Source organism: Dendrobates tinctorius, unplaced genomic scaffold (assembly GCF_039654945.1).
Source record: "Dendrobates tinctorius isolate UK_male_01 unplaced genomic scaffold, ASM3965494v1 ptg000245l, whole genome shotgun sequence".
NCBI lineage: Eukaryota > Metazoa > Chordata > Amphibia > Anura > Dendrobatidae > Dendrobates > Dendrobates tinctorius.
In genome coordinates this window covers 11,863,538-12,007,716 of record NW_027361912.1, presented here as the reverse complement: position 1 = coordinate 12,007,716, position 144,179 = coordinate 11,863,538, and positions in this window count along the sequence as shown.

Below are 144,179 nucleotides of genomic sequence, written 5' to 3'. Positions count from 1 at the left end.
TACGCCCCTCCAGGCTCTCCCCGGAATGTGGCACAGTGTTTCCACAACCACATGCGTAGCAGTGACCCTGAGTGAGAAGAGACCAAAGAGGAAGGATAGTGGGCTCTTTAGTAAATGTGACTGACATGACAGAATGGCCTCCTGGAGAGGGGTCCTAGGAGAGGACACCTAGTCACAAGACCTTGAACTTGTAATGCAGAAGGCAGCAGACGTTAGCTGGACTGAAAGATGGTGACTAGTAAACAGTAGATCCAGGGCACCAGTAATGAAAGAAATAGGATTTGGTGCTACTGAGCAAGTAAAGGAGACCTGTGAATCAGGATTGTAGTGTTAAAACTGGGTAGTGGAAAAATAGGGAGAAACAGTGTTCCTTGAAAGCCCTGTACAGTAGAGAGGAAGCATGATGTGTGGAATAATGTTTTATATTGTAAAGAAACTGTCCAGAAGACTTTGTACCTGCTATCCCTAGTATATAACTCTTGCCAAGTTTCCTTTCAGTAAAGAGTTTGTTTTGGAATGGTGGTCTCCCTCATTGAACTGTGCAACATCTGGTCCTGGCAAGTCCACAACGCCACCGTCACAGCACAAGTCCACACACCCAGCCAGGACAAACACTTTCACGCAATGTTCTAGGGCACTGAAGGCAAGTCCCTTGCCCATGGCTATCACCCTGTGCAACGTTACAGGAGAAGAGGAGCAAAAAATGAAGGCTCAAAAATGAAATTTGGTCACTGCAGGAACGAGCTAAAGCAAAGTAAATAAAAAAGATTATGCAAAGTTCTTTCATGCTCTCATGGAAAGCTAATGAAGCCTAAATGATATTATATATAAGTGATAATGTTTTTTTTTCTCCTTCACCTATAAAAGCTGATATAAAACGTATAAATAGACATTGCGTCCATTCTTAAGGCTCATTAACACTAATTCATTTTCTCATCTTTCCTTATTTTATGATCTAAACATTAAATAAAATGTGGAAGAGCAAGAAGAAGATTGCATTCATTGAAGTAAACTTCAATATTGGAGATAAATTATCCTGGCGAACTGGTCCTGTCGACAAGGCTGAACCTTTCATATGACCATTACTGCTAGCACCGCAGTGACGATAAATCCACATGGGACATTGTGATTAATCCTCTTCACAGCCTTGACTTTAAACCCAGGCTCGAAAAAGCAGCTGGGGTATAAATATTTAATCATCGGTAAGTAAAAGTGTCAAAAGAAGCATTGATTAAAGAGGATTATATTTCAAGTGTTCTAGGCCTGCAGTAGAAGACACAAGACAGCAGGTATTTTACTGGGCGCATAGAGAAGCAGCGGGGAAGTTGCAGATATCCAACATGATGTGAAGGTTTCAACATGTAGCTCAACCTCGAGCTCTTCGTCTGAAAACAGTTGCGTTTATACAGTCTTACATGTTGTTTTTGTAAAACTTTCACTCTTTTCCCTATTTTTTTCATGGTTTTATTCATAATTATGGTTTCCAGAAACATTTCATTTGTATGCAATATTTGGGGACAAACAAGCAACTGACTTCGGTGGCCTCTTCAGAAGGCATTGTAAAAGCAATGGTGGGGAGCAAAGAACTAAGCATAACACACTTGATAACTTTTGGTGATTCTTGTGAGGCACACAAAGCCAAAATATTATTTTTCGTAAAAATGCCCCATTTCTGGTCACTCCCCTTCTTACTTTTCCATAACTCTCTTCCCACCCATTTTTATGTACATTTGGGCATTACGCGGAAAAAGTTTTGAGGGGGATGTTCTCTTTCCAGGATGTTTCCAGGATGTTTCAGGAGGCAAGTGCTGTTTTTTCAGGAAGGAAATGCTGCCTTCAAGGGCTATATTCACACTAGGCATTTTTTCAGTGTTCTTGTTTCCGCAGCAAAACCTTCACTCTTGGCAGAAAGGAAACCGCATCAAAAGCACTGTTCTTGGTGCATTTTTTGTGAGTTTTTTGTCGCGTTTTACAGGATTTCGAAGTTCAACTTTGCTTCCACCAAAAAAGCATGAACACAGGTCACCAATGCAAGACATATGTTCATGAAAAAACACTCATCCAAATATCGCAGCTGGGGGAGGTCAATTTGTAATAATTTCTGTTTCACTTAGCGACGCTCCAGCGATCCCGACAACAATACGATCTGGTAAGGATCGCTGGTGCGTCGCTAAATGGTCGCTAGTAAGCTGCTAAACAGGCAGATCTCTTCAGCGACGCAGCAACAATCCGGCGATCCCTGTAACGACCTCGTCTGTCATTGGGGCCTTGTCACATAGCAGCTTTTCAGACGATTCCCACCTGCGTCCCTGAGTTCAGCGTCGTCAATGAGGTTGCTTGTCGGCATCAAACACAGTGATGCACGCTGTCCAGCGGGACGCCGACAACGAAAAAATAGCCCAGGACATTCGAGCACTATCAGCGATATCCAGCGGGGGCCCAGTCGCCGCTGCGTGTCACATGTAGCGAGATCGCTGGTGTGGTTGCTGTTGCGTCACAAAATCAGTGACGCTTTAGCGATCTCGCTAGCAATCTCGCTATGTGAGAAAGAAGCTTAGAGGCCCTGTCACACGTATCAATGTTCCAGCGATCCCACCCACGATCCTATGTGGATGGGATCACTGGGACATAGTTAGCTGACCGCTGGTGAGCTGTCAAATAGACAGACCCACCAACGATCAGGACCAGCGAGCAAGCTGGTTTCCAAGGTAAACAGCGGGTAACTAAGAGTCGCGCGGCTCTTAGATACCCGTTGTTTACATTGGAAACTAGCTCCCAGCATCGCTGATCGCTGGTCTCTCGCTGCCACACGCAGCGATGCGCACTGGCCAGTGGGAGACCAACGATCAAAAAACGGCCCAGGACGTTCCAGTGCTAACAGCGATACCCGGCAAGGGGGCCAGTCGCTGATCCATGTCATGCACAGCGATGTCGCTGGCGAGATCGCTGTGGCGTCACAAAATCAGAGATCTTGCTGGCGATCTCGCTGTGTGTGATGGGGCCTTAAGACACTGGCAGTGCATTGAACTTGTAGGACACTGTTTACTTTCACACTTGACATGCTCTATTATGCAAAAAAAACAAGCAATGCACAAAATACTGAGGACAAGAAAACAAAGCTGTGTGCATGAGATTTCTGAAATCTCATAGACTTTGCTGGTACTGTAAAACGGTCTGAAAATTTGCATAAAAAACTCTGAAAAAAAACGCCTAGTGTGAACATAGCCTAGGGGTTTTCAGGAGTCAAGTGTTGCTTTCTAGGAGATACCAAAAGGTGAAAGTGTTGCTTTCTAGAAGGTTACAAGGGCAAGCACTGTTTTCAATTAGGTTTCTGAAGGCTCTAGGTGTCCTTAGAAAACATTTCAACTGACCGAGATAGCAAATCATTGTACTATGATACTCCCAGCAGTCCCATAAGCAATGGATTGAGCATGCAGGGCCACGACTCCATACTAAAGGGGCAGTTCATTGCCACATTCTTGAATTTAGTAATGGTTCCATCTGTTGGTCCCCTGGTTAGCAGTAACTTTTCACCTGTCCTTTAGAGAAGTAATAACTAGGGATGAGAGAACGTGCTCGGTGATACTCGGTTATCACTCGAGTATCATGGTGCTCGTATGTGCTCGTTACTCGGCGAGTAATAGGCAGTGTTCAATGTAAAACTCGAATCCCTTTCCCACATCTTTGGGGCTGGTTAGGCAGCCAGTAAGCATAGATTGCCTGTGAGTCACTGTAATACCTTAGCGATCTTGGTTGTGGCATTACTGTGATTGACTGACCATCTAACATCAGCATAGATTATGCCATTGCACAGCTTTGTGACTTTTCATATTGGAAAGTGTACTTGTGTTGGCCTATGTGCACAGTATAACAAAGAGAGAAAGTCACAGGAGTAGGAAGCGTAATAGAATCCAGTCTGTAAACAGGAATTAGGACTGTGCACTGCCTTGGCAAAAATATAGCTGGAGTTTTTTTTGTGGGTGCTGGAAACATTGAATATATTTTGATCTATCAAGTATTACATGTTTTGAGGTTATTTTTTGTGTTATATAACGCACCCAAAAATCGTTGAAACATTTTCCTGGGCTACATTTCTCAGCCATACACTATTCCGTAGTGTGAAGTATATTTATCTGTAGCGCCTGCATCTCTACCTGCAGTCCCTCTTTCCCTGCAGGGACATCAGTGTACTTGCTGCCGTGGCTCCCATCCTGCTCCTTCCAGGTCTTCTGCTGCCCAGGGTGCGTGCACTGCCAGCAGGTCCCCAGGCACTGTGCTTAGGGTGCACGCGCAAACTTCCTCATTCTTAATGGGGCCACGCACGTTCCTCTGAAGTGTGCCCAGCCAAAAACTAGAGGACTCTTACTATTTAAAGCACCTCCTCCAACATGGAGGTCCCTGTGCAATGTTGTGAGTTTGTTCCTAACACTCTTGCCAGTTCTCAGGTCCCAGTGCTTGCATCTCTGCTTTCTGCACCCGCCAGTGATCAACTTAACGGCAGTCGAGCCTGCTGCACTTGCTAGTGCTCACCTCAATGGCAGCCGGTCCAGTTGCACCTTCCTGTGCTCACCTCAACAGCAAATGAGCCTGCTGTACCCTCCAATGCTCACCTCAACGGCAGCTGGTCCAGTTGCACATGCCAATGCTCATCTCTCCGTAAGCTGGTCCTGTCTGCTTCTGCAGTTTCTGTCATCTTCTCTACCTGTCTGCATCTGGTGGACATTCCATTAGGCCACCCCAGCTACCTGTTCCTAAGGGTCAGCTGCCATTTACCCAAGGTCAGTCATAGAGTAGCACCTGGGCCACCCCTTGTCTCTCCTTGGATCTCTGTGTCATTAGCCATTGCGTATCCATGGTCAGATTGAGTGAGGCTCCTAGTCACGCCCCTCCAGGTCTTCCTTGGGCTTGGGCACAGTGGTTCTGCCACCCTATTCGTTACATTCTGTAATCTCTAAAAGTGAACAAAAGCTTCTAAAATTTTTGTATGCTTCCATTTCTCAGACATACGGTGTTAAATGGTCCATGAATATTTCTGTGTTCTGTAATACTGCTAAAAAGCTTTTAAAAAATGTTTAGGCCTCCATTTCTCAGATATACAGTGTTATGTAGTCTGTGAACATTTCTTTTATCTCTTAAAGTGAACAAATGCTTTTAAAAAATGTGTAGGCTTCCATTTTCTTATAACATTTCTGTGATCTCTAAAACTGCTAAAAAGCTCTTAAAAATTTTATAGGCTTCCATTTCTCAGACACACAGTGTTAGTTACTTGTTCAGTGAATATTTCTGTCATCTCTAAAAATGAACAAAAGCTTTTATACATTTTGTTGGCTTCCATTTTTCAGACATGCAATGTTACTTGGTTTGTAAATATTTCTGTGATCTGGAAAACTGCTAAAAAGCTTTTCAAACATTTGTAGGCTTCTATTTCTCAGACATACAGTGTTACTTGGTCTGTGAATATTTTTTGTGACCTCTAAAAGTGAACAAAAGTTTGTTACTTTTCTTTTTTTACAGGGGACTTGGGCTTCAATGGAATGGGCGTAAGACAAACATAGTTCTGTTTATTCATTTTAAATAAATTTTTAAGACAGGGTGTGGATTTTTATTTCAAATAAGGGACTTTATTTTGGGTGTTTTTTATTTACAATATGACTATGGGGTTCTTATAGACACCTCTCCATTACTAACCTGTGGGCTTGATGTCAATGGACAATGCAAAAGTGACATCAACTCAAAAAATGTGAACCCCACTTGACACTGCCACAGGGCAAGCGGTAAGAGCTGGGCAAAGTGCCAGAATTGGCGCATCTATTAGATGTGTCTTTTCTGGGGAGGCTGTAGGCTTCTATTTTGAGGCTGAGGGGCCAATATCCATGGCCCCTTACCAGCCTGAGAATACCAGTCCCAGCTGTCTGCTTTATCTTGGCTGTCAAAAATAGGGGGGACCCCATGCTGCTTTTCTTCATTATTTATTTAAATAATTTAAAAAACGGTGAGGGAACCCCTCTATTCTTGATAACTAGCCATGATAAACCTGACAGCTGAGAGTTGCAGCCCACAGATGTCAATTTTGATTTGCTGGGTATCAAAAGTAGAACAGACCCATATAATTTCAAAGAAAAATGCATTTATTCATAGCGAAGATGCCGGCTGATGTATACTCCCATCAGCGAAACCTGCTCTCATTGTTATTACCCGTAGCAGGTGTAGGCTGATGGGAGAAGTACTGACATCAGCACATGTCTCTGTGACCGGAGAAAACTTTTTACGGCCGGTCACAGCTGCTGGCGCTCTGACCGCCTATCACAGCCAACAGTGTTTTGTCATGCTGTCATTCTGATGACAGAGTGGGAAATACCCAATGTTCGGGGTGCTGAACCAGAACAATATTACAGACCTCCTGAAGAAGTCCGTGTTTGGTGTCTGTGCCCAAACAGTAAGCGTTCGGTATGGACCCTGAACTTTACTGTTCGGGTTCGCCCATCACTACACTCTGGCAATCCTATGAGAAGCTCTCACTCAAATTTTGCTAGGTCTTCTAGACCTTATTTTGACCTCCACTGTTCCTGTTAACTGCCATTTGTTAATTACATTAGGAACTGAGATAAAGGCAACTTGAAAACGCTTGGCTATCTTCTTAAACCCTTCTCTTGTGCCTCCACCATTTTCATTTTGAGAGTTCTAGGCAGCTGCTTTAAATAACCCATGGCTACTGTTATTTTTGGCACAATGTTAGGGGAGGATGGGTTTTTGTAAAGTCGAGAAATTTGCACCACCAGGCCTTTCCTAAATTTCTAAAGATGATAGGGAATGAGCCATAACCCTTACAGGCTAATTAAGATCTGAATTCTTGGTCAAAGTGATCTGAGCACACAAATGTCAAAGGAAGCCCAAACTTTTGCATTTGCCCATTTTCCTTTTTGTAAACTTTAAAATGGAAAAAATGTTGAAAAAGGTGGACAAGTGCACAGTTTTAGATGTATGAGCTGCTGCTCATAAGTCTACGAGTTCTGTATGACTGTGTGAGATAAGCCAAAATTAGGAGTATTAAAAAAAACTTGAATAACTGAAGGTTTATAAGTAGAGTTGAGCGATACCAGCCGATACTTGAAAATATCGGATCGGAATGGATCGGCCGATCTTAAAAAAAAAGTATCGGTATCGCCGATTCCGATACCGGGAACCAATGCAAGTCAATGGGGCCAAAATATCGGAATTAAAAAAAAACCTTTCTTTCCTTGTAGGTTAATTCTACATGAAGAAAAACAACTAAGAATAATGTAGAATGTATTGTGGGAGGTGGAGGAGACATTAAAGCCATAGAGGTTTAGCCCAATCAAATGGAATAGCAGGAATTAAACTTTTTTTTTTAAAGATGTTAGGAGTTACAAAGATATTGACTATGTTAGCCTCATTTATATTTTGCCAGACATGTATGTCTTCTTCTTCTACTTCCTTTTTTTACATTCTTCTTCTTCTTCTTCTACTTCCTTTTTTTACATTCTTCTTCTTCTTCTTCTACTTCCTTTTTTTACATTCTTCTTCTTATTCCTTTTTTTACATTCTTCTTCTTCTTCTTCTACTTCCTTTTTTTACATTCTTCTTCTTCTTCTTCTTCTTCTTCTTCTTCTTCTTCTTCTTCTTCTTCTTCTTCTTCTTCTTCTTCTTCCTTTTCTTACATTCTTCATATTCTTCTTATTCAACAATTATTATTCTACATATTCAGCTTCTTCATCTTCTTCCTATTCTTCTTCATCATATTCTTGTTTGTGTCAGGCATTCCTGTAGTTGTTATCTAGAAAAGTTAGAAGTTTACACCTTCCGTTCTGCCTGTCACAAAAGATTTACAACAGGATTTGTCCGCGTTCAGTTTGGCCTGCAGAAGCAGGCCTTTTCCAGGGGCACCACGAGGAGGAACGGACTCACCCCCATACACTGCTTAGTCTTCTTCTGCTTATAAATAAGATAATATCATTTGCTCAGAGTATTAGTCTTATGCTTAATGTTCTTCTGCTTTGTTTTTTTTATGCTTCTTTGTCTTCTCTCTCTTGTTGTTCTGCATCTTGGTGGTTGTCTTCCTGTTCTTTGTCCTCTTGAACCAGCTGACGGTACTGGCACCCGGAGGGGCAGCAGAAGGAACAAGAGCCAATGGCACTACCGAGGACCAGCTGACGGTGCTGGAACCCGGTTACTAAGCAGGAGGTACCTGTGCTACAAAGCACTACCAAGGACCAGCAGACGTTGCCGGAACTCGGATACCGAGATGGAGGCACCTAGGCCAAACGCTCTGACGAGAACCAGCTGACGGTGCTGGAACCCGGAGGGGTAGCATAAGCTGCAAGAGCAAATGGAAATAGCGAGGACCAGCTGACAGTGCTGGCACCCGGAGGGGCAGCAGAAGGAATAAGAGCCAATGGCACAACCGAGGACCAGCTGACGGTGCTGGAACCCGGTTACTAAGCAGGAGGTACCTGTGCTACAAAGCACTACCAAGGACCAGCAGACGTTGCCGGAACTCGGATACCGAGATGGAGGCACCTAGGCCAAAGGCTCTGACGAGAACCAGCTGACGGTGCTGGAACCCGGAGGGGTAGCATAAGCTGCAAGAGCAAATGGAAATAGCGAGGACCAGCTGACAGTGCTGGCACCCGGAGGGGCAGCAGAAGGAATAAGAGCCAATGGCACAACCGAGGACCAGCTGACGGTGCTGGAACCCGGTTACTAAGCAGGAGGTACCTGTGCTACAAAGCACTACCAAGGACCAGCAGACGTTGCTGGAACTCGGATACCGAGATGGAGGCACCTAGGCCAAAGGCTCTGATGAGAACCAGCTGACGGTGCTGGAACCCGGAGGGGTATCAGAAGTTACCCCTGAAAAGCAAAGTTGGCATGCCGCAAGCTGGCCGCAGTTACCGAATCACACAGTCCTACAGGGGGTGCTTGTCCTACTGGCACTATGGAACAAACCTTTCTTACCAGAACCCGCAGTCCACATAGGAAGCACCTAAACTGCTGGCACCCTAGCCTCGGCTAACCCAACCGCAACACGACATGGCAACTTGGGGTGGCAAACTGACATTGACACTTCCCGGAAACAGCAGGCAGGGCTGGAACCAAGCTGGGCAGGAGGGAGTACCCGTGCCAAAGTCAGTTATGAGCAGCAACTGGCGATGTTGGAGCCCAGGACAAGCACTTAGCAGGCTGAGGCCTGATGTGCTGTCAATTGGGAGGCAGCAGGACAGATTGCCATCAAAACAGCAGGGGAACAGCTGACGTTACTGAACCCCACAAACACAGGAGCTAGTGTTTTACTCTGTGAAGACGGCACTTCCGAGCAACAACTGGCTGTGTTGAAGCCCAGGGACAAGCACGGAGCAGGCTTAGGCTGCATTGAAGAAATTTTAAGATCGGTTGTAGACTACTAATTTGAACCAAGCTCCACTTAGGCCTGTGGATTCACTGATTTTCGTATTTCCCCTGTCCTCCAACCCCGCCAGTTACAGCTCCGAAGTGGCGTCTGCACAATCCACACTTGTTCCTGTGTTACAGGTGTTCAGTCCGGTCAGTTAATCCCCTGATGTGTGTCCGGCAATGTCGCCTGCTCTGTCCACATTCCGATAATGGGAATGTGGACAGAGCAGGCGACATTGCCGGACACACATCAGGGGATTAACTGATCGGACTGAACACCTGTAACACAGGAACAAGTGTGGATTGTGCAGACGCCACTTCGGAGCTGTAACTGGCAGGGTTGGAGGACAGGGGAAATACGAGAGACAGTGGAGCCACAGGCCTAATTGGAGCACGGTTAAAAATCAGTAGTGGTACGACTGTGTAGGCAGCAGGAGACTTTGCCATCCACACAGCAGGGGATCAGCTGACATTACTGAACCCCACTGAGACACGGGAGCAAGTATCTCTTTCCGTGTGGACGGCACTTCCGAACTACAACTGGCTGTGTTGAAGCCCAGGAAATAGGAGGGTGTAGGCAGAGGCCTACTGTATTTTGAATGAGTTTACAGCAGGAGAGACTGCCATCCACAAAGCAGGGGATCAGCTGACGTTACTGAACCCCACTGAGACACGGGAGCAAGTATCTCTTTCCGTGTGGACGGCACTTCCGAACTACAACTGGCTGTGTTGAAGCCCAGGAAATAGGAGGGTGTAGGCAGAGGCCTACTGTATTTTGAATGAGTTTACAGCAGGAGAGACTGCCATCCACACAGCAGGGGATCAGCTGACGTTACTGAACCCCACTGAGACACGGGAGCAAGTATCTCTTTCCGTGTGGACGGCACTTCCGAACTACAACTGGCTGTGTTGAAGCCCAGGAAATAGGAGGGTGTAGGCAGAGGCCTACTGAATTTTGAATGAGGTGACAGCAGGAGAGACTGCCATCCACACAGCAGGGGATCAGCTGACGTTACTGAACCCCACTGAGACACGGGAGCAAGTATCTCTTTCCGTGTGGACGGCACTTCCGAACTACAACTGGCTGTGTTGAAGCCCAGGAAATAGGAGGGTGTAGGCAGAGGCCTACTGAATTTTGAATGAGGTGACAGCAGGAGAGACTGCCATCCACACAGCAGGGGATCAGCTGACGTTACTGAACCCCACTGAGACACGGGAGCAAGTATCTCTTTCCGTGTGGACGGCACTTCCGAACTACAACTGGCTGTGTTGAAGCCCAGGAAATAGGAGGGTGTAGGCAGAGGCCTACTGTATTTTGAATGAGTTTACAGCAGGAGAGACTGCCATCCACACAGCAGGGGATCAGCTGACGTTACTGAACCCCACTGAGACACGGGAGCAAGTGTCTCTTTCCGTGTGGACGGCACTTCCGAACTACAACTGGCTGTGTTGAAGCCCAGGAAATAGGAGGGTGTAGGCAGAGGCCTACTGTATTTTGAATGAGTTTACAGCAGGAGAGACTGCCATCCACACAGCAGGGGATCAGCTGACGTTACTGAACCCCACTGAGACACGGGAGCAAGTATCTCTTTACGTGTGGACGGCACTTCCGAACTACAACTGGCTGTGTTGAAGCCCAGGAAATAGGAGGGTGTAGGCAGAGGCCTACTGAATTTTGAATGAGGTGACAGCAGGAGAGACTGCCATCCACACAGCAGGGGATCAGCTGACGTTACTGAACCCCACTGAGACACGGGAGCAAGTATCTCTTTCCGTGTGGACGGCACTTCCGAACTACAACTGGCTGTGTTGAAGCCCAGGAAATAGGAGGGTGTAGGCAGAGGCCTACTGAATTTTGAATGAGGTGACAGCAGGAGAGACTGCCATCCACACAGCAGGGGATCAGCTGACGTTACTGAACCCCACTGAGACACGGGAGCAAGTATCTCTTTCCGTGTGGACGGCACTTCCGAACTACAACTGGCTGTGTTGAAGCCCAGGAAATAGGAGGGTGTAGGCAGAGGCCTACTGTCTTTGTAATGCGGAGACAGCAGGAGAGACTGCCATCTCCACAGCAGGGGAACAGCTGGCAGTGCTGAACCCCACTAACACTTGAACGAATGTGTTTGGCTCTGTGGAGACGACACTTCTGAACACCAACTGACGCTGTTGGAGCCCAGGATTAGGCGAGGAGCAGGCTGGGGCCTACTGGATTTTGGCAGGTGAAGGCAGCAGGAGACTTGCCATCTCCACAGCAGGGGAACAGCTGGCAGTGCTGAACCCCACTAACACTTGAACGAATGTGTTTGGTTCTGTGGAGACGACACTTCTGAACACCAACTGACGCTGTTGGAGCCCAGGATTAGGCGAGGAGCAGGCTGGGGCCTACTGGATTTTGGCAGGTGAATGCAGCAGGAGACTTGCCATCTCCACAGCAGGGGAACAGCTGGCAGTGCTGAACCCCACTAACACTTGAACGAACGTGTTTGGCTCTGTGGAGACGACACTTCTGAACACCAACTGACGCTGTTGGAGCCCAGGATTAGGCGAGGAGCAGGCTGGGGCCTACTGGATTTTGGCAGGTGAAGGCAGCAGGAGACTTGCCATCTCCACAGCAGGGGAACAGCTGGCAGTGCTGAACCCCACTAACACTTGAACGAATGTGTTTGGCTCTGTGGAGACGACACTTCTGAACACCAACTGACGCTGTTGGAGCCCAGGATTAGGCGAGGAGCAGGCTGGGGCCTACTGGATTTTGGCAGGTGAAGGCAGCAGGAGACTTGCCATCTCCACAGCAGGGGAACAGCTGGCAGTGCTGAACCCCACTAACACTTGAACGAATGTGTTTGGCTCTGTGGAGACGACACTTCTGAACACCAACTGACGCTGTTGGAGCCCAGGATTAGGCGAGGAGCAGGCTGGGGCCTACTGGATTTTGGCAGGTGAAGGCAGCAGGAGACTTGCCATCTCCACAGCAGGGGAACAGCTGGCAGTGCTGAACCCCACTAACACTTGAACGAATGTGTTTGGCTCTGTGGAGACGACACTTCTGAACACCAACTGACGCTGTTGGAGCCCAGGATTAGGCGAGGAGCAGGCTGGGGCCTACTGGATTTTGGCAGGTGAAGGCAGCAGGAGACTTGCCATCTCCACAGCAGGGGAACAGCTGGCAGTGCTGAACCCCACTAACACTTGAACGAATGTGTTTGGCTCTGTGGAGACGACACTTCTGAACACCAACTGACGCTGTTGGAGCCCAGGATTAGGCGAGGAGCAGGCTGGGGCCTACTGGATTTTGGCAGGTGAAGGCAGCAGGAGACTTGCCATCTCCACAGCAGGGGAACAGCTGGCAGTGCTGAACCCCACTAACACTTGAACGAATGTGTTTGGTTCTGTGGAGACGACACTTCTGAACACCAACTGACGCTGTTGGAGCCCAGGATTAGGCGAGGAGCAGGCTGGGGCCTACTGGATTTTGGCAGGTGAATGCAGCAGGAGACTTGCCATCTCCACAGCAGGGGAACAGCTGGCAGTGCTGAACCCCACTAACACTTGAACGAATGTGTTTGGCTCTGTGGAGACGACACTTCTGAACACCAACTGACGCTGTTGGAGCCCAGGATTAGGCGAGGAGCAGGCTGGGGCCTACTGGATTTGGGCAGGTGAAGGCAGCAGGAGACTTGCCATCTCCACAGCAGGGGAACAGCTGGCAGTGCTGAACCCCACTAACACTTGAACGAATGTGTTTGGCTCTGTGGAGACGACACTTCTGAACACCAACTGACGCTGTTGGTGCCCAGGATTACGCATGCCGCATGCAGAGGCCAATGGGCAGCGGTTTTTATGGAGGTTGTGGACTACTACTGATTCTAACCATGCTCCACTTAGGCCTCTGGCTCCACTGTCTCTACTATTTACCCTGGCCTCCAACCCCGCCAGCTACATCTCTGAAGTGGCGTCAGCACAATCTACACTTGTTCCTGTGTTACTGGTGCTCAGTCCCATCAGTTGATCCCCTGATGTTTGTCCGGCAAGTTCGCCAGCTCTGTCCTCATTCCCACTACTGGTTATGGGAATGTGGACAGAGCAGGAGACCTTGCCGGACACACATCAGGGGATAAACTGATGGGACTGAGCCACAGGAACACAGGAACAAGTGTAGATTGTGCTGACGCCACTTCAGAGATGTAGATGGCGGGGTTGGAGGTCAGGGGAAATAGTAGAGACAGTGGAGCCAGAGACCTAAGTTGGGCACGGTTAAAAATCAGTAGTGGTTTGAATGTTGATGGAGCTGGTGACTCTGCCGTCCACACAGCAGGGGATCAGCTGGCATTACTGAACCCCAGTAACACAGGAGCTAGTGTGTTTCTCTGTGCAGACGACACATCTGAGCGACAACTGGCTGTGTTGAAGCACAGGGATTATAGTTCAGGTGGTAGAAAAATGAACACACCAGCAGACCTGGATACAGTTGCCAACCACTAATTTAGTCTGTAAGAGGAATGGCAAAGTCTTTGGAGATCCAGGCCTTGTTCATTTTCAGAAAAGTCAGCCGGTCAACATTATCGGAAGATAGTCGCGTGCGACGGTCTGTTAGTACACCACCTGCGGCACTAAAGACACGTTCCGATAATACACTGGCAGCAGGGCAAGCCAGCACCTCCAATGCATACTGGCTAAGCTCTGGCCATGTATCCAGCTTAGAGACCCAAAACTTGAAGGGGGAAGAGCCATCTGGGAGTACAGCGACAGGGCAAGACATGTAGTCTGACACCATCTGACGGAAGCGTTGCCTCCTGCTGACTCGAGGCGTCGCTGATGGTGTAGACAATTGTGGTGGACACACAAAACTTTGCCACATTTGGGCCATAGTGGTCTTGCCTTGTGCTGCGGCACTGCCTCTGCTCCCTCTTTGTGCAGAGTTTCCTCCACTGCCTCGACGCACAGAGCTGCTTTGTAAAGCACTTGCAACAATGCTGTCGGGTGGAATGGAAAACATTATGGACTGCACCAGTGACTCTTCGTACTCCCGCATTTTACGCTCCCGGTTCAACGTTGGTATGAGCCTTTGTACGCTGTCCCGGTAGCGAGGATCTAGGAGGGTGTACACCCAATAATCAGCCGAGACGAGAATGTGGGCGATGCGGCGGTCGTTTCTCAGGCACTGCAGCATGAAATCAACCATGTGCTGCAGACTCCCAACTGCCAAAGAACCGCTGTCCCCTGTTTGAGGCGTGACCTCGACCTGCTCTGCATCACCCCACCCTCGCTGTACATACTGAGTAGAGGTTTGTGTACCTCCCTCCTCTGGAGAGATGTCTTCCTCCTCCATCGACTCCTCCTCATCCTCCTCACAAAGTGTCCCCTGCCTAGGCCTTTGTGAGGAAACACGTAGCGCAGACTGTCCAGAAGCAGATGGCATTTGGGACTCCTCATCCTCCACCTCTTCTGAAACCTCATCCCTTAGTGCTTGCAGTGTTTGTTGAAGCAGGCAGATAAGGGGGACAGTCATGCTGACTAGTGCATCATCTGCACTCGCCATCCGCGTGGATTCATCGAAGGCACGCAAAACGAGGCAGATGTCCTTCATAGAGGCCCACTCAATGGTGCTGAAGTGTGAACGGCGCACAGTGCGACTTGTTTGCGCCTGATGCAGCTGGTACTCCATGACTGCTGCCTGCTGCTCACACAACCGCTCCAACATATGTAACGTTGAATTCCACCGGGTGGGTAGGTCACATATGATGCGATGTTCTGGAAGGCCAAATCGTCGCTGCAGAGCAGCGAGGCGCGATCTTGCCGTGCTGGAACGTCGCAAGTGAGCGCACTCTATGCGGACCTTGTGCAACAGTGCATCAAGATCCGGATAGTCCCTCAGAAAGCTCTGCACGACCAAGTTAAGAACATGTGCCAGACATGGGATGTGTGTGAGGTTGCCTAGGCCAAGAGCTGCCACCAGATTTCGGCCATTGTCACACACTACCAAGCCCGGCTGGAGATTCGCTGGCCCAAACCACACATCGCTCTCCAGCTTGATAGCATTCCAGAGCTCCTGCGCTGTGTGGCTTCGATTCCCCAAAGAAATTAATTTGAGTACAGCCTGTTGACGTTTGGCCACGGCTGTGCTCATATCGGTCGTAACAGGCTCCTGCTCTGCTGTTTCTGAGGAACTTGAGTAGGAGGAGGAGTCTATGTGTACAGACTGGAGTCCTGCAATCCGTGGCGTTGGAAGAACACGTACAGCGCCACTCTCCAGATCCGTACCCGGCTCCACAACATTGACCCAGTGGGCAGTGAGGGAAAGGTATCGTCCCTGTCCATGGTTACTGGTCCACGCATCGGTGGTCAGGTGGACCTTGCTACTAACGGCGTTTAGTAGCGCATGTTTTATTTTGCCCTCAACATGTTTCTGCAGGGCAGGGACGGCTCGCCTGCTGAAATAAAAGCGGCTGGGCACGTTGTATTGGGGGACTGCCAATGCCATTAAGTCCCGGAAGGTGTCAGTGTCCACCAGCCTGAATGACAGCATTTCAACTGCCAGAAGTTTGGCAATGCCAGCATTCAGAGACTGTGCTCGGGGATGGTTTGCCGAGTAAGGGCGCCTTTTATCCCATGCCTGTGCTACCGATGGCTGTGATGGATGGGAACGTGCTGTTATGGGTGGAATCTGACAGGGTCTCCGGACAACAGTGGCAGAGGTTCTTCCTTGGCGATCCTGTGAGGAAGCCGAACCAGCAGTGTGTGAGCTGGAGGAAGAGGGCCCAACACGAACTGAAGAGGTGGTAGGTGGTGCTGTACGTTGGCCTACGTCTTGAGGGTGTCTATGCAACTCCAACTCGTGCTTGGTGCGCACATGTTTCCACATATTTGTGGTATTGAGGTTGCTGACATTTCTCCCTCTTTTGACTCTCTGATGACACAGCTTGCATTTGACAAAGCAAATGTCATCTGCAACTGTGTCAAAAAAGGACCACGCACTGCAACTCTTGTGAGCGCCCGGTTTGCCTTTGGAAGGAGGAATGCTCCTAACGGGTGCCGAAGTGGAGGGTACAGGCAACCAAGTCTTCCCCCTCCCTCTGCCTCCTGTTTTGGCCGGTAGGGGAATCTCTTCCTCCGAGCTGCTCCCACCACCTTCCTGTTGCTCACGCCATGATGGGTCAAGGACCTCATCATCTTCCCTCCCCTCTTCAAACAGCTGCTTCTCCGGGGTTGTCTCGCCAGCACCGTACGCACCAGAAAGTGGCAACTGAGTCTCGTCATCATCTGATGCGTACTGAGGTGTGCTGACCATAGGCACTGGCCCACTCGCCTCTTCAGATTCAGAGGGACAAAGAAGTTGCGCATCACTGCATACTCCCTCTTCTTCACATTCAGGAATGCTGCTTGGCTGGCCCCCTCTTTCCAAGCCAACAGATTCCGAGAACAGAAGTAGAGATTGTGATGGCTCCTGTCCATGTCTCTCTGACTGCCTGGGCACTTTGGCAGGTGGTGAAGAGACAGATGGTTGCTCTTCGGTGCTCTGACCCTGAGAGGATGCGGAAGTAATTGAAGTCGATGCGTTAGCTGCCATCCATCCGACAACGGCTTCAATTTGTTCCTCCCGCAGCAGTGGGGTACGTTGAGGTCCTACAAAGCTGCGCATAAAGGACTGTTGCCTGCTAAAACTGGGGGATGCTGATCCACTGGTGCCCGCAGCAGGCCCAGAATCCCCACGTCCTCTACCTGTAGAATCCCCACGTCCTCTCCCTGCAGAATCCCCACGTCCTCTCCCTGCTGAAACTCCACGCCCACGCCCACGCCCCCGCGCCTTACTCCCTGCCTTCTTCATCTTGCAAGACTGCTTAAGATAGGCAAAAAAGGACAAAGGGGGGCCTTAGTGTGCTTATTCCTGAACAGCTGGTTACAGGTACAAGAAACACTAATTTTATGAAGTGTGTGTGTGTGGACTAGACTTTAATAGGAGCTGATGTGGCCTACACAAGTTCAAAATGTAGTGTTTGGTGAACTTTTTATGTGGTTTCTTTGTTTGAAACAAACTCAAAGTATGAGAACAAAGAATTGAAACTGATAGTATCACCAACTTTTTGGAGCTATTACAATGCAGGCAGGTAACCTACAATGCAAAAGATGAGGCTCCAAAAAAATTGGGTAATACTAATCTGGCTGCGCCGGCAGGGCACAAGCCAGAAAAAAAGGCTCCTCTATCTACTCCTATATAGTGTTTGCAACCAACCAATGTTGATGGATACGGATGGATGCACACTAATAGGAGAAGAAAAAATGAGCTGCACTCAGAGACAAATATGTGTGAGGCAGTGACGCACGTTGAGCGTCCTACAACCAGACGTAGCTGCAGGACACTCTACTCAGCGTGAGCTGCACTCACACACAGTCAGAGACCTCTCAGACAGCCGTCAACAGTGCAGCTAAGTGGGCACTGGCACTGACAGGCTGCAGAAAGGCTCCGCTGTGTACTCCTATATAGTGTTTGCAACCACCGTAGATGGAGACGGATGGATGCACACTAATAGAAGAAAAAATGAGCTGCACTCAAATAAAAATATGTGTGAGGCAGTGACGCACGCTGAGCGTCCTACAGCCAGACGTAGCTGCAGGACACACTACTCAGCATGAGCTGCACTCACACACAGTCAGAGACCTCTCAGACAGCCGTGAACAGTGCAGCAAAGTGGACACTAGCACTGAAAGGCTGCAGAAAGGCTCCGCTGTCTACTACTAGTGTTTGCAACCAACGTATATGGATACGGATGGAAGCACACTAGATTGAAATTATTTAAAAAATGCAGCTCAAAAAATAAAAGATGTATGAGGCAGCAGTGATCACACTGGGTGGCCTACAGCCTGACGTGGCTGCAGGACCCACTCCACAGCGTGAGCTGCACTCACACAGCCCTTGCAGACAGCTGTGAAAACAGCGCTGCTAGGGAAAAGCAAGCTACAGTGGTGGTTTATGTAGCCTGGATAAAGCACAATATTGTTTTTAGAATCGCTATTTCTAACTGTCCCTCACAGTCTTCTACAGCAGCCTGTCCCTAACTGAATTCACAGCAGAGTGACCAGAAATGGCGGCTGCGGTGGCTTTTATAGTGCATCATGACATCATTTCGGCAGCCAATCACAGCCATGCCAATAGTTAACATGCCTACATGCCTAACAGGATGTGCCCACACTTCGGAGGATTCCCATTGGCTTAATCAAAGCAAGCAGGCTCATAGCATGATGGGAACTTCCTATTCCGATTCCGATCCCGGAATCCGATATGAAAAAAGTATCGGAATTAAGTATCGGAATTCCGATACCGCTGATATCGGCCGATACCCGATACTTGCGGTATCGGAATGCTCAACACTATTTATAAGTGAATGAAATAATGTTTTTTAACACATTGATTGAAATCTGCATGTGCTCCACATTGGAAAGTGGAAACTGGATCCCATTAACAATACAAGATGAGCCTGAAGCACCTTCAAATTGGATCATCTTCAGGAATTGAAATGAGTATGAACACAGCATGCGGCACCCATTAAGATGTTCCTTAGCCATCAGTTTTTATAATTTGAATAATCTTATCACATTTGAATGAAATCTTTGCTGAAAACTTTGAGCACCAAGACTGTGAAAGGAAATTGTGTCTTCATCATGAGTATTGAATTATATTTTTCACCTGAGAGGCACAGTTGAATGCACGGTAATGTTTCAAACGCTACTCTCAAATGAGATCTTGAAGAAAGAAAACTCAATCATTACAATACCTTACATTTATTTGTCTATGTCATGAAGTTTCTTATGAAGAAATATAGTCTAGTGGAAAAAGAAGTGTTAAATGTGCACAAAGCTGTACCTATTTTTATGGGCTGACAAAGTAAGGTGGCTTCTCTAAGCCGTAGATGAGTGTGAGATCCAATAGAAACAAAAGGTGAGTGAAAGGCATCACCAGATCAAAGAATCACATAAACTTTTATTGATGACTAGTGTTGAGCGATACCATCCGATATTGAAAAATATCGGATCGGATTGGATGGGCCGATATCCAAAAAGTATCAGGTATCGCCAATTTCGATCCCGGAAGTCCCATTCAAGTCAATGGGACAGAAATATCGGAATTAAAAAAAACCCTTTCCTTCCTTGTAGGTTAATTCTACATGAAGAAAAACAATTAATAATAATGTAGAATGTATTGTGGGAGGTGTAGGAGACATTAAAGCCATAGAGGTTTAGTCCAATCAAATGGAATAGCAGGAATTAAAAAAATTTTTAAAGACGTTCGGAGTTACAAAGATATTGACTATGTTAACCTCTTTTATATTTTGTCAGATATGTATGTTTCACTACTTCCATGCTCTTCACCTTCTGTTTTACTTCTCCCACACTTTCTCCTTCATCATCCTCAGCAGCAGCATCTTCTTCATCAACTTCTTCTTCACCTTATTCATCTTCTTCTTCTTCACCTTCTTCCTATTATTCTGTTTTTTTAACATTCTTCATATTCTTCTTATTCAACTATTATTCTTCTCCATATTCTGCTTTTCATCTTCTTCCTATTCTTCTTCTTCTTCATCATATTCTTATTTGTGCCAGGCATTCCTGTAGTTGTTATCTATAAAAGTTTGAAGATTGCACATTCCATTCTGCCTGTCACAAAAGATTTACAACAGGATTTGTCCGCGTTCAGTTTGGCTTGCAGTAGCAGGCATTTTCCAGGGGCACCATGAGGAGGAACGGACTCACCCCCATACACTGCTTAGTCTTCTTCTGCTTATAATTTAGATAATATCATTTGCTCTGATTTTTAGTATTATGCGTAATGATCTTCTGCTTTTGGTTTTCGTGCTTCTTGGTCTTCTGTCTCTTGTTGCTCTGCATCTTGGTGGTTGTCTTCATGTTCTTTGTCCTCTTGGTCATCTTCTTCAGGGTCATCTTTTTGGTCTTCTTCGGTGTGGTCTTCAGGTACCTCGTCTTCAGGGTCGTCGTCAGGGAGTTCCAGAGTGAGAACCAAAAACCATTTCCACAAGCACGAACTTGGAAAAGTAGCAGAAGGTACAAGAAGGCTGAGGAACTGCTGAGAACCAGCTGGCGGTACTGAAACCCGGATGGTTAGTAGAAGGAACAAGAGCAAATGGAACTAGCGAGGACCAGCTGACGGTGCTGGAACCCGGAGGGGCAGCATAAGGAACAAGAGCCAATGGCACAACCGTGGACCAGCTGACGGTGCTGGAACACGGTTACTAAGCAGGAGGTACCTGTGCTAGAAAGCACTACCAAGGACCAGCAGACGTTGCTGGAACTCGGATACCGAGATGGAGGCACCTAAGCCAAAGGCACTGCCGAGAACCAGCTGAGGGTGCTGGAACCCGGAGGGGCAGCAGAAGGTACCCATGAAAAAGACAAAGTTGCAAGGCCGCGAGCCGGCCGCAGTTACCGAAACCCACAGTCCTACAGGGGGTGCTTGCCCTAATGGCACTACGGAACCAGCCTTTATTACCAGAAACCGCAGCCCACATAGGAAGCAACTAAACTGCAGGCACCATAGACTCGGCTATCCCGACCGGACAACGTATTGGTGGCAAAGTGACGTTGACACTACCCGGAAACAGCAGGCTTGCTGGAACCAGGATGGGCAGGAGGGAGTACCCGTGCCAAAGACACTTCTGAGCAGCAACTGGCGATGTTGGAGCCCAGGGTCAATCAGGGTGTAGGCTGAGGCCTAATTTCATCAAGTTTAATATCTGTTGTAGACTACTACTGATTTAAATGTGCTCCAACTAGGCCTCTGGCTCCACTGTCTCTAGTATTTCCCCTGGCCTCCAACTCTGCCAGTTGCTGCTCTGTAGTGGCGTCTGCACAATCCACACTTGTTCCTGTGTTACTGGGGCTCAGTCACATCAGTTGATCCCCTGATGTGTGTCCGGCAATGTCTCCTGCTCTGTCCACATTCCCACTACTAGTAATGGAAATGTGGACATAGCAGGAGACATTGCCGGACACACATCAGGGGATCAACTGATGTGACTGAGCCCCAGTAACACAGGAACAAGGGTGGATTGTGCAGACGCCACTTCTGAGCAGAAACTGGCAGGGTTGGAGGCCAGGGGAAATAATAGAGACAGTGGAGCCAGAGGCCTAAGTGGACCACCGTTAAAAATCAGTAGTAGTTTGAATGTGGAGGGAGCAGGAGACTTTGCCGTCCACACAGCAGGGGAGCAGCTGGCGTTACTGAACCCCACTAACACAGGAGCTAGTGTTTTTCTCTGTGCAGACGGCACTTCTGAACAACAACTGGCTGTGTTGAAGCCCAGGGATTACTGGTCAGGTGGTAGAAACATGAACACAACAGGAGACCTGCATACTGTTGCCAACCAATTATTTATTCTGGAAGAGGACTGGCAAATTCTGGCGATATCCAGGCCTTGTTCATTTTCAGAAAAGTAAGCCGGTCAACGTTATCGGAGGATAGTCGCGTGCGACGGTCTGTTAGTACACCACCTGCGGCACTAAAGACGCGTTCCGATAATACACTGGCAGCATGGCAAGCCAGCACCTCCAATGCATACTGGCTAAGCTCTGGCTATGTATCCAGCTTAGAGACCCAAAACTTGAAGGGCGAAGAGCCGTCTGGGAGTACACTGACAGGGCAACACATGTAGTCTGTCACCATCTGACGGAAACGTTGCCTCCTGCTGACTGGAGCCGTCTGTGATGGTGTAGACATTTGTGGTGGACACACAAAATTTTGCCACATTTGGGCCATACTGGTCTTGCCTTGTGCTGAGGCGCTGCCTCTGCTCCCTCTTTGTGCAGAGCTTCCTCCACTGCCTCGACGCACAGAGCTGCTTTGTAAAGCACTAGCAGCACTGCTCTCGGGTGGAATGGAGAACATGATGGACTGCACCAGTGTGTCTTGGTACTCCCGCATTTTACGCTCCCGGTTCAATGGTGGTATGAGGCTTTGTAAGTTGTCCCGATAGCGAGGATCTAGGAGGATCGCTAGGAGGGTGTGCACCCAATAATCAGCTGTGTTGAGAATGTGGGCGATGTGGCGGTCGTTTTTCAGGCACTGCAGCATGAAATCAACCATGTACTGCAGACTCCCAACTGCCCAAGAAACGCAGTCCCCTGCTTGAGGCGTCATCTCTGCCTGCTCTGCATCACCCCACCCTCGCTGTACATACTGACTAGAGCATTGTGTACCTCCCTCCTCTGGAGAGATGTCTTCCACCTCCATTGACTCCTCCTCATCCTCCTCATAAAGTGTCCCCTGCCTAGGCCTTTGTGAGGAACCACGTAGCGCAGACTGTCCAGAAGCAGATGGCATTTGTGACTCCTCATCCTCCACCTCTTCCAAAACCTCCTCCCTTAGTGCTTGCAATGTTTTTTTGAAGCAGGCAGATAAGGGGGACAGTCATGCTGACTAGTGCATCATCTGCACTCGCCATCCGCTTGGAATCATCAAAGGCACGCAAAACGAGGCAGATGTCCTTCATAGAGGCCCACTCAGTGGTGCTGAAGTGTGACAGGCGCACAGTGCGACTTGTTTGCGCCTGATGCAGCTGGTACTCCATTACTGCTGCCTGCTGCTCACACAGCCGCTCCAACATATGTAACGTTGAATTCCACCTGGTGGGTAGGTCACATATGATGCGATGTTCCGGAAGGCATAATCGGCGCTGCAGAGCTGCAAGGCACGATCTTGCCGTGCTGGAACCCCGCAAGTGAGCACACTCTATGCGGACCTTGTGCAGCAGTGCATCAAGATCCGGATAGTCCCTCAGAAAGCTCTGCATGACCAAGTTCAGCACATGTGCCAGACATGGGATGTGAGTGAGGTTGCCTAGGCACAGAGCTGCCACCAGATTTCGGCCATTGTCACACACTACCAAGCCTGGCTGGAGATTCACTGGCAGAAACCACACGTCGCTCTCCTGCATGATGGCATTCCAGAGCTCCTGCGCTGTGTGGCTTTGATTCCCCAAAGAAATTAATTTCAGTACGGCCTGTTGACATTTGGCCACGGCTGTGCTCATATCGGTCGTAACAGGCTCCTGCAGCGCTGATTCTGAGGAACTTGAGTAGGAGGAGGCGTCACTGTGTACAGACTGGATTCCTGCAATCCGTGGAGTTGACAGAACACGTACAGTGTATTGTGGGACTGCCAATGCCATGAAGTTCCGGAAGGTGTCAGTCTCCACCAGCCTGAATGAGAGCATTTCAAGGGCCAGTAGTTTGGCAATGCCAGCATTCAGAGCCTGTGCTCGGGGATGGTTTGCTGAGTATGGCTGCCTTTTATCCCATGCCTGTGCTACCGATGGCTGTAGAGTGGCCTGGGAGTGTGAGCATGACTGGGAACGTGGTGCTGTGGGTGGAATGTCACTGGGTCTCTGGACAACAGTGCCAGAGGTTCTTCCTTGGCGGTCCTGTGAGGAAGCCGAACCAGCTGTGTGTGAGCTGGAGGAAGAGGCCCCAACACGAGCTGATGAGGTGGTAGGTGGTGCTGTACATTGGCCTACGTCTTCAGTGTGTCTGTGTAACTCCAGCTCGTGCTTGGTCAGCACATGTTTCCACGTATTTGTGGTATTGAGGTTGCTGACATTTTTCCCATTTTTGACTTTCTGATGACGCAGCTTGCATCTGACAAAGCAAATGCCATCTGCAACTGTGTCAAAAAAGGACCACGCACTGCAAGTCTTGGGAGCGCCCGTTTTGACTTTTGGAAGAGGAATGCTCCTAATGGGTGCCGAAGTGGAGGCTACAGGCAACCAAGTCTGCCCCCTCCCTCTCCCTCCTGTTTTGGCCGTTCGGGGAATCTCTTCCTCAGAGCTGCTCCCACCACCTTATTGTTCCTAATGCCATGATGGGTCAAGGACCTTGTTACGTGTTACAGAACCACTCAGCACCCAGAATATGTTGTGCAGTTATATGTATGTATAATAGGTTCTATGTGAGATGCATGTCCCTAATGCATCAGCCCATAGGCTGCGCCCCTGGGCAGAGGGGACACGATATTCTCCTTTTGTCTGCCCTCCCCCCACCTTTGTAATTCCCACAGTAAACATCGGCAGGCTCCGGCCACCTGCGGCTTTTGTAATGCATGTCTGGCCTGCCACTTTTCTATTGGCCTGCCCTCTGTATCTGTGTGATATATTCTGTGTCCTGTGAGTAAAGTGTTGTCAGACTGGAAATACGTGGAGAAGCAGTGATCTTTTATATGCGCCCATGTAACCAAGGAATTCCAGCCAGCGTCATTCATTCAGACTCCAGCCAACGCAGAGCGGACCTCCGAAAACAAGGGGTGGTACTGGAAGAGGTACCCCAGCTTGGGTAGAACCCATTACACTGGTGGCAGACAGCGAGATTTGATACCCCTTCTACAGGAGGAAAGGAATGATTGGAAAATAACTACCAGAAGTTAAAGAGGACTACATTAAAAGATCTGGTGGAAGCCCGAGGGTTGATCGCCAGCAACAAAACAAAATCGGATTTGATAGCAGCCATCATGGAACATGACAGTGCAGCGCCCCCCAATGTGAATGTGGAGGAGACCGAATTCCAGAGGGAGGTAAAGAACAGACTGGTGTTCTATGGCCTAAACCCTGCAGTAGAGATCATACGAGAGGTGATGGCTGATGTGCGTACTGATCTGAAGGAAGAGATGGCCGAGCAGACCAGGATAGAGCTAGCCAAGATGGAGATGGCAGAGCGGACCAAAGTGGAGCTGGCCAAGATGGAGATGGCAGAGCGGAGAGAGGAGAGTCAGCGAGCAGGGGGAGCTCTGGCCTTCGACCTGGTACCTTCAACAGTAAGCCACAAAAAGATCCAGTATCATGCCTTCCAACAGTTGGGGGAGGCAGAGGAAGACATTGATGGCTTTCTGCAGGACTTTGAGCGGCAGTGTGACCTTCATCAAGTGAAGCCGGAGGAACGGGTTCAGATTCTGGCCAGCAAGCTGACAGGCCGGGCAGCGAACGCCTATCGCACGGTACCTGATGAGGACTGTATGGACTATGAGTGGATCAAAGAAGTGATCTTGGCCCGGTATGCGCTGACACCAGAGGCTTACCGCCAAAAGTTCCGCGGACTTATAAAACGCGTAACCGATACCCACGCTGAATGGGCCTGTAAATTACGGCTGTCACTGCTACAGTGGGTACAAGGGAGCCAAGCAACCACTAAGGAGGACATCCTCCAGGTCTTCCTGTTAGAACGATTCTTTAATGGACTAAACCCCGAGACACAGGAATGGCTTCGGGACAGGCGGGCCAATGACTCTTGAGGAAGTTGCTCATCTGGCCGATGAACATCATGATGCCAGGAGGTCGCAGTTGTCCGGATCAAAGGTGGTCACTAGGGGCCCACCCATGGACCCGGAGGGCCCCAAACCAAGATTGGAGGGGGACCAGCTAGAAACACGGCCTACCACAGTCCCCCTGGGGTGCGATGCCACACCTGTCATCAGCTGGGCCACCTGCAAAGACAATGCCCCATCCGGACTCAGCATACCCAGTGGCCAAAGGCGGGAACAGCTTCCTTCAGCAGGGCTGCTGTACACTGCTACCAAGGCGAAGCTGACCCGGCATTGGGGGCTACGATTAACCAAGGGGTGGAAGAGATGGAGGAAGTGCTGCATGAAGTAGACCCCGTGCAGGCAGCCCGGGCAGATAATCGACAACAGCATCGACAGGTCGTGTGGGTTATTGGGAAATGTATGCAGGGACTAAGAGATTCCGGGGCAACTTTGACCCTTGTGAAGCCTCATCTCATCTGGGACCAAGAGAAGACGGACCGGACAGTGGCAGTCCGTGTAGCAGGGGGAGCTATACATCGACTAGCCACTGCCAGGATTCACCTGAACTGGGGAGTCGGGGATGGACTTGTTGAGGTCGGCTTGATGGAGGATTTGTCTGCAGATGTCTTGCTGGGAAATGACTTGGGGCCCATGTTGTCTGCATTCTCGGTGGCCCCTCTGGCTGAGACCTATTCTGTGACCACCCGGAGACAAGCTTGAGCTGCGGAGGCGGAATCACACTCAGAAGAGGCCCAGGTAAGACATCCCAGCCCTGCACGTATTCCCATAGCCAGACACATTTCTTGGGCTGCCACAGATGAATTTAAGAGGATCCTTCATTAGAGGGATATCGTGGGAAGGCACAGGAGGAGAGAGGAGTACTGGAAGGGGAACAGTTTGTATGGAAGCAGGGACTCCTCTACCAGATCACAGAGCAGCACCACACAGGGATGAGCCCCACTATAAAACAGCTGGTAGTTCACAAGAAGTATAGGCAGGAGTTACTGCGAATCACTCATGATATACCCTTGGCCGGGCACTTCGACGTCAGTAGCACCAGGCATCATCTGACACAAAACTTCTTTTGGCCGGGGGTAACCTATGATGTTCGTCAGTACTGCCAGACCTGTGACAGTTGTCAGCACATTGGCAAGAGGGGGGATCGATGCAAGGCCAAATTATGCCCCCTCCCCATTGTGGAGGAACCATTTAGCCGAGTAGCGGTCGATCTGATAGGGCCGTTAGCCAAACCCAGTCCGTCCGGGAAAAAGTATATATTGACAGTGGTAGATTATGCCACACGGTATCCAGAGGCGGTTGCGTTACCTAACATACTGGCAGAGGTGGTCGCCCTGCTCCAGGTTTTCTCACGGGTTGGATTTCCCCGGGAGATTATCTCGGACCAGGGTACCCAGTTTACTGCAGAGGTGACCAACCAACTGTGGAAGCTGTGCGGCGTAAAGTCCATTAGAAGCGCCCCGTACCACCCGCAAACCAATGGGTTGTGTGAACGCTTTAACGGGACATTAAAACAGCTCATTGGGACTTTTACCAGGACCTACAGGGACTGGGAGAAATTCTTGCCACACCTCCTGTTTGCCTATCGGGAGGTGCCCCAAGAATCCACGGGGTTCTCCCCGTTCGAGCTGGTATACGGGAGACGGGTAAGGGGACCCATAGACTTAGTTCTGGAACACTGGGAAGGGGAGGGCCTCATAGAAGGGGTACCTATTGTACCCTATGTGCTGGAATTCCGGGCCCACCTACAGGAGCTGACCCAGGTTGTACGTGAGAACCTGCAGGCGACACAGCGGCACCAGTGCGTATGGTACGATCGGAGGGCCAGAGAGCGCACTTTGGAAATAGGACAGAAGGTCTTGGTGTTAGAGCCCACTAAGCAGAATAAGTTTCAAGCTGCATGGCAGGGGCCCTACCAGGTAGTGGGGAAAATAGCCGACACAACCTATAATGTCGCCGATTGTGACGACCCCAGGGTTATCCGCATGTTCCACGTGAACATGCTGAAGCCCTACCGGGAGCGCCCTGAAGAGGTAGTGGCCGTCTGTGCACCTGAAGCAGAGGATTTAGTTGGACTTCCCCTGCCGGATGTCTTAGGGGAAAGGACTCAGTCTAAAACATGGGACCAGGTACACTTGGGTGAAGACCTAGGCCCCCGGGAGAGACAGCAGGCGGAGGCGTTGTTGAGGCTGCGACAGAGGATGTTTTCAGAGAGACCGGGGTACACTCGCCTGGCACAACACAAGGTTGAGACCCAGGATCAGACCCCCCCTGCGACAAAACCCCTTCCGCATCCCTGAGTCTGTACGAGAGGGGATGCGACAAGAGATACAAGAGATGTTGCGTTTAGTGGTCATTGAAGAGTCAGATAGTCCCTGGGCATTCCCCGTAGTGTTAGTGCCCAAGAAGGATGGGACTACACGGTTTTCTGTAGACTATCGTAAGCTCAATGAGAAAACGGTGACGGATGCATACCCCATGCCGCATGTGGATGAGTTGCTAGACCGGCTGGCGGGGGCAAAGTATTTGACCACCATCGATCTATGCAATGGCTACTGGCAGATTCCCCTTAGTCCTGACGCTATTCCCAAGTCGGCATTTGTCACCCCGTTCGGCTTATTCCAGTTTCGAGTTGTGCCATTCGGGATGAAGAATGCCCCAGCGACCTTCCAAAGGCTGGCTGACTGGCTTCTGGATGGTCTCCAGGACTATGCTTGTGCCTACCTGGACGACATCGCCATCTACAGTGCGACATGGGAAGAGCATCTAAATCACTTAGAGACAGTATTGGACAGGATCCACCAGGCTGGAATCACCCTGAACCCAAACAAGTGTCACGTGGGCAAAGCAGAGGTTCAGTATTTAGGGCATTGGGTGGGAAGTGGGAAACAGCGACCAGCACCAGCGAAGATTGAAGCTATAGCCAAATGGCCCATCCCACGCACTAAAACCCAGGTCATGGCGTTTCTAGGGACAGCGGGCTACTACAGGAAATTCGTTCCCAATTACAGCAGCGTAGCCAAGCCCCTCACTGATTTAACCCGTAAGAACCAACCCCGCCAGGTAACCTGGACCTCAGAGTGTGAGGAAGCCTTCCGCCAACTAAAGGACGCCCTCACCAATACCCCTGTACTGGCAGCACCCGATCCAACTAAACGTTTCCTTGTTCACACAGATGCTTCTATGTTTGGATTGGGGGCAGTACTGAGCCAAGTCGGCCGGACGGCCAAGAACACCCGGTAGCTTACCTGAGTCGGAAACTACTGCCCCGTGAAGTAAGCTATGCGGCCATTGAGAAGGAGTGCCTGGCAGTAGTATGGGCACTCAAGAAGTTGCAACCATATTTGTATGGACGACAGTTTTCCCTCCTAACGGACCATAATCCCCTAGTCTGGCTTAATCGGGTCTCCGGAGACAACGCCAGATTGCTGCGGTGGAGTTTAGCCCTACAACCTCTGGACTTCACCATCCACCACAGACCCGGCAAACAAAATGGTAACGCCGATGGACTAAGTCAACAAATGGAACTTGTACCAACCCCATAAACTTCGGTCATCCCCAAACCGATCCGTTGAGGATCAGACTGTGCATGCCGATCGCGTCGCTGAAAAGGGGAAACGTGTTACGTGTTACAGAACCACTCAGCACCCAGAATATGTTGTGCAGTTATATATATGTATAGTAGGTTCAATGTGAGATGCATGTCCCTAATGCATCAGCCCACAGGCTGCACCCCTTGGCAGAGGGGACACAATATTCTCCTTTTGTCCACCCTCCCCCTACCTTTGTAATTCCCACAGTAAATATCGGCAGGCTCCGGCCACCTGCGGCTTTTGTGATGCATGTCTGGCCTGCCGCTTTTCTATTGGCCTGCTCTCTGTATCTGTGTGATATATTCTGTGTCCTGTGAGTAAAGTGTTGTCAGACTGGAAATACGTGGAGAAGCAATGATCTTTTATATGCGCCCATGTAACCAAGGAATTCCAGCCAGCGTCATTCATTCAGACTCCAGCCAAGGCAGAGCGGACCTCCGAAAACACGGGGTGGTACTGAAAGAGGTACCCCAGCTTGGGTAGACCTCATCATCTACACTCCCCTCTTCAAACACCTGCTTCTCCTGGGTAGTCTCGCCAGCACCGTACGCACCAGAAAGTGGAACCTGAGTCTCGTCATCATCTGATGCGAACTGAGGTGTGCTGACCATAGGCACTGGCCCACCCGCCTCTTCAGATTCAGAGGGACAAAGAAGTTGCGCATCATTGCATACTCTCTCTTCTTCACATTCTTGAATGCTGCTTGGCTGGCCCCATCTTTCCAAGCCCACAGATTCAGAGAACAGAAGTAGAGACTGTGATGGCTCCTGTCCAGGGCTCTCTGACTGCCTGGGCACTTTGGCAGGTGGTGAAGAGACAGATGGTTGCTCTTCAGTGCTCTGGCCCTGAGAGGACGTGGAAGTCATTGAAGTCAATGCGTTAGCTGCCATCCATCCAACAACGGCTTCAATTTGTTCCTCCCGCAGCAGTGGGGTACGGCGAGGTCCTACAAAGCTGCGCATAAAGGACTGTTGACTGGTAAAACTGGGGGATGCTGACTCACTGGTGCCCGCAGCAGGCACAGAATCCCCACGTCCTCTCCCTGCAGAATCCCCACATCCTCTCCCTGCAGAATCCCCACGTCCTCTCCCTGCTGAAACTCCAACGCCCACGTGCCTTACTCCCTGCCTTCTTCATCTTGGTAGACTGATAAAGATAGGCAGAAAAGTACAAAGGGGGGGCTTAGTGTGCTTATTCCTGAACAGCTGCTAACAGGTATAAGAAACACTAATTTTATAAAGTGTGTGTGGACTACACTTTAATATGAGCTAATGTGGCCTACACAACTGTCAAATGGAGTGTTTGGTGAACTTTATTTTGTTTTTGTTTTTTCAAAAAAACTAAAAGGATGTGACCAAAGATTTGAAAGCGATAGTATCACAAACTTTTTGGAGCTATTACAATGCAGGAAGGTAACCTACAATGCAAAAGATGAGGCTCCAAAAAATAGGGTAATACTAATCTGGCTGCAGCTGAAGGGCACAAGCCAGAAAAAAGGCTCCTCTATCTACTCCTATATAGTGTTTGCAACCAACCAATGTAGATGGATACGGATGGATGCACACTAATAGGAGAATGAAATATGAGCTGCAATAAAAGAAAAATATGTGTGAGGCAGTGACGCACGCTGAGCAGCCTACAACCAGATGTAGCTGTAGGACACACTACAGCGTGAGCTGCACTCACACACAGAGACCTCTCAGACAGCCGTGAACAGTGCAGATAAGTGGGCACTAGCACTGAAAGGCTGCAGAAAGGCTCCGCTGTCTACTCCTATAGTGTTTGCAACCAACGTATATGGATACGGATGGATGCACACTAATAGGAGAATAAAAAATGAGCTGCAATAAAAGAGAAAATATGTGTGAGGCAGTGACCCACGCTGAGCGGCCTACAACCAGACGTAGCTGCAGGACACACTACTCATCGTGAGCTGCACTCACACACAGAGACCTCTCAGACAGCCGTGAACAGTGCAGCAAACTGGGCACTAGCACTGAAAGGCTGCAGAGAAGCTCCGCTGTCTACTCCTATAGTGTTTGCAACCAACGTATATGGATACGGATGGATGCACACTAATAGGAGAATGAAAAATGAGCAGCAAAAAAAGAAAAATATGTATGAGGCAGTGACACACGCTGAGCAGCCTACAACCACACGTGGCTGCAGGACACACTACTCAGCGTGAGCTGCACTCACACAGACCTTGCAGACAGCTGTGAACACTGCTGCAAGGCAAATGAAAGCTACAGTGGTGGATTATGTAGCCTATGTAAAGCACACTATTATTGTGAAAATCGCTATCTCTAACTGTCCCTCACAGTCTTGAACAGCAGCCTGTCCCTAACTGAATTCACAGCAGAGTGAACCTGAAATGGCGTCGGTGGCGGCTTTTATAGTGCATCATGACATCATTTCAGCAGCCAATCACAGCCATGCCATTAGTTAACATGCCTAACAGGATGTGCCCACACTTTTGAGGATTGTCATTGGCTGAATCAAATCAAACTGGCTAATAGCATTATGGGAACTTCTGATTCCGGTATTCGATATGCTAAAAGTATCAGAACTCAGTATCGGAATTCCGATACAGTGAATATCGGCTGATACCCGATACTTGCGGTATCGGAATGCTCAACACTATTAACGACATATTTCTGGAGAGTACTGCCAGCACCCTCAGATCATCATGGCCTGATGACCTGAAGAAGGGAGCAGAATGATTCAGAAATGCATTTGGAGCGCCCCTTGCCAGGGCCGTGGGGTACTCGGTACTGGGCCCATAGGTTTCAATAGGAGTTGTCACAGTGGCAGTGACCCGGTCCATGACCCAGGGCATCCATTGTAAACGGGGAATGTCGAGCTTGTGGGTGATGATTAAAGTTTATGAGTGATTCGTGACGCCACCTGTGGTGTTCGGCAATGAAGATGTTAAGCCGACGCTGCAGACAGATCCTCTGGGACAGATGGTGTGGTGCAGCAAAGATGTTATAGCCCTCCACAGGCAAAGCTGTAGTCCAAAGGCAGTGTAGGAGAAGTGACACGTAGATGGTGCAGTGTCAGGCGCGGGAGATGTAGCGGTGCTGAGTAGGTTGACGCAGGAATAAGTGGAGGACCCCAGGGCATGTATTTCCAAAGCTTTACTCACAGTCCATTGTGGTACAAGGGCCCGCATCCGTGCCATGTCCTCCGGGTCAGGGGCTCAGCCAACTTCCAAGCAAGATGAAGTCTTCCTCTCCAACACTCCGCTAACATGTGCCTTTTCTGAGCGTCTCCCTCTTAGCGCCTAGAGTGAAGTACTGAGTTACACTGGAGTTCCTCCTGTCAGATGTTCCTATGAACTCTACTTGTACGGCAGACAGCTGTAGCCTGCTTCAGGGACTCCTCACTACCTAGTCCCGGCTCACTCATGATGCTGTTGTGCCCCCAAGTCTGGTATGGGAATAAAGTGGTGACAACTTCTATTCCTCTGGTGTCTGCTGCAGGACCATTAGTATTCATACATCCTCGGGGACCGAACCCCGGCCTTGCGCTGTGAACTTGGGAAGGGTTCTGCTTTAACCCTAGTCCTTAGTTCCCTTCTTCTCCTCATGTTCCGTACAAATCCTTTCTTTCTTATGGAGAGAGTCAGGCTTTCTATCAATGTCCCTTTCTTGTGCCAGCGGACCCAGGTCACTGAGGTCGGCTGCAGCACTTCCTTCATCAATCCCACTCAGGGGATCCTCCTCCGACTCTGTCAGACTCCTCTAGTCTGAATAACCCAATCCTAAACTCTTCCCGCTCTTTGGTGCAAAATAAACTCCACCCGCCTCCCAGCACGCTTTGTGTTCCAAGCAGGGAGCCACCAAAGGGTGCTTTGCTGCACTACTATGTTGTGTGGGATGCAGGTGTTGGAGTGTGGTCAGGTGTCCCCACCTTACCTGGATGGTGGGGTACCGCACCTCAGGAGGAGGTGCAGTAACTCTGTGGTGACTGAACCCTCAGGGGTGCCACATACCCCCCCGTTAAACACAGCATGTCCTTGCGATGCAAAAGAAACAAAGATGGAAAAAATACAAGAACATACAAAAAAATTTTGTAATGCTTAATGAACAATTCTTATCTAAACTTCCCAATGTGGGAGGCACTGACTCTTGAACGTTGCAAACAATTTTAACTAACTATCTATATCTTAATACAGTACCTAATTCAAAGTGCTATTAGCAGTAAACTCACTACCACTTTCAAGTATTATCATTATCACATTTCTTCATCACTTTTTCTTTTCCTTCACATTTTACTATTACTTTTGAACCTTAAGTGACAACCGCTGATGCCTAGTTCGTCACCTGCAATTTTAAAATCTTTATTCAAATATTAGCATAAGTAAAACATTCACTATTAATCAGATTTCTAAACCTCACTACTAACTATAAAATCTGTTCTATCAAAAATACTAAACATTATTTCTTTAAGTGCAATTATGTAGGTTAGACACTGGTCTAGCCAAGTTGCCTTGAAATGTCCGTTATTCTAAGAGCAAAACGCCAATTCTTGAGGTAGTCCTTATTCAAAAAAGGGCTATGTAAAACCAAGAGAGGGCACCTAAAGAGGTGCAACTATATACATAACAGTTCTGGATCATTCAGTGTCCATGATCTCCACAGTTCTATGAAAATGTTGCCAATAAAACTGGGCAAACTGGAAAAAACATGATGAACAAACAAAAATAAAAATAAAAAAAATAATTAACTTTGAGGCACAACTTTGCGAATACCCTCCTGGGTAACAGAGTTAGTTAACAATCATTGTTAGTGTTGGGGGTCCCCTCCTGGGGTGCTGAAAACTGATGACTTGGGCTGCTTCCAGGGGAGAACTTTTGGGCATCCTCTTCCTGCTTACAGGCCACAAATTGCAGGTATTCTTCCTCCCAAGGAGTGAGGTGGGCATCTGCCTGTGTAGATGGAATGGCAGCGGGAGTAACTGCTGCCTGTGAGGGTAACACATCAACTGCTGCTGGTGGTATCTCTGCTGCCTGTGATTCTGCAGGAGTTGCAGCTGGTACCAAGGGATGTTGTTCCTCAACTTCAGGTGGCACTGCAGCTGGTTTTTGGCCTGACATCTGGTGGTACCGGTGTCTGTGGGCGCTTGTAGGGTGAAATGCGGGGTTTTGAAGTTGTGGAAGGGGATCCCATGATGTACAGTGACACCCATCAGCTGCTCAGACTCTTCTGCTGAGATCAGAAGATGTTGAATGGGACGCGCTTGTTCCAGCCTGACTCTTTTCAACAGGGACTTCTTCCATTTCCCCATCGTAGTCAGCTTAGTGCTTTTGAATTGAGAGCACAGTCCTTCCATTTGTCCCATGTGGAGTTCGAGCATGCCGGCTGCAGTGCATGAAAACTCAGGGGGTAACCCGTTGGCAGGGGTGGCGGTTATACCTGGAGCATCCCGGCGGTGCATGACGTTTCTTCGGGTTGCTTGGCCCAAGATCGGAGACGATGGCGGGGCAGACAGCGGCTCTGGGTCCGCAGGGGTCTATGGTAGGACTGGCGCAGCCACGTCAGGTCCAGGCAGGAGCTCAACTTCCTCCACTCTGTTTCCCAGGTCCTCAGAGAACTCCTCCCGACAGGCCGTGCTCTGCGGTGATGGTAGCGTGCAGGTGGAGTCAGGCGCTGCCAGTGGCATAGCAGCGGCCTTATGTTCCACAGGTGCTGCCTGGGAGAAGTTTTGTGCAGCGGCAGCAGGTACCACGGGTGAAGGCACTTGTGCGGCAGCAGTGACAGCGAGTACCAATGGCGAGGGCACCGGGCATGGAGATACCTATGGTGTAGGCCCCTCCCGGGCGTGCTGCCAGTTCATTATCCAGAGCGCCTCCTGCCTCAGCCGTAGATGGAGTGTCAGCTGGGTGATCTCGGCCTCCAGCTGCTGACGGTCCATCTTGGAAGTCGGATCGGAGCCTTCAGCCAATGCGCCGGGGAGGTTCAGCTCAACCTCCTTGCGCTCTTCGGGCCTCCCTCCTTCTTCCATCATGGCGTTTTCTCCTTCTTCTTCCTGTCTCGACTCCTTTCCCACACCGGCTCTCGCTCCTCCTTCTGAGGGTGGTGTCTTCTTCCTTATCCTCCATACCAAGCCAGTATACGAACCCCTCGGGGGGTGGGGCATGTTGCAGTTGCATAGAAGTTCAGGCAGGGGAGGCCCAGGACAGTTCGCGGTCTTTTCTTAGCACCACCCATGTTGTCACACCCTTCATCTCTTCGCCGGTGGCCATTTTTAGAGTCCATTTTAGTCTATCAATTTGGTTATTCTGCACATTGTCAGCAATCTTTAAGTCCAATAAATCTTAGGCACACAGAACCCGGTGGCACCGGGCTTCGTCATCCTGTTTGTGACACCAAAAATTGGAGCGCCCCTTGCCAGGGCCGTGGGGTACTCGGTACCGGGCCCGTAGGTTTCAATGGAAGTTGTCACAGTGGCAGTGACCCGGTCCATGGCCCTGGGCGTCCATTGTAAAAGGGGAATGTCGAGCTTGTGGGTAATGATTAAAGTTTATGAGTGATTCGTGACACCACCTGTGGTGTTCGGCAACGAACATGTTAAGCCGACGCTGCAGACAGATCCTCTGGGACAGATGGTGTGTTGCAGCAAAGATGTTATAGCACTCCACAAGCAGGGCTGTAGTCCGAGGGCAGTGTAGGAGAAGTGACACATAGATGGTGCAGTGTCAGGCGCGGGAGATGTAGCGCTGCTGAGTAGGTTGACGCAGGATTAAGTGGAGGACCCCAGGGCATGTAGTTTCAAAGCTTTACTCACAGTCCGATGTGGTACAAGGGCCCGCATCTGTGCCGTGTCCTCAGGGTCAGGGGCTCAGCCAACTTCCAAGCAATATGAAATCTCCCTTTCCAACACTCCGCCAACATGTGCCTTTTCTGAACGTCTCCCTCTTAGCGCCTAGAGTGAAGTACTCACAGTAATGAGTTACACTGGAGTTCCTCCTGTCAGATGTTCCTATGAACTCTATTTGTACGGCAGACAGCTGTAGCCTGCTTCGGGGACTCCTTACTACCTAGTCCCGGCTCACTCACAATTCTGTTGTGCCCCCAAGTCTGGTATGGGAATAAAGTGGTGACAACTTCTATTCCTCCGGTGTCTGCTGCAGGACCAGTACTATCCATAAAACGTCAGGGACCGGACCCCAGCTTTGCGCTGTGAACTTTGGAAGGGTTCTGCTCTAACCCTAGTCCTTAGTTCTCTTCTTCTCCTCATGTTCCGTACAAATCCTTTCTTTCTTATGGAGAGAGTCAGGCTTTCTATCAATGTCCCTTTCTTGGGCCAGTGGACCCAGGTCACTGAGGTCAGCTGCAGCACTTCCTTCATCCATCCCACTCAGGGGATCCTCTCTCCTCCTCCGACTCTGTCTGACTCCCCTAGTCAGACTGACTCAATCCTAAACTCTTCCCGCTCTTTTGGTGCAAACTAAACTCCACCCGCCTCCCAGCACGCTTCGTGTTCCAAGCAGGGAGCCACCAAATGGTGCTTTGCTACACTACTGTGTTGTGTGGGATGCAGGTGTTGGAGTGTGGTCAGGTGTCTCCACCTTACCTGTATGGTGGGGTACGACACCTCAGGAGGAGGTGCAATACTTCTGTGGTGACTGAACCCTCAGGGGTGCCACACATTGTCTATAAAAGTTAATATGATTCTTTGATCAAGTGGCACCTTTCACTTGCCCACTAACTTAATTGCATCTTACTAATGAGCGCTGGGAATCATTACAGTTTTCCAGCTTCATTAGTGGCTGTCCCAGCAGTTAGATTTGTGCTGTTATAGCACAGCACTGGACTATTCTCATCTATTCCTACAGTCCCGACCGACTCTTCAAACTATGTTTTCTCAGAAATGTATCAGTTAAGAGTAAAACATAACTGGCTGCAATCACGCAGCCAGGCTTTTATTCATGCTGCCTATAGTTTGGATAGCACGGATTGAGTGACAAGTTCCCATTAAAGGCAGACATATGTAATCAGGAATATGCAACAAGCAAATGGTTGATGGCAGAAATGTTTACAATTAGGAACTTACAGCAAGCAAATGGTCAACCACAGGATAGTAGTGATGAATAGGCAAACTAGCTACTTACTTTCAGAGATATTATACCCAGAAATATTGGAGTCAAATAACATTCAGGTACTTACCTTGCAAGAACATTAGTGTAGAGCAATATCAGAATAAGCTGAGATGAGTCCAGTCACAGGCACTTGTAGTAGCAGAGTTAAGAGTGAATTTGCACCAGAATTCACAGAAGTGAGCTAGGATATGAATGCAGATTGTTGAATAGCAGGCCTGATCAGACAGCTGAGTGAAGTGAACAAGGAGGCAAACTCCTGTAATACATCTTGTAGCTGATAGCTTTGCTTCCTAAATACTCAGCACATATTCATCTGACCTGGCCTTAAAAAGCATTGGATAATAAAGTCAAAGATGTTAGTTGCGTTACTACACTAACAAAGATTGGCTTAGCACAGAGGGTCTGGCCATAGAGGAAGGAATCATTGCTTAGTGTGTGAGCCGATAAAGATGAGTAATACCTTTTAAAGTGGTAATGAAGTGGTAATGTGATGCTGAGTCACTTTTCACGGACCAGCCGAGAGTTCGAGTAATTTTGGAGTCAGGGGTCAAAAGTCAAGAGAGTACATCATAAACAGGGAAGAGGCAAAAGCATAGTCAGGTAACAGTCCGAGGTCAAGATACCAGGAAGATAGCAGATCAGAATAAAGAGGTTAAACAGACGGATGGACAGAAATGTGAAGTACAGTATTCAGATGTACGGGACATCTTGTTCTCAAAGACTCCATCTTTGTGCTTGCAACGCCATTTTGTTGTTCACGAGTTAAATTTTTTAACTTAACTAGGGGAAAGTTCATGGCTGTAATGAAACCAGACTGTTCTAGCTTGCACAAGATATGAGATATGAGACCCTGAAGAATGCGCTATTGTTCTATTCTCTATGCCACGTAATTAGGGACATATTCTGATTTTCTTGCAATACTATTGGCTTATAAAGTAAATGCGTCATGACGATGCTATTGGTAGCTGGGTACTTTGCTTAATTAAGCAAAATACTATAAAAGAGGTGGCATAATAAATGGGGTTAGTGATCTGCCTTGATCCTCCCATACAGAGGCACACGTCTCCGTCTGGTCATTCTCAGTTGCTAGCAACATCTTGTGGATTAATTTGGAAATCACTTAGTCAACCGTGAAGGGTTAATTTAGCCCTCCCTCAATAGCTACCTCGACAGCTGGTGCCCAACGTGGGAGACCCGAATAGGGATGCCTCTGCCCCCGGAGGACAACAAGACAAAGGACCCTCGGACCGGACACAGGCACTGGGAAATTGGGACTGATCATCCCCCACGACAACCACGGTAAGTTGGCAGTTATACTGTTCAGACCAGTGGTCCCCAACCTTTTTTGCACCAGGGACTGGCTTCAAGCAAGACCATTCTTCCATGGCCTTGCAGGGCGGAGATGGGGGTGTGACAGGGGTGGGGCTTTGATCATAAGGGGGTGGGGCTATGGACGCGGTTGTAGTTTAGTAGTGCATACTTATGATTTAATTATAACATTTATAATATGACACAACTCACCATAGCTTTTGAATGAGTGGGAGTACCTGGCTTGTTTCACTGTTTCAGTGGGAGCACTGGGCTACTTCTACTGATGACCGTCACTGCTAATGATGATTGGAACCTACAAGGTAATGGAGCATTGAGCACTTAAGAAAAATTGTATTGGAGTACTGTACATGCTGATTATTTTCTAATCATCAGAAAATGTATGTGTGGTTCCCCCCGTCCTGTCCAGCTCTGTGCGGCTCCCCCTGTTGTATGCATGGCTCCCCTGTCCCATCCTTGTATACATGGCTCTGCTCCCATCCTCCCATCCTTGCATACATGGCTCCGCTCCCACTCTCCCATCCTGTAAACATGGCTCCCCTCCCACTCTCCCTCCCTTGTATATATGGCTCTGCTCCCACTCTCCCTCCCTTGTATATATGGCTCCGCTCCCATTCTCCCTCCCCTGTATATATGGCTCCGCGTTACACTTGACCGCTCAGCGCTGGATGAAGCCACCGCACCGTCAAGGACCGCTAGGTGAGTATCAGCTGCTGCACCACCGCCGGCTCCCCTTGGGTCCGTAGACCGGCAAGGGCACTGCAGCGGCCCAGTGCTAGGCCATGGACCAGTGGTTGGGGACCCCGGTTCAGACTGATCGTTTGGTGTGGGTTTTTCCTGTGCTTGTTTCTGCAAAGAGGATCTGAGGTTTGTCCTTGAAGGGGGGGGTGATTCTTGGGTGGAATCATATAGAGATGCAGTCCCGTTGGGGGCCCTGTGTTCGAACCACACCTCATAAGGGACGGACACCCTAGATTGACAAGTGATTGTGACTCTCTTTATAGTCAAAATATCCTGAAATCCTGATCACTCTTAGTATCAGGCGTGGTGAAGTGATCGAAGATTGGGTAGGATATGTAACTCAGGTATATATAGATACAGTTGTGGCCAAAAGTATTGACACCCCTGCAATTCTGTCAGATAGTACTCAGTTTCTTCCTGAAAATGATTGCAAACACAAATTCTTTGGTATTATTATCTTCATTTAATTTGTCTTAAATGAAAAAACACAAAGGAGAATGAAGCAAAAAGCAAAACATTGATCATTTCACACAAAACTCCAAAAATGGGCCAGACAAAAGTGTTGGCACCCTCAGCCTAATACTTGGTTGCACAACCTTTAGCCAAAATAACTGCGACCAACCGCTTCCGGTAACCATCAATGAATTTCTTACAATGCTTTGCTGGAATTTTAGACCATTCTTCTTTGGCAAACTGCTCCAGGTCCCTGATATTTGAAGGGTGCCTTCTCCAAACTGCCATTTTTAGATCTCTCCACAGGTGTTCTATGGGATTCAGGTCTGGACTCATTGCTGGCCACCTTAGAAGTCTCCAGTGCTTTCTCTCAAACCATTTTCTAGTGCTTTTTGAAGTGTGTTTTGGGTCATTGTCCTGCTGGAAGACCCATGACCTCTGAGGGAGACCCATCTTTCTCAGACTGGGTCCTACATTATGCTGCAAAATTTGTTGGTAGTCTTCTGACTTCATAAAGCCATGCACACGGTCAAGCAGTCCAGTGCCAGAGGCAGCAAAGCAACCCCAAAACATCAGGGAACCTCCACCATGTTTGACTGTAGGGACCGTGTTCTTTTCTTTGAATGCCTCTTTTTTTCTCCTGTAAACTCTATGTTGATGCCTTTGACCAAAAAGCTCTACTTTTGTCTCATCTGACCAGAGAACATTCTTCCAAAACGTTTTACGCTTTTTCAGGTAAGTTTTGGCAAACTCCAGCCTGGCTTTTTTATGTCTTGGGGTAAGAAGTGGGGTCTTCCTGGGTCTCCTACCATACAGTCCCTTTTCATTCAGATGCTGACGGATAGTACGGGTTGACACTGTTGTACCCTCGGACTGCAGGGCAGCTTGAACTTGTTTGGATGTTAGTCGAGGTTCTTTATCCAACATCCGCACAATCTTGTGTTGAAATCTCTTGTCAATTTTTCTTTTCCGTCCACATCTAGGGTGGTTAGCCACAGTGCCATGGGCTTTAAACTTCTTGATGACACTGCGCACGGTAGACACAGGAACATTCAGGTTTTTGGAGATGGACTTGTAGCCTTGAGATTGCTCATGCTTCCTCACAATTTGGTTTCTCAAGTCCTCAGACAGTTCTTTGGTCTTCTTTCTTTTCTCCATGCTCAATGTGGTACACACAAGGACACAGGACAGAGGTTGAGTCAACTTTAATCCATGTCAACTGGCTGCCAGTGTGATTTAGTTATTGCCAACACCTGTTAGGTGCCACAGGTAAGTTACAGGTGCTGTTAATTACACAAATTAGAGAAGCATCACATGATTTTTTGAACAGTGCCAATACTTTTGTCCTCCCTCTTTTTTATGTTTGGTGTGGAATTATATCCAATTTGACTTTAGGACAATTCTTTTTGTGTTTTTTCATTTAAGACAAATTAAATGAAGATAATAATACCAAAGAATTTGTGTTTGCAATTATTTTCAGGAAGAAACTGAGTACTATCTGAGAGAATTGCAGGGGTGTCAGTACTTTTGGCCACAACTGTATATATATATAACCAGAGGTGTCCGGAGGGATAGTTTGAGACGCCTTCCTCCTTTCACTGAGTGCCGCGTTAAATTTTGGGCGTCCCAGAGGGGGATAGACCCAGTGGAACAGACTGAACGGCCGCTCTAGTACTGTGCACAACTGAAGTAAGGATATTTAGCTTTAAAGGAGAGAATCAGGTTTTTGTGGTAGAAAAAGAAGAATTCCGTGGCTTGGCACATGAATTGTGTGATGAAGGTGTTAGGAAGAACAGAGGAAGTGAATTCTGATTGTTTCTGTTACTGCTATGTTGAAGAAGGAAAATTGTCTATTATTATAAGGACTGGATGTTTTGTGGTGCAAGAAATTGACTGTGGTACTGAGAAAGTGACAGAGTAATGTGCCAGAAAGACTCCGGACTATGAATTAAAAGTAGAAAAAAGTTTTCAGAAGAATTTAACTTGCTCTGCATTAGCAGGAAAAAAAAAAGCAAACCAGTAGCAGCAGTAGTTACAGCCCCCACCACTTCCCCCTCTAATCTCAGCCCCCACCGCAGCTGCAGGCACATAGCTCTTCCTTATCAGTGGCACACACAGCAAACTCCAGTTCCCGCGCTCCAACCATACACAAATTCAGCTCCCTACTCCAATATCTCTCCTAATCCTATGACTGGGAACCTTACTCCCCAGATCCGCCATGCCAATTCTCGTCTGCAATGCTGGCGCTGTGGCCGACTCGGACACTTTCAGAGAGATTGTCAAACCCTCGCTGTTTTAATCGGAGTAGATGGCAGACCCAATAAACATACTCTTACAAAACCCATTCCTGTGGGACCTTTCCCCGAGGTTACTGCTCAGTTCATAATCTCTCCCATATGTCCAGTAAATTCACTGGGGGCAGATTTATTATCACAGTTCCGCTCCAGAATACAATTTTAAAATGATGGTCAGATCGTTCTTGTGTTACATAATCCCTATGCAGATGAAGACAGTGAGGAAATCTGTATTTTGCATGCCCTTCCCATGGTAATGATGGCCCTGATAGTCTCAGATCCACCCCCAATATTGCTTGAGGATCAACAACTCTCGCCATACCTCAGAGAGATACCATCTAAACTTTGGTCAAAAGGGCCAAATGATATAGGGAAAATACCTGTAGAACCAGTAAAAGTGTTTCTCAAACCTGGTGCCCCTTTTCCCAAAGTCCATCAATATCCTTTGAAACATGATCATGAGTGGGGCCTTCAGGGACAAATACAAATGTTAATTGATAACGGTGCTCTGGTACCCTGTGTTTCTCCATGTAATACGCCCTTGTTTCTCAATAAGAAAAAGACCCCGACTGGCCAGCCCCCTGTGTACCGGCTGGTACAAGATCTACGGACAGTTAATGCAGCTACTGTTCTGGAAACTCCAGTGGTGCCTAATCCACATACTCTTTTGTCCCAAATACCCCAGGATGCTGCTTGGTTTACAGTCATCGACCTTGCCAATGCCTTCTTTAGCATTCCTTTACACTCAGATTGCCAGTTTCTGTTTGCATTCACTTATTAGGAACGACAGTTAACATGGACAGTTATGCCACAAGGGGCCCAAAACAGTCCCAACCGGTTTGCAAAAAATATGAGCGAGTGTCTTTTGCCCTGTCAGTTAGATTTTTTGTTGTGTGCACGGACGGAGCAGGAAGCCATTTCTGCCACTGTGGTTAGCCTCCTCAAGCATCTGGCAGCACTGAACTGTCGGGTTTCGGCCTCGAAACTTCAGTTCTGCCTTGGTCAAGTGATATTCTTGGGTCACTGTCTCCTTCAGGATGTCAGACACCTCACAGAAGAAAGAAAAATAGCTATCAGCTCCCTTTCTTTCCCAAAAGATGAAGCTGAACTCCAATATTTTCTTGAACATGAAACGCACATTTTTGCCCGCATGACATTGCAGCAACACTGACATTTCAGCAACCAAGACATGTGACCGTACAACGACACTTACGACTGCAGTGTTCACTCCTTTTGCCTGACTATGTCAAGTTACATCGCTGTACTACAATCAACCCCGCTACTTTACTGCTGGTCCCCAAGAAAGATGGCAATGATGAGGATTACCTCCAACATGATTGTTCCCAACTTCTGACTGAAGACACAGCTACTCCACTCCATCAAATGTCAGTGAAAATCCACTCCCAGATCCTGATCTGGTGTTATACACGGATGGTTCAAGATATGCTGATGAGTTTGGTAGATTCCACACGGGATATGTTGTTACCACAAAGGACACTATAGTGCACGCAGCTGCACTCCTGCCCTCACAGTCAGCACAAGAAGCGGAACTCCAGGCTCTGTCTACTGCATGTATTTTGGCCAAGAACAGGCGGGCTAATATATACATGGACTCACGGTATGCATTTGGTATTGCTCATGATTTTGGGGCTCTATGGGCCAGTCGAGGGTTTATTACTACTGCCGGAACCCCACTGAAAAATGCTGAAGCTGTTAAAACCCTCATGGACTCGATCAAATTACCTACTCAGGTGGCCATTATCAAAGTTAAGGTGCACGGTCCTAGGAACAGTCCACAGACTGTTGGCAATGCATTTGCGGATATGCAAGCAAAAGCCACCGCTCTTTTAAGGCGCACGGTCCTAGGAACAGTCCACAGAATGTTGGCAACACAAGCAAAAGCTGCCGCTCTTTTACCCGTTGAACCAACCATACCAACTATGGTGACCACACGCTCTCAGCGTAAACAGTTACAAGAAGCATTGACCCTACAAGAAGCTGATGATCTACAACAGACTGAAGTTTTCTGTTGGACCCCGCGAGACCGCTTATTGACGATGCAGAGAATGTCTCCAAAGGAAGAGGTGAAGCAATGGCAGACTGATGGGGCACGTATGGATAATGGTCTCTGAAAAAAGGATGAACTCGTGTGTCTCCCTAAGCGGATGTACCCTGCTATTGCCACATGAGCACATGGGCCTACACATCAAGGAAAGAATCAGGCCCTCGCACTGGTGCAAATATTCTACTGGGCCCCAAGAATTTCCACAGTTTTGACAGCGCTCAACCGTGCCTGTAATATCTGTCAGACCTGCAATCCTGGTCAACTTCAACGTGTACCCCCAAAGTATCTTGCTAAGCCCGACTATCCTTCCCAAAGGCTCCAGGTGGACCATATCACGTTACCTAAGTCTGAAAGGTATGAATACTGTTTGGTTGTTGTTGACATGTTCTCCAGTTGGCCGGAAGCATTCCCTGTTGCCAACATGACTGCAAAAACCACAGCGAAGAAATTGATGATGAAAGTCATATGCAGATATGGGGATCCAGAAGTTTTTGAAAGTGATCAAGGTCCAGCCTTTTCTTCTCATGTGTACCAAGAAATTCTGACAATGCTTGGATCTACTGTAACCCTCCATACTCCGTACCATCCACAATCCAGTGGGAAAGTTGAGAGGCTGAACGGCACAATGTAGGGACAATTGACCAAAATGATGCAGGAGACTACGGCTCCATGGCCAGAGCTCCTACCCATTGTACTATACCACATTCGTACTACCCCTATTGCAAAATATGGCCTGTTCCCATATGAGATATTGTTTGGTGCTAGGCCCCCAGTTGCAAATTTCCAGCCTCAGCAGTTATCAGAGGAAACAGACGGTGCTGTTCAATATGTTATTCAGCTTAGTAAAAATCTTGCTAACACCCATGCTCTAGTTTCCTTTTCTTTTCCAGATTCAGCAGAAACCGACACCTGTCATAACTAGTATTGAGCATTCCGATACTGCAAATATCAGGTATCGGCTGATATTCGCGGTATCGGAATTCCGATACTGAGTTCTGATACTTTTAGCATATCGAATACAGGAATCGAAGTTCCCATAATGCTATGAACCAGTTTGATTTGATCCAGCCAATGAGGAATCCTAAGAAGTGTGGGCACATCCTGTTACGCATGTAGGCATGTTAACTAATGGCATGGCTGTGATTGGCTGCTGAAATGATGTCATGAAGCACTATAAAAGCCGCCGCCGCCATTTTAGGTTCACACTGCTGTGAATTCAGTTAGGGACAGGACGCTGCTCTTCTGACTCTGAGGGACAGTTGGAGATAGTGATTTGCTATATAGTGCTTTACCCAGACTACTGTAGCAACCCCTGTGTGAAGCTTTCTTTTGCCTTGCAGTGCTGTTCACAGCTGTCTGCAAGGTCTGTGTGTGTGAGTGCAGATCATGGTGTAGTGTGTTCTGCAGCCACCTCTGGTTGTAGGCTGCTCAGCGTGCGTCACTGCCTCATTCATATATTTTTTTTTTATGGCTGCTCATTTTTACTGATTTCTCCTATTAGTGTGCATCCATCCGTATCCACCAACATTGGTTGCAAACACTATATAGGAGTAGATAGCGGAGCCTTTCTGCAGCCTTTCAGTGCTAGTGCACAGTTCTCTGCACTGTTCATGGCTGTCTGTGAGGTCTCTGTGTGTGAGTGCAGCTCACGCTGTAGTGTGTTCTGCAGCCACCTCTGGTTGTAGTCCGCTCAGCGTGCGTCACTGCCTCATACATTGTCCTTTTTTGCTGTAGTGCTGCTTATTTTTCCTGAATTTCTCCTATTAGTATGCTTCCATCTGTATCCAGCTAGATTGGTTGAAAACACTATATAGGAGTAGAGAGAGGAGCCTTTTTGCTGGCTTGTGCCCTGCAGACCCAGGCAGATTAGTATTAGCCTATTTTTTGGAGCCTCATCTATTGCATTGTAGGTTACCTTCCTGCATTGTAATAGCTCCAAAAAGTTTGTGATACTATCGCTTTTACATCTTTGGTCACATCTTTTTTGGTTTTTTTGAAAAAAAAAAACACGCAAATAAAGTTCACCAAACACTCCACTTTACAGTTGTGTAGGCCATATTAGCTCATATTAAAGTGTAGTCCACACACTTTATAAAATTAGTGTTTCTTATACCTGTTAGCAGCTGTTCAGGAATAAGCACACTTAGCCCCCCTTTGTACTTTTCTGCCTATCTTTATCAGTCTACCAAGATGAAGAAGGCAGGGAGTAAGTCACGTGGGCGTGGGCATGGAGTTTCAGCAGGGAGAGGATGTGGGGATTCTGCAGGGAGAGGACGTGGCGATTCTGGGCCTGCTGCGGGCACCAGTGAGTCAGCATCCCCCAGTTTTACCAGGCAACAGTCCTTTATGCGCAGCTTTGTAGGACCTCACCGTACACCACTGCTGCGGGACGAACAAATTGAAGCTGTTGTCAGATGGATGCCAGTTAACGCATCGACTTCAATGACTTCCACGTCCTCTCAGGGCCAGAGCACTGAAGATCAACCATCTGTCTCTTCACCACCTGTCAAATTGCCCAGGCAGAGAGCCCTGGACAGGAGCCATCACAGTCTCTACTTCTGTTCTCCGAATCTGTTGGCTTGGAAAGAGGGGGCCAGCCAAGAAGAATTCAAGAATGTGAAGAAGAGGGAGTATGCAGTGATGCGCAACTGCTTTGTCCCTCTGAACCTGAAGAGGCGGGTGGGCCAGGTCCTATGGTCAGCACACCTCTGTACGCATCAGATGATGACGAGACTCAGGTGCCACTTTCTGATGCGTACGGTGCTGGCGAGACTACCCAGGAGAAGCAGGTGTTTGAACAGGGGAGTGTAGATGATGAGGTCCTTGACCCATCATGGTGTAAGGAACAGGAAGGTGGTGGGAGCAGCTGTGAGGAAAAGATTCCCCAAATGGCCAAAACAGGAGGGAGAGGGAGGGGGCAGACTTGGTTGCCTGTAGCCACCACTTCGGCACCCGTTAGGAGCATTCCTCTTCCAAAAGCCAAAACGGGCGCTCCCAAGACTTGCAGAGCGTGGTCCTTTTTTGACACAGTTGCAGATGACATTTGCTTTGTCAAATGCAAGCTGTGTCATCAGAAAGTCAAAAGAGGGAAAAGTGTCAGCAACCTCAATACCACAAATATGTGGAAACATGTGCGGACCAAGCACGTGGTGGAGTTACAAAGACACAATGAAGACGTAGGCCAACCTACAGCACCACCTACCACCTCTTCAGCTCGTGTTGTAGCTTCTTCCTCCAGCTCACACACAGCTGGTTCGGCTTCCTCACAGGATCGCCATGGAAGAACCTCTGGCACTGTTGTCCAGAGACCCAGTGACATTCCACCCACAGCACCACGTTCCCGTTCATCCTCACACTCCCAGGCCACTCTATAGCCATCGGTAGCACAGGCATGGGAGAAAAGGCGGCCATACTCGGCAAACCATCCCTGAGCACAGGCTCTGAATGCTGGCATTGCCAAATTACTGGCCCTTGAAATGCTGTCATTCAGGCTTGTGGAGACTGACACCTTCCGGAATTTCATGACATTGGCAGTCCCACAATACACCGTGCCCAGCCGCTTTTATTTCAGCAAGCAAGCTGTCCCTGCCCTGCAAAAGCATGTGGAGGGAAAAATTAAACATGCGCTACTAAACGCCGTCAGTAGCAAGGTCCACCTGACCACCGATGCGTGGACCAGTACCCATGGACAGGGACGATACCTTTCCCTCACTGCCCATTAGTCAATGTTGTGGAGCCGGGTACAGATCTTGAGAGTGGCGCTGTACATGTTCAGCCAACTCCAAGGATTGCGGGAATCCAGTCTGTACACCTTGACTCCTCCTCATACTCCAGTTCCTCAGAATCAGCGCTGCAGGAGCCTGTTATGACCGATATGAGCACAGCCGTGGCCAAACATCAACAGGCCGTACGGAAATTAATTTCTTTGGGGAATCAAAGCCACACAGTGCAGGAGCTCTGGAATGCCATCAAGCAGGAGAGCGACGTGTGGTTTGTGACAGCGAATCTCCAGCCAGGCTTGGTAGTGTGTGACAATGGCCGAAATCTGGTGGCAGCTTTGGGCCTAGGCAACCTCACTCACATCCCATGTCTGGCTCATGTGCTCAACTTGGTCGTGCAGAGTTTTTTGAGGGACTATCCGGATCTTGATGCACTGCTGCACAAGGTCCGCATAGAGTGCACTCACTTGCGGCATTCCAGCATGGCAAGATCGAGCATTGCAGCTCTGCAGCGCCGATTCCGCCTTCCAGAACATCGCATCATATGTGACCTACCCACCAGGTGGAATTCAATGTTACATATGTTGGAGCGGTTGTGTGAGCAGCAGGCAGCAGTAACGGAGTACAAGCTGCATCAGGCGTAAACAAGTCGCACTGCACGCCGTTCACACTTCACTACCACAGAGTGGGCCTTTATGAAGGACATCTGCCACGATTTGCGTGCCTTCGATGATTCCACACGGATGGCGAGTGCAGATGATGTACTAGTCAGCATGACTGTCCCCCTTATCTGCCTGCTTCAAAAATCACTGCAAGCACTAAGGGAGGAGGTTTTGGAAAAGGTGAAGGATGAGGAGTCACAAATGTCATCTGCTTCTGGACAGTCTGCGTTATGTGGTTCCTCACAAAGGCCTAGGCAGGGGACTCTTTGTGAGTAGGATGAGGAGGAGTCAATGGAGGAGGAAGACATCTCTCCAGAGGAGGGAGGTAAACAGTGCTCTAGTAGTCAGTATGTAGAGCGAGGGTGGGGTGATGCAGAGCAGGCAGAGATGACGCCTCAAGCAGGGGACAGCGTTTCTTGGCCAGTAGGGAGTCTGCAGCACATGGTTGATATCATGCTGCAGTGCCTGAGAAACGACCGCCGCATTGCCCACGTTCTCAATACGGCTGATTATTGGGTGTACACCCTCCTAGATGCTCGCTACCGGGACAACTTACAAAGCCTCAAAACACCGTTGAACCGGGAGCGTTAAATGCGGGAGCACCAAGACACACTGGTGCATTCAATCATGTTCTCCATTCCACCCGAGAGCAGTGCTGCTAGTGCTTTACAAAGCAGCTCTGTGCGTCGAGGCAGTGGAGGAAGCTCTGCACAAAGAGGGAGCAGAGGCAGCGCCTCAGCACAAGGCAAGACCACTATGGCCCAAATGTGGCAAAGATTTGTGTGCCCGCCACAAATGTCTACACCATCACAGACGGCTCCAGTCAGCAGGAGGCAAAATTCCGTCAAATGGTGACAGACTACATGTCTTGCCCTCTCAGTGTACTCTCAGACGGCTCTTCCCCCTTCAAGTTTTGGGTCTCTAAGCTGGATACATGGCCAGAGCTTAGCCAGTATGCATTGGAGGTGCTGGATTGCCCTGCTGCTAGTGTAGTGTATTATCGGAACGTGTCTTTAGTGCCGCAGGTGGTGTACTAACAGACCGTCGTATGCGAGTATCCTCAGATAACGTTGACCGGCTTACTTTTCTGAAAATGAACAAGGCCTGGATCTCGCTGGAATTTGCCAGTCCTCTTCCAGATTAAATAATTGGTTGGCAACAGTATCCAGGTCTCCTATTGTGTTCATGTTTCTACCACCTGAACTGTAATCCCTGTACTCCAAAACCGCCAGTTGCTGCTCAGAAGTGCTGTCTGCACAGAGAAAACACTAGCTCCTGTGTTAGTGGGGTTCAGTAGCACCAGCTGCTCCCCTGCTGTGTGTCCGGCAACATCTCCTGCTCCCTCCACATTCATCCAAACATCAGATATTAAACTTGCTCCAATAAGGCCTCAGCCTACTCCATGATTGACCCTGGGCTCCAACACTGCCAGTTGCTGCTCAGAAGTGCCGTCTGCACAGACAAAAACACTAGCTCCTGTGTTAGTGGGGTTCAATAACGCCAGCTGCTCCCCTGCTGTGTGTCCGGCAATGTCTCCTGCTCTGTCCACATTCACACCACTACTGATTTTAAACTTGCTCAAATTAGGCCTCTGGCTCCACTCTGTCTCTAGTATTTACCCTATGCTCCAACACCGCCAGTTGCTGCTCAGAAGTGCCGTCTGCACAGTCAACATATGCTCCAGTGTTATTGGAGTTCAGTAATGTCAGCTGGTCCCCTGCTGTGTGTCCGGCAATTTCTCCTGCTTTGTCCACACTCACACAACTACAGATTTTAAACTTGCTCCAAATAGGCCTCTGCCTCCACTCTTTTTGTACTATTGACCCTGGGCTCCAACACCGCCAGTTGCTGCTCAGAAGTGCCGTCTGCACAGTCAACATATGCTCCCGTGTTACAGGGGTTCAGTAATGTCAGCTGATCCCCAGCTGTGTGTCCGGCAATTTCTACTGCTCTGTCCACACTCACACAACTACAGATTTTAAACTTGCTTCAATTAGGCCTCTGTCTCCTCTCTGCTTGTAGTATTTACCCTGGGTTCCAGCACTGCCAGCTGGTTTCTGGCAGTGTCTTTGGCACGGGTACTCCCTCCTGCCAAGCCTGGTTACAGCACGCCAGCTGTTTCCGGGAAGTGTCAACGTCACATTGGCACCAATACGTTGTCCTGTCGTGTTGCGGTCGGGTTAGCCGACTCTATGGTGCCTGCAGTTTAGGTGCTTCCTATGCGGGCTGCGGGATCTGGCAAGAAAGGCTAGTTCCGTAGTGCCAATAGGACAAGCACCCCCTGTAGGACTGTTGGGTTTCGGTAACTGCGACCGGCTCGCGGCCTTGCAACTTTGTTTTTCATGGGTACCTTCTGCTACCCATCCGCGTTCCAGTACCGTCAGCTGGTTCTCGGCAGTGCCTTTGGCTTAGGTGCCTCCTTGTCGGTATCAGAGTTCCAGCAACGTCTGCTGGTCCTTGGTAGTGCTTTCTGGCACAGGTACCTCCTGCTTGGTAACCGGGTTCCAGTACCATCAGCTGGTCCTCGGTAGTGCCATTGACTCTTGTTCCTTCTGCTGCTCCTCCGGGTTCCAGCACCGTCAGCTGGCCCTCGTTAGTTCCATTGGCTCTTGTAGCTTCTGCTACCCATCCTGGTTCCAGCACCATCAGCTGGTTCTCGGCAGTGTATTTGGCACGGGTCCTCCCTCCTGCCCAGCCTGGTTCCAGCACGCCGGCTGTTTCCGGGTAGTGTCAACGTCACTTTGCCACCAATATGGTGCCCTGTCGTGTTGCGGTCGGGTTAGCCGACTCTATGGTGCCTGCAGTTTAGGTGCTTCCTATGTGGGCTGCGGGATCTGGCAATAAAGGCCGGTTCCGCAGTGCCAGTAGGACAAGCACCCCCTGTAGGACTGAGGGTTTCGGTAACTGCAGCCGGCTCGCGGCCTTGCAACATTGTTTTTCAGGGGTTCTTTCTGCTACCCATCCGGGTTCCAGCACTGTCAGCTGGTTCTCGGCAGTGCCTTTGGCTTAGGTGCCTCCATCTCGGTATCCGAGTTCCAGCAACGTCTGCTGGTCCTTGGTAGTGCTTTCTAGCACAGGTACCTCCTGCTTAGTAACCGGGTTTCAGTACCGTCAGCTGGTCCTCGGTAGTGCGATTGGCTCTGGTACCTTCTGCTGCCCCTCCGGTTTCCAGCACCGTCAGCTGGTTCTCGGCAGTGTCTTTGGCACGGGTACTCCCTCCTGCCCAGCCTGGTTCCAGCACGCCAGCTGTTTCCAAAAAGTGACAACGTCACTTTGGCAACAATACATTGTCCTGTCGTGTTGCGGTCTGGTTAGCCGAGTTTATGGTGCCTGCAGTTTAGGTGCTTCCTATGTGGGCTGCAAGATCTGGCAATAACGGCTGGTTCTGTAGTGCTAGTAGGACAAGCACCCCCTGTGGGACTGTGGGTTTCGGTAACTGCGGCCGGCTCGCGGCCTTGCAACGTTGTTTTTCAGGGGTACTTTCTGCTAGCCATCCAGGTTCCAGCACCGTCAGCTGGTTCTCGGCAGTGCCCATTGGCTCTTGTTCCTTCTGCTGCCCCTCCGGGTTCCAGCACCGTTGGCTGGTTCTCAGCAGTGCCTTTGGCTTAGGTACCTCCATCTCGGTATCCGAGGTCCAGCAATGTCTGCTGGTCCTTGGTAGTGCTTTCTAGCACAGGTACCTCCTGCTTAGTAATCGTGTTCCAGTACCGTCAGCTGGTCTTCGGTTGTGCCATTGGCTCTTGTGCCTTCTGCTGCCCCTCCCGGTTCCAGCACCGTCAGCTGGTTCTCGGCAGTGCCTTTGGCTTAGGTACCTCCATCTCGGTATCCGAGGTCCAGCAACGTCTGCTGATCCTTGGTAGTGCTTTCTAGCACAGGTACCTCCTGCTTAGTAACCGTGTTCCAGTACCGTCAACTGGTCCTCGGTAGTGCCATTAGCTCCTGTTCCTTCTGCTGCCCCTCCGGGTTCCAGCACCCTCAGCTGGTTCTCGGCAGTGCCTTTGGCTTAGGTGCCTCCATCTCGGTATCCGAGTTCCAGCAACATCTGCTGGTCCTTGGTAGTGCTTTCTAGCACAGGTACCTCCTGCTTATTAACCGTGTTCCAGTACCGTCAGCTGGACCTCGGTAGTGCCATTGGCTCTTGTTCCTTCTGCTGCCTCTCCGGGTTCCAGCACCCTCAGCTGGTTTTCGGCAGTGCCTTTGGCTTAGGTGCCTCCATCTTGGTATCCGAGTTCCAGCAGCGTCTGCTGGTCCTTGGTAGTGCTTTCTAGCACAGGTACCTCCTGCTTAGTAACCGGGTTCCAGTACCGTCAGCTAGTCCTCGGTAGTGCCATTGGCTCTTGTTCTTTCTGCTACCATCCGGGTTCCATTACCGTCAGCTGGTTCTCGGCAGTTCCTCAGTCTTCTTGTACCTTCTGCTACATTTCCAAGTTCAAGCTTTTTGAAATGGTTTTTGGCAATCACTCTGGATCTCCCTGACGACGACCCTGAAGACCTCCCCAAAGAAGACCAAAAAGATGACCCTGAAGAAGATGACCAAGAGGACAAAGAACATGAAGACAACCACCAAGATACAGAACAACAAGAGACAGAAGACCAAGAAGCAGAAGAACAAAAAGCAGAAGAACATTAAGCATAAGACTAAAAATCAGAGCAAAAGATATTATCTAAATTATAAGCAGAAGAAGACTAACCAGTGTATGGGGGTGAGTCCGTTCCTCCTCGTGGTGCCCCTGGAAAATGCAGGCCAAACTGAACGCGGACAAATCCTGTTGTAAATCTTTTGTGACACGCAGAATGGAAGGTGTAATCTTTAAACTTTTATAGATAACAACTACAAATAAGAATATGATGAAAAAGAAGAATAGGAAGAAGATGAAGAAGTAGGATATGAAGAAGAATAATAGTTGAATAAGAAGAATATGAAGAATGTAAAAAAAAGAATACTTGGAAGAAGGGGAAGAAGAAGATGAATAAGGTGAAGAATTTGATGAAAACTATGTTGCTGCTGCTGAGGATCATGAAGGAGAAAGTGTGGGAGAGTAAAAAAGAAGGTGAAGAGCATGGAATTAGTGAAACATACATATCTGACAAAATATAACAAAGGTTAACATAGTCAATATCTTTGTAACTCCGAAAGTCTTAAAAAAAAAATATTCCTGCTATTCCATTTGATTGGTCTAAACCTCTATGCCTTTAATGTCTCCTCCACCTCCCCCAATACATTCTACATTATTCTTAGTTGTTTTTCTTCATGTAAAATTAACCTACAAGGAAAGAAAGGGTTTATTATAATTCCGTTATTTCTGTCCCATTGACTTGCATTGGTTTCCGGTATCGGAATCGGCGATATCCGATACTTTTTGGGTATCTGTCCGATCCAATCCGATCCGTTATTTCACGATATCGGTAGGTATCGCTTAACACTAGTCATAACCTGAAGCATGGTGATTTTGTAGTCGTAAAAAGGCATGTCAGAAAGCACGGACTAGATCCCTTGTATGACAGTCCCTATCAAGTTCTCCTCATCACCCAACAAGCCAATAACAAATAAAGGGGGCATAATGTTTTGGTTTTCCGCATTTTCCATATTATTATTGGTAGAAGTTAAAGTTAAAGTTAGAAGACATTCAAAAACTCAGAGATCAATATAATAAAGACAATGATTGTAATAAGGACAGTTGGTGGTCAGACACCTTCTCCTTTCTCAATCCAGCCAATTGGTTTAAGGGAATTGGCGGCTGGATAGCTAGGATCTTACAAAGCCTGTTACACATTGCTGCCTGCATCCTTGTTGTATATGTGATACTAAAACTTGTTCTTGGTGTATTTCTGTATGTATTAGAAAATTCTGCACTAGGACAGCTAATGATACCAAAGACGTCACCCCTGCTCTTCTCTACACCGATCTCAAAAGGTTATTTGATGAAGATGTTGAAGCCAAGCGCATGGCTATCTACAAAAGATCTCCACCACTGTCATCAAAAATTGTTATTCGTAAATTGTAGCATACAGGGGGATGGGTGCGCTGCAACAGCCATGACTGATAACACGGCATCAGCCATGTAAAGACCAGTACCGCTCTAGCTTATGGCTTGGGATAGCACCTCTGATGCTGCATATGTGTTAACAAAATTTATCTAGGGGGGATTGTGAAGTGCAGTATTCAGATGTATGGGACCTCTTGTTCTCAAAGACTCCATCTTTGTGCTTGCGACGCCATTTTGTTGTTCACGAGTTAAATTTTGTAAATTAACTAGGGGAAAGTTCACGGTTGTAATGAAACCAGACTGTTCCAGCTTGGACAAGATATGAGATAAGAGACCCTGAAGAATGTGCTATTGTTCTATTCTCTATGTCATGTAATTAGGGACATATTCCGATTTTCTTGCAATACTATTGGCTTATAAAGTAAATGTGTCATGACGATGCTATTGGTAACTGGGTACTTTGCATAATTAAGCAAAATACTATAAAAGAGGTGGCATAATAAACGGGGTTAGTGATCTGCCTTGATCCTCCCATACAGAGGCACACGTCTCCATCTGGCCATTCTCAGTTGCTAGCAACATCTTGTGGATTAGTTTGGAAATCACTTGGTCAACCTTGAAGCGTTAATTTAGCCCTCCCTCAATAGCTACCTCGAGAGAAAGAGTTCCAAGGTCAGGCAATGAAAGATCAACAAGCAGACCACAAGGCACCGAGAGAAAAAACACACTTAGCTGAATGTACTTCTGGCTGAGGTCTTTGACTAACAGCCAAGCTATGAAGCAGAGCAATCACCTGGGACAATGTACACCTGGAGACAGACAGCATCTTCCAGTCTCAGATTTGATGGCCGAGTTGTCAATTAAAACACTATGAAAAGGAGGATGAATGAACTCATGGAGATCAACATCCGACACTGCGGAGACACCATCACGTGTTTCTCAACGCAGTGATTCTAGAGCACTGCCCCCATCCCTTATGGGAAATATGTAAAACATGCAAAACAGAAGCCGCGGAGACACCATCACATGTTTCTCAATGCTGCTCTAGAATCACTGCGTTGAGAAACACGTGATGGTGTCTCCGCAGTGTCGGATGTTGATCTCCATGAGTTCATTCATCCTCCTTTTCATAGTCTTTTTACTAGGCATTGCTCCTACCAGCCAGTTTCCTACTCCACACTGATGAGGGGCAATACCCTGAAACAGCTGTATGTGGATGGATACCATGTTTTGGCATAGGTGGTTTCCTTCATTGGAGACTGCCCTTCCCGTGGTTGTTCTTTCCCGGACAAAGACCTGGCTGGTCATTGCTTGCGTTGAGAAACATGTGATGGTGTCTCCGCGGCTTCTGTTTTGCATGTCAATTAAAACACTGACAGCTCAGCATGCCCCTGCACCAGACTGGACACTGACTTGTCAATCAAAGCACTGACAGATACAGCACACTAATGTACCAGCTTGAGCCATCAGTAACTGCATCCCAGACACACTGAGGTGTAGAATCATGACAGGTTGACCATGCATCTACTTTGAAACCCTTGATGAGAAAGAATCAAATCATGTTGGGTTCCAAACTCTTTTTATTAGGGGGAAAGTACTTGAGCATGGCCTCATTTTACACTCTAGTCCACCGCCGTCCTTGCTGTACCTTTTTTGGTCACCAGATCAGAGACAACTCACATGCATCCACACAAAGTTGTATAGTTTTCAGGTGACAAATACAGAAAATTGCAAGAGGATTTCTGATTTTTCTAGATAATGGAATGTCGAGATTGAGGACTAGATTTTTCCAATGTCCATTGAATGCAAATTTTTGCAAATGGAGCTGCTCTTTCATATAAGTGTTGGGACAAACAACCACCCACTCACCTAAATCATGGAGGGGTTGGCTGCCTAGTAGAAAAAATGCACACAGATACGGCTTGCATAGGATGCTAGTCACACATGTAAGTGTGATGCAAAGCGTCTGTATAATAGCCTATTGATCACGCCCATAGTATTAGCAGGCAGGCTGTTCAGCACTATATTTGCACTACACAGAAAACCAAGCCAACATAAAGGGACCTAGCTGGATCCTGCAAATAAAAGATAAAAAGTGCATTATAAAATGAAAAAATTATGCATATGATAAATACATTAAATGAGGTATTGGTTACTATTTTGGCCAAAACAGATAAACTCGCAACCCAATGCCAAGGGTCTCCATTAACTTGCGAGTCCTAACACTAATTTCAAAACAGCTAACATAGAGAAACTCAAAACAACACATCATGAAAAATAGCCTCACCAAAACCTTGTCAAATTACAAATGCACTAGCAGGATGCAGCAGGCCCCCATTGATAAAGGCTGGAGCAGCACAGGTGCACTCTACTGATGAGAACAACCACCCACTCACCTAAATCATGGAGGGGTTGGCTGCCTAGTAGAAAAAATGCACACAGATAGGGCTTGCATAGGACGCTAGTCACACAGTGTGATGCAAAGTGTGAACATTTGGTAATTTAAACTGAGTTTTTGGAGCAGAAACTTGCCAAATCCTCATAAATCTCAAATCTCTAAGTTATGAGCATTTTTAAGTTTTAGCCATGAAGCATGTTATGGATTGCAACACATGTACAAGATCAGGGCCACCATCAGCACAAGTGTGGCACCAGAACCACCGTAAGTGCACGAATGCATCGCCAGTACCGCCATCAGTGCATGAATGTGTGGCACCCAGAGTCCGGTTGCAAAGGTGACATTGCCTCCCTCTATGGGGTTATGTCATGCCTGGAGGAAGTGGGGGGTCCCCATGCCAGGTAACACACTGTACATGTCAGTTCCTGCTCCAGGCCAGAAAGGGGAGACAGCTGGAGCTCGTGACAGGACAGTGAGAGAGGAAAGTTGGCAGTTGGTCTGTGGAGAGGGAAGGAACAAGAGCAGAGACAAGAGCTCAGGGGAATAAAAACTGTGTATAGCAGACCCCAGAGCGGAGTGCTGACAAAAAGGGACCCCAGAGTCCTTGGCTGGGTGGGTGCTGCATGCCCTGATGGCTGAATCTGGAGGGCAGGGGACCGCAAGCTCCCTTGCCACACCGAACACCTGAAGGCACGGCAGCAGACCAAGAGCCCGGGGCTGACAGTGAAAAAGACTGTGCCCATAATATAGGCTCGTGCGGTCTGCCATACAGGATAGAAACCATCACGCAGGAGAGGCCACAGCTTAGATATAAGCAGCAGGGACCCGAAAAGAGAGCGCAGAAGGAAGGTCTCCAATCCCACCTGGCAGGGTGGATCCCCTGAATGCCTCCAGGCAAGCAGGACTCAATCTGTCATCTGCAATTGGTACCCCAGATTGCATCTACTTTCAAGTAAAAGGTAAAGAAAACTGCACCTCTCTGTGTCCTTCACTTATTCTCTGCACCCCAACGTTCACCACCATCTGAACAATCAAATATATTTGCCCTGGCCCTGGCCTGGCTACCCGTGGGGAGCTGAACCATTTTTGCTGTATCACCATCATCCCCAGTGGACCTAAACCGCAGCATCAGCCACCCATTGCCAAACACCACGGGTGGCATCACGATTAAACACCACATAACTATCCTCCATTTTATGACACATCCAGGGCCACAGAAATGGATCACGGCCCCGTGACCTCCCCCATAGAACTGTCCGGTCCGATTCCGGGTACCCCACGACCCTGGTGGGTGTGTCATTTTGGCGTTACGAACAGGATGTGGAGCCTGGCATAACCAGGTACTGTGTGCCAGAGACTTTATTAAATTGTGTGCCAGAGACTTTAATGAGCTTTCAAATCATCGCCATAACTGCATGTGACGCATAACTGCTATAACTGCATCACACAGTGTGCGTGAGCAGAGAGGGGCATGCCGTTGTGGGTGGAGCCAGAAAAAAAACATGACGCAAAGCCCTACCCGCTCTCTGACGTCAGCGGGTGAAGTTAAGCTGGAGCTGCGCTCAATTGTGAGCGAGTGAAAAGCTGGAGGACCCGATTTGGAGACCAGGAGGAACTCAATCCAGCCCTTCGGAGAGCAGCTGCTGACAATGGTAATAGTAAAGGGAGCTTGGTTGAGGTTCACTGAGGTGGGAAGAAAATGCCCAACTCGGGTGGAGATTCAGCGGTGGTCACAGTCGCAGCCCCCATAGTGCTGCAGGATCCAGCAGCAGCCGAAGCAGCAGCCTCCATCATGCCGCTATCAATGCCATATAAACCAGGAGTGGCCTGGTTATCACAGTATTCAGGGGAGTCACACACCCTGAGTGATTTTAAGGAAAGACTATGTAGTTTGTTTAAAGTGTACCCCCTGTCTGAAAGTCAAAAAGTCAGTATCCTTATTGGCCAGTTAACTGGTGCTGCCCATAGAGAAGCAAAGTCCTGGCCGGACACTAATAAAGGAACTGTCAAACAAATCTTGGCCAGACTGAATGGCACTATTGGCACCTGAACTGCAGCAGAGATAAAAATGAGATTCTTTGGGTGCAAACAAAGGGTGCAGGACAGTATATGGGACTATGCCCTTAACCTTCAGGAGGTGCTATGGGCCATAAAGCAGGTTGACCCTGGCAGCGTGCAAGATGAAGATAGATTACTAACAGAACAGTTTATAGAGGGACTCCAGTCTAATAATAAAAGGACACAGCTGCGCATAATGGCCCTACAAAATCCTAAACTGGACTTTACACACGATAAGGATAGGGCCATCCCAGTGCTGCGTGAACCAAATCCTAGTAGCACAGAGCCCTCTAGATGACCAGCAGCAGGAGGCAGCATCCTTGCCCCAGACCCCTATTGAGACCTACATGCCGACCCAAGATGATGATTCTGCTGCAGACCTCTGTTCCCATGTCAAGGAACTGACCAAAAGTGACTGCACTCACAAAAACTGTGCAGTCCATATAAGTGGCTCCAAAGAAGAAGATCCAGCTGGCCCCAAGTTCAGATGATGTCCCGTGACAACAGCAGAGGAGAATCCCACCGACCAGAGGGAAATATAGCGATCATTACGACGAGGACAAGCAGCCCATGTGTCGCCGCTGCAACAAGGTGGGACTCATAGCAAGATTCTGTTATTTAAACAAGCAACCCCTGGGGCAAAGGGCCAACTCTCAGGAGTAAGACGATCAGGCCCACTAAGTTGGCGAGACAAGTATGTAGGAGGACGGCCAGTCCTGCCCATCGTGATTGATGGCTTCCCGATGAACGCTTTACTGGACACCGCCTCCCAGGTGACAACGATGCCATATGTCCTCTTTAAGAGGTACTGGGCTGATTCAGACATTACTCACAGCCGAGACAAAAACCTTGCCATCCTTGCTAGTGTAGGAGGAGGGGTCCCCGCTATGTGTCCGGGCTGGAACCAAGGGGACTGTCACCAAGGTTCCTAGGGGGACTGTTTCCGGGGGGACAGAGTTAGACGACGGACCACAGAGGGTTCCTGTCATGGTTAGGACATGGTTAATGTCCTGTTTTCTCAAGGTTAATATTGCTGGCCTCCCTTTGCATCTGGGAGGGGTATTTATACTCACGCCAGACTAGGATTCCCTGTCAGCTATACTGTTATTCTGGCTGTGAGTCTGAACCCCCTGGTGTGCTTGTATACTGCATTGCTTGTTTGCTTCCCGTGTATGACCCGGTCTGTCCCCTCACTCTGTTCTCTGTCTCACATTTTGGTACTATTGTCTTCTCCGGTTCTGACCTCCTGGCTTGGCTATTTTTACTCCGTTACAGTTTGTCCCTATTGTACCTTCTATTGCCCGTTCTGGTTTTCTGATCTATTGCTACGTCCTGACTATCCATTCTGTCTAACCATTTGGTACTGTCGTGCTATCTCGTGTTTTGACCCCAGCTTGATCTGGTTTATGCCCCTTGGTAACTTGTCCCGTAGTTACCTTTCTAGGAGTTTTCCTATAGCTCCTAGCTCTCTGGAGTTTAGGCCATGCCCCCAGCAGTCACGTGCTTCAGGTGCTGCTAGTCTGAAGCACGCATCTTCACCGCTGCTGCACTGCTCTATAGGTATCTCTGAGCACAGTTTGTTTTACTCAGGACACGTGCACTGGCTCAGTGAGCAAGTGCAGTGCGGTGTTCCTGACAGTTCCAGAACACCATCATTAAACCACGACGCTCCGAGCGGTAAACAGCCGGTAAACCCCCAGAACGCTGTGAACAGGACCAGTTTATATGGCAAAAGAGACTGACCACTCGAAGAACCGGCCCGGGCAGGCCCGAGCCCTCGCCCAAGGACTGGCGAGCATACAGGATGGGGGAGTGTAGGAGGAGGGGTCCCCGCTATGAGTCCAGGCCGGAACCAAGGGAACTGTCACCAAGGTTCTTAGGGGGACTGTTTCCGGGGGACAGAATTAGACGACGGACCACAGAGGGTTCCAGAGCAGTTGGGGGCTGAGCGACTATAAAAGGGGAGGAGGGAGCCCAGAGACGTCAGATGCCAGAGCAGGAGAGAAGGAGTCAGGAAGCTAGAGGGCGCCAGAGAGCAAGAGCGAGAGCCTGAGCAAGGAGAGCACAGCGACGAGAGAGACTAAAGGGAAGCTCACCACTGACAGAAGGGGACAACACTGAGTTGCCCAGCTGAAGGACACTGACCGCCCGGCCGCACTCCCAGCATCCGCGCCCCCTACCACCTGTCTCCAGCCCATGGCTATGGCCTGTCCGCTACCGCCCACAGCCGCCGCCGCTCTTCTCCAGCCTGCAGTCGCGGCCTGTCCACTACCGCCCCCAGCCACTGCAGCTCGGCTCCGGCCCACGGCTGCGGACAGTACACTGCCTCCTGGGGCCTTTGCTACCCGCCCGCAGCTGGTCACCGCGGCTGGCACCTCCCGGTCCCCAGGCTGTGCTGACCCGCCTCCATCAGGAGGTGTGACGCAGAGGGAGTCTTCAGGGGCCTGCTGTGCCCCCACTTTGCCGGGGCGTAGGAACACCCGAAGTCTTCGCCATATCCTCGCCAGCTGGGCTCAGCGGCTGAAACGCCAAAGCCACACCAACACCATCACCCCGCCAGACGTCAGAGAGGATAAGTGACATGTTGTAGTTAATACTTAGGACCCGTAGTCGAACATACCACAGCCCTATAGTAACCGTCATCGCCGGGTTAGTCGTGTTTGTGTTGCCATTGTATTTTTGTGTTTGATCCCTGCGTGGATAACCATTGTTATTTTGCTGGTTGCTCAAGCTAGCCTCAGGCCTGTTTCACACTTGCTTTTTTTTGCAGCGCGTTTTTCCCGCAAAAAAACGCATTGAAAAACGCATACAAAAGCATACAACTGCTGCTTTTTTTCAAGCATTTTTATGAGCATGCATGAAAAAAACGCAGCGTTTTTATGCGTTTGTATGCGTTTTTAGTGCGTTTTTACCGCGTTTGCGTTTTTTTCCAACATTAGGTGGCCCCTCACACTAACCCAAACCATGACTTTACTAACCCTAACCCTGACCCTAACCCTAACCCTAACCCTGACCCTAACCCTAACCCTAACCCTTAACCAAACCATACTTAACCCTAACCCTGACCCTAACCCTTAACCAAACCATACTTAACCCTGACCCTAACCCTAACCCTAACCCTGACCCTAACCATAACCCTAACCCTGACCCTAACCCTAACCCTAACCCTTAACCAAACCATACTTAACCCTAACCCAAACCCTAACTAACCTTAACCCTAACCCTAACCCTGACCCTAACCCTAACCCTAACCCTAACCCTAACCCTTAACCAACCATACTTAACCCTAACCCTGACCCTAACCCTTAACCAAACCATACTTAACCCTAACCCAAACCCTAACAAACCTTAACCCTAACCCTAACCCTGACCCTAACCCTTAACCAAACCATACTTAACCCTAACCCTGACCCTAACCCTAACCCTAACCCTGACCCTAACCCTAACCCTAACCCTGACCCTAACCCTAACCCTTAACCAAACCATACTTAACCCTAACCCAAACCCTAACTAACCTTAACCCTAACCCTAACCCTGACCCTAACCCTAACCCTTAACCAAACCATACTTAACCCTAACCCTGACCCTAACCCTTAACCAAACCATACTTAACCCTAACCCAAACCCTAACTAACCTTAACCCTAACCCTAACCCTGACCCTAACCCTAACCCTAACCCTAACCCTAACCCTAACCCTGACCCTAACCCTTAACCAAACCATACTTAACCCTAACCCTGACCCTAACCCTAACCCTAACCCTGACCCTAACCCTAACCCTAACCCTTAACCAAACCATACTTAACCCTAACCCTGACCCTAACCCTTAACCAAACCATACTTAACCCTGACCCTAACCCTAACCCTAACCCTGACCCTAACCATAACCCTAACCCTGACCCTAACCCTAACCCTAACCCTTAACCAAACCATACTTAACCCTAACCCAAACCCTAACTAACCTTAACCCTAACCCTAACCCTGACCCTAACCCTAACCCTAACCCTAACCCTTAACCAACCATACTTAACCCTGACCCTAACCCTTAACCAAACCATACTTAACCCTAACCCAAACCCTAACAAACCTTAACCCTAACCCTAACCCTGACCCTAACCCTAACCCTGACCCTAACCCTAACCCTAACCCTAACCCTGACCCTAACCCTTAACCAAACCATACTTAACCCTAACCCTGACCCTAACCCTGACCCTAACCCTAACCCTAACCCTAACCCTTAACCAAACCATACTTAACCCTAACCCTGACCCTAACCCTAACCCTAACCCTTAACCAAACCATACTTAACCCTAACCCAAACCCTAACTAACCTTAACCCTAACCCTAACCCTGACCCTAACCCTAACCCTAATCCTGACCCTAACCCTAACCCTAACCCTAACCCTTAACCAAACCATACTTAACCCTAACCCTGACCCTAACCCTTAACCAAACCATACTTAACCCTAACCCAAACCCTAACTAACCTTAACCCTAACCCTAACCCTGACCCTAACCCTAACCCTAACCCTAACCCTAACCCTAACCCTAACCCTGACCCTAACCCTTAACCAAACCATACTTAACCCTAACCCTGACCCTAACCCTAACCCTAACCCTAACCCTGACCCTAACCCTTAACCAAACCATACTTAACCCTAACCCTGACCCTAACCCTAACCCTAACCCTGACCCTAACCCTAACCCTAAACCCCCTTAACTAACCCTAACTTTACCCAAACCCCTAAATTCCATTGTCTAAACTAATGGTAAAAAAAAAACGAATGTGCAAAAAAACGCATACATAAGCATGCCAATGCGCACATATGCTCACCATAGACTTATAATGGGTGTCTTGCTGTAAAAAAACGCATTGCGCGCGCATGCGTTTTTTTGAGGCAAATCGGACGCACAAAAAATGCAACAAGTTGCATTTTGTGCGCCCGAGCGCATACCGCAAAAAAACGCATGCGCGGTAAAACGCGTACAAACGCATGTGTATGCGCACATAAGCGCATCCCATGCAAAGTATAGGAAAAAAAAACGCATGCGCTATTTAGCGCTAAATTACCGCGAAAAAAAACGCAAATGTGAAACCAGCCTAAGGCATACAGTACATATATAAAAGTTACATCTTAAGTTCATCCCGTCTCTCATCTTGTCACTGCATCCTGTGTACCTGCTATGACTACACTAGCAATGGTCAGCCCTTGCCTCAGATGGGATATGAAGATGTGACCATCAAGATTGGCCGACTAGAATTGCAGTCGCAAGGTTTGATTACAGTTTAAATGGACAAACGAGAATGCCATCCTATGATCACTTTATGCACTAATGTAATTGAAATTTGTCTTGGAAAAATTATTGTTGCTACCTGTTGTAGTCGAGACTGCCAGCTCCAGTCAGCAGCGGGTACTGCAAAAGGAGACCAGAGCTGTCTGGTGGAAAAGCCAGCAGTGTCAGAGTATGTGATCCTTTCCACATTGCAGTACCTCCCAGAAGTGAAATGTTAATTTAGTGTCGGGCAGCAATAGGCCTCATGGGTCAAGATTATCAAGCCCTGGAAGAACCAATGTACTCTGATAGGAGGCCCATATCCTGACAGTCAGAGGGGTAGTTGATGTCCGCATGGGGAGAGTACCAATACGCATCTTGAATTGTGGGGAGAGAGAGGTACATCTACTCCGGTATGCCACCCTTGCTAAGCTGTTCACTGTCAGTAACAATGTAATAGAGGCTGCAGAGCCCTTGCTTCCATCCGACTAGGTGGAGGACAATGGCTCTGAGGGGCAGCTGGACGATTGGTGTCAGCAGCTACACATAGGCACTGACTTTACCCCTTCAAACCAAAAGCATGGGGCTTACCCGGTGGCTCAAGAATTTGAACGGGTCTTCAGCAAACATCCTCTAGAATTTGGGCGAGCAAAAGGGGTCCAACACCATATCCCCACCTGAGATCATCCATCTATTAAAGAAAGGTACCAGTCTGTACTCCCAGCATACTATCAATGTACCAAGAGTATGAAGATGAAGGAGGCTGGGGTAATCAGAGATATTTGTAGCCCCTGGGCAGCTCCATTAGTCTTCGTTAAAAAGTAAGATGGTACTATGAGAATGTGAGTAGACTACAGGCAGATTAACAGCATTACACATAAGGACGCTTACCCATTACCTAGAATTGAGGAATCACTAGCTGCACTGAGAGCCGCTAACTATTTCTCTACTTTAGATCTCACCAGTGGGTATTGGCAGATTCCCATGGCAGAGGCAGACAAAGAGAAGACAGAGTTTATGACATCAATGGGCCTTTGCAAATTTGACAACATGCCGTTCGGGCTCATCAATGTGCCGGGAACAGCCACACTATTGAAAGATCTTCTAGTGGGCCAATCCAAGAAGGCCAAGAACGAGTCTTCCTTTCGAGTGGAACAAAAGGATAGAAGAGTCCTTCATCAGGTTGAAATTGGCCCTCACGGGAGATGAAGTCCTGGCCTAACCTGATTATGACCAACCACTTATACTTTACACTGACGTCAGCAACATGGGATTGGGAGCAGTGCTATCCTAAATGCAAAAAGGCAGAGAGAGAGTGATTGCCTACGCCAGCAGGAAGCTTCGTCCCACTGAAAGGAACCCTGACAATTACAGTTCATTTAAACTGAAGTTCTTTGCCATAGTCTGGGCGGTAAAGGAGCACTTCAAGCACTACCTGGCTTCAGCGAAGCTTATCTACATGGACAATAATCCGTTAACCCACCTTGAAACGGCAAAGCTAGGTGCACTTGAGCAGTGATGGATGGCCCGGCTGTCCAACTACGAGTTTACCATCAAGTACCGAGCAGGACATAAGAACACTAATGCTGATGCAGATGCACTGTCCAGGATGCCCAATTCACCAGACGGGGGAGAAGATCAAGAGGAACTCGAAGAAATTGAGTTACCAGCCTTCCACCGTCCAGTTGCGGCCCAAGTGCTTCCAAAAGGTGAGGAATAAGCGCTATATCGTACGAGAGGCGACGTTGAACCCATTACCCCATCATGAGTGGGCAGAGATGCAAGATAGTGACCCAGCCATTCACCTAGTAAAGGAGTTGCTGACACAAGCTTACTCACATCCTGGTCCAGATGCTCCACAGGAAGCGCAGCAGTTGTCGAAGGAGAAGGAGAAGCTGTTCATCTATGAGGGTAAGCTGTTTCAGAGGAACATCTCACACACTCATGGACTGGTCTGGCAGGTGGTAGTCCTGAAGCGGGATGCGCCAATGGTCTTGGAGACGTATCACGACGGAGCAGGACATTTCGGGTGGAAAAAGTTGGAGGTCCTGCTTCGTGAAAGATTCTACTGGGTTGGCATGAGAAGAGCCATTGAGAAGTGGTGACGAGAATGTGGCCCATGCAACCTGCGCAGGAAGGACTGCAACAGTCAGTGAGCCACATTACAGCCCATAGTCACCAAACAGCCACTTGAACTGGTAGCTTTGGATCATGTGAAGCTGACAATGAGTAGGAATGGCTACACCTACGCTCTGACCATCGTTGACCATTATTCAAGGTTCGTAGCAGTCATGCCTGTCACAGACCAAACAGTAAAGACAGCGGCCAAAGCGTTTGAAGAGTACTTTTGTCGACAACACGGTTATTCTGAACGAGTGCTCGCCGATCAAGGCCCAGCCTTTGAGGCAGAAGTGTTCCAGGAGTTCTGTAACCTGAATGGCTGCAAGAAGATCAGAACAATGCCATATCAACCACAGACAAATGGCATGTGCGAGAAGTTGAATCAGGTGGTAATTGACCTATTGAAGACCTTGCCTCTGGAAGAGCGAAACCTATGGCCAGAGAAGTTGCCGGATCTTGTAGATTTATACAACGATATTCCAGTAAACTCCGCCAACTGCTCCCCAACCTACCTGATGAGGGCAAGATCTGGCAAGATACCCATTGATTTTGAGATGGGAGTTTTAACACCTGAGGTGACATCACCAGATGCACACTGGGATACAGAGCGGCAGCAGCAATACCGCATGGTGCAAGAATGCGTGGAACGGAGTTTGTCCCAGGCAAGATAGAAGCAGGAAAAAAACTACAATCAGCACGTCCCTGCAGTTCCCTTGTCACTTGGAGAACAGGTACTCAAAAGGAAGAGATGAGTGCACAAACTAGATAACCTTCAGACTTTGATAACACCAAGGTGTGCCGTTTTCAGTAAAGACGGAGGAGAAACCTCAGCGGCGGTGTCAAGAGATAATTTAAAGCTGTGCCCTGACCAACTAAAGGATGGGACTGAAGACCCAGACATTCCTCAGCCCATGGAAGAGGTAGAGAAAAATATCAGCACAGTACTCGGAGAGTTCCCTCCAGATTGGACGAGACTGAATCAGGCCATAGTTGTGCCCGTCTTGATCTTTCCCCAGCCAGTAGCGCCAGACGGAAATACCACTCAAGACCAGCCTGAAGACCAGCGGCCTCAAGCAGCAGATGCCACAACAGCAAAGGAGCAAGAAAACGTAACCCCTGCCCGTGGCGAATCTGTCATGTCCACGGTGAGCATCAGTAGTTGTGGAAAATCAGGTATAACTGTACTACATAGAGTCACTCGTAGCGTAGCTGATAAAGAGCATCCTACACCAGTGGTAGCAAGCACAATGAATCCAGTTAGGTCACCAGCAATACCAGTGCTGCGAAAGTCTACCTGTAGTGCCCAAGGTAAAACCTGTATAATGTTCCGCATGTAAGTAAATTGTTCAAGAAAAGATGTGTAAATATGTAATGTAGATACGTAACTTTCAAGCATATGACCCTACAGAGACTCTGTAAGAACTTTTGAGCAATCTTATTTTACTTGTTTGGATAGACAATTGGGCCACAGGACTATGTGTGGCCAGGACTTTACTTGTACAGTTGTGGCCAAAAGTATTGACACCCCATGCGATTCTGTCAGATAATACTCAGTTTCTTCCTGAAAATGATTGCAAACACAAATTCTTTGGTATTATTATCTTCATTGAATTTGTCTTAAATGAAAAAACACAAAAGAGAATGAAGCAAAAAGCAAAATATTGATCATATCACACAAAACTCCAAAAATGGGCCAGACAAAAGTATTGGCATCCTCAGCCTAATACTGCACAACCTTTAGCCAAAATAACTGTGACCAACCGCTTCCGGTAACCATCAATGAGTTTCTAACAATGCTCTGCTGGAATCTTAGACCATTCTTCTTTGGCAAACTGCTCCAGGTCCCTGATATTTGAAGGGCGCCTTCTCCAAACTGCCATTTTTAGATCTCTCCACAGGTGTTCTATGGGATTCAGGTTTGGACTCATTGCTGGCCACCTTAGAAGTCTCCAGTGCTTTCTCTCAAACCATTTTCTAGTGCTTTTTGAAGTGTGTTTTGGGTCATTGTCCTGTTGGAAGACCCATGACCTCTGAGAGAGACCCAGCTTTCTCACACTGGGCCCTACATTATGCTGCAAAATTTGTTGGTAGTCTTCAGACTTCATAAAGCCATGCACACGGTCAAGCAGTCCAGTGCCAGAGGCAGCAAAGCAACCCCAAAACATCAGGGAACCTCCGCCATGTTTGACTGTAGGGACCGTGTTCTTTTCTTTGAATGCCTCTTTTTTTCTCCTGTAAACTCTATGTTGATGCCTTTGACCAAAAAGCTCTACTTTTGTCTCATCTGACCAGAGAACATTATTCCAAAACATTTTAGGCTTTTTCAGGTAAGTTTTGGCAAATTCCAGCCTGGCTTTTTTATGTCTTGGGATAAGAAGTGGGGTCTTCCTGGGTCTCCTACCATACAGTCCCTTTTCATTCAGACGCCGACGGATAGTATGGGTTGACACTGTTGTACCCTCGGACTGCAGGGCAGCTTGAACTTGTTTGGATGTTAGTCGAGGTTCTTTATCCAACATCCGCACAATCTTGCGTTGAAATCTCTTGTCAATTTTTCTTTTCCGTCCACATCTAGGGAGGTTAGTCACAGTGCCATGGGCTTTAAACTTCTTGATGACACTGCGCACAGTAGACCCAGGAACATTCTGGTCTTTGGAGATGGACTTGTAGCCATGAGATTGCTCATGCTTCCTCACAATTTGGTTTCTCAAGTCCTCAGACAGTTCTTTGGTCTTCTTTCTTTTCTCCATGCTCAATGTGGTACACACAAGGACACAGGACAGAGGTTGAGTCAACTTTAATCCATGTCAACTGGCTGCAAGTGTGATTTAGTTATTGCCAACACCTGTTAGGTGCCACAGGTAAGTTACAGGAGCTGTTAATTACACAAATTAGAGAAGCATCACATGATTTTTCGAACAGTGCCAATACTTTTGTCCACCCTCTTTTTTATGTTTGGTGTGGAATTATATCCAATTTGGCTTTAGGACAATTCTTTTTCTGTTTTTTCATTTAAGACAAAATAAATGAAGATAATAATACGAAAGAATTTGTGTTTGCAATCATTTTCATTTTCAGTATTATCTGACAGAATTGCAGGGGTGTCAATACTTTTGGCCACAACTGTATATAGTTACCAACTTGCTCAGGAGTGGACCATGGACTAATCGTCACAAGGACTGTTTTTGAGCTATGGTTTTGGTAATTTTTCATTTTTGAAATCTTGTAATAGTTATAATTGTTCATCTGTTAATATGTTTGCTTATGTTTCCTCAGTCCGGGAGTACTGAATTTCTCTAGGGGGGTATGTGGCACTCAAGGAGTCCAGTTGCCACAATGGTTCCTTCCTCCCTCACAGGGGGTGATGTCAGGCCTGAAGCAAGGAGGGATCCCATGGCCAGGTATACACAGCATGCAACACAGTTCCTGCTCCGGGCCAGCAGGGGGAGCTCTGAACCCGACTTGAGGGGAGCTGCTCTCTTTGGTCAGGAGGAGGAAGTTAGTTAGAGTTTCAGTCAGTCAGTGTCTGGGGACTGGACGAGTGAGGAGCTTGTCCCCAGACTGGAGTGCATTCTGAGTAAGAGAAAAGCATAGGGAAGCTTGGGAAGAGGAGCTGTGACCACGCTCATCCCAGAGCTCAGTGCAAGAACTGGACACCGGAGTCTGCGGCTGCAGAGCACTATGGTCTCAGTAGCTTAATCCAGAGGGCAGAAGATTGCAGGTCTTCTGGCCCCAAAACACTCCTGAGGGCGCAGCAGTAGGTTAGAGCCTGGAGACGCCACGAGGAGCGACACCTGTGAAAGGCACAAGCTGCCTGCCTTGCGGGTAACATTTTCTGACACACAGTGAGAGGAACAGAGGACTGAGCAGAGCTTTAGGCAGCAAGGACCTCAAATAGAGCAGCACAGTAAGGAGGCCTCCAATCCACCTGGCTGAGTGGATCCTGAGTTGCTTCAGGCTGCCCGGACCTCCATTGTCATCTGCAACCAGTGCTCTGGTCTGCACCTCTATACATCCAGTAAAGGTAAAGGAAACTACAACCCCGCTGTGTCCTCAAATTTGTTTTGCTATACCATCTGCCCTGCACTACAACCACCATCATCATCTCATCACTTACACATGCAGTTGCCCTTGGGCCCAGCTCTACCTGTGGAGAGCTGTAACAACTCTGCTGCATCACCATCAGCCCCAGCGGACTCTGAAGCAGAATCGGCTAACACCTTATTTGCCAATTACCACAGGAGGTGTCACAAACTAATTCCCTTTTACATCATCTCCTATAAACTTTATTCAACATTTTCATTTGACGCCCAGGGCCATGGACCGGGTCACCGCTGTCATGACACTTCCCTTTTAAGAACTGCCCAGTCCTGAGTACCCAACAGCCCTGGCGGGCGCTTCCAATACAGCTCCAGAAACATCATCAATACATACACACAGCACCAAGTGATCAAATGAAATGTCAGGTCAGCACCATATACAATTGTATCACATTGATACATTGACACACATTGACACATTGGGTTGATCGAATAGCTACGGATAAGAGGTTATCTGAATAGCTATAGCACTTACCGAATAGCTGCCTCAGTAACCTGGATACCTGGATCTCTCCCGATAACACTGGGGAATAATTTGAAAAAAAAATTTCTGTTTAGTTAGGTTTTTGAGCTGATTTATACTAAAATTGGCATGCTGATTCCAAAAATGTAGTCAGTTTTTTTCTATCACGTCGTTTTTCCTCCTCAACTTACCTGCCATAGAAGCACAATTGCACTGATTTCTGTAATAAGACTTGTTATCTGAGTACAATTCGACTCATATAGAGCTACGTGGCAACTTGTAAGAGTAGTCACAACTGAGACAGTGTGGTGAGAGGTGTGTACAGCTCCCAATACATCATAATTATCAATATCTTTACACAAAAAATGTATCATAGTAGGAATAAATAGGATTTGTGATAGCTTTTCTCTTTACATTGGGCGCTTAGTTGTAATTTATATATCTTTTATGATTTTTTTCTTTGTTAGTTTTCAAAGCTTGTAACTTTCCATCTCAGTGTTTTATTTACTTATGTACATATTTCCTTTGTTTCAGATCATGTCTGCTCCTTCTTCCTCTCGTCGTAAATGCCTAAACAACCCTGACTCCTTCTGCTATATTTGTGGTGTTTTCACCATTCCAGTTCAAAGGGAAAACATCAGTGCATTTGTCAAACAAGCATATTTTGCATATTTTAAAGTAAAACTCGGTGATCAAGATAAGCCATGGGCCCCTCACATAGTGTGCAAGCAGTGTGTCGAGAGTTTACGGATGTGGACCAAAGGAACACGTGAAAAGTTGGCATTTGGTATCCCCATGGTGTGGAGAGAGCAAAAAAGTCATTCCACAGACTGTTACTTCTGTTTAGTGAAAACATCAGGATTTAACAGGAAAAATAAAAGTAAAATAGAATATCCAAATCTACCATCAGCTATCAGACCAATGCCTCATTCAGCTGAAATTCCAGTGCCAGTTTTCGAACAGCTACCATCTCTAGAAGTTCTGAGTGATGTTGACGAACAAAGTGACAGCAATGATGCAGAATTTGAAATTCACAAGGATTCAGTTCGTAAGGGATTTGATCAGCACGAGTTAAATGATTTAGCACGTGAATTGGGCTTATCAAAAAAAGTTTCAGAATTACTAGCATCAAGGCTGAATGAGAAACAGTTACTTGAACAAGGAGCGAAGGTATCATACTTTCGTACTAGAGAAAGTACATTTTTGCAGTACTTTCGGTGTGACAGCGGTTTTGTGTTTTGCCATAATATTCCTGGTTTACTACAAGAATTAGGGCTTTCAATGTACAATCCAAATGAATGGCGACTGTTTATTGATAGCTCAAAGCGGAGTCTTAAGTGTGTCCTTCTACACAATGGCAATTTATTTGGTGCAGTCCCTATTGGGAATTCTGTCTCTCTTCGTGAAGAACATGGAGATGTAAAGAGAGTTATTGAGTTATTGAAATATGACACACACAATTGGATCATCTGTGTTGACCTTAAAATGGTTTGCTTCCTTCTTGGTCAGCAACGTGGGTACACAAAGTATCCCTGCTTTCTCTTTATGTGGGATAGCAGAGCTCGAGAAAAGCATTGGGTTGAGTCGAATTGGCCTCCAAGATCTGGTCTTAAACCTGGAGATCCTAACATTCTACATCAGCCACTTGTTGACAGGAAGAATATACTATTCCCACCTCTGCACATAAAACTAGGTCTCATGAAGCAATTTGTAAAAGCATTGCCAACTGACGGCGACTGTTTTAAGTACATCATGTTAGCACTTCCTGGACTGTCCATTGAAAAAAATCAAGGCTGGTGTGTTTGATGGTCCACAAATTCGACAGCTCATCAAAGATGAACATTTCACCGGGACTATGTCAGATCTTGAGAAGAATGCTTGGTTATCATTCAAAGACGTCGTCAAGAACTTTCTTGGAAATACACGTGCAAGTAATTACAAAGAAATTGTTCAGAAACTATTGGAGAGCTACAAAGCGCTTGGTTGCAACATGAGTATTAAACTACATTTTCTGCATTGCCATCTTGCCAACTTTCCAGAAAATCTTGGTGCTGTTAGCGATGAGCAAGGTGAACGATTTCACCAAGATTTGAAGGTTATGGAAGACCGTTACCAGGGTAGATGGGATGTACATATGATGGCTGACTATGGCTGGAGCATCAAGCGTGATTGTCCTCAAGTTAAACACTCCAGAAAAAGCTATAAATGTACATTTTTACCTTAAATACTTGCATATATATATATATATATATATATATATATATATCCTTTGTAAAAAACATGATAGTGTTAAAATACATATTTGTCATGCCTATTTCTTATATATTTCATTTTTTGTTCATATTTGTACTATTTAAAAAAAAAAAAAACTTTTTAGGTACAGTAATTTACATATTTTTGAGAAGACAAAAATCCTATAGTTCAAAAACTTGACGTGATAGAGAAAAACTGAGATCATTTCTGGATTCAGCATCCAAAATTTAATTAAGAACAGTTGTCCGACCTAACTCCTAAAAAATTGCGTTCCCCAGTGCAGCTGTGTAGTGTCGGTGGTGGGGTGCCGAGCTGGGGGGGGTGGTCCTACTTTTATACCGCGCAGAGATGACAACAGAGACACTATGGAGGCAGATTCTGGGTGCAACAGGTCCAAGTTTATTTCTTCACTTGCCGTCCGACTGACGGCACACCTCGCGGCCCTCCGTTTCCAGAGCCGCTTCTCACACCGTACACTGGAGACGTGTCTGCACACACCGTCCCCTCCTTTACTGTCGACGCTCCTGACAGTTCCGTCACTGTGGCCGCCTTAGGCCCATTAACCAACAGCGCTTCTACTGCGCAGTCGTCGTGTCACATACGGTGTCTTACACCCAGTACCTCGTCTCAACTGCGGTCCTTTCCTGTCAGGACCACCCCCCTGACGTCCTCTCTCCTCAGTCCCCCTGGTCTGGATTCTCCTCAGAGTGCACAGACTGTCGTAGTCCTCCTGTCACTTGAGCTCCCCCTGGGGACTGGAACTTTCTGGAACCCTCCCTCAGTATTTATAACTTCCCCGGTTCCTTGAAACTGTCACTCTAACTGTCACCACGCCCCCCATGACCAACGGTTTCTAAAGCCCTAAGCTGCTGTAAAGTCCTTTGCTCACACTCCACCCTGCCATCTAATGGTCATCCCAAGGTACTGCACGTCCACTACACTTTCCTAGTTGTTTCCCCACTGTAATCACTGACTCCTACCTACACTGTGCAAACCTATCTTTCTTCACTCTGACTAGTCCATCCGTCCGTCAGGTCACCTTCCCTACACTCCCCCTTCCTTTGTCCATTGTCGTCCTCGACAATCGTCATCCCTGCCTTCGTCGTTCTGAATCTACACCTACATTCTGTTGTCGGACCAGAAGTTGAGCCAAACCCACTATCTGCGGGGGCCGAACCATACTGGGAGCACTATGCTCTGAGCAGCCTACTGCTACTCACCAGCGCGCACGCCACATGACAACGTCTTTCAAATTGGGCAAGGTACACCCGTATTCTCTCTACGGCATGTATCTTTCCCCTACTCTCCCCTACTGTTACCTTTCACTATCCGGTACGCCATGATCGAGGCCACTCACCTACCAGATCATTGCCGGCGCCCGCCTTTCCTTCTTCAGGGGTGTCCGTGGTGTCGGGGACCTGACCTAGGACGGCTGTCTTTCTCACATCTTCCCATTCATTTTCCTTCTTTCAATTACATGTCATGGTCGGCGTCCCGGTCTCCCAGACCTCAACTCTTAGATCCCTACCGGATCTCACACTTTCCTTTGGTCCCGCAGACCTTCCCTTACCCGGACCTGTTGCATTTTACTTTGCATATTATACATCATACAACTTTATAATAGCACAAGTACCCATTTTTTTATAATTTTTTTTTTTTCCATTTTCTCTTACTTTTAAAACCAAAATATAACATAACATTGCATTTCCTCTTTCTTCCTCCCCCCCTTCCTTGGACCTGGACACTCCTCCACTTTTCCGTATCCCCGTTCTGTCAGGTAAACATATTTTCGTATATAAAGAACATAGAAAGAAGAAAGAGAGAGAGAGAGAAAATAGTTGCATCAGTTAAACAACAACAAAACTTTTTTCTAAATGCAACTGTCCTTATAATCTGCACAACGGTGCATCGAACTCCTGACAGTCTATACCACTCTCAATGGACAGAGGTGAGGGCTCCACGGGGATACTGAGGGTGTCCATTCAAGTCCTCTTCTTTTCCATGACGGCCTCTCCTTGAGTGTGGAGCAGGTTCCACACTTCCTGCTCCCGGGCCTTTTTCTTCCTGATCACCTCCGCTTCCCACAAGGAGGGAACAGCACGGGCCCTGGAGTCCGGTGGGCGGGACTCCACTGAAAAAGACCGCAAGACAGAAACGGCCGAAGATTTCTGCGGCCCAGCAGCCGCTGGGGTCAGGTGGCAAATGGGGAGAACCGGGTCCTCGGGGGCTGGAATCACAGGGCCCGCTAAATCGGTCGCAGCCGACTCCAGCAGCGGCATAACCGCGGCCTCAGGACAGGCCGCATCCACTACTTCCAACGGAGTCGGAGTAACGGCCGATTTCAACAATGCAGCTGCTATTAGCAGGGAAAGCGCAGCAGCATCTTCTTTGGGTGAGCTCTGCACTGGTGACTCCGGGCGGGGTAGTTCGGGGACATGAGCGGGGACCTCGCTCAGCTCTGCATACACCACGGGGCCCGTGGTAACTAGGCCTTCCGGTGCGCAGGGGGCCGCGTGCTGCAGCAGAATGGTGGGGGCCGCTTGCGGAGGCACTGGTAGGGCCGGGGGTACTCTCACCTTCCCCGGCGCTGCGGCCTCCGTTTCATCATCACGCAGTTTCCCCCCCAGCCTCTGTTCCTTGCTCCACTGTCCTGCGGGCCTTCCCTCCGGACTCGGGGGCTCCGCTGAGAAGTCCTCTGCTGGTATTGGTGGCAGCCGTTCTCGCTGACTCCCCTCAGGCTCCGCTCCCCGGCTCAGCATCCCGCTGCCTGCCCGTAAATCTGAAGATGACTTCTGGTGCAGCTCCATCTCTCACCGCCATTGCCACTCTAGGCGGCCGATGCCCCGACACCCGCAGCATCTCATACCGTCCGTTGGGCAGCACTCGAATGGCGTCAGACAGCCGCAGCCAAGTTTTTCTTCTGTGCCACTCCTCCTGCTGGGTGGGGCGTTGGCAGACCTTTCCATCCATCTGCCAGGGTCCAATATATGGAAACGTCGGTCTCCGGGCATATATTGCTTCCTTTTGGGGTACGTTGGAGGGGGTCCCAGTTCATTCTGAACAACTGCAAACACCCGGACCTCTCCTCTGCGCTGAAGTAATACCGCCATCTTGGGCAGAATCAGCTACTGCCTTGGATCCTCTGCAAGCAACACAGATCCGACACAGCGTCCCAATTTGTAATCCACAGGTCAGTAATTGGTAGTCCACAGGTATTTATAATCCGAAATAGAGCAGTCCAAGTTTTCCTCAGTCCTTCAGTTGCAGGCCTGCCGCAGAAGATAGCGTATTAGCGGCGGCGATCCTGCCGACTACGCCAAATGTAGTGTCGGTGGTGGGGTGCCGAGCTGGGGGGGGGTGGTCCTACTTTTATACCGCGCAGAGATGACAACAGAGACACGATGGAGGCAGATTCTGGGTGCAACAGGTCCAAGTTTATTTCTTCACTTGCCGTCCGACTGACGGCACACCTCGCGGCCCTCCGTTTCCAGAGCCGCTTCTCACACCGTACACTGGAGACGTGTCTGCACACACCGTCCCCTCCTTTACTGTCGACGCTCCTGACAGTTCCGTCACTGTGGCCGCCTTAGGCCCATTAACCAACAGCGCTTCTACTGCGCAGTCGTCGTGTCACATACGGTGTCTTACACCCAGTACCTCGTCTCAACTGCGGTCCTTTCCTGTCAGGACCACCCCCCTGACGTCCTCTCTCCTCAGTCCCCCTGGTCTGGATTCTCCTCAGAGTGTACAGACTGTCGTAGTCCTCCTGTCACTTGAGCTCCCCCTGGGGACTGGAACTTTCTGGAACCCTCCCTCAGTATTTATAACTTCCCCGGTTCCTTGAAACTGTCACTCTAACTGTCACCACGCCCCCCATGACCAACGGTTTCTAAAGCCCTAAGCTGCTGTAAAGTCCTTTGCTCACACTCCACCCTGCCATCTAATGGTCATCCCAAGGTACTGCACGTCCACTACACTTTCCTAGTTGTTTCCCCACTGTAATCACTGACTCCTACCTACACTGTGCAAACCTATCTTTCTTCACTCTGACTAGTCCATCCGTCCGTCAGGTCACCTTCCCTACAGCTGTTCGGCACTACAGCTCCATGTGTCGTGGCTGTTTGACAGTCAGAACAAACAGGCTCTCCATGCATGTGTTTTGACTGTCACACAGCCTTGACACCTGCAGCTGCGGAGTCGAACAGCTGATTATCGGGAGCGATCCAGGTATCCAGGTTCCTGATGCAGTTATTTGGTAAGCGCTACAGCTATTCAGATAAGCACTTATCCAAAGCTACTCGATCAACCCTAATTAACATACAACTCCTAGTATGTCCTTAGCCAATGATAAGGAGATGCTGAGAGTTGCTTTTACCAGCCATTATCAGACGCAAATCATACAGACGCAGGCAGTATCACAAATATTTAAATCCAGGTACCTTCTAGGTGACATCTGTTCAGATTGAATTCTTTCTTCTTTTCTTCTCCATTTTGTCCAGACGTCATGACGAGCTTTCATGCCCAAAGTTTGTCTATCCAGACTTCTCTCTTTTCTGTCTTCAGCAGCACAACCGAACAGAGTTATTAAAAATAAAAGTATCATTATACTGCCCCATAAATATCAATATGTCCTATTACTGAGCCTCTCATTGTGCTTCCTACAAAAATGTTTACCCTCCTACCACTCCACTCTATAATGTCCCACACACTGCCCCTCTCTGTAATATACCCCCCACGTTGCCCCTCTCCGTAATGTCCACCCTCACAGTCCCTAACCATAGTATACCCCCACACTGCCCCTGTCCATAATATGACCCCTCACAACCCCTCTCCATAATATACCCCTTCACTACTGCTCTCCATAACATGCCCCCTCACACTGCCCCTCTTCATTCACAATCTGCCAATTGCCCCATAAAGTTCTTCATTTCCTCATAATGTAACCCCTAATGTCCTTCATTGTCTCAAAAAGTACCCCGTAATGTCCTCCATTGCCCCGTTATGTGCACTCACGGAGAACCCAACCCTTCCCTTCTGCCAGCCCACTCATCAAAAATTAAGACACATTTCATCTTCAGCTCCTCCATGAAGTGTTTACCGGTGCCTGACATCTCCTCAGCCTGTGCGTCCCCGCTACCTACAGCAGTCTGATAACGTCAGCAGCTTGTTGACCTTATGACGCTGCTGCACGTCGTGTACAAGACTGACGCGAGCTGGTCTGCTCCAATCCCCGCTCTGCAGTGTTCAAATGTATTTGCATCTGAATATGGCATCTGATATTTTAATATGACAAGAAGGAGGGGCATCTCCCAGACAGCTGCGTAGGCTGCACAACATCGCTTGGCAGGCTGCATGTGGCCCGTGGGCCTTATGTTGTGGTATGTTCTGCAGGCCTGTTCTAGAAATCAACTGGGGAGTCTTTTCTATGTAAGCCACTAACTGGAAAGTCTCTGGGATGTGTAACACAGCATAAAAAGACTGGCTGATTATTTTACTTAGGAGATCATTAAGTCACAGTAGTCAGATTGCTGTAGATGCTATGGAAAATAAAAGAGAAAAAGCAATACCACAACCAATAATTTAGGAGCATGCCATTACAGGATACAGCCAAGAATTCAGGATCTGGAGTAAGGAAAAGGTAAATGCCTGTGTTCTAGATCAACCAGAAACAATAAAACAGCAGGATCACAGGAGTAGACTCATAGCAAAGCTAAATTGTTACATGATTCAAAGAAATCCATTTGTCAAGTGACTATGATCCTAAATACACCTTTAGCATTAAATTAATCTATAGAGGCACCAATGCGCTATGTGGCCAAAATATAGACATATACATATACGATGCTTCAGCACATTGCGAGTAATGAATACATGAACTCCAATATTGCTGCAAATGTTAAAAGCATAAGGCACTTAGCGTTTTTTGATCAGAGAGCGCAAAAATCATCCAACCATGTTGAGGTGTACCTTTTATTATGGATAGTCCATTATGGATAGTCCCTAACCACTAAGTCCTGCCTCTCAATGTGCCAAAATAGGTCTTGTCTGAATTAGGAGCGAAAAGGAAACCAGGGGCAGCTCGCAATTAAAACCTTGTATGGGAAAGATTGTTGGATTAGGGTGTTGGAAATGGCCACCCTATGCCTCCCGAATATGTACAACAAAAATGATGAACTAGAGCCTAAATACCTTTAGTATTAAATTAATGTACAAAATACATTGTGTGGCCAATATGCAAATATATACATATAAGGTGCACCAGAACATAGCGACTAATGAATACATGAACTGTAATATTACTGTAAGCCTCGAAACACATCGAGGTGTACCTTTGATATTATCAGACCATCCATTTCAGGCCTTGTTTGGCACATGTAGAGGTAGGACAAATAGTGGTTAGGGACCATCCATATTAAAATGTATAACTTGACCTGCCGCATCTTTTTGCATATTTGTGCATACTGGCTACAAAGTGTATTTGTGAACCTGCAGATTAATTTAATACTAAAGGTGTGCAAACCCTATGTTTTCTTTTTTGCAGCACATATCAGGGAGTGTGATACCCTCCGTGGCTCAGCACCTTCATGCACTCATCTTTTCACGTAAGGCCCAGGTTTCTTTTCACTCCCCAACTAGATGAGCCTGTTTGGCACATGGAGAGGTAGGACATATAATGATTAGCGAACATCCATATTACAAGGTCACCTTGACATGGTTGGACAACTTTTGCTCTCTTTGATCAAAAAATGCTAACTAAGTACTTAATATTTTTAAAGTTTAGAGCAACTTGAGTTCATGTATTCATTAATCACAGAGTGCTAGCACATCGTGTATGTATATGATTCTGGACAGACCTTTAAGCTTTTAAGGGAATTTTCAAAAAAATTAATCAGGACCGGCTTTACGTATACCGTAGCCCCATTAATACAGTGTGAGAGTTGGCCCTTCCTCAACTGCACTCATTAAGGGCCCGTCTCGCATAACGGGATCATTAGTGAGATCGCTGATACGTCACGTATTTTGTGACGCAACAGCGACCTCGCCAGAGATCTCACTACGTGTGACACATAGCAGCGACTGGCCCCCCGCTGGATATCGCTGTTTCTGCTCGAATGTCCTGGGCCATTTTTTGATCGTTGATGTCCCGCTGGCCAGCATGCATCGCTGTGTTTGACGCCAACGAGCGACCTCGTTGGCGATGCAAAACTCATGGACGCAGGTGGGAGTCGTCAGAATAGCTGCTGTGTGACAAGGTCCCATTGATCGCCGAGGTCATTATACGGATCGCAGGATCGTTGCTGCGTCGTTGGATAGATCTGCCTGTTTGACAGCTAACTAGTGACCATGTAGCGACGTACCAGCGATCCTTACCAGGTCGTATCGTTGTCGGGATCACTGGTGCGTCGTTTAGTGTAACGGGATAACGGGACCCTAACTTGACAAGCATGAAGCAGACTAAAGGTACTTTCACACTTAGCGATGCATCAGCGATCCCGACAATGATATGACCCGATCAGGATCGCTGGTGCATCGCTAAGTGGTTGCTAGTGAGCTGCCAAACAGGCAGATCTCACCAGCGACATAGCAGCAGTCGGGGGTCGCTACTTACCTGTCAGACAAGGCGATCCTGATGTCCTCCCGCCCTCATCCACGCGACGCTCATCGCCACAGCAGGAAGCCAGCAGGAAGCTTACAACGAGAAACCGCCCAGGAAGTTCTCGCGCGATCAGCGATAATCAGCTGGGGAGCCGGTCGGAGGTAAGTATCACACATAGCGATATCGCTAGTAATATCGCTGCTACGTCACAAAACCAGTGACGTTATAGTGATATTGCTAGTGATATCGCTTAGTGTGATGGGCCCTTAAGGTCATCTGTGAAAGTTATACAGGAGTTTTTTGACATGGGAATAGTAATTTGCATTATTTATTTTTTCAAAAGCATTCTCTATTATTATAAGAGGGGCAGAACTACTCTTGGAGGGCACAAAGGATGCACTATCAAATTGACCTCAGGAACAGAGAGGGGCAATATTACGTTTTAGGGGCTCAAAAGGGGCACTATTATTTTGTGGCAAAACAAAAAGGCACTATGAATTTGTGAGGGCTTTGTAAAGTGGGTTTCAAAAAAAGTACACTGTTACTTTGTAGATGCACAGTGGGGACTCTATTAATTTCCAGTGGTACAGAGGAGACTCTACTAATTTATGAGACTATAGATGGGATTTTATTATCTTGTAGGAGCTCAGAGAGGGTAATTATACTTAGTGGTGCATAGAGGGGACCACTCTACTCTGTAGGTATTGTGAATTGTAGATTATATAAGGAGAGCATAATTCATGTGAGTGAAACAATGGAAGACAAACAAAATGGAAAATAAAACGGAATAGGGGATTATTACATTGTGGGGCCCAAGGTACCATACTGCTGAATGGAAGAATGATTACATTGGGGGGCATACTGTACAGTGAAATGTTGCTGTATGGGGACACTATTACTTTCTGGTGCACAAAAGTGGCACCAACACCGTATGGGGCATTAGTGAAGAGCGAACGTGCTCAGATAAGGTGTTATCCAATTGTTCTTGGGCTAACTGAGTGTCTTTGGCATATTCGAATGCTATGTTTTAGTCCCCGTGGCTGCATGTCTCGCGGCTGTTCGACAGTCGCAACACGTGGAGGGATTGCCTGTTTGTTAGGTAATACACGCATGTGTTGCAGATGTTGAACAGCCGTGAGACATGCGGACGCAAGGACTTTAACCTATTATTTGAGCATGCCGAAGGCACTTTGCTAGCACATGTGCGTTCGGGTAACAACTTATCCCAGCACGTTCGCTCATCACTATGGAGCACCAAAGGGGCACTGGTAGTATGTGGAGGCATTGGAGCTAGGAGCAGCACAGGAAGCGAGTGTGCAAAGACCAGTCATGACTGGAAGAAATCATCATGTCATTCAGATTGAGATTAAAAAGAAGAACGTTTTTACTTTTTAGGTGAGACAAGCAACAGTCCCAAGACAACATAAAGAACAAGGTCAGCGTACAGTCAGAGTGTAGGTATAGCCTAGAGCAGTGGAGTGCCAAAGCTTTAAAATGTGAAATGGTCTTATATATTATAACAATTCTCTAAGGTAATTTTTAGTCTGAATAGTCAAATGTAAAATGCCCTTTTAGGAACTACTTTCAGGATCACAGTTTGCTTTTTAAGTCCCATTGAAACCCTGAAGTGTTTAACAATTCTACGAGTCAAGTCGAGGGTTATACGGTCATAGAATATATTTTTATTGATGCCCCAAAGGCCCACACATTGACTTTCTTTCCATTTCTACCTTCCTTAAGAGTGTGCACGAATGTCATGTGAAGTGGCATATATTCACATTGGTTTCGCAGGAAAGAGACAGTCGCTGGTGAGTCACAAGGCTGCCTGTTCTCTCATTATATCTAAAGATAGAAGTCAGGCACAGCCGGCTGCAATCCATTTTAATGACAGCAGACTGACAAAGCAAATCAAGACGGGCAGCTCTAAGCCTCTTTTCAATTGAAATCCTTCTTACATGAAAACATTCACAAATGGGAAAAGGATTAGAAAGAGGGCCATAGTCGCTAATGCAACAAGACGGCGAGGGCTGCTTCCTGCCCCACAATACGAGAACCACAGCAGAAATGTCCCCTTTGGCGGCCAAAAAAATCAATGTGATTTCTGATTCATGGGATGAAAGGAAACGTATGATTTTTTTATGTCTTTTGGCACGAGATCAAGTACTAGCATGTAAACTTTGTACCATCCAAATTCAAGCAGGTCCATCTGGCAATAGCTGAATACTTAAAATCAAAGCCCAACCTTGATCACAAAGTTTGCTTTATCTAAATAACTAAATATAAATTAATTTGTATATTTTTATAACAGGAATGGTAGCCAAGGCTTTGGTTGATGATAAAAGCAAGTAAAAGGAAGTACCAGAAGTCCGCTGCCTCGGAGTAACCTTTGACTCTGCCCTGTCCTTCAAACCGCACATACAAGCTCTTTCTACCTCCTGTCGTCTCCAGCTCAAAAATATTTCTAGAATCTGTCCTTTCCTCAACCCTCAATCTGCTAAAATGCTTGTGTATCCCCTCATCATCTCCCGCCTCGACTACTGCAACAACCTTTTCTGTGGTCTCCCTGCTAACACCCTCGCACCTCTCCAGTCCATCCTTAACTCTGCTGCCTGACTAATTCATCTCTCTCCTCGATACTCCTCCGCTTCTCCCCTCTGCAAATCTCTTCACTGGCTCCCATTCCCTCAGCGTATCCAGTTCAAATTACTAATTAATACTGACCTACAAGACCATCTATAACCTGTTTCCCCCATATGTCTCTGAACTAATCTCCCGATACCTTCCCTCACGTAATATCTGGTCCTCCCAAGACCTCCTTCTCTCCTCCACACTTATTTGCTCCTCACCCAACCGCCTCGAAGACTTTTCCCGAATAGCCCCCATCCTCTGGGATTCTTTGCCCCAACAAGTCCGACTATCAACCACATTCAGATCCTTCAGACGGAACCTGAAAATCCACCTCTTCAAGAAAGCCTACAGCCTGCAATGACCCAGATACCTCCTTCTCTCTCACCACTACCGGAGATATCACCTCAACCGAAACCGGAACTGTTGCAACCCACCAACCTACTGTCTCCTTCCCCACCATCCTGTAGCATGTAAGCCTGAAAGGGCAGGGTCCTCTCCCCCCTGTATCAGTCTGTCATTGTTAGTTTGTTTACTGTAAGTGATATCTGTAATTTGTATGTAACCCCTTCTCATGTACAGCACCACGGAATCAATGGTGCTTTATAAATAATAATAATAATAATACTAATAGTTACAGCACCTATAGTGCTGGCAGAATCTTAGCATAGAGGAAGCATTCATTAAACAAAACAGTGAATTGTAAATGATAGAGAATTAGCATGAAGAAGATTCCTGGACACATTAGACTAGCATGTACACCAAAAGCAGCTTCAGCTTTTTGTGGGGGTTGAGGGCAGCAAAAACAAAGCTACAGGCTGGCAGAGGGTGAAAACGACTCTCCACTGACCGGGATGACTGTTAGCTTATTCGAATGTCATTCAGCAATCACAGGATGACATTAACACTAGGACTACTGGACTCGTGACCCCGACTAGAACTACTGAATGTAGTCATTCTGACTCCTGACTTGTTTTCGTTTATTTTTAGAGTTTCATTTGTGGTTATTTATTAATAATTATATTTTTTTTAATGTATTATTATTATTGTGAGATCCAACAGTAATGCTTTGGAATGTTTTCTTTCTGATTTTTCATATTGTTCTACAGGAAATAACAAAAGTAAACTAAGTAAAACAATAATAGACGTTTTTACAATCATTTATTATTAAAGTGCACACATATAAACAACAACTCAAGAACAACAAGCAGAGAAAATGACTACTAGGTCAGTCAGTGCTCCTTCTCCTCAGTACCTGAAGAAGGCCGTTGGGTCGATACCGGTTGAACTTCATAACAACGTTTTATTGAGATTCAGCTCCAATTCTACATTTTCCTTCTCCTCCTAAAAAGTACGGCATAATTGACCTCCTAAACATTTGTCGATTCGCATTTCAGGCATCGTCTTTCATTTACGGCAGTACATTGCCCACACAAAGACTTACGGCAAGTCATACAATTTCCAACAGATCGATTATTTTTGCATTTTTCTTTTATCTGGGAAAATTTTTTTGGAAGCATCACATCTGAAGATGTAGTCCTGGACATATATACAGTATATATTCATATAACACAGCATACAATGAGAATCGCCAGTAACATATCCCTGCTGTTCTGTTCGCTACCACTATACAAATATAATGTTCGTTCATTTTTGACTGGACCTATAAAAGTCTTGATGTTTTAGCTAATTTATACATTTTTTCACAGAATTATACTGCATGTGAACCTGGTTGATCATAAGCAAAAGAAAAATGAAAAAAAAAACACGTAATTTTTATCGTTTTCGCGTCATAAACCATTACATTGCATTTTTGCTATATTCAGGCATATTGCCCATTTGCAGATAAACAAATATTCTTTCTAGCTGTAAACTATAACTAATAACATCAAACTGTATGCAAATATAGTTTTTCCCCCAAAAAAATTGCTGCTTCACACTATACAGTACAAAATAATCGAATAATATGACAATAAAATGTTGTATCTGCTATATACTTGTATGAGTTTTTTGAGCTCTTATGTCTGCATGTGTTCTCTTTGTCTCTTCAGCTGAACTGAAAGTAATCTAAGGGTACCGTTACACGTAGCGACGCACCGATTCCGACAACGATACGATCTGGCTAAGATCGTTTGTGCATCGCTAGTAAGCAGTCATACAGGCCGATCTTCATAATGACGCATCAGCGATGTCACTAACGACCACGGCGATCATTGGTACCGTGTCACACACTGTCTATAATAGCGATTCAGACTTTGAATAGGCGTCCTTCAGCGCTATCTATATGAGTTCGGAGTCGCCAACGAGGTCGCTTGTCGTTGATAAGGGGCGTCAAACACAGCAATGCATGCTGGTCAGCGTGACGCCAGCGATCAAAAAATGATCCTGAACGTTCGCGCATGATCAGCGACATCGCAGCAGGGAGCCGGTCGTTTCCGCGTGTCACACTTAGCGAGATTGCTAGCGATGTCGCTGTTGCGTCAGAAAATCGTTGTCGCTTCAGCGATATCGCTAGCGATCTCGCCGTGTGTAACGGGGGCTTTACTATCCAGACTATGTCTACTGCTAGGACCAGAGAAAAACAACACCCTTCTTTAGCATAAGATAAGAGCCTGCAGTATTACAAACAAGCTCTTTTCAGTTCAGAATTACACAGTAATAGAACCAGGTAACACAAGGAAAATGTGAAAAGTTGACATCTGAATTGAACTACATCTATATGAACATCAGGGTAAATAAGATACAGTGAAAAAATTATGCACAAAACTTTACAGCAACATTTAGTGACAAAAGGACAGCAAAATATAGCAGGTAGTCAAAATGACTACCTTTAGTAGTTAAAGGTAAATTTTTTAAAAAACGCGCAATTTTTTCACCAAAATTATTTATTGTCACAAAATCTTTTTTCACATCCTATTTGAGGTAAAGTCACCGAGTCTCAAGCCGGAATTCTGAAAAATGTAGTCACAGAAGAGAAATAAAAAGTGCAAGTAGTCAAAATGACTATACCAGTAGTCCTAGTGTTAAGTGACCAGCAAAATGAATGGCAAATGGCAGCTGGGGTGAAATGCACAGCAAGAACAGTTCGTAACAGGCTCCTAGAGGCAGGGCTCAAGTCATGTAAAGCTAGAAAAAATCATTTCATCAATGAGAAGCAAAGGAGAGCCAGGCTGAAGTTTGCCAAAGATCATAAGGATTGGACCATAGAGGACTGGAGTAAGGTAATCTTCTCTGATGAGCCTTATTTTCAGCTTTGCCCAACACCTGGTCGTCTAATGGTTAGACAGAGACCTAGAGAGGCGTACAAGCCACAGTGTCTTGCACCCACTGTGAAATTTGGTGGAGGATCAGTGATGATCTGGGGATGCTTCAGCAAGGCTGGAATTGGGCAGGTTAATCTTTGTGAAGGACGTATGAATCAAGCTGCATACAAGGTTATCCTTGAAAAACAGTTGGTTCCTTCTGCTCAGGCAATGCTCCCCAACTCTGAGGACTGGTTTTTCCAGCAGGACAATGCACCATGCCACATGGCTAGGCCAATCAATGTATGGATCAAGGACCACCACATCAAATTCCTGTCATGGCCAGCCCAATCTCCAGACCTGAACCAAATTGAAATCCTCTGGAAAGAAATCAAGAGGAAGATGGATAGTCACAAGCCATCAAACAAAGAAGAACTGCTTATATTTTTGTACCAGGAGTGGCATAAGGTCACCCAAAAGCAGTGTGAGAGACTGGTGGAAAGCATGCCAAGACACAGGAAATCTGGGAATAAAAATCATGGTTATTCCGCAAAATATTGATTTCTGAACTCTTCCTAAGTTAATACATTAGTATTGTTGTTTCTAAATAATTATGAACTTGTTCTCTTAGCATTATTTGAGGTCTGCAAGCACTGCATTTTTTTGTTATTTTGACCATTTCCCATTTTCTGAAAATAAATACAAAATTTAGTGCTTGGAAATTCGAAGACATGTTTATCATAACTACATCGTCCTATGATAAATGTTTTAAAAGTCTAAGTGATTAATTAGTTAATATTTTATGCACAAGGCACTTTAATATAATATTACATGTATAATGTATTTGAAATAAAATATGGGATCACATGAATATGAAAGAAATAATATGCACTTTATCTTTGTTATATTGTGAATTATGATTGGAGTCACTTAATGATTGTCCAAGATACATATATATATATATATATATATATATATTTCATAGGCACATCTTCTTGATCACAACAGGTATACTGCCTGTGTTGCCCATAGCAACCAATCACTAAGCATCTTTCATTTCACCAAAGCTGTTTGAAAAATGAAAGCTGAGCTGTGATTGGTTGCTATGAGCAACAGTTTTCCTAGTAGACAGTTGTGATAACTGAGGCCTATAATTCTTATAATTTCTATGGTGTTATCGTCCTTCTGTAAAGCTGGAAATAACACAATTTATTACCGTGCCGACTAAGACCACTCTCTGACACAGACTGCAAGGGGAGCCCAGAATCAGAAACATATCTTTGTCTGGCATGGAGCATCTCATTAACTTAAAAATTCAAACACAGATTAAAGAAAGAAATACAAAATGGATTTCTCCAACCCAGGTATCATTTTAATCAGTGTGACAGCACCAGCCTGACAATGTTGGCTCTGACGGGATGATGTAGGATATTAGGGATAGTAGTCCGGTGGTTCTGATGGGATGATGTGGGATATCAGTGGTAGTAGTCCAGTGGCTCTGGCTGATGGGATGATGTGGGATATTAGGGGTAGCAGTAGTGAAAGGTTTTTTTAAGCCGCCACCACAACAAGGTAGACTCTTTTGGCCGGGCCCTTCTCTAACCTATTAAACATTTGGTATAATATCCAATACAATTTAGGTATATTTTTATTTATTTTTCAATTTTTAAAATGACCAATAATATCACATACAGGGGACAAATACCACCACATGACCAGACACCATATTACCACCACATAGTGACCTATAATACCACATACAAGGAATAAATCCCGCCACACCATGTCCAGACCACATATTATTCATATGTGACTGAATAATGTCACATACAAGGGACAAATACCACCACACCATGTCCAGACCATATATTACCACCACATGATGTCCAATAATACCACATACAAGAAACAAATATCACCACACCAAGACCAGACCACATATTATAACCATATAGTGACCAAATAATAGCACATACAAGAAATCAATACCGCCACACCATGGCCAGAAAACATATTACCACCACATAGTGACTGAATACTAAAATACTGATCAGTAATAAAAAAACGATGCTAATATCACCATAAGTGTCATTATACACAGGAGATCTGTAATTTGTATGCAGTGTCTGTGTACAGATAATACAGTGATCACAGGTGATATTATACACAGGAGCTCTGCATATAGTGTATATTGTAAAGGTAATACAGTGATCACTAGAGTTGAGCAAAATGGGTCGGTCAAATTCATAAGTCGCCGACTTTCGCTAAAGTCTGGTTTCTTGAAACGAAACCCGACCATAGCGTGAGGTCAGCCACGAGGTCGGCGACCAGAGCGCCAAAGTCACGTTTCAAATGATGCTTTCAGCGCCCTTTTTCAGCCAATGATGGAGGACGCACACTGTGGGCAATACGATGACATGGGCAGCGGTCACCACCATCTTTGAGAAGGGCATGCAAGTGATATTGGCTGGCTTTGTGTGGCGTCACAGGGGCTATAAAAGGGCGTGCACGCCGACCGCCATCTTACTTCTGCCGATCTTAGCATAGGGAGAGGTGCTGCTGCTGATTCTGAATAAGGGAGAGCGTTAGGCAGGGAAGAAGAACAAAAAAACTGCTTCTGCTGGTAGCAATTTTCACTGTACAACACAACAGTTTGTGTGCAGTGACAGGTGAGGCTCTATATTTGTGTGCAACAGCTCTGTTGGTTATTAGGCTGCCTTATAAGGCTCCCTGATAGCTGCATTGCTGTTTGCACACTGCTGTGCAAACTGCTTTTTTAAAAGCAAAAATACTTTTCTTCCTCTTTTCTGCACAATTACCAAGCGTTCATTTTTCCACACTTTTGTGTGCAGCAGTCCTGCTTATTAGGCTGCCTGCTGCCATACTTGGACTGAGAGCATCATTGTCAGCCTCCTAAAATCTCTAGGGAGATTCAAATTCTCCCCAATACTATATATACCTTGTACTTTGTCATACACCAGCCAATTTCAGCCTGTTAAATTGAGGTGTAATCTATAGTGGGCCTGAGATAATAGTTCTGCCTCCTAAAATCTCTAGGGAGATTCAAATTCTCCCCAATACTATATACACCTTGTACCTTGTTTTACAGTACCATATAGCTGGTGGTATTTTGGGTACATTTTACCAAAAATGAGGAAGTATGGTGGAAGAGGCCGTGAACGTGGGCGGGGGTTGCCAGCTGGTACTGATGGTGGTAGTGGTGGTGGTGCATCTGCTGGTAGTGGCAAAAGCACAATAGCACCTAAGGCAGGAGGTGCTGAGCCTGCATCATCATCTGGCTCCACAAGGCCTCGAAGGCTCCCTTTTCTGGGAGTAGGTAAACCGCTTTTAAAGCTGGAGCTTCAGGAACAAGTTTTGGCTTACATTGCTGACACAGCCTCCAGCTCTATTGCCTCCTCTTCTGAAGTTTCAAAAAATAAAAGCACTGAGTCGTCAGTGGAGGCTCCTGGTCAAGAACAACACCTTTCCTTGTTTCCTTCACCCCTACCAAAAGTGAATGATGCAGCAGGCCACACTTCACATTAGTCCATGTAGCTCTTTCTCACATACCATGCCTGGGTTATCAAGTCAAATCGTGAATTCCCCAGTCCAAGATGAATCTGACATGGAGTGTGGGTGGCCAGCCAGGGCAGTGGGGTTAATCGGTACCGGGCCGGTGTCTCAGAGGGATGTGTCACGTTGGTGGTGATGACCCGTTCCGTGGCCCTGGGCATCCATGTAAAGGGGTGAATAACGTTTATAGGTGAATGATACGTGATGCCACCTGTGGTTTATGATCAGATTGACCCGCGCTGCAGTATCGCTTCTCTGGGACAGATGTGGTGCAGTGTTATGAGTTCATTTTCCCCTTCACCATTGAGGTCTGATGAACTCCCTCTTCTGGTGAAGGAAGGTAGTGAGGCTGATTACCAAGCACTTGAGCTAGAAGAGGATGACTGGGCGACAGGGATCTCTGACTGGATATAAGGCAGCCGACGCCATTCTGTCTCGCTGGTGATTTCTCTGTGGAATTCTAGGAGACCAGTCTGATTCCTGCTCCTCAAAAGCTAAGTTTTCTGCTTTGCCTTTTTGCATTTGTGTTTTGGTTTTAGTTTGCCTTGCTTTTCTGGATTCTGCCATTCCCTGCTGGGGTGAGCTGAATTCCTTTTTGTCGGTTTGCTCTGTCTTCAGAAAATACCTGAGTACTGACATAGTCTTTTTGAAGCCTAGCGTCTTCAGGGCCTTTTTCCCTGTCAGTCTGTTGGCTCTTATTTTGATAGGGTTTTTCGCGGATTGCAGACAGCAGCCTTCCTATCCTGTCCTATCTAGTTAGCTTGGGCCCCATCATTTGCTCAGTCTATCTTTCTATCTGTGTTAGTGTTTTTTCTTCTTGCTTCACCGTCATTATATGTTGGGGGCTGCCTATTGCTTTGGGGTCTGCTCTGGGGCAGTTTAGATTTCCCTTTCTGTCTTTATGCTAGGCAGTTCTCCGGCTGTGATCGAGGGGTCTAGGGCATCGTAGGAACCCTCCACGGCTACTGCTAGTTGTTGTTGATAGGTTCAGGGGTCTGCAATCCGATAGCTGCCAACTTCTCTGGTTTTCTGGACTTAGCTAGCATTTCTGTTTTTGCCTCCTACGGTGACTCATTCATAACAGTGCAGCTAAGATGTAGAAGCCCTGCACAGGTAGGGCAGTAGTCGCAGGGCAGATGAAAGAGTTGGTAGATGGTGTGCAGTGCAGGATGTAGCAGAGCCGTGCACCAGGCGCAGGAGAAGGATGACAGACACAGTCATGCAGTTCCTTTACCTGTACTTGGTAAGTGCCGTCCAGGACCCAGAGTACAGATGGAGAAAGAGTTGGTCAGCCTGGAAGCAAATTAGGAATTCTCTCTCTGCAGATAGGTAGTGTGGCCTCCGTTCTAGCGCTTATCTGAGGTACTCGCAGTACTGAGTTAGCTGAAGTTCCCCCTGTTGACTCTCTTTTGGAACTTTCTCGTATGGCAGGCAGCCGTAGCCTTTTCCATCTGGCTCACACACGTCGCTGCTGGGGCCTTCAAGCCTTAGTTGGGAACAGAGCATTTACAGCTGCTACTTCCTCCGGTTTCTGCTGCAGGACCGTCAGTGTCCCTACAAACTCGGAGAACGGAATCCGGACCATGCGCTACAGCTAGGAGTGAGCCTTAACTCTGCTCATCCTCCAGCTCCCCTTCTCACGTTCACACACTTCCCCTTCCCTTCACAGACTGCCCTAACTTCCCTCCTCCCGACCACAGAGAGCAGCTCCTCAGCAGTCAGGTTCAGAGCTCTCCCTGCTGGCCTGGAGTGGGAGCTGTGTTATGTGTTGGTTTAACTGCTAAAGAGATCTTTCGTTGCTCCCAAGCATGACATCACACTCCCTAGGAGGAAGGTAATGCCACTCTGGCGACCATACTCCTGGGGGTGCCACAAGTGCACTGATGCCCCAGCCACTGCTAGATGATTCCGCTGGTACATTGACCCAGACCACTACATACCCCTCGCACTCTACACAGCCAGAATCTGACCCTGATGAAACTCAGGTTCCCCATACTATACCACCTTAGGCTAGTTTCACACTAGCGTTTATTCCACGCAGTGCACGGCGCCGCTAAGCCCTGCCCCCTGCCAGCTCCCCTGGTCATCGCCGCCTACTATCGCACATGGACGCTTGCGACCTGCGCACCCTATCTTTAGCATAGGGTGCGCAGATCGTGCGCTGGCCGTGCGCTAGTAGGATTTTGGTGTGCGCTGCACACTTTTGAAGGTGCGCCCGTGCGCACCGAACGCAGCATGTTGCATTTCAGCGCGCACGGCGCACCTTCAAAAGTGTGCAGCGCACGCCAAAATCCTACTAGTGAACGGCCAGCGCACGATCTGCGCACCCTATGCTAAAGATAGGGTGCGCAGATCGCAAGAGTCCATGTGCGATAGTAGGCAGCGATGACTGGATGGGGCGGGCAGGGAGCCGGCAGGAGGCGGGGCTTAGCGGCGCCGTGCGCTGCGTGGAATAAACGCTAGTGTGAAACTAGCCTTACCCGGTGACAAAGAGGAAGGTGCAGATGAAAGTGCAGGTTCCTTGAGCAGGTGGGGGGGCATACTCATGGGCGACGGCACTGGCACAGGGCCCCTCATAGTACGCAAAAGTGTCTCTGCCGGTGGGAGCCCGCCGCCACCCGCCGCCACCCGCCGTCAGACACACCGCCGTACTATGAGGGGCCCTGTGCCAGTGCCGTCGCCAATGAGTGGGCCCCCCTGCTTGCTCAGGATCACAGCACTTGCAAAGTTGAAATACTTACCTCTCCCTGCTCCATTGCCGTGATGTCTTCTGCGTGTCATGACAGTGACATTCTGGTCAGAGACCGCGATGACATCACGTCTGTACGCCCTCTGCCTAATCAGTCCAAGTGCAGAGAGATAAAAGATGGGGACGACGAGGAGTCCAGAGTACAGGGATTCCCTAGCGAGGAGACTTTTTTCATTGTTTTAAAAGTTGGGAGCAATTTTTGGGGAGCACTATACTTTGGAGAATGATATATGGGCCCACCATACACTGGAGCATTCCAAAGATGGACATCAGACACTGGAGCAGCATTTACAGGGCCCATTATACACTGGAGCATTAGAAATGGGGCCCATTATATATGGATCATTATTTGGGCCCATAAGACAGTGGAGCTTCATCCATGGGGACCAACATATACTGTAGCATTATGTGGAGCTCATCATATACTGTATCGAACATTATATGGGACCAATGATTCTGTATGGAGAAATATATGGGCCTCATTACTCTGTATGGCACACTCTGCGGTGGCCATAATACTGTAAGAAGTAATATACTGTCTGTTTTTGAAGCTATTGGAGAATTTAACATGGATATCAGTCATGTGATGTTAGAAGTGAAGTATTTTTCATTGTGCTATACTGCTATTTCTCTGCCATATCAGAGGATCATGATTTGTGACATGTTTTAAAGGAGCCCAGTGACACTCTTTGGCTCTGGGCCCACGAAAATCTGGAGCCAGCCCTACCCCCCCCACAACTTTAGCCAAATAACCCCCAGTTTTCAACTATTATTATAAAGTAAGTTAAGGTTGACAATCTTAAGTAATAAGAATTGTTTTTGGCATTAAAATGGGCACTGTAGGTGTGTTTCCTGTCTTCCACTCACTGCCGACTTTTCTTCCTCATTGACTGGCATTGGGTTTCGTGTTTCAGTCGGCCTTCGACTTTTCACGATAATCAGCCGATTGCATTCGACCTGACTTTTGCGAAAGTTGGGTTTCATGAAACTCGACTCGACCCGAAAAAAGGCAAAGTCGCTCATCTCTAGTGATCACTGGTGACATTGTACACAGGACTGCTGTATATAGTATACAGTGTATAGTATCAGTGTATAGGTAACACACTGACTCACGAGTGATGCCTCTAGGTGAAGTCCTTCATCTTCAGTTTTCATCGTCATCCTGCACAGACCGCCATCACTTCTTCCAGCCAGGGCTCATCTCTGCAGGAAATAGCACAATTATCTAGAGCACTGCTTGCGGAACACATTACTTATTTTTTTCCCAAAATCTAAACTACACCAGATGAAGAAAAAAAGGCGACAGTGTTGCTCTGCACAGTAACAGGACCGCCTCCCCCATTTAAAATAGTATCCTCAAAAAATAAAATAAATACATCACTCCAGTAATAATATCCCTCATTCTTGCCCCCATGTGACTCATTCCTGGCTCCAGCCATATGTTCTCCCATCGTGCCTATGATCCTGCCCAATCTGTTCCATGATCCTGCCTTATCTGTCCCATGATCCTGCCCCATCTGACCCATGATCCTGCCCCATATGCCCTGTGATCCTTCCCCATCTGTCTCCATCGTATCCATCCTGCCCCATGATCCTGCACCATCTGTCTCCATCCTGCCCCATGATCCTGCACCAAGTGTCTCCATCCTGCCCCGTGATCCTGCCCCATCTGTCTCCATCCTGCCTCATGATCCTGCACCATCTGTATCCATCCTGCACCATATTCCTGCCCCATCTATCTCCATCTTGCATCATGTCTCCATCCTGCCCCCTGTGTCTTCATCCTGCCCCTTGTCTCCAATCCTACCCTCGTGTCTCCATTCTTCCCCGTGTCTTCCATTCTGCCCCCCGTGTCTCCCATCCTGCCCCTGTGTCTCCCATCCTGCCCCGTCTCCATTCTACCCCTTGTTTGCATTCTGCCCCTTGTCTACATTCTGCCCCTTGTCTACATTCTGCCCCTGTCTCCATTCTGCCTTCTTGTCTCCATCTTGCCCCGTGTCTACATCCTGCCCCCGTGTCTCCAATCCTGCCCTCATGTCTCCATTCTGCCCCTGACTCCATCCTGCCCCCATGTGTCATGTCGGGGGTTAATCTAGCTGAAGATCAGGTTGGATGTTTGGTCACGCCCACGGTCTTTAAATAGTCGTGCTGGCCTATGGGCGTCGCCGATTAGAGCTTGTGTGTCATACCAAGTGGTTCCGGTCTGGAGTGGAGGTGTTGGAGAGAGAGAGATTCATATCTGGTGTCGTATGATCCGTTGTTACCTTCTCGCCTTCCCATATTTGTGTTTTGTTGTGCCCTGTTCACATTACTGTATAGTCCTGTGTGTATGCGGCGCGGTGCAGTTTAAGTTCTCCCTGTCTGTCTTTATTGTTTGGGGCTTTGGTGGTTTGTCTCCTCACTGGGTGGAGGGTGGAGGGTTAAGCTTAGGGCTGAGCAGGAGATAAGGAAAGGGTGGAGGCTCAGGCATTTGCACCATCAGCAAAAACCCTGGGTTGAGGGTCAGACAGGGTTTCCCCTAGTTAAAGGGACATCACAGGGGCCCCGGGTATTGCTGCCTTAGTTGACCTAAGCCCCGCGTGACACCATGTCTCCATTCTGCTCCATGTCTCCCATCTTACCTCCATGTCTCCATCCTGCCCCCATGTCTTCATCCTGCCCCCGGGACTCCCATCCTGCCCCCATGTCTTCCATCCTGCCCGCGTGTCTCCCATCCTGCCCCGTGTCTCCATCCTAACCCCTTGTCTCCAATCCTGCCTCCGGATCTCTAATCCTGCCCTCGTGTCTCCAATCCTGCCCCTTGTCTCCATTCTGCCCCTTGTCTCCATCCTGCCTCCGTGTCTCCATCCTGCCCCCATGTCTCCCATTCTACCCCCATGTCTCCATTCTGCCCCGGGCAGGATGGAGACACATGCGTGGTTCATGTGTCTCCATTCAGCCAGTGAAACATTGCGGCTTGCTGCTTTCAATAAAAATGAAAAAAAACTTTCTGCATACCTGGCCGCGCTCCTTCATCGATCCCTCCAGGCATTTCAAGCGCGCACATGCCGGCAAATGACAATGATGTCATATGCCATCGACGTGCGCACTGACGTCATCTGCCAGCCTACGATTGGCTGGTGGCTTTATCTATTGCCGTGCAGGCTCACAAGGCAATAGAGTAACCGGCAGAACCCTGCCGCTAGGGCCCGATCAGCAGAAGACACAGGGCCCGATGCGGGCCACCTCTGCTGATCAGGCCCAATATGCCAGTCAGGTCAGTAATGACCTGATGGCAGCCCTTATCAGGACAGCAGTATAGTAATGGAGACTGCAGCCAGATGCAAGTCTCAGCGTCCCTCACTCCTCGGGTGAGGAGGGATGCTGAGACATCTGTGTGGCTGCAGTCTCCATCACTATACTGCTGTCCTGGCAATATGTACTTGTAACGCCGGTGGGTTTGTACTTTGCTTCCCCGGCATTACTCTGCATGTCTGCATTAACCCTTTGCTCCTCTCCTCCTAACTAGCAGGGATACTGTTGCCTTTTACCATTATGAATGCTGCTCAGTTCCCTGCCCCGCTGCGTAGCCGTACATGCGTGCGTGGCTCCGCTGCTTTGCAAGACCACACGCTGGTACGGTCCCTGGCTGCTGCTGTGGAAAGCTATCCATGGGTATAGGTCCTCTGCATTATGTATGGCTTACCACTTGTGTTCAAGCTTGCAGCTCTCGCCAGGTGTCCTCTGCAATGCTGATTTTTGTTTGGCCTTGCTTAGGGTGCGTGCGGCCACACCTCCCCTGCTTTTATGAGGAATGGGTGTGTGCTACAATTGCTGCTCCAGCCTATTGCTGTGAGGCAGCTGCTATATAAAGTTCCCTCCCCCTTTGGGGCATCACCAGAGCTTCGCATTGAGTTCCTGAACCTAGCCATGTGAGTATGTGTGTTCAGCCCCTGCTCTGATTGTGATCAGTTCTGGGGGAGCTGTTGCTCTTTGTCCCCGTGTGAACTGTGTTTTTGCTGCCTGCCAGGAGGCAGAATATCCTGGCCCTCGTTCCTGTCTGCCCTCCCAGGAGGCAGAATATCCTGGCCCTTGTCCCTGTCCACCTTCCCAGGAGGAGGAATATCCTGGCCCTTGTCCACCCTTCCCAGGAGGCAGAATATCCTGGTCCCTGTGTTTTTGCGTGGAGTCTTGCCTTGCACCTGTATCTTGTTTCCTGAATCCTGGATTTGTTCCTGCACCTGACCCTGTCTGAATTGTCATGTTTCTTCGCCTGCTCTGGGGGCAGTAATACCCAGATCACCCTTCCTGGAGGCTGCATATCCAGGCCCGTCTATGTTGTGTCTTGTTCCCTGAATTCTGGACCTGCTCCTTTACCTGACCCTGTCTGAACTGTGTCCTCTGTGGGATGTTTCTGAGGTCCCTTCGTGTCTTGAACCCTGTCCCCAGTGACTGTGACTCTTTGCTACCTGACTTGCTGTGATTTAATCTGGGTTCATCTTGGAAGTAGGAATCCAGTGTGTCCGCTGAGTTTCTGCCACTCTGTGCTCAGCTGGGGATTCGGTACAATTCCCTGCCAGTTCCAGTCCAATCCGGCAGGGTTTGCACCAGACCGCTTGGGTTCCTTTCTAGGTCGCTGCCAGATGACCTGATGACCGTGGCCTCTCGTCCGGAGCCTGTTGACCACGGCCTGATGTCCGGTGTCTGACGACCTCTTCCAGATGTGCTGTGCCTGATGTCCTCTGCCAGATGTCCGGATCCTATGCTTCCCTGCCCGATGTCCGGAGCCTGACGATCGCTGCTAGTGGTCCGGAGCCTGATGATTGCGGCCTGATGTCTGGAGCTGATGTCCGCAGCCTGATGTCTGGATCCTGTCGATCGCTGCCTGTTGTCCGGAGTCTGATGCCAGTGTGCTGATGCTCTATCTGAGATCTGAGTCCTGATGCCCTGCCTGTGTCCTGATGTCCAGTCCATGTTCCTGGTGTCCTGATGTCCGTGTTCCTGGTGTCCTGATGTCCGTGTTCCTGGTGTCCAGATGTCCATGTTCCTGGTGTCCTGATGTCCGTGTTCCTGATGTCCAGTCCGTGTTCCTGATGTCCAGTCCGTGTTCCTGATGTCCAGTCCGTGTTCCTGATGTCCAGTCCGTGTTCCTGATGTCCTGCCCGTGTTCCTGATGTCCTGCCCGTGTTCCTGATGTACTGCCTGTGTCCAAAATGTTCCGACAATTCCCTGAGGTCCACCCAGTGATGACGTCCTTCTTGGATCAGTGTTTGATGTTCTCATGCTGAGCCTGTGCTATGCCTGAGGCCTGAGAGAGAGGCCATCCTAGTATGCCCGTGCCAGAGGATCCTGGACTGCATCAACCCATGATGACTCCTGCCATCGTCTGATGTCTGTCCTGGGTATGTGTCTGATGTTCTCCCGCTGAGCCAGTGCTATGCCTGAGGCCTGAGAGATAGGCCATCCTGATATGCCCATGCCAGACGACCCTGGACTGCATCAACCCGTGATGACCCCTGCCATCGTCTGAAGTCAGTCTGAGGTCGGTGTCTGATGTTCTCCTGCTGAGCCTGTGCTATGCCTGAGGCCTGAGAAAGAGGCCGCCCTAGTATGCCCGTGTCAAACAACCCTGGACTGCATCAACCCGTGATGTCCTCCTGCCTTCGTCTGTTATCCTGAGATGTGTACCCCTCCCTGATGTGTGGAACCGGGAGCCTTGCATAACTGTTTCGTTTATGTACCATGTCTGGTTCAAGTAAACTTTGTCTATACCTGAAGCTGTGCGGTGTCGTGTCGTTCTTCCTCCTCGTCCACATGCTCAGCTGCCACAGACCCCCGGTCGCTACTCTTCCCTAGTCTTCCCTAGTCTGGGTAGGCCCGGGTCCCACCTGTGGTTCAGTGGGTCCTCATTCCGTCCCCACCCCATCACCCTGCCAATAGTAATATGTCTCCAAAATCCCATGTAACCAGGGAAGGAAAGTCCAATGCAGGGTGACAGGACTATAAGGGAATGGCACATGTGATTGTCCTAAAGTAACTCTCCCACTCTGACGGTGCAGATTAAAGTGCCCTTTAGTGCTTACACATGTGGGTGAGTATCTGTCTCCAGACAGGGTGGCAGGGTGATGTTCTGAGTCTGAAATTGCAGCACAGTCAGATCTTGTGTTTCACCTTATCATTCTACTCTCCCTTCTGGAGATTTTTCTGTATGGTGCACATTGTAGTATCCTGGTTGTGAGTATCTCCGGGATTTCTGTTTGTCTCTCAATACCGACCACTTCATCTATCAATACTATGTTTATTGTGGTTTTGTGATGATTAATAAAAGGAATATTTTTATATGCAATTTTTTTCATGGTCTATGTAGGGTTGGATGCTCCTCTAATGTGTGAATTCTGATTATGGGTGGAGTTGCCCATCCCCTTTGGGGACTTTGGAAAGTGTTTTTCACCCATTGCATCGGTTATATTATGCCTAGTTAGGCAGCCTAATGCGTTGTGCATTTTTATGTGTTCTTAGTGAGTCACTGGACTTTAATCGAATTGGCCAGAGGCATATAGTATAGGTGTCTGATATGCTGGATGTTTAGCACACATTTCAAAGTCCCCCCTTGTTAGGGCGCTCTGATACTCTACAATTATGATTTTATCATGTGTTATGGTTTTAAAATATCATGAATAAAGCATTGTAATTTTAATTTTAGTTACTTTCTGGATCTCTTCATTCGGCAACTTGATATGTTAGTCCGATAACTTTGGTTTATCAATACTTATAAGCCAAAACCAGGAGAGGAACAATGAGAGGAGAAGCATAATACAAACACGTCACCACTTCCACATTTATCACCCCCTCCAATTTTGGCTTAAAAATACTGATGTGAAAAACTAACCAATACTGAGCATGTGAACATGGCCTTATTGTGTTAAAATTAAAGTTATCACATTTTAGAAATTCTCTTAAAGGGAATCTGTCCCCACTTTTGAGCTACAGTATATAACCTATTCATATAGGCAAACAGATTATAGACTGCAGAAAAAAGTCCTACCTGTATGCCTCATATCAGATGCCTTGCTGTTGAGAAATTCACTTTTATGACTCTATCTAAAGGACCTCTTCCATGCTATGAGGAGGATGGTGCCTGGAAGAATCGCCTCCCATAGCATCACTGTGGGCCCGTAACTGTGAGTTTCTATCCAGCAATCTCGCACCTGGGCAGTCCTAATCTCATCATTCCTCATCAACCTCTTCAGTGTTTCGCCCTTCTCTGGGCAATGGCTTCATGATCCTACTGTGCAGGTGCCGGCAATTCTCTGATAATTCCACACCCGGCGTGCAGAAACACTGAATCAGGCAAAACACGTAGTACAATTCTTACTCCAGCCTACAAAATGGCAACCCCAGCTCTTCATGAATGCCCCATCATACCCCCATCCTGCCCCACCTCTGCCAACTTTCTTGGAGTTGGGGTGGGAATGGTGTGAGAACACTAGAAGTCAATTTTTTTGTGACACATCTTGTTGCGCAAAAAATTTGCAACTTTTCAAAACTTTATTCTTCAGTAATCTGGAAATAAATCATTGATAAATTGCCCCCTTAGAGTTGTGACTGTCATGCTATCATACACTAATTTCTGTTGCTATTCCCACTGCTCCCCTGAATAATAATATGGCTATTGCTTTTTTTTAGAAGCCTTCATACAATTCTAGCTTACCGAGTGCTATTTTTTATGTTCTTTACAAGCTTGCGTTGCTCATGACATCCTCTGGGGCGTGACTTTAGGCCGCTGTACATTATTACTCTGAGATCCATGCCCCTTTGTTGTAAAGACCATAAAAAGTAGCACAACATTAAAAAGTCCATATCTCTGGAACCTTCTCGCAGATTTAAAAAAAAATAAAAATATAACGCAGAATACTCAGGGGAGCGTCAGAAATCAAACATGAGCAAAATCTGGCAACTTTTGACCTGGTGACACATCATCTTTAACTAACTCAAATGGTTACCTAAAATGAAGAGATATTGGAAAAATAAGCTTTTTTCATGACTGCACGATATACTAAAAAATCTACTATACTGTATAATAAACTGTGCAAACTAAAACGATAGAAAAAATCATCCTCATTTTCCAAGTCCAGACTTTCCAGACTCAGCATTCTACTTTTTTCAGTCCGCCCCTATTAGTTGCTGGTGCTAGAATGAGATTAGAACCCGATGACTTGAGCGAAAATGAGGTCAGATGTACAGGCTCATTTTCCATCACTTAAAATGTACCTTGCAAACAATTAATTAACTTGCAGCCTTAAACACGGCTATTACGCTATTACTGGCTATTTTTCTTTGTTTCCATAACAACCTATACTTTGCAAAAGCTGAAATGATCGTCTGAAACACATCATCATCACACTCCAGCTTCCTGAAGCTCCTAATTAATGCGCCCGATTAAGGGTTAGATGCAAGTGTTTTAATTGGACAAAAAACATTGTTTTCTTCATACAATTCATCAAACGATAAATATGAGATTCTAAAGCATTTATAGGAGGAACCTAAGAGTTTTTGTGATGAACGAAAACAGAAGGGGAGTTGATGACGTTCTTAAAAAGGGTTTTCAGTATCGGATCGGTGTGGATTCGAAATTCAGCACCTCCAGAAATCAGATGATACTTGGAGCTTCGCCCAATGGAGGTTTCCAATGTACAGAGTTTGAACACTACAGGTTCTGACTCCGTATAGTTCCTGGTACTACAGAATGACCACTACACTCTGTAACAAGTCCGAGGGGCTTCGGCTCTGTAGATATCTAGGATACATTTTGATGTACTGGATTTTCTGCAAAATAATTCCCAAGCAAAACCAGAGACAGCCACAAGGAAATCCGTATTGGCAATACTTCAGTAAATTGTTCATATTATGTTCAAAATTAGTAGAAAATACTGTTATTTGTGAATAAATTTACAGGTTTAAAAGGCAAAAACACCACAGTGTAAATACAGCTGAAAAAAACACGGGACGCTAGTGTAGTAGCACAGTCACCCCACCAAGTTATAATGAATCCGTTACTGGTGAATACCAATTGGATCTAATAAACACCACTCCCCTGACGAAGGCTTTGCCGAAACGTGCGTCGGGGTGATGCTTGTGTACTGACAACCCTCATGTTTCTCTCCTCATGTGCCTCCCTGACTATCAGCAAGAAATTCATTGGTATGTGTACTGCTTTATTTATATGCATATGATATTTATAGTACCATGCTTTATTACTTGGGAATTGGCCTTGTGGGGAGTGGTTATTAGATCCAATTGGTATTGACCAGTAACGTATTCATTATAACTTTGTGGAGTGACTGTGCTACTACACTAACGTTCCGCGTTTTTTGAGCTGTATTTACACTGTGGTATTTTTGCCTTTTAAATCTGTATATTTATTCACAAATAAAGTATTTTCTACTAATTTTGAACATAATATGGACTAGATGATCATTTTTCTGGTCCTCTGTTTCTTGTTGGTAATTCGCGATCAGTCCACATTTTTGTCTGCTATTGCAGTATCATTATTTAGTTATTTTATATTTACAGTATTTTCTAATTATGATGTTGGCATTTTTGTTGAGTTTTTTTTCAGTAAATTGTGTAGACTTGGGTGGAAATTTTCTTTCAATTAGTTGTGCAAATAGCCTCTTCAGAGAGAAAAATGTTGTGAACTCTAGCACCACCTATTGGATGTTGCCATCCTAAAAGTTAACCCCTTCATGACCCAGCCTATTTTGACCTTAATGACCTGGCCATTTTTGGCAATATTGACCAGTGTCCCTTTATGAGGTAATAACTCAGGAACGCTTCAACGGATCCTAGCGATTCTGAGATTGTTTTTTCGTGACATATTTGGCTTCATGTTAGTGGTAAACTTAGGTCAATAATGTTTTCATTTATTTGTGAAAAAAATGGAAATTTGGCGAAAATTTTGAAAATTTCGCAATTTTCACATTTTTAATTTTTATTCCGTTAAACCAGAGAGTTATGTGACACAAAATAGTTAATAAATAACATTTCCCACATGTCTACTTTACATCAGCACAATTTTGGAAACAAAATTTTTTTTTGTTGGGAAGTTATAAGGGTTAAAAGTTGACCAGCGATTTCTCATTTTTAAAACAAAATTTACAAAACCATTTTTTTAGGGACCACCTCACATTTGAAGTCACTTTGAGGGGTCTATATGGCAGAAAATACCCCAAAGTGACACCATTCTAAAAACTGCACCCCTCAAGCTACTCAAAACTACATTCAAGAAGATTATTAACCCTTCAGGTGCTTCACAGCTACTAAAGCAATGTGGAAGGAAAAAATGAACATTTTAATTTTTCCAATAAAAAATTTCTTTTAGCATCAATTTTTTCATTTTCACATGGGCAACAGGATAAAATGGATCCTAAAATTTGTTGGGCAATTTCTCCTGAGTACACCGATACCTCATATGTGGTCATAAACCACTGTTTGGGCGCACGGCAGGGCTCAGAAGGGAAGGAGCGTCATTTGACTTTTTGAATGGAAAATATGCTGGAATATTTAGCGGTTGCCATGTCGCGTTTGGAGAGTCCCTGTGCGCCTAAACATTGGAGCTCCTCCACAAGTGACCCCATTTTGGAAACTAGACTCTCCAAGGAACTTATTTAGATGCATAGTGAGCACTTTGAACCGCCAGGTGCTTCACAAATTGATCCATAAAAAAAAAAAGGACTTTTTTTTCACAAAAATTTTCTTTTAGCCTCAGTTTTTTCATTTTCACATGGGCAGTGGGATAAAATGGATCCTAAAATTTGTTGGGCAATTTCTCCTGAGTGCACAGATACCTCATATGTGGTCATAAACCACTGTTTGGGCACACGGCAGGTCCCGAAGGGAAGGAGCACCATTTGACTTTTTGAATGGAAAATTAGCTCCAATCGTTAGTGGACACCATGTCGTGTTTGGAGAGCCCCTGTGTGCCTAAACATTAGAGCTCCCCCACAAGTGACCCCATTTTGGAAACTAGACCACCCAAGGAACTTTTCTAGATGTGTGGTGAGGACTTTGAACCCACAAGTGCTTCACAGAAGTTTATGACGCAGAAAAGTGAAAATAAAAAAATAATTTTTTTTCCTCAAAAATGATTTTTTAGCCCGCTATTTTTTATTTTCACAAGGCTAACAGGAGAAATTGGACCACAAAAGTTGTTGTGTAATTTGTCCTGAGTACACCGATACCACATATGTCAGGGGAAACCACTGTTTGGACGCATGGGAGAGCTCAGAAGGGAAGGAGCGCAATTTTGGAATGCAGACTGATGGGATGTTCTGCGGGCATCATGTTGCGTTTGCAGAGCCCCTGATGTGCCTAAACAGTAGAAACCCCCCACAAGTGACCCCATTTTGGAAACTAGACCCCCCAAGGAGCTTATCTAGATGTGTAGTGAGCACTTTGAACCCCCAAGTGCTTCACAGAAGTTTATAAACGCAGAGCCATGAAAATAAAAAATCATTTTTTTTCCTCAAAAATGATTTTTTAGCCCGCTATTTTTTATTTTCACAAGGGTAACAGGATAAATTGGACCCCTAAAGTTGCTGTTCAGTTTGTCCTGAGTACGGTGGCACCCCATATGTGGGAGGGAACCACTGTTTGGGCGCACGGCAGGGCTCAGAAGGAAAGGAGCGCCATTTGACTTTTTGAATGGAAGATTAGCTCCAATCGTTAGCGGACACCATGTCGTGTTTGGAGAGGCCCTGTCTGCCTACACTTTGGAGCTCCCCCACATATCACCCCATTTTGGAAACTAGACCCCCTAAGGAAGTTATCTAGATGCATAGTGAGCACTTTGAACCCCCAGGTGCTTTACAGAAGTGTATAACGCAGAGCTGTGAAAATAAAAATATTTTTTTTCCTCAAAAAATGATTTTTTTAGCCCGCTATTTTTTATTTTCACAATAGTAACAGGAGAAATTGGACCCCAAAAGTTGTTGTCCAGTTTGTCCTGAGTACGCTGGTACCCAATATGTGGGGAGGGACCACTGTTTGGGCACGCGTCGGGGCTCAGAAGGGAAGTAGTGATGTTTTGAAATACCGACTTGATGGAATCGTCTGCGGGCGTCATGTTACGTTTGCAGAGCCCCTGATGTGCCTAAACAGTGGAAACCCCCCACAAGTGATCCCATTTTGGAAACTAGACCCCCAAGGAACTTATCTAGATGTGTGGTGAGCACTTTGAACCCCCAAGTGCTTCACAGAAGTTTATAACGCAGAACCGTGAAAATAAGAAATCTATTTTTTTCCTCAAAAAATGATTTTTTAGCCCGCAAATTTTTATTTTCACAAGGTTAACAGGATAAATTCGACCCCAAAAGTTGTTGTACAGTTTGTCCTGAGTACGCTGGTACCCCATATGTGGGGGGGGACCACTGTTTGGGCACACATCGGGGCTCGGAAGGGAAGTAGTGACGTTTTGAAATACCGACTTGATGGAATGGTCTGCGGGCGTCATGTTACGTTTGCAGAGCCCCTGATGTGCCTAAACAGTGGAAACCCCCTACAAATGACCCCATTTTGGAAACTAGACCACCCAAGGAACTTATCTAGATATGTGGTGAGCATTTTGAACCCCCAAGTGCTTCACAGAAGTTTATAACGCAGAACCGTGAAAATAAAAAAATCTTTTTTTTCCTCAAAAAATGATTTTTTAGCCCGCAATTTTTTATTTTCACAAGGTTAACAGGATAAATTCGACCCCAAAAGTTGTTGTACAGTTTGTCCTGAGTATGCTGGTACCCCATATGTGGGGGTACCACTGTTTGGGCACACATCGGGGCTCAGAAGGGAAGTAGTGACGTTTTGAAATACCGACTTAATGGAATGATCTGCGGGCGTCATGTTACGTTTGCAGAGCCCCTGATGTGCCTAAACAGTGGAAACCCCCCACAAGTGACCCCATTTTGGAAACTAGACCCCCCAAGGAACTTATCTAGATGTTTGATGAGCACTTTGAACCCCCAAGTGCTTCACCGAAGTTTATAACTCAGAGCCGTGAAAAAAAAAAAATCATTTTTTTTCACAAAAATCATTTTTTTAGCCCCCAATTTTTTATTTTCCCAAGGGTAACAGGAGAAATTAGACTCCCAAAGTTGTTGTGCAATTTTTCCTGAGTACGCTGATACCCCATATGTGGAGGTAAACCACTGTTTGGGCACACGTCGGGGCTCGGAATGGAGAGAGTGCTGTTTGACATTTTGAACGCTAAATTGGCTGGAATAAATCGTGGCGCCATGTCGCGCTCGGAGACCCCGTGATATGCCTAAACAGTGGAAACCCCTCAATTCTAACTCCAACCCTAACTCCAACACACCCCTAACCAAAATCCCACCCTAATAATAACCCTAACCACAGCCCTAACGCCAACACACCCCTAACCCTAATCCCAACTCTAACCCTAACTACAAGCCTAACCCTAATCCCAACCCACCCCTAACCCTAATTCCAGCCCTAACCCTAATTCCAGCCCTAACCCTAATTCCAGCCCTAACCCTAATTCCAGCCCTAACCCTAATTCCAGCCTTAACCCTAATTCCAACCCTAACCCTAATTCTAGCCCTAACCCTAATTCCAACCCTAACCCTAATTTTAACCCTAATTTTAACCCTAACCCTAATTTTAACCCTAATTCCAACCCTAACCCTAATTCTAGCCCTAACCCTATTTCTAACCCTAACCCTATCTGTAACCCTTATTCCAACCCTAACCCTAATTCCAACCCTAACCCTAGTTCGAACCCTAAATGGAAAAAAAAATATTTTTTTTATTTTATTATTTGCACCTGGCTATGGGGGTGATAAAAGGGGGGTGTATTTACTTTTTTTTCATTTTGATCACTGTGAGAGTGTATCACAGTGATCAAAATGAAAAATGAACGGGCAACCGGCAAATTCATGGGCGCCGCCATCTTGGACAATGGCAGGCGCACTGCGCATGCGCCCGCCATTTTGCAAGATGGCGGCTCCCATGATCCGGACGCCGGGAGCCACGGCGGGACACCGGGAGCACGATCGGAGGTCCTGGGGGCATCGGAAGGTGGGAGGGAGCGATAGACAGGGGAGGGGGAGCAGATGATGACGGCGGCGAACGATTGCCGCCGTCCATCGGTGGCGGGGGCCGATCAGGCCCCGCCAGTCGGTGTGTGGGGAGGTCGGGGGTCAGTGTCCAGCCATGTCCGATGCTATTGCAGCATCGGCCATGGCTGGATTGTAATATTTCACCAAATTTCATTGGTGAAATATTACAAATCGCTCCGATTGGCTGTTTCACTTTTAACAGCCAATCAGAGCGATCGTAGGCACGTGGGGGCTAAGCCACGCCCCCAGGGATTAACTGTAGAGTGTCCTTTGTGTGCGGGTTGGGTGACCTTTCAGTGACCCCGGTCACCTGACCCGCAGGGGGGCTATTTATAGCATGACGCCTACGTAGGCGTCATAGGTCGTTTGGGCACGACTTTTCATGACGCCTACGTAGGCGTCATGGGTCGTGAAGGGGTTAATATTGAATCTTTAGCGAGCCTTGCCACGTGACTCGGGATAAGAAACCAAAACTCCATTTGCAGACACACTGTTTCCAGGTGTTTACCCTTCCTCAATGCAAAGTAGGCACTGATTTGGCTAGCTCAGAGGCCTCTGATTGGAGTCTAAAGGGAACGCTTCTCCTTCTGAAGAGCATCAAGCCGGCGTAAATAGACTTATATACTATGCAATGCTCCTCTGGGAATTTAAATATGCCAATAGCCTTTCCAGAGATGATGAGTAATTGAACTCTAGCACAACCTATCGGATATAGTTACCGGTAAACTCAGTATCCAACCTTACCACATGACTCAGGATAGGAAGCCAAAACCAGAAACTCTATTTGCAGACACACCTTTCTCAGTGTTTGTACCTCCTCAGTGCAAAGCAGAAGATCTGACCTAGCTATGTGAAAGGTCTCTGACTAGGGGCTTAAGGGAGAACATTTTACCTAGTGGAAAATGTTAAAAAGGTGTAAGAAGACTTTTAGGCTATGCAATGTTTGTCTGGGATTTTAAATATGAAAATAGCTTCTTCACAGAGAAAGAAGACTCAAATTGTTGATTCACATATTGGATGTAGCAATCCAAAAAGCTAATATTGACACTTTAGCAAGCCTTGCCATGTGACTTATGCTAAGAAGCCAAATTAGAAACTTAATTTGCAGACACATGTTTAGGGGTGTTTTCCCCTCTTCAGTACAAATCAAGAGATTAGATTTGGTAATGTGAGAGGCCTCTGACTGGGAGTCTAAAGGGGAATGTTTTTCCCTTTCTAGAGTGCCAAGCCAGTGTAAGGAGACTTATAGGCCATGCATTTTGCAGAAGGAGAGCATGTCCATCCTCAACTGCTGCAGGCTGATCGACAGCATGCTCAGAGACTATTCCATCTTAGACGTTCCAGCTGTTGATGACAAAGACAAGGAGAGCACCTCTTCTTCTTTTTCTCCTCCATGTGTGTTGTCTTTCAATTAATCTTTGGGCATGTGGTTTCCTCCACTCTACCCTCTGCTCCCCATTACACTTCCCTTTCCTTCCACTTCCACTTTTTTCTTTCACTGCTCATTGTAATTTGTTGTTGGACTTTGCTTTTCTTTTCAGTGTATTTGCGTAACGTAGGAGTGCAATGTGTAGTGTAGGTTCACCTGTGCATTACATTCTTATACTAAATACAATTGATATAGAATAATGTACAGTATGTGCTGTGTTGCGACACGTTACGTTGTTTGTTGCTTTTTGATGAATGATTGCAACAAATTACATTTTCAATAAAAAAAATAGCTACCTTGTCCATTGCTTGTCTCATTATTCCAGCTTCCTGCAATGATGTCCCAGCTTGTGATTCATCTTAATGGTTACATGTGACAAGATCCTATGTCAGGCGGTCAGGTATATAGTGAATGGAAAGTAGGCGAGAGTAGGGTTTTAGTTATTTATTTTTTCAACTTTAGGAAGAATGTTTTGCAAGTATAAACTTGCAGCATTAACCCAACTATTGAGTTTTTTTGCAGACTGGAATCATCTTTTAAATTTAAAGGGGTTGTCCACTTCTAGGACAACCACTTCTTGATCTAAATGTTTGGCCCCCATAAAATAATAATGTGTCAAATATAGCGTGGCACTACCGCAGGGTGCGCAAGTAGGTTACCCAGACCAAAGTGAATAATAAAGTAACTTGAAACTCAACTGAATAATCCTTTGCAAATTAGATTTATTTTATAATTTTTTGCAGTCCTGGAAACGTTTCGGCCTATTATCGGCCTTCCTCAGTCTGCCGACTGCTATCGCGAAATACTAATCTGGTACCCAAGTAAGGATTCCTATGGAGATCTACTTCAGAATGTCATGTTGATCTAAATGGTATCTCCTATTATTATAAGAGTGGATATACTGATTTAAATGCCTTGCAAAAAGGAATATATAACCATACATAGAGAAATGTATAAATCTCCTTGGAGGTATCATGGACGCTTAATCTGTTTGGAACTAGTGCTGTATAGTCCAGGAGGTAAATGGGTCCATATGAAGCTTGTTTAGATATGGAGATGGCATACACAGGTGGGACGCGGTATTCCCCCGCTCGTCAGCTGGCCTTTCTGGGCAATTAAATCAGTATATCCACTCTTATAATAATAGGAGATACCATTTAGATCAACATGACATTCTGAAGTAGATCTCCATAGGAATCCTTACTTGGGTACCGGATTAGTATTTCGCGATAGCAGTCGGCAGACTGAGGAAGGCCGATAATAGGCCGAAACGTTTCCAGGACTGCAATAAATTATAAAATAAAGCTAATTTGCAAAGGATTATTCAGTTGAGTGCCAAGTTACTTTATTACCCATAAAATAATAAAGCTTATACTCGCCATTCCCAAGCTGTTGGTGCTTTCTCTCCCTGGGGCTCTCTTGCGGTTGTTGTGACACGTGATGAAGGTGCCAAATCTGCAATGGCATCATGGTCTCAGCCTTTGGACAAATTGGACATGAAGAGGAATTCCGGGCTGAAGCTGAGCTCGGACTTTCTCTCCATTCTCAATTCGGCAGGAGGCGGGGAAAGTGATGCAGGGCTGATTGGGCACCAGCGCCATGTGTCACAACAACAGCAAGGGAGTCCCTAGGAGAGTGAGTGCTGACACCACGGGAACGGCACCTGCACAGGAGGTGAGTATAAGCTTTATTATTTTATGTGGGCCAAGCAAGGGGTATAATAAGAAGTTGTCCAAATAGTGGACAACTTGTTTAAGAGAAAAAATATATGACAAACCAGCATCTGGAATTTTCACACCGTGGATGTAAAAATACATATCACAGTTCACTTTCAAATGGTATTTGTTCAAAGTTCATCCACTTTTCTTAAATACATAGGAAAGTTCTCCAAAAGGATAATAATAATTTAATAATAATTGCATTTCTAAAAATTATTCCGCATATTCCACAGCACTTCACATTTTAGAGGGGACATGTACAGACAATAGACATTACAGCATAACAATAAACACATAGATTAAAACAGATACCAAGAGGAATGAGGGCCCTGCTCGCAAGCTTACAGTCTATGAGGAAAAGGGGAGACACAAAAGGTGGATGGTAACAATTGCTTTTGTTGTTTGGACCAGCCATAGTTTAAGAATCACGTGATCATGAATTACTGCATGAACCGGTTATCAGCCTAAATATGTAACAATACAGACACAGAGGGCTATTAAATGCATAAAGCATGTGAGAACATGATGCGAGGAACCTGGTTATGGTAAAAATTTTGAATGGGCAACACAGGGATAGTTAAGTTAATGTATTGAGGCGATAGGCCAGTCTGAACAAATGCGTTTTCTGGGCACGCTTAAAACTGTGGGGATTAATCGTAAAAGCCTGGGTAGTGCAATCCAAAGAAATGGCACAGCACGTGAAAAGTCTTAGAGATGGGAGTGGGAGGTTCTGATTATTGAGGATGTTAACCTCAGGTCATCAGCGGAATGGAGGGCACGGGTAGGATGGTAGTCTGAGACGAGGAAGGAGATGTAGGGTGGTGCTAAGCCATGGAGTGCTTTGTGGGTGAGGGTAATAAGTTTGTACTGGATTCTGGAGTGGATGGGTAGCCAGTGTAATGACTGGCACAAGGTAGAGGCATCGGTGTAACGATTGGTGAGAAATATGATCTTGGCTGTGGCATTAATGACAGATTGGAGAGAGGAGAGTTTGGTAAGAGGGAGACCGATTAGTAGAGAGTTACAATAATCCAGACAAGAAAGGATACCTGTTTATTGGAGTCTATTTTACAGATGCCCTAAAAATTCTGAAATCAAGGGCTCCATTAAAGTGCCATTATTTCATCAATGAGCTTTCTTTGAAGCTTCATATCAGGCACAAATTTCAAAGTCAGAATGTAGCTCGGTTTACCATCATATTCAGTAGAGATATAATTACGGTGGGTGCAGAGTTTGTAGTCGTAGTCAGACCCTGAAGCCTAAGAAGGCCTAGGGGTGGCCAAATGGCCCCTTTGGCCCACACAAGATTATTAGTTCTTTTAATGACCTGTGAGAGTTGGGGGCTGAGTAACACCACTGGTGGTCAATTCCCAAACAATTATATACAGCTCAAAGCTTATTGGCACCCCACCACTGCTCAACACTTGGGTCACATGATCTATCAGCCCTCAAGCTGTGCCAATGCATATTCTTCTCATCTTTTTTGATACTTTAGCCACTGAGCAGACCAAAAAAAACAAATCTGTTCAAAAAGGGATAGTAAAGTTTTTGAGTAATTTAAAGAGCAGGTTGACATTGATAATCTATTCTCACTTGCCATTAAGACTGAGTTGAAGAAATTATATGAGACCCTCTACTCTACTGTACGTAGGACTTAGAGAGTAAATGTCTTAAAAGAGTAAATATAGAGTATGAATTTTGGGTGAATGTACTAGATATGGAAAATTGATCACTCTTTTATGAGGAGCAACATGATAACATAACAAACCTCATATTACACCTGCCTGGCTGTAAGGCAAATGACTCCAACATATTCAAAATCTATTGTATCAAAAATAATAAATTTGTTATTTGTAGGATTTTTATTAAAAAAAAGTTTCTTTCTGGAGTAGAAAATGAAAAGCTGTTTGCAAAAGTTTATTTTCTGTTTCCTTTTTACATTATTTTTCAGTGGTTGTGAAAAAGAACACATAGTGCTACTTTATCTCTATCATCATTTTTTTGAACGGTCGATCATGTGACAACTAGATGAGCAATTCTCCAATTTTGACAAAATTTCCACAAATTGCAATAATGCCAATTCTACAATAGCCATGAAAGACATGTGTAACACTCTGAGGTCTCCACTGATTGTATCCAATACCGTTCAAGCACAGCCCATTATCACAAACACAGCATTAGTAATGTGACAGTCACCTCATTATAGAAACATTTAGTAGCGGGCAGTAACCAACAGCCCATTTAACAACACAGAACTGACAAACTTTTGATTTTTTTTAATTAAAAAAACGGTCTAAAAATTATCCGTCTTTGTAATTTGTTATCACGCAGACAGTTCTGTCTGTCACTGCCTTTAAGGCCAGGAGAATGACTAAAATTTCCTGTACATGGGCCAATAACAATTCACCTGCCATGATATAATGGTCAGTTCCAAATGTGGATGGCTCTGCATTTGATAAACGGTGCACACAGGGGCCAAAACTCAAGGATGTGTTATAGCTGTAAAAAATAGACATCGAATGCATGTCCAAAACTTGTATTTTTATCTATTGTGGCTAAGCAAAAAATTTACAAAACTGAACATTAGGTTCTTAGTTTACATTCTGAACAGACTGCATGATGTTTAATTTAAACCTAGAAATTCATGTTCAATTTTTGTAAGTGTTTGTGTTGCCGCAATAGATCAATAAATAAGTTTTGGATGTGTGGTCCAGGTCTTTTTCTTCTGCTATGATAAAGGACTTCAGGTTGGCCATCCATTCTTGTTTCACTATCAGTTCTATCAATTGTGTCTACCATTGTGTCTCGACCACAGGGAAAATAGATTCACAGGGCTCAATTCCTGGCTCAAGTAGTGATGAAAAATAACACTGCAACAGACTTTTTCGTTGCCAGTTCTTGGCTGGACTTCAATAGTGTTTAGGGGCTTATGAGGAAAATACACCAGTCAAGACACCAAAAATTCCTCATTTTAGTTAAAAAAAAATTGAGAATGATAATAATTACAGAAGCACATGATTTTCTTAAAATGTTGCCTTTTGTACTTAGCCCTGTGCAAGGACCCGGGCCAGACTGGGACTGAAATTCTGTCCTGGCATTTTAAAGCAGACAAACCCATGCTGATACCTTCCCTAGATGGGCTTCTCTATTACTAATATTACCCTGCCACTAGAAAATCAAGATTTACTATATTACCTATAATTCTGCTATATATGACTCAATTATAATATTGCAATAATAATATTGCAATATGACAAACACCACTAATCCATAACCAAATATTACAAAGTACACTTTAGTGATAATGCCGTCATACTGATCATTATTCATTAACCAAAGCCACAGTATTAAGACTGATATTACCGCCATGCAGTGACCATATAATGGTAATATCAGTTTTACACCAGTGCTCTGCAGACCACATACTGTATGTGAATACTGAGCAGGCTCTCCTCAGTGATGTATTTTGGTCATTCATTTTTCCTTTCCTTTTACATTTGTCCCAGTTTTCCATGACCTTTTCTTCCATACTTAATTCATCCCCGCAAAATGTGACACAAGACTTTCCAGCACCCATGTTTTAGAGCTTTTTCTTCCTATGTCTGTTGGTGAGCTGTGAGCTCTGATATCCTCTCACTTTCCAGACTCAATCTAAAATGGCTGCTGCATTCCTTTCCTCAGCTGTTATGTAGGCTCTGATACTCACTTCTGATTGGCTGAGTAATTTCATATGATGTGATTGCTGCAAGGCATTAAGCAGAAGCCAGCTCCACCTTGGCTGAGTCCATGAACCTTCTCTGGCTGATGTAATCTTCTATAATGTATAAAATGAAGGAAGAATTTGGGGGGGGCAATTTGCGCAAGTCATATTGGAATTTGTTAAAATTTGGATCAAGAGAATTTCTAAAATTTCAAGATGATTAAATTTGCATCAAATTAATTTGGTCAACGCTAGTGGAAATAGGAGCATCACTGCTATTTCTTAGAAATCATTGGGGGTCCCAGAGGTCAGATTTTAGTGGCAGACCTCTTATTTCTTAGTTTGGAATGTAAAGTTTGGTCATCAGGTCCAGAAGTTTAAAGTTTATCAGCCCCCAATGCGAAATCTGGAGCAGGCCTATCTCTGGACTTGCATTCTGGTTTCTTTATATGTGTCGGTGTCACAAAGGTTTGGGCTTCCACAAGCACTAGTGAATGGGTGCAACTGCTACCTTACATCCCAGTAGGACCTAACTAACCACAATGTTGACTGAGGTCAGGACTCTCAGGTGGTTCAGGTCTTAGGCTGGCCATAGTCATAATAATGCCGGCCAAACCCAACGATATCAACGGGTTCAATCAATGATCTAATGTTTATGGGGACAATGACAAAATGATGTTCAAGTGTGATGACTGATTTCAGACTGACAATCACATTGTTCTTCTTGAGATATGCCACCAGACAATGTTTCACCTGGTGGCTTTCTTATAGAAAACATATAAGAATGAGTGTTTCTGTGTATGGGAGGCCGACAACCATCTAATGTGTATGAACAGTCTTACACTTCAAACTCAGCATCAACCATTTCTCCGCATCTCCCATAAACCTCAAAGGAATTTTCATTCCTCAGTCTATTTTACATCTTGCGATCCACGACATTCTTGTATCCATTTTCTATAACTAATGGTAATCCGTAATTACAAATTAATAGCTGGAGGAATTCTCATCTTTAGACCTTTATACAATATGTCCTAGTTTGAAATCCAAGATGTTATATGTCCCGGGGACAGAAAAATAATCACCAGAAATATCCATATTTATTTTACCGCCTGTTTGAAGGAAGGGATTGTGTTCTCTGTCAGGCGAGATCTTTTACATGCGCTCCCTTGGTGAAGCTTTTAATCATCAGTTTCTCAGAGAACAGCCAGTACGGGAGGATTATCATGACCAAGAGCTGTTTTAGTATGGTTAGAATAACTTAATCAGCCCAATACAGTATGATGCCTCAACTGTGATCACCACACAGCCCTCCATTAAGTATTGTTAGGAGTGGCGGAAGGCACTAAAAAAAATGAATAATTAAAGTGCCTTCGCCACTCGGGGTCCACCGTGTGGCAGGTGATATAACCGCTGCTAGAGAGGCAGAGCACTGTGGCGTTAATGTGCACGGGGATAACTGCACCCAGAGTGCACTGAAGCAAGCTCTGTTGAGGACACAGAGCTGCAAACTTAAAGCACACAAAAACGCTGTGTCTGTTTAAGTCACAGAACAACAGCGATAAAGACACGGTATTACAGGGTCACAGGAGTAGCCTTAACTCTCAGAACTACTCCAAACTAGACCTACCGTGAAAAGAGGTGCGAGGCGTCGCAACTGCGAACGCTCAAGAAACTGCAATCGCAGCGCGGTGTGAACGGTGCCAAAGAGGAGACACCGCAATATCGCTGGCGCGATGCAGGACGCTAGCTGCTGAGACAGGAATAGCTGGAGCGTGCTGACGCTGGCGGCTGCCCAATCACTCATACAATCGTAATGTCAGAGGGAATGGGTTTCTTAATGAGTCAGTCACCAGTCCAAGCATCCGTCACCATACATACACCAGCAGTATGAAATACTAGCGCATGGCATAGCAGCTATGCGCACTTTTTATAGCGTACGGGACCTGCCAGAAATCTCCAGAACCCTGAGCTAAGCCAATGAAATCAGGAGCAGGACCTGAGCACCTGAGTCCTGAACTCCAATGGGAGCTCATCCCATGGGCATGCTCAGAAGTTGGAAAAAAGGACTTAGCCTCTGGAGACAAATGTGAGAATCTGGATTCCCGCATAGGCAGCATAGAACCCAGATTCCTAACAAGTATAATGGGCCTCCAAACAGTATAATGGCCCTCCAAACAATAAAAAAACAATATAATGGCCCCCCACATAGCTCTCCAAACAGCATAATTGTCCCTACATAGCCCTTCAAATAGTATAGTGGCTCCTGACTTAGTATAATGAGCCCCCCCAAATAGACCAGCAAACAATGTATAGGCCTCCCACATAGTCCTGCAAACAGTATAATGACCCCCACAGTCCTGCAAACAGTATAATGGCCCCCATGTATTCAGCCAAATACTCAGCAGGGCTCCCACTCCACAATTCCATCTCCACATCTGTACAATCTAAAGAGCAGAGCACAAGACATATTTTTACTGTTTTGCTTCATTATTTGTTAGCTTTCGGCCAGAAAAAAGAATCCAGTCTGCCGTTGTCCCAGGGACAATAACATGGAAGATGTAAGTGAAAGAAATGCATTTATACCATGAAGGCATTGGTACACTCATAACTAGGGTCACTTTGAGACCTTTGTTGGAGAGAAGAATCTGTGTTCGTATCATGGAGTCAGACTCTTTGTTGGATGATTAAAATGAAAACCTAACCTTTCCCTGTTTATGTCATTTAATTGGGTTTAGCCTCAGGCTATTAACACTATGTGATGTGTTACTATTTTAATTTCTGCCTCATTTACAACATTTTTAGTTGTGAAAATATACACGACAGCAGGCACAGGCGCATATAATCAGTACCATAGTTCAATAATTTCATGTGTTTGTCAGTCTGGAAATTCCTGGTTATGCATTACTGCTGGGTATTTCATTACTCAAAATTCTACAAGCGACGCCAGTGGTGCCAAATAGCACAATTAGGAGGGAGAATTTGCTTGATGAAGGTGTTGTCATCAAAAATTCACATTGTTAGGCTACACTGCTACTTTTCCGAAACACCTGTGGTGCTGTCTAAGTTCTCTAGGTGTTGCCTATCCATTGCAGTGTAATGTAAGTGAATGTGGTCACATTGCAAGCCTGAGAGTACTGCAACTGCCGGAAGCAAGCTTAACCATGTTTGAATTTTTGCTTGTACCCTCGGCGTCGCAATATGAACTCATATACTTAGGCCTCTTTCACACTTCCGTTTTTGACAATCAGTCAAGATCCGCCAATTTTGAAAAAAAACGGATCCGCCATTTTTCTTTGCGGATCCGTTTTTTTCCCCTTTGACTTTCATTATTGGCGGATCCTGACTGATTGCCGTCCGTACATCCGTTTTTTTGAGGATCCGCCACAATGTTAGTGTCCGTCAACATCCTCAAAGATTTCCAAACGGAGCTTGCAACGTTTTTTGGCCGGCGGATCCTCCAGACACTGATTTAACCCCACAATCTCTCTCTCTCTCTCTCTCTCTCTCTCTCTCCCAGCGGTTCCTTTAAATTTCCTCATTTTCAGGATCCATCCAAAAACGGATCCTGTGCCATCCGTTCACATCAGTTGAGAACGGATCCGCTTGTCTGCCTTTTTGGCGGGTTTTAACTGATGCAAATAACTGAAGTGTGAAAGAGGCCTTAGACTCGGCTGCGATGTAGCAGTTACACATAGCAAACGCTGGCCATTTGATAGGTGATCTGGCCCAAGTCGCCCTAGTTATCCTAGGCTTAATGATACTATTTTGCCAAAAGATTAATGAATAGATTTTAGATGGGTCACAAATAATATAATTGTTCTTATGCCAACTAAATCAGTTCTAAAAGGGCATATACAGCAAGGGGAATACATATAAATCATGGGGCCCCATAGCAGAAGTTCTACGCGCCTCCCATCCCCAAAACAATCAAAAATATTAATATTCAGCAGGGTCACAGAAGAGCATATCTTACAACTTTACTGCCCTTTACTGTCATTTTCCTCCTATTGAAGCCCCTACATTATCCTCTCATTGCCCCTATAAAGTATGATGTCAACTATAGTGTTTCCACAAAACACAGTGTGATGCCCCCATAGTGAATTGTCCTACATTACCCTCCACAAACATGGTATAACGACTCTACTGTACCCCAGGACCTCCCCCTCAACCTTCCCTCAGAAAAGTATGGTGTCCCCAATACAGTATGATGCCTCAACTGTGATCACCACACAGCCCTCCATTAAGTATTGTTAGGAGTGGCGGAAGGCACTAAAAAAAATGAATAATTAAAGTGCCTTCGCCACTCGGGGTCCACCGTGTGGCAGGTGATATAACCGCTGCTAGAGAGGCAGAGCACTGTGGCGTTAATGTGCACGGGGATAACTGCACCCAGAGTGCACTGAAGCAAGCTCTGTTGAGGACACAGAGCTGCAAACTTAAAGCACACAAAAACGCTGTGTCTGTTTAAGTCACAGAACAACAGCGATAAAGACACGGTATTACAGGGTCACAGGAGTAGCCTTAACTCTCAGAACTACTCCGAACTAGACCTACCGTGAAAAGAGGTGCGAGGCGTCGCAACTGCGAACGCTCAAGAAACTGCAATCGCAGTGCGGTGTGAACGGTGCCAAAGAGGAGACACCGCAATATCGCTGGCGCGATGCAGGACGCTAGCTGCTGAGACAGGAATAGCTGGAGCGTGCTGACGCTGGCGGCTGCCCAATCACTCATACAATCGTAATGTCAGAGGGAATGGGTTTCTTAATGAGTCAGTCACCAGTCCAAGCATCCGTCACCATACATACACCAGCAGTATGAAATACTAGCGCATGGCATAGCAGCTATGCGCACTTTTTATAGCGTACGGGACCTGCCAGAAATCTCCAGAACCCTGAGCTAAGCCAATGAAATCAGGAGCAGGACCTGAGCACCTGAGTCCTGAACTCCAATGGGAGCTCATCCCATGGGCATGCTCAGAAGTTGGAAAAAAGGACTTAGCCTCTGGAGACAAATGTGAGAATCTGGATTCCCGCATAGGCAGCATAGAACCCAGATTCCTAACAAGTATAATGGGCCTCCAAACAGTATAATGGCCCTCCAAACAATAAAAAAACAATATAATGGCCCCCCACATAGCTCTCCAAACAGCATAATTGTCCCTACATAGCCCTTCAAATAGTATAGTGGCTCCTGACTTAGTATAATGAGCCCCCCCAAATAGACCAGCAAACAATGTATAGGCCTCCCACATAGTCCTGCAAACAGTATAATGACCCCCACAGTCCTGCAAACAGTATAATGGCCCCCATGTATTCTTGCAAACAGTATAATGGACCCCACATATACCTAAAAACAGTATAATGACCCCCACATAGACTGTAAAACAGTATGACAGCCCTCATATAGTCCGGCAAATAGTATACTGGCCCCAACATAGCCCTCCATATCATACAATGGCCCCCACACAGCCTCCAAATAGCAATATGGCCCCCAGATAGCTCTCCAAATAGTATAATTGCTACCACATAACCCTCCAAACAGTATAATGGTCACATATAGCTCTCTAAGCAGTATAATGATCCCCACATAGCACTTCAACTAGCGTAGTAGCCCCCACGTAACCCTGCAAAGAGTATAATGGCCCCGACATAGCCCTCTAAATAGTATAATGGCCTCCACATAGCCCTCCAAATAGTATAATGGTCCGCACATAGGCTTCCAAATAGTATAATGACCCCCACATAACCCTCCAAACATAATGACCTCAACTAACCCTCCAAATAGTATAATGTGCAGCTTATATTTCTTCTTACAGTAAAAAAGCCTCCACATAATTCTCCATACAGTATAATAGGGCCCTCATAGCCCTCTATACAGTATAATGGGCCCCATATAGTTCTCCATACAGTATTATGAGCACTACATAGTCCTCCATACAGTATAATAGGCTCCATATAGCGCTCCATACAGTTTTATTAGGACAAAATGTCCCTCCATACAGTATAATACACCCGCTAAGCCCTCTATATAGTAATATGGGCCCCATTTAGTTCTCCATACAGTATGATTGAAGCCATTTTGTCCTACATACAGTATTAAGGGCACCACATAGTACTCTATACATAAAAAATAAAAAATATTCACCTATCTCAGTTTCCCGCTGCTCCTGTCTTTCATCTTCTCACCCTCTGCACTGCTCGACAAAGAAGGCATGCAGTAGGGACATTATATCACCCTCTTGATTCTGTTGCACACTGTGGGCAAAGGAACATCAAAATCTCTGGAAATGGACTTGTAACCTTTATGGTACAGTAAAGGGTGTTTTCCTGGATGGGAGATGGGAGATACATTTCTTCCAGCAGGTTAATGTTTGGCCTGGTTTTTCTCTAAAGACAAGAGCTGCGATGATGTCATGGTCACGTGATCAGCCCATATGATGTCTACCTGACTTGTAGGAGGGGTAATGGGCTATGTTATGGAGGTTGGTGTTTGGCACATGGTGAGTGTGTCTGGAAGTTACAGGAACTTGGCTGGACTTAGACTGAACTTATATACAGGATCCCCGTGCTGCAGGACTATAGCAGCAAGACTCTCAACAACCCTGGGAATGGCACCTGGCGGATGCCGCGGACCTGGCAGCCGCTTAGTTAAGCCCGTCCTGTGCAAGAGATGAGTCTGGGACCAGTGGTTCTCCAAACTAGAGTATATTTATGATTTCCTTACTTTCTGTTAATTTGCTGTTTGCAACGTGACATTAAACCACTGAAATTGGACTTTAAACATGTTTATTGCCTTGTTACTGCAGTCCTGCTATTACCTACAAGAGCGAATCCCTACACCTTGGAATTTTAAAAATTTTGGTTCCAAAATCCTCATTAAATTCTCTTGTCCTTTTTCTGTTCTCCATGCTTAGAGTGAGTCAACTTCTTCCCTTTTTGTCTGGTTTCAGAAGTTATTTTCATGTTGCCCACACCTGTTACTTGCCACGGGTGAGTTTGAAAGAGCATCTCAGGCTTGAAGCAAAGTTGTTTACCCACATTTTTTTGGAAAGGTGCCAACAATTTTGTCCAGCCCATTTGGGGGGTTTTGTGTGAAATAATGTCAAATTTGCCTTTTCTTCTCTGTTTAATTTGTATTGTTCCAATACACATGGAAAATAAACATGTATATAACAGAACATGTGTAACAGCAATAATTTTATGGGAGAAATACTTAATTTTCTGGAACAATTTCCAGGGTGTCAACACTTTTGGTCATGACTGTATATACACTGTTCAAAAAAATGAAGGGAACACTTAAACAACACAATGTACCACATTGTATGGATTAAAAGATGCTCCGGATTATAAGACGCACCCCAAATTTTGAGGAGAAAAATAGGAAATTTTTATAAAATGATAGTGCTTCTTATAATCCATGCATCTTATTGTTTACCGCTGGTGGTGGCTGCGGTGAAGCGGGGTCACAGGATCGCTGCTGGAGGAGGCAGGAGTAGGGTGAGGCTGCAGGCCCAGATGAGAGGGTGTCCATTGCAGGGGGGTGTCTGGTGCTGCAGATGCCCGGCAGTGCTGCGGGTGAGTCTGGAAGTGCTGCAGGGGTCTCCGGTATTGCTGAGGGGTCACCAGTGCTGAGGGGGGCTCTGTCGTCATTTTGTCAATGGCTGGAGCCCCCACAGTTCCATGGTTTCCTGTGCGGTGGACTCTGGGAAAATGGCCGCCAGGGGGCGGCACATGTGTAGATGGGGATCTCAGCATCAAGATCTCGGGAAATGAGATTTCAGTGAGTACATCCACCGCCTCAGCAGGAGCATGCCCAGACATAGCAGGGAAGTTATACAGGCAGGTGGAGGCCACACACATTACTGAGCAGTGAGCATCATTTCCTTGTCTTGAGGCATTTCCACTGAAGTTAAATCAGCCCGTAATTTGATTTTCCACTTTCATTTTGAGAGTCATTTCAAATCCAGACCTCCATGGGATATGATTTACATTGATCATTTTTATGCTTTATAGTCCTCATTGCATTCCATTACGTGATGAATAAAGATTTGCAACTGCTAGGATGTGGTATTTTAGTGATCCCTTTCTTTTTTGAGCACTATATATATATATATATATATATATATATATATATATATATATCTAATATATAAAGCTCAAAGTGTGTATGTGTGTATGTATGCCTGTATGTCCAGGATAGGCATCCGCACCATCGCAGCTACAGCCACAATATTTGGCACAGTCACACGTCTGGACCCCGAGAGCATCCTAAGCTATGTTATGAGGCAAAATTTTAACCCCGCGCGTTCCAATTCACCAAACAATTTTGCCCCTATCTACATACTGGGGAAAAAGTGTGGGCGCGCCAAGCCCCGCCCCTCATTATGATGTCATAATATCCCTATTTGCATACTGGGGAAACAGTGTGTGCGTATCAAGCCCCGCCCCTCATTATGATGTCACAATGGTTGCCATGGCGACGCTGATGTCATCATAGGTTGCAAGCCCTGCCGCCGCTCATTATGATGTCATAATGGTTGACTATGGAATGGAGGATATGTATGATGGGTATATGGGCACGGGACTATGGGATGGCGGATATGTATATGGGCACCGGACTATGGTATGGAGGATGTGTGATGGGTATATGGGCACTGGACTATGGGATGGAGGATATGTATGACGGGTATATGGGCACGGGACTATGGGATGGCGGATATGTATGATGGGTATATGGGCACGGGACTATGGGATGGAGAAAATGTATGATGGTATATGGGCATGGGACTATGGGATGAAGGATATGTATGACGGGTATATGGGCACGGGACTATGGGATGGAGGATATGTATGATGGGTATATGGGCACGGGACTATGGGATGGAGAATATGTATGATGGGTATATGGGCATGGGACTATGGGATGGAGGATGTGTGATGGGTATATGGGCACTGGACTATGGGATGGAGGATATGTATGATGGGTATATGGGCACGGGACTATGGGATGGCGGATATGTAAATGGGCACCAGACTATGGGATGGAGGATGTGTGATGGGTATATGGGCACTGGACTATGGGATGGAGGATATGTATGACGGGTATATGGGCACAGGACTATGGGATGGAGAATATGTATGATGGATATATGGGCATGGGACTATGGGATGGAGGATATGTATGATGGGTATATGGGCACGGGACTATGGGATGGAGAATATGTATGATGGATATATGGGCATGGGACTATGGGATGGAGGATGTGTGATGGGTATATGGGCACTGGACTATGGGATGGAGGATATGTATGATGGGTATATGGGCACGGGACTATGGGATGGCGGATATGTAAATGGGCACCAGACTATGGGATGGAGGATGTGTGATGGGTATATGGGCACTGGACTATGGGATGGAGGATATGTATGATGGGTATATGGGCACAGGACTATGGGATGGCGGATATGTATGATGGGTATATGGGCACGGGACTATGGGATGGAGAAAATGTATGATGGATATATGGGCATGGGACTATGGGATGAAGAATATGTATGATGGGTATATGGGCATGGGACTATGGGATGGAGGATTTGTGATGGGTATATGGGCACTGGACTATGGGATGGAGGATATGTATGATGGGTATATGGGCACGGGACTATGGGATGGCGGATATGTATATGGGCACCGGACTATGGGATGGAGGATGTGTGATGGGTATATGGGCACTGGACTATGGGATGGAGGATATGTATGACGGGTATATGGGCACGGGACTATGGGATGGCGGATATGTATGATGGGTATATGGGCACGGGACTATGGGAAGGAGAAAATGTATGATGGGTATATGGGCATGGGACTATGGGATGGAGGATATGTATGATGGGTATATGGGCACGGGACTATGGGATGGAGGATATGTATGATGGGTATAGGGGCACGGGACTATGGGATGGAGAATATGTATGATGGATATATGGGCATGGGACTATGGGATGAAGAATATGTATGATGGGTATATGGGCATGGGACTATGGGATGGTGGATATGTATGATGGGTATATGGGCACGGGACTATGGGATGGCGGATATGTATATGGGCACGGGACTATGGGATGGAGGATGTGTGATGGGTATATGGGCACTGGACTATGGGATGGAGGATATGTATGACAGGTATATGGGCAAGGGACTATGAGCTGGTGGATGTGTGATGGGTATATGGGCACTGGACAATGGGATGGAGGATATGTATGACGGGTACATGGGCACGGGACTATGGGATGGCGGATATGTATGATGGGTATATGGGCACGGGACTATGGGATGGAGGATATGAATGATGGGTATATGGGCATGGGACTATGAGATGAATGATGTGTGATGGGTATATGGGCACGGGACTATGGGATGGAGAAAATGTATGATGGTATATGGGCATGGGACTATGGGATGAAGGATATGTATGACGGGTATATGGGCACGGGACTATGGGATGGAGGATAAGTATGATGGGTATATGGGCACGGGACTATGGGATGGAGAATATGTATGATGGATATATGGGCATGGGACTATGGGATGGAGGATGTGTGATGGGTATATGGGCACTGGACTGTGGGATGGAGGATATGTATGATGGGTATATGGGCACGGGACTATGGGATGGCGGATATGTAAATGGGCACCAGACTATGGGATGGAGGATATGTGATGGGTATATGGGCACTGGACTATGGGATGGAGGATATGTATGACGGGTATATGGGCACAGGACTATGGGATGGCGGATATGTATGATGGGTATATGGGCACGGGACTATGGGATGGAGAAAATGTATGATGGGTATATGAGCATGGGACTATGGGATGAAGGATATGTATGACGTGTATATGGGCACGGGACTATGGGATGGAGGATATGTATGATGGGTATATGGGCATGGGACTATGGGATGGAGAATATGTATGATGGATATATGGGCATGGGACTATGGGATGAAGAATATGTATGATGGGTATATGGGCATGGGACTATGGGATGGAGGATGTGTGATGGGTATATGGGCACTGGACTATGGGATGGAGGATATGTATGATGGGTATATGGGCACGGGACTATGGGATGGCGGATATGTATATGGGCACCGGACTATGGGATGGAGGATGTGTGATGGGTATATGGGCACTGGACTATGGGATGGAGGATATGTATGACGGGTATATGGGCATGGGACTATGGGATGGCGGATATGTATGATGGGTATATGGGCACGGGACTATGGGATGGAGAAAATGTATGATGGGTATAGGGGCACGGGACTATGGGATGGAGAATATGTATGATGGATATATGGGCATGGGACTATGGGATGAAGAATATGTATGATGGGTATATGGGCATGGGACTAAGGGATGGTGGATATGTATGATGGGTATATGGGCACGGGACTATGGGATGGCGGATATGTATATGGGCACGGGACTATGGGATGGAGGATGTGTGATGGGTATATGGGCACTGGACTATGGGATGGAGGATATGTATGACAGGTATATGGGCACGGGACTATGGGATGGATGATGTGTGATTGGTATATGGGCACTGGACTATGGGATGGAGGATATGTATGACAGGTATATGGGAAAGGGACTATGAGCTGGCGGATGTGTGATGGGTATATGGGCACTGGACAATGGGATGGAGGATATGTATGACGGGTACATGGGCACGGAACTATGGGATGGCGGATATGTATGATGGGTATATGGGCACGGGACTATGGGATGGAGGACATGTATGATGGGTATATGGGCATGGGACTATGAGATGAAGGATGTGTGATGGGTATATGGGCACTGGACTATTGGATGGTGAATATGTATGATGGGTATATGGGCATGGGACTATGGGATGGAGGATGTGTGATGGGTATATGGGCACTCGACTATGGGATGGAGGATATGTATGATGGGTATATGGGCACGGGCCTATGGGATCGTGGGTATGTATGATGGGTATATGGGCATGGGACTATGGGATTACGGATAATTATAATTTGCTATAGCTAACCACAGTTAGTTACTATGCCCGGGCAGCGCAGGGCTCTTCAGCTAGCATATATATATCCCCTTACTGCCATCGGATGGTGGATGGTATAGTACGTTTCATGGCAGTACCTCCGCTTTGATTAGGGCTCCGAGGGTTAGCCCGCATTAAAGCCGGGACATGTCAGCTGTTTGGAACAGCTGACATGTGCCCGCAGTAGGTGTGAGTGTAACCGCGATCCACTCATGCCTACTAACTAGTTAAATGCCGAAATACGCGCACGGCTGACCCCCGTCATGTGATCGAGGGTCATCGGTGTGTTGGCATAACAACCAGAGGTCTCCTTGAGACCTCTATGTTGTTGATGCTGGATTGCTATGAGCGCTACCCTGTGTGAATTTGGAGGCATATGGAAGTACGGGTGAGGGCCCATGGATATCTTTTACAGCCGGTCTGTACAAAACAGAGTCATAATACGACTGTGTGCTTGAGCGTTAAGTGCAGATACTTCATCTATTGAATTCCCTTCTAAAATGCTTTTCCTTATGTCCTGTAAATAACTTGTGTCACTATAGGAGCAGTCATAGCTAATACAACCATTAAGATGTATTTCCCATTTAAGCACATGTAATAAAATCAGTGGATCATTTTGATGGAAGCTCTTCTGCTTCTGTAGGATTATGCATAAATCCCATTCTGCCGTTTGTATCTGAAGATTGGAATATCCTGTCTCTGAGCCTCTGCCTCCCACAAGAAAATGAGAAAAATAAATAATATGACAGTGATATAGTTTCTAAATAATGAGGCCAAACGCTTGGAGGAGCAAAATGCTAACAGAGAAGGGTTACAAGAAGAACACAGCAGTTCACTGACAAGGTCTAATTTAGAAGGATAACACTGCAATTACTGTCCGTATTCTAGAAATTCAATTTAATGTCATAATTCTATGGGGACAACAATAAAGAAAACTGTAAATATCTTATCACAGCAGCCAATCAGAACTCTACTCTTTACTAAAGTAAAGAAAAAGTTCAAAACAGTTCCGGTTCAAGGCTCCCAACCTATCTATGACGATAGTGGGTGTCGACCCACTGTGCCACTGGCCAGGTTTGTTCTGGAGGGGCATGACTAAGTGACTACCTGGTCTTCACTAAAGCCTCTGATGGTGGGGTTAAGCTGAGATGTTCCAGTAGTCACATGGTGCCACTCCAGTGCAGTCCACAGAACAGCAACAGCTGACAAATGGGTCTGAATCACAAATACGACACACAGAGGGTGAAGACAGAGCTGTAGTCAGACCCTCCAAGGTCATGGTGGGTAGCAAAGATTCAGAGTACAAAGGCAGTGTCGGGATCAGAGAGGTCATTAACTAGAGAGACTAAACAATAATGCACCTATATGAGTAATTAGAGACTAGCTGCAAACTAGAACCTAAGTTCTTGCAAGTTGTAGAGCTGGCTAACATATCCTCTGCTGGCAGGGAACAGGCCAGGGAAGATAAACTCTGCAGGACACAGAAGGTTAAATTTCTGACGTGTCCAAATGCAGCATGATGCATTTTGGTGCGCTCGCCGCCCCGTCAAAAAGATGCACACGGAGGCATCTGCTAAAGATAGGGTAGGCAGGCGGCATGCCGACAGAGGTGGGGCAGAGCGGAGGAGGTGTGGCCGTGGGCGGAGCTTCATGGAGGAAGCCGGCAGCCCTCCGCACCTCGGCCATATGCTAGTATGAAACTAGCCTAACATAGATTTCTAAAGTAGCCATTAGAGTTAAGCAAAAAGACTTGCAAGACCTAGGTCCACTGGTCAAATCGACAGTTTATGGCCTCTAGACCAGAGCCTTCCAAATATTCTATTACCAGCTGATATCCCCAGCATCTCATCTGATCTGTAGGCCCAGTGCAAAACCATCATTGCAGAAGTTGAACACATGAAATTATGGCAGGTTTATTAATAATAAAAGGTGACAGGTAGAGTTGAGCGACTTTTGGTTTTTTAGGGTCGCGTTTCGTTTCGTGAAACCCGACTTTTCCAAAAGTCGGGTCGAGCAAGATCGTCCGATTATAGGGAAAAGTCGGGGTCGTCCCGAAACACGAAACCCAATGTAAGTCAATGGGGAATAAAAGTCGGCAGTGAGAGGAGGACAGGAAACACACCTACAGTGCCCATTTGAATGCCAAAAGCATCAATTCTTCTTACTTAAGCTTGTCAACCTTAATTAACTTCATAATATAAGTTACGCACTGAAAAATGGGGGTTATTTGGCTAAAGTTGTGGGGGGGGAGGGCTGGCTGCAGGTTTTCATGTGCCCTGGGCGAAAGAGCGCCCCTTTAACACATACCACAACTCATCATGCTCCGATACGGCAGAGAAATAGCGGTATAGTACAATGAAAATGTTTGAAACAGTATATGATGAGCTCCACATAATGCTACAGTATATGTTGGTCCCCATGGATGAAGCTCCACTGTCTTATGGGCCCAAATAATGCTCCAAACATAATGGGCCCCATTTCTAATGCTCTAGTGTATAATGGGCCCTGTAAATGCTGCTCCAGTGTCTGATGTCCACCTTTGGAATGTTCCAGTGTATGGTGGGCCCCATCTATCATTCTCCAGAGTATAGTGCTCCCCAAAAATTGCTGTCCCAACATTGAAAACAATCAAATAAGTCTCCTCGCTAGGGAATCCCTGTACTTGTCTGGACAGGTGCTGTAGCTTGCTTAACAGCTCGCCAGCCGTTCTCACGCCCAGTATGGATTGCAAGTGATTGCACAAAGGTTAGAAAGGGTACCGTATCCCTGGATAACATGTATGGATAGCGTACACATTCAAAATATATGTCTCAGGAGGCAGGCTCAGACGGTGTCAGGCCCAGTATGGATTGCACGTGATTGCACAAAGGTTAGAAAGGGTACCGTATCCCTGGATAACATGTATGGATAGCGTACACATTCAAAATATATGTCTCAGGAGGCAGGCTCAGACGGTGTCAGGCACAGTATGGATTGCACGTGATTGCACAAAGGTTAGAAAGGGTACCGTATCCCCGGATAACATGTATGGATAGCGTACACATTCAAAATATATGTCTCAGGAGGCAGGCTCAGACGGTGTTAGGCCCAGTATGGATTGCACGTGATTGCACAAAGGTTAGAAAGGGTACCGTATCCCCGGATAACATGTATGGATAGCGTACACATTCAAAATATATGTCTCAGGAGGCAGGCTCAGACGGTGTTAGGCCCAGTATGGATTGCACGTGATTGCACAAAGGTTAGAAAGGGTACCGTATCCCCGGATAACATGTATGGATAGCGTACACATTCAAAATATATGTCTCAGGAGGCAGGATCAGACGGTGTCAGGCACAGTATGGATTTGACGGCCCAGATTACACAGCGGAGGAGCAGGGAGAGGTAAAGATTGCAAATGCTGGGGCCCTGCCCAAGCAAGGGGGGCCCACTCGTGGGCGTCGGTACTGGCACTGGGCCCCTCATAGTACAGCGGTGTGTCTGATGGCGGGTGTGCACCACCACCGTCAGAGACACTTGATTGCACTATGAGGGACCCTGTGCCAGTGCCCGCGCCCAAGAGTCGGCCTACCCACCTGTCCAGGGCAACGGCACTCGCACGGTGTCGTGCACTAGATGGTGACCCCGGCCATGGGGGGGGAGGCAGCACAGTTAGGGAGTTTTAGAAAGTGGCATATGTTGATGTTGGACATTCAGCTGATGCAAAAGGCGAAATAGGTGAAGTACCAGGAAGAGGTGGACCAAAGCAAGCCATTTTTCTGTCACCCTATGTGTCATCAGGGGAAGGTGGGACAAAATCCTTGGAAACCCATGCGTGGTTCATTTTAATGAAGGTTAGATCATCCACATTTTGGGTTGACAGACGGGTCCTTTTTTCTGTCAGGATTGATCCAGCTGCACTGAAGACTCTTTCCGATAGCACACTTGCAGCTGGGCAAGCGAGCTCCTGTAAGGCATATTGGGCCAATTCAGGCCAGGTGTCCAGTTTAGCGGCCCAATAGTCAAAGGGGAATGACCTGTGTGGGAGAACATCGATATGGGAGGAAAAGTAGTTTGTAACCATAGTTGACAACTGCTGTCTCCTGTCACTTTCCATCGATGCAGTATTACCAGTTGTGTGAGCGGTATTTGAAAAATCAGTCCACAACATTGTCATGAAACCCCTGTCTCCAACGCCACTTCTGCTGTGTGCACCACGAACACCTCTGCCAAGCTGCCCCCGGCCCGTACGGCTCGTGTGAGAACCATCACCGCTGCTGTGTGCTGGGAATGCCTCAAGCAACCGATTTACCAGAGTTGCTTGTTTATTAGCCAATATTAGGTCAAGGTTCTCCTGTGGCATGATGTTTTGTAATTTGCCTTTATAGCGTGGATCCAGGATGCTGGCCAACCAGTAGTCATCATCGTTCATCATTTTGGCAATGCGGGGGTCCCTTTTTAGGATCCGCAAGGCATAATCTGACATGTGGGCCAATGTTCCCGGTGTCAATGATGCACTGCGAGTGCTGGGTGGAGGAGCACTTTCTGGCAAATCCACATCCCTCCAGTCACGCACAAACCCTGTACCAGACGTTGCCACGCCAACATTTTCACTTGCCCCACGAGATGCATCCATCTCCCCTAAGTAATCATCCCCATCATCCTCCTCCTCCTCCTCTTCTTCCTCCACCTCGTCCAGGAGAGGTCCCTGAGCAGACAATGGCTGAATGTCATCAAGGATTCCCTCCTCCTCTTCCTCCTCATCAACATTGGCTGCAGACGCCTGCTCCTTAAGGTGCGTCAAAGTTTGCATGAGCAGACGCATAAGTGGGATGCACATGCTTAGGATGGCGTCGTCTGCGCTTACCAGCCGTGTGCATTCCTCAAAACACTGAAGGACTTTACAAAGGTCTTTCAGCTTCGACCACTGCATGCCTGTCAACTCCATGTCTGCTCTCAAAGTGCCTGGCCGTGTATCCTCCCACAAATGCATTATGGCCTGCCTCTGCTCGCACAGCCGCTCCACCATGTGCAGGGTGGAGTTCCACCTTGTTGCAATGTCGATAATGAGGCGGTGGTTGGGAAGGTGGAGCAATCGCTGCAGCTTCTGCATACGAACGGAGTGTACAGGCGACCGGCGGATGTGCGCGCACAGTCTTCGCACCTTCTGGAGCAGGGCTGCTAACTCCGGATAATTTTTGAGGAAGCACTGCACCACCAGGTTCAAGGTGTGAGCCAAGCAAGGTATGTGGCTGAGTTTTGAAAGGGCTATGGCTGCCACAAAATTACGGCCGTTATCACTAACTACCTTGCCTGCCTCAAGATGTACACTGCCCAGCCATGACTCAGTTTGTCGCTTCAAGTACTCGGCCAGCACCTCGGCGGTGTGTCTGTCGCCCAAACACATCATCTGCAACACAGCCTGCTGACGCTTTCCACTAGCTGCTCGATAGGGGGACACATCGTGTGCAACAGTGGCAGCTGCAGATGGAGTGCTCGTACGACTGCGCTCTGTGGACGAGCTTTCGCTTCTGGAGAAGGAGGAGGAGGAGGGTCGAACGCCTACAGCCAACTGTTTCCTATACCGTGGGCTAGGCAGCACTGTCCCACCACCGCTGTCCCCTGTGGACCCTGCATCCACCACATTAACCCAGTGCGCAGTGATGGACACGTAACGGCCCTGGCCATGCCGACTGGACCATGCATCAGTTGTGAGGTGCACCTTTCCGCTCACTGACTGCTTGAGTGCATGGACAATGCGGTCTTTCACATGATGGTGGAGGGCTGGGATGGCTTTGCGAGAGAAGAAGTGGCGACTGGGTAGGTCATAGCGTGGTACTGCATAGGCCATGAGTTCGCGGAAAGCTGTGCTTTCCACCAACCGAAAGGGCATCATCTCAAACGAGATTAGTTTGGCAATGTGGGCGTTCAAACCCAGTGTACGCGGATGAGAGACTGAGTACTTTCTTGACCTACTCATAGTGTCTGGGAGGGTGAGCTGGACTTGAGAGCTGCATATGGTGGAAGTAGTGGTGGACAGGGCGGACTGAGAGAGGGTTGATGATGGTGATGGAGTTGGTGTTCTTTCTGATGGCCTAGAATCAGTCTTTCATTGATATAACAGTGGGATTCCCTGACTGCTGTGGCCTTGCAACGACACCTCAACATTTGCTGCTGTGCTAACCGGTGGGCTTACAGTGGGGGAAACAAGGTAGCGTTGCTGACTACCTTCGTTGTGATCAGTTGCACATGTGGCACTTGAGGTTTGGTGTTGTGTCCACGCTTGCAAGTGCATGCTGGTTAAATGTCTAAGCATGCAACTGGTATTCAAATTTTTCAGATTTTTCCCTCGGCTAAAGGTCTTTGCGCACTTCTTACAGATAACCTTGGCCTGATCATGAGGATTTTGTTCAAAAAAGTGCCACACTGCACTCTTCCTACTTTGGCAGACATTTTGCGGCCTAGCACGCTGTGATCTTTTGACCCTCTGGACAAGCTGTCCAGCAACTCTTTTGATGTTTGCAACCTGTCTTTGGAGTGCTCCGGGCCTGCCAGATAACAGCTGTTGCGATGTCGATGTCTGCTGTGGATGCTCCTCATCTGAGCTATTGGAAGCAGCACCCTCTTCCCCCAATGGATGCCAATCTGGGTCAACAACTGGGTCATCCATCACCTCCTCTTCTATGTCATGTGCACCTTTCTCTGTGTCACCGTGTATGGTGGTATAGTGTGCGGGAAGGGGCACCTGAGTCTCATCAGGGTCAAAATCTGGCTCTGTACACTGCGAGGACAATGTAGTGCTCTGAGTGAATGTACCAGCAGAATCATCCATCAGCGGCTGTGCATCAGTGCACTCCATGTCAGATTCATCTTGGCCTGGGTAATTCACCATTTGACTTGATAATCCAGGCATGGTATGTGAAAACAGCTCCATGGAGTAATCAGTAGTATGGCCTGCGTCATCCTTCAATCTTGGTTGGGGTGAAGGACACAAGGAAAGGTGTGGTTCATGAACATGAGCCTCCAATGACGACTCAGTGCTTTTACTTTTTACAACTGAAGAAGAGGAGGCGATAGAGCTGGAGGCTGAGTCAGCAATGTAAGACAAAACTTTTTCCTGATGCTCTGCCTTTAAAAGCGGTTTGCCAACTCCTAGAAAACTAACGTCCGAGGCCTTATGTAGACAGACGATGACGCAGGGTCAGCACCTCCTGCATTCGGTCCTATTTTGCTCTTGCCACTACCATCAGATCCACCACCAACACCATCATTACCAGCTGCCAACCCCCGCCCAATTCCACGGCCTCTTCCACCAGCCTTCCTCATTTTTGGTAGAAATGTAGACAAAATCCAACAAACTATATAGTAATGTAAAACAAGGTACAAGGTGTCTATAGGACAGGGGAGATTTAGAATTTCTGCACACACTTGTGGACAGTGGACACTTTTGGATTGTGTGAGGCCCACTGATATCTGAGCGCTATGTGACACGCTCGATGGCACAGCTGCCTGTGACCAAAGTGACGAGAGGATAATGGAGATTTTGAATCTCTGCGCACACTTTTGGACACTGGACACTTGTGGATTGTGTGAGGCCCACTGATATCTGAGCGCTATGTGACAGGCTCGATGGCACAGCTGCCTGTGACCAAAGTGACGAGAGGATAATGGAGATTTTGAATCTCTGCGCACACTTTTGGACACTGGACACTTGTGGATTGTGTGAGGCCCACTGATATCTGAGCGCTATGTGACACGCTCGATGGCACAGCTGCCTGTGACCAAAGTGACGAGAGGATAAAGGAGATTTTGAATCTCTGCGCACACTTTTGGACACTGGACACTTGTGGATTGTGTGAGGCCCACTGATATCTGAGCGCTATGTGACACGCTCGATGGCACAGCTGCCTGTGACCAAAGTGACGAGAGGATAATGGAGATTTTAATCATAGAATCATAGAATCGTAGAGTTGGAAGGGACCTCCTGGGCCATCTGGTCCAACCCCCTGCTCAAAGCAGGATTCGCTAAATCATCCCAGTTAGATGTCTGTCCAGCCTCTGTTTGAAGACTTCCATTGAAGGAGAACTCACCACTTCTCGTGGCAGCCTGTTCCACTCATTGATCACTCTAACTGTCAAAAAGTTTTTTCTAATATCTAATCTGTGTCTCCTCCCATTCAGCTTCATCCCATTGCTTCTAGTCTTTCCTTGTGCAAATGAGAATAAAGTTGATCCTTCTACAATGTGACAGCCCTTTAGATATTTGTAGACAGCTATTAAGTCTCCTCTCAGTCTTCTCTTTTGCAAACTAAACATTCCCAAATCCTGCAACCTTTCCTCATAAGACAGGGTTTGCAGACCGGTCACCATTCTGGTCGCTCTTTTCTGAACTTGCTCCAGTTTGTTGATGTCTTTTTTAAAATGTGGTGCCCAAAATTGGACACAATATTCCAGATGAGGTCTGACCAAAGAGGAGTAGAGGGAAATAATTACTTCACGTGATCTAGACTGTATGCTTCTGTTAATACATCCTAGAATTGCATTTGCCTTTTTTGCTGCTGCATCACACTGTTGACTCATATTCAGTCTGTGATCTATTAGTATACCCAAGTCTTTTTCACATGTGCTGTCACTTAGCCCTATTCCTCCCATTCTATATATGCTTTTTTCATTTTTATTGCCCAGATGTAGTACTTTGCATTTCTCCCTGTTAAAAACCATTCTGTTAGTTGCTGCCCACTTCTCCAGTTTATTTAAATCTTTTTGAATCCTCTCTCTCTTCTCTAGTATTAGCTATCCCTCCTAGCTTTGTGTCATCAGCAAATTTAATCAGTTTACCCCCAATTCCTTCATCTAAATCGTTGATAAAGATGTTGAACAATACAGGGCCCAGGACAGAGCCCTGTGGTACCCCACTTGAGACATTCTTCCAACTGGATGTGCAGCCATTTACGACCACTCTTTGGGTCCGATCACTAAGCCAGTTATGAATCCACCTAACAGTTGCCTTGTCCATTCCATACTTAGTCATTTTTTCAATAAGGATTTTGAATCTCTGCGCACACTTTTGGACACTGGACACTTGTGGATTGTGTGAGGCCCACTGATATCTGAGCGCTATGTGACACGCTCGATGGCACAGCTGCCTGTGACCAAAGTGACGAGAGGATAATGGAGATTTTGAATCTCTGCGCACACTTTTGGACACTGGACACTTGTGGATTGTGTGAGGCCCACTGATATCTGAGCGCTATGTGACACGCTCGATGGCACAGCTGCCTGTGACCAAAGTGACGAGAGGATAATGGAGATTTTGAATCTCTGCGCACACTTTTGGACACTGGACACTTGTGGATTGTGTGAGGCCCACTAATATCTGAGCGCTATGTGACACGCTCGATGGCACAGCTGCCTGTGACCAAAGTGACGAGAGGATAATGGAGATTTTGAATCTCTGCGCACACTTTTGGACACTGGACACTTGTGGATTGTGTGAGGCCCACTGATATCTGAGCGCTATGTGACACGCTCGATGGCACAGCTGCCTGTGACCAAAGTGACGAGAGGATAATGGAGATTTTGAATCTCTGCGCACACTTTTGGACACTGGACACTTGTGGATTGTGTGAGGCCCACTGATATCTGAGCGCTATGTGACACGCTCGATGGCACAGCTGTGACAAAAGTGACTAGAGGATAAGGGAGATTGGATTGCTTTTAAAAAAGCAGTTTGCGGAGCAGTGGGTAAACAGCAATGCCAGCGTGTCAGGAAGCCTTAAAAGGCAGCCCAACAACCAACACCACTGATACACCACTATATAGCCTCCCCTTGCACTGCACACACAGTGACTTGTGTGTTGTGCAGGCCAAATCGCTAGCAGCAGAAGCAATTTTTTTGTCTTCTTCCCTGCCTAACGCTCTCCCTAAAGAATCAGCAGCAACCTCTCCCTATACTAAGATCGGCAGAAGTAAGATGGCGGTCGGCGTGCACGCCCTTTTATACCCCCTGTGACGCCCACCAAAGCAAGCCAATCACTTGCATGCCCTTCTGAAAGATGGTGGTGACCCGTGCCTAGGTCATCACGTTGCCCACAGTGTCCGTGGATCCTGATTGGCTGAAAAAGAGCGCCAAACAAACTTTTGAAACGCGACCTTGGTGCGTAAGTCGCCGACCTCGTGGCCGACCTCATCCTACGGTCGGGTTTCGTTTCATGAAACCCGACTTTGCCAAAAGTCGGCGACTTTTGAATTTTTTCGACCCGTTTCGCTCAACTCTAGTGACAGGTATGTCGGCAGGCAAGAGGAGGTATCTAATAAAGAGAGTTCAATGTACTGATTTCACTTGGATGGACTGCATCAGTAGGTGCTAAATTAATCAGCTGGTTGAGTAAAAGTCCTACCAGAGTCAGACATATCACTGGTGCCACATGTACAACTACACAGGGATCCATGACTTATGGGGGCCCATTTCCCAATCCAAAACAGGTGGAATTGTGCACTATGATGAACTATTGCACTGCAACTATTGTACGGTTATCTGTGTCCACCAAAGTGTCATGCATGGTGTTTGGCAATTGTTCTCACTCCCATAGTCATTGAATGGAGCATCAGGCCAAATGTACTGCCAGCTTCTATATTCAAATCATTCTGGTTTTAATCTTGTGGCTTTGGAAGAAAGATGGGTACTAAGGCCTCTTTCACACATCAGGTTTTCGCCGTCAGGCGCGATCCGGCGCTTTTGACAAAAACCGGATCCGGCGAAATGCAATGCCGGATCCGGTTTCCCCCCCATTGACTTGCACTAGAGCCGGATCGAGCCAGATGGCCATGCGTTTCATCCGATTTTCGCCGGATCCGGCAATGTGACGCGATCTGGCGTCTGGAAAAAATGGCTACTGTAACGTTTTTTGTCTCCGGCGAAAAAGCCGGACACGCCAGATCCGGCGTGTCCGGCTTTTTCATACAATGAAAGCCTATGAGCGCCGCAATGCGCCTGATCCGGCGACAGCCGGATCCGGTGGCCGGATCCGGTTTTTTTGGTCTGAGCATGCTCAGTAGCTCTGCCCACAAGACATATATAAAAGCAAGACAGTGGGACCCTCAGCCACACCCAACATGCCACCCAAGCCAAGAACCAGGAGCAGGAGAAGGCAGCAGACATCTGCAGCAGCACCATCAGCACCACCCCAAATGGAGCAGCATGCTGAACAACGGGAGGGGAGTCCAGCAGCAGATGAGAGACGGTAATTATCAAATCCCCCATTCCTCCAAACTAGGGCTATGGAATATCAAGATATTCATTGGCCCTTTGTTTCTCTTTATTCAACAGCCGCCCAATAGATGCAGCAGCAGCAGCAGCAGCAGCAGCAATGGCAGCAGCTGGAACACCACCCACAGCCATGGAGTCTGGCCACCAGGAAGAAAGCACATCTTCTTCTGGGAGCCCTCCCTCGCATCGTCAGCGTTTGACGGTAAGTTTTTATTTCCAAAATCCATCATCTCTGTAATATATGTCTATTCATTGCCTTTTATTTCAAAACAGGAATCACAAGATGAAGAGGAGCTCCCAGAAGAAGAAGGAAGGGGTGGACAGACACCTGGAGTGGGCTCACAATTGGTAAGTTTTTTGCATCAAACGCAGAAACAACATCACACTACACACAACACATAGAAAACAATGTTCTGCAGACCACACACAGCAAACAAATGCCTACATCCAAAGACATAACATTTTTTGTTTTCTTCTCTAGTCTTCCCAATCTGGTGCTCGGGCAAGAGGTCCTCGCAGTGCCTCCCAGGGTCGTCGGCGACAGCAACGCGGTGGTCACCAGCGTGTAAGTATAAATATTTTTGCTTTGTTTTTTTGCACTTTTTATTTCATTTCTTTTGTGGAGGCTAATTATGTTATTTTTGTCTTTTTCTTTAACAGCCTTCACAGCGTGCTCCCGACTCTGACGGTGAGGATGGAGGACTCGATGTGGACCACCTCATCGATCTCGTCAGAGAAAGGGAGCCGCTCTGGAATATGGCTGACCGCCGCCATGCTGACCTTATCGTTACCCGACGACTCTGGGAGGAAATCTGTTCGCTCCTTGTGGACCGCTGGGAGGACCTCGAAGCTCGGGCCCAGATTAAAGAGCGTAAGTATATAGAGTACCGGTTGCTTGATTTAAACCAGTGTTTCCCCGAACTCCAGTCCTCGTGGTCCCCACGGATCATGTGTTCAGGATTTCTATTTACTTTGGAAATCCTGAAAACATGACCCCTGGGGACCAAGAGGACTGGAGTTTGGGAAACACTGATGTTGTATACTAACCACTTTGTCCTTTCTCGTTTCAGGGGAGAGAATTGTGAAGCGGTGGCGGTCTGTGAGGGATCGTTTCAAGAAGGAGTTCAATAAAGAGATGCGGGCCCCGAGTGGATCTGGAGGACGCAGGAGCAAGTACAAGTACGCACGAGCCCTGTCGTTCCTCCGGGAAACAATGCTCACCAGAAGGTAAATATTACACACCACATGTGACAAAAAAATGTTTAGATGTAACTTTTTTTTTTCAGCCAGGGCCATACCATGTCACTATTTTAATTGTTTTTTTTTCTCTTTATTCCACAGCACGGTGAGCAGCACTCGGGAGCCTGCACAATTGGACCCTTCTGAGGCGATCCCTGAGGAGACCGGCACCGAGGGACACTTCGACCGCCCCGGTACATCTGCACCTTCCCAGCCTTCCCACACATTCGACCCATCTGTCCCATCCACCAGCACAGGAGCATCGTGGCCGCCTACATTACATGAAGCTGCTGGTGAGGAGATTGCTTTCCCTTTACCCCACCCTTCTGCCCCTGCCACCTCTAGTACACCTGCGGGTACTGGGCGGCAGCGGCAGAGGGGTCAGGAAAAGAGTTATAGGCCAGAGTTCTTGCATCTGAATGCATCTTTCCAGAACTGTCTTAAAGTCTTGTCAGAGCAAATCTCCGCAGGCTTTCAGCAGATCAACTCCAGCATTCTGGAGGTGAAGACACTTCTGCAAACCATGCATTCAGAAGCAAGATCTTCGCCAAACCACACCTTTTTCAGGTCTGTTGTGGAGCGCATGGCAACACTATCTCCTACCCAGCAGATGCATGTAATGCATTCGTGCCACGGTGCTCTACAGCAGGTTACCTCCCAACCTCCACCTCCCACCACTGTAGTTCCTCCACCTGCACCCCCTCCAGCCACTTTCCATCCTCCCCCTCCTATTACATCTGCACCCCCTCCAGCCACTTTCCATCCTCCCCCTCCTATTACATACCAGCAACCTCCCCAGTACCAGCAACCTCCCCAGTACCAGCAACCTCCCCAGTACCAGACATCTCCCCACTTCCAGCAACCTGCCCCGTACCAAACTCCTTCCCCGTACCAAACTCCTTCCCCGTACCAAACTCCTTCCCCATACAACTTTCCATCAACATCATCTGCTCCTACAGTCCCTGCCCAACACTCCACTCCACCGCCCACCACCTCTTCTGCCTCCCACATGTCCACCCATTCTGTAGCTTTTTCCACACCATCACCTCTAACTGTTCCTTCCCCACCACGATCCCAGTCCTCTCTCCACACTCCCATTGTCGAAGTGTCCCGCAGCCCCTCCAGCAGTATTTCCACCCCACACTACACAGATTTATGATGTGTTTTGTAATAAAAATGCCCATTTGGTTTCAAACCTTTATTAAAAAAGTTTTTTTAACTTGAAAACCAGTTTACAAAAAAAAAATATTTTAAATAAAAGTTAAATTATTGTTTACACTGGTTGTCTGTCATTTCTTTCTGCGGCGAAATATGTTTAAAAAAAAGGTTAAATACAGGGTATTTAAAAGGTAAAAAGGTATTCAAAACCAGGTATATAACTGTGGGTAAATTTTAGCTTTTTGCCACAGTTGTGTTCCTGGTTGTGTTTGAAGCAAAGTATTTCACCTAAAAAGTTGTGTTTATTGTTGGTGATTTCCTAACAATGTACACAACTTTTGTTAAAAGGTGAAATACTTTGCATAAAACACAACCAGGTACACACCTGTGGCCTAAAGCTAAAAATAGAGACCATGACAAGATAGCCAACTTTGGTTGGCAAAGGTATATACTGTTGGTCCAGAAGGTACACAAGTTTGGTTAGGGCACAAATCTTTCACACTCTGTCATCCTGCCAGTGTACTCTGCCTTGAGGTGACATAAAGTATAGTGCAAAATTGTCCCTCATTACTGAAACCGTCACAGAACTTCTAGTGGTAATGTCATGGTAATCTTGCAAGGTGGTTTCTTCAGAGGTGTCCTCAATGGAAATGGGTTCCTTGCAGATAACAAAATTGTGGAGTACCACGCAAGCTTTGATCACCTCGTCAGCAGTTTCTGTCTTGAGGTTGATCGCAGTCAATAGGACCCGCCATTTGGCTGTCAGAATACCAAATGTACATTCAACCATTCTTCTTGCTCTTGTGAGGCGGTAATTAAAAATGCATTTTGGTCTTGTCAGTCCTCTGCTAGAGTATGGTTTCAAAAGGTGTTCTGACAGCTGGAAGGCTTCATCCCCTACACAGACAAATGGCATAGGTGGACCAGATGTTTGCGGCAGCGGTCTAGGTGGTGGGAACTGGAAGGTGTTTCCATACAGTTTACGCCCCATGGCAGACAGTTTGAAAACTTGAGAGTCATTGGAGCGGCCATAGGCCCCAATATCAACCGATCCGGCTGGCTTTACAATGCGGATATGTTTCCCGTCCACAGCGCCCAAGCAGTTGGGAAACTGACATATCTGTTGAAACTTGTCAGCAATTTCAATCCACCTCTCTGTTGTGGGCTCTGGTAAAAACTCTTCAGCTAAGGAGTCCCACAGTGCACGGCATGTGTACTTCACTATTCCAGATATGGTGGAAATCCCGAGTCTGTACTGGAAATGCAGTGACGAAAGGGATTCTCCAGTTGCAAGAAATCTGTGGGGAATTAAAAAACAATCAATTAGTTTTAAATCACAGCATTACATACCAAAACTCAGCTATAACACTTGGAGATACAAACTACCACCAACAAGATTGCAGTGAAAGTGTGCTCTGATGCGAGCATATCCAATAATTGTGGCTTTTACCTTAAAGTCACCATCAGACGCTCTGCGGGTGAAACAGAGAAGCGGCAATAGGTGTCCGCTTTTCTTATGAGGTGTGCAATGCGCTCCACCAAGTAATCAAAATTCTCCATTTTCATCCGAACATATCCAAAAAATTTATCCGGGTTTCGTCGAAGGTCCATGCAGAGTGTAGAATAGACCCCACGCGTCATTCTCTTGGCTGTGATGGGGTGGATCCACAAACGTCGTCTCCGATGCCTGATGCGCTGCTGTCTCGCTCTCTCCTTCTCCAGAACAATCACCCTCAAACGATTCGCCTCCGCTATAAAATCCGCCAAATTCTTCAAAATATTTCCAATGACAACATCCATCTTCGCCAGTAACTTGCTCTTCTCTCCAACCTGCACTTTCTCCTCTACAACCTGTCAAAGAAGGGCTGTAGGAACATGCTATATATAGTTTTCCAGTAGCCAATCCCGTTGGGAAGGCCACAAGGGTCAATTTTAAAAACCGGATCCGGCGTAATCCGTCGAAAAACGGATAGAAAAACGGATGAACCGGATGAGACGGATCCGGTTTTGTCTGTCAAGAACAAGACGGATCCGGCAGAAAACCGACGCCGGATCGCGCCTGACGCCGAAAACCTGATGTGTGAAAGTAGCCTAAGTCCAGCTTTCTGGTGATTAGTCAAAATTTACCCCAATCTAATTTTCGATAATTTTCGTAGACTGGTATAGGCTACGGCATTAATGTGACACTCATTCACTTTCTAGGAAAATGACTACACTTTGTGGCATTAATAGTGCAGGTCGTCAGCAGTCATGATAATGAATGCAACATCTATAATTCAATAACTATTTCTTTATTTTATTTGCTTTTTGGAAGAAGTAGAGAGTCTGGAAAGAAATAAAAAAGTGATAAAAATGCAGCATCAAGGAATTGTGACATAATTGTTCATCATAATTTTGCCATAAAGTTAATGCAAAGCCAGAGAATATACAGTGTGTAGTGATGCATCTTATTATCCTTGTAACACTCATTATATGAATCTGGGTTTCTCTCTCTGTGAGGGAAGTTGAATTATTGATTTTGCCTTTGGGCCCATATTTGCTTGAGATTAACAATTAAATCATTACCATCTCCACGAAGCATTCTACCTCTGCATGTCTCTGAAAAACTGCACTTGGTAATTATCATCAAACTGCGGGGTTAATCATATGAGAGGACATTAATGTAGGATGTCTGCAGCTAGTAATGTAGAGTGCAAGCAGTCCATGAATGGTGCCAATAGAGTGCATTGTAGGAATAGGTCTTTTAAACTGGCATTCAAGCATGTCCATCCACAGTAGAATCAGGGGAGTAGGAGGCTCTTGTGTTGGTATACTAAAGGCCAAGGGACATGACATTGACCCAACAGCGTAGCTATGGGGAGTAGAGGGTGTGGGTCCCAAGCTCTGAGGGGCCACCCAGAGCTGCGCTACTTTTAACTGAATCAGTGTAATCAGCATGCCGATACAGTTGAAATCTGCAGCAAAGAAAAGAGTCACAATCTTCTTGCACTGCCACAAGCCATGCAGCCACTATGGGGCCCATTAGCCACCGTTCCCCAACCCGTCCACCATTGCAAGTTCAACTGTAGTATGAGAAGAGCATTAAAATATCTGGAGGACTGTGCGGTGCATTATACTGTAAGGAGGACTATAAGTTGCATTATACTGTACAGAGGACTATGGGGAGTGCATTATACTATATGGAGGACTATGGGGCACAATATACTGTATAGAGGACTATGGGGAGTGCATTTATAATGTATGCATACAATTACAGTGTGAAGGCTTGTGTAGACGGCTGTGTGGGGGTCATTAAACAGTGTGGAGAGGTGTGGGGTCATTATATTGTACGTAGGCCCATTATACTGCATGGAGGGCTGTGTGGGGATCACAGTTTGGGGATCATACTGTGTTGGGATCACCACACTTTTTCAGGGAGTTTAGGGGTGGGGTAGAGTAGAGTCGTGATACTTTGCGTCTTGAGGGTACTGTGGAGGAATTCACTATGGGGTATTCACTAAGTGTTTGTGGGACACTTTTGTTGACATTACACTTTGAGTGCATTGAAAGGGGAATCTAGGGCTCCAGTAGGAGTAAAATTAGAGGGCACACAATACCACACAACAGGTGCAGGAATAGGGACACATACGGCAGCAGCTTCTCAGCATTGGGGTATCAGCAGGATAAGGAGTTTGTGCAGGTTGTGGATAGATGGCGACTGGCTGAAATGTGAGAAGTCAGATGTACCTTTCTTGTAATCATTGCAGCCGAGTCCTGGCTGGAAGACATTGCCTTGTCTATCTATGCAAGGGAAAATATGGGAAACGTGAATGACTCAACCAGAAAGAGCATCAGCTGTAAGCCTTTATGTGTAACTCTACTGTTATCTCTTACATGTTCTGCAGCACTGTTATCTTCAACAATATGGTCACCATATTGCAGTAATATTAGTGTTGGTCTTATATAAAGTATTTTATTAGCAACAGTGCAGTCACCTTCTGAGGTTCTACTACATCCACTGTTATGGTGTGCCCTATCAGAAGTTTCACCCACCCCTGAACCAAACCCCTTGCTAAAGGGGCCTTTACACATAGCGATATCGCTAGCGATATCACTAAAGCGTCACCGATTTTGTGACGCAGCAGCAATATCGCTAGCGATATCGCTATGTGTGATACTTACCTCCGACCGGCTCCCCCGCTGTCTGTCGCTGATCGAGCAAGATCGTGCAGTTCCATTTCTCGTCGGGCGCTTCCTGCTGGCGCCGACGAGCGACGCGTGGACGTGGGCGGGAGGACGTCAGGATCGCCGCGTCTGAAAGGTAAGTAACGACCGCTGCTGCGTCGCTACATCGCTTTGAGATCTGCCTGTGTGGCAG